A 127,152-nucleotide genomic window follows, 5' to 3' on the forward strand; every position below is an offset into this window, starting at 1 on the left:
TTCCTAGCTCATTAGCGCTGCTTGGGCCCAGGAGGAAATGGGCTGGTTAATCAGTTGGGCGTTTATTGCCATGCTCTCCATCAATCTCCGCCTGCCAGTCCCTGGCTGTACAGACCTTTGGCAAGGGGCAGCGCAGCCCCCCAGGCTGGAGTGCAGCTCGCTGCTGATGAACACACCACCGAGGGCATTTCGTCTTGGCAAGCCAGACTCCGACGCTTGTGTCACTCCTGCCCTTAACAGGCTGCAGGCAAATGGGGAAACTGCAGGCAAGGGGTGTCCAAGATCCTCCCTCCCCCAGCTCTGTCGGTGCCCCTCAATCCTGACCCGCAGCCCCCCTGCTAGCCGAGCCCTGGGCCGCCTGTGAGCAGATTGCCAATTGTGCAGTGATTTTATGGTGCACGTAAACAAGGTCTAGAAAGCCCACTCTTGCTTTTTTCTCCAGGCCGGGATTTGAACTCACACCATTGCTAGCAGCGTGTGAGCAGCCCTGGGAGCTGAACTCTCCCAGTCTAGATGCACCGTGCTGGGGAGGCTGGCCCGACTCGCTCCCAGGCACTAGCGTGCCCTGCAGCTGACAGGCCCTTTCCTTTCTCGGCACGTCCACTGCCTCGCTGGCCGTGCTCGGAGCCAGCGACGCGGGTGGAAGCCTGCCTTAACGCTTTGCAATCTAGTGGCGCTTCTTGATGGGTCGGCCTCTTACCTGGCTGGCTCAGGCAGGGCACGGGGGAAGGGCCTGGCTAGCCCACTGTTGGTGTCCACACGTTTTGTACAGAGTGTGGGGCCTGGAGGTGCACACGGAGCTAACGCAGGGCCTGGCCGGACTCTTCGCAACGCAAGCCCAGAGCTAAAAGGGGTCAGCGCAGCACAGACTCGATGGCTGCAAAGCACAGGGGAGGGTGCTGGGTGTAATGGTTAGAGAAGGGAATGGATCATCAGGACTCCTGGGTTCCAAATCCACGGCTGACTCTGGGGGGCCTTGGGTGTGCTGCTTCCCCTCCCTGTGCCTCGGTTTCACCAGCTGCAAAATGGGGCTAATGCTACGTCCCTACCATACCTGGGAGCGGGAGCTGGGGAGAGGGGCTGGGAGGGGGATTCACGCTGGCAACTTGCTCTGCAATTATATAAGAGCAAATTAATGACGCAGCACTGTGGTGATGCTGTCCCTTTCCTACAGCCTGGGTCATTACCCCAGGGGAAGTGCCTGAGATCCCAGCTGGAAACACAAAGTCTTTGCAAAACCAGCCTCCAGTTCTCCCCCCAGGCCCCGCACACTGCCCCTCCCCCATTCCCCATAGTCATTTCCCAGGGGCCTCTCTGTTCCATGCCTGTCGCAGAACCCCTGGGATCAGTCTCGGGCTGTTAGGATGGGCCCCATAATGAAACAAGCAGGCCCCACCTCTGTCCGGCCTGCTGCTGGGGATGGGCTGCTGCAGGGGTGGTCCAGCCAGGAGACAGTTACCATAGCAACAGGAAAGGCGATGCTTGAAGCTTCCAGGATGCAGGTAGCAGCATGCCCAGGGGCCCTCAGAGATCGTGGGGTCGAGGTGCGGGAATGTCACCCAACAATCCCCCAGCCCGTCCCCTCACAGCACTTCCAGGCTGGGCAGGACTTGTGCCTCCCACCATGGCACTAGGGATAGGCTGTGGGCAGGAGGCAGGCAGGGCAGAGGTTAGCATGTCCTACATCGGCCATGACCGCCCACTCCTAGGTCATGGTCTCTGGCGTTTCATAAGAACGGCCACACTGGGTCAGACCAAAGGTCCATCCAGCCCAGCGTCCTGTCTTCCAACAGTGGCCAGTACCAGGTGCCCCAGAGGGAATGAGCAGAACAGGGAATCATCAAGTGATCCATTCCCTGTCGCCCATTCCCAGCATCTGGCAAACACAGGCCAGGACTCCATTCCTGCCCATCCTGGCTAATAGCCATTGATGGACCTGTCCTCCATGAATGTATCTAGTTCTTTTTTGAACCCTGTTATAGTCTTGGCCTTCACAACATCCTCTGGCAAGGAGCTCCACAGGTTGGCTGTGCGTTGTGTGAAGAAATATTTCCTTTTGTTTGTTTTAAACCTGCCACCTATTAATTTGATTTGGTGGCCCCTGGTTCTTGTATTATGAGGAGTAAATAACACTTCCTTATTTACTTTCTCCACACCAGTCATGATTTTATAGACCTCTATCATATCCCCCCCCTTAGTTGTCTCTTTTCCAAGCTGAAAAATCCCAGTCTTATTAATCTCTCCTCATATGGCAGCCGTTCCAGACCCCTCATCATTTTTGTTGCTCTTTTCTGAACCTTTTCCAATTCCGATACATCTTTTCTGAGATGGCGTGACCACATCTGCACACAGTATTCAAGATGTGGGCGTACCATGGATTTATATCGAGGCAACATGAGATTTTCGGTCCTATTATCTGTCCCTTTCTTAATGATTCCCAGCTTTCTGTTCACTTTTTTGACTGCCGCTGCACATTGAGTGGATGTTTATTGACCCCCTCAAAGAATTCTAGTAGATTGGTGAGGCAGGATTTCCCTTTACAAAAACCATATTGACTCTTCCCCAACAGATTATGTTCATCTCTGTGTCTGACAATTTGGTTCTTGACGATAGTTTCAACCAGTTTGCCCGGTACTGAAGTCAGGCTTACTGGCCTGTAATTGCCGGGATCACTTCTGGAGCCCTTTTAAAATATTGGCATCACTTTAGCTCTCCTCCAGTCACTTGGTACAGAAGCTGATTTAAATGATCGGTTACAGACGACAGTTAGTAGTTCTGCAATTTCACATTTGAGTTCCTTCACAACTCTTTTCAGAGTAGCAGCCGTGTTAGTCTGTATTCGCAAAAAGAAAAGGAGGACTTGTGGCACCTTAGAGACTAACCAATTTATTTGAGCATAAGCTTTCGTGAGCTACAGCTCACTTCACAACTCTTGGGTGATACCATCTGCTCCTGGTGCCTTATTGCTGTTTCGTTTATCAATTTGTTCCAAAACCTCCTCTACTGACACCTCAATCTGGGACAGTTCCTCAGGTCTGTCACCTAGAAAGAATGCCTCAGGTTTGGGAATCTTCCTCATATCCTCAGCTGTGAAGACGGATGCAAAGAAATCATTTAGTTTCTCTGCTATGACCCCCTTATCATCCTTGAGTGCTCCTTTGGCATCTCGATCGTCCAGTGACCCCACTGGTTGTTTAGCCAGCCTCCTGCTTCAGATGTACTTAAAAATTCTTTTGCTATTACTTTTTGAGTCTTTAGCTAGCTGTTCTTCAAATTCTTTTTTGGCCTTCCTTATTATATTTTTACACTTCATTTGCCAGGGTTTATGCTCCTTTCTATTTTCCTCACTAGGATTTAACTTTCACTTTTTTTAAAGGATGCCTTTTTGACTCTCACTGCTTCTTTTACTTTGTTGTTTAGCCATGGTGGCTCTTTTTTTTTTGTTCTCTTACTATGGTTTTTAGTTTGGGATATACATTTAAATTGAGCCTTTGTTATGGTGTCTTTACAAAATTTCCATGCAGCTTGCAGGAATTTCACTTTTTGTGCCGTACCTTTTAATTTCTGTTTAACTAACTTCCTCATTTTTGTGTAGTCCCCCTTTCTGAAATTAAATGCTAGTGTTGGGCCACTGGGGTGTTTTCCCCACCGCAGGGGTGTTAAATTTAATTATATTCTGGTCACTATTACCAAGTGGTCCAGCTGTATTCACCTCTTGGACCAGATCCTGTGCTCCACTTAGGACTAAATCAAGAATTGCCTCTCCTCTGGTGGGTTCCAGGACTAGCTGCTCCAAGAAGCTGTCATTTAAGGTGTGAAGAAACTTTATCTCTGCATCCCACCCTGAGGTGACATGTACCCAGTCAATATGGGGATAGTTGAAATCCCCCATTATTAAAGAGTTTTCCTGTCCTGGGGCTCCCCTCTCCGTCCCCACAGCCCTGTGTGCTCCAGCCCCACAACACTGCCGCAGAGCCAGACGGGACAGCCCAGGGTGAGCCACCAGCGACTGCCATGTTCAGAAGGATGCCGAATGCAGAGGGGCTCTCAGCCCAGCTGAGCTCTGCTCAGCCCGGCCCTGCCCAGCCTGGCCAGGGGGAGGCGACTCCCATCTCAGATGGTTCCCAGAGACTCCCCGCTTGGCTCCTCTCCCCAGGCTTTTGCTGGTGTCCCTGGGGGCTACTGCTGAGGTCTCAGCTGGGGTAACCTGCTCGATGCACCCCCAGGGGCCCAGCCCCGTGGTGGGCACTTGGCTCATTAGACCCCATGGTTGGCAGCGATCCAGCCAGGCTGCGACCCCGCCCCACAAGCTGTTGTTTTCCAGGCAGGCTGTTAAATGAGCCGTTGGCAAATGCAGCCTGAGCCATTAACCTGCAAAGAGCAGGCGGGGAGCGCAGCGTCCCCCAGCATCTCCCTGCGCTCCCAGGCAATGCAGGAATCCCAGCATGGCCCTGTTTGCTCTTCAGGTGCGCACCCCCAGCCTCACTCGCTCAGCAGCAGATAGCATGTGTGCACGGGTGCTCATGCTGGCATACCGGCCATCTGGAAAGCCAAGGGTCAGCAAAGACCTCACAAGCCTTTTGTCCCCTATCTCTCTGGGCCTGCGTCCCCCTGAGGGGGCCGGGCTCTGAGCTCAGCAGGTCAGGTGAGGAGATATTTACACAAGCACCTCTCAGCTCAGCCATCAACCCCAATGGTCAATGCTGGGGGTGATGCCACAGGCCTAGAACATATTGCAGCCAGAGCTGGGGGGAGGGGGGGGTTATTGTTCACAGTGGTGGGTCCTGCCGGAAATCTAGGGCCAAGCCTCTTCTAGGAACCCAGAACCCACACGAGGGGAGTGTCCCATGCTAGCGGCTGGGCCATATAAGAGGATAAAATGTCTACTATAGCTGTCAGCTAGTGGAGCTACTCCTTGAGACCCTGCTGTCAGCTCATTTAGGGTTGGTATACACCCAGAGAGCAGGTACTGCCTAAGTGGCAGCAACGTAAGCTCCCTTCCCCCCATGCCTCCATCCCCTGCAAGGATGCTCTCCAAGGAAAGGGGAGTTCAGTTTCCCTGCCCCATCAGCTCCTCATCCCCAGGCTGCCAGCAAGGGGGCTGGTAATGCCGTGTGGGCACATGTCTGCTAGGAGCTGCTCTGGCCCCACCCAGCAGTTCAAAGGGGAATGGCTCTTTGCCAGGGAATGGCCCTGGCCAGGATTCGAACCTGCCGCCTACAGGGTCTATAAAGACTACAGCACAGTTCTGCTCTTCACAAAGAAGCAGAAGGAAGAAGCGAGGGCCAGCTGAGATCTCATGTCTCCCTTGAGGAACAGTCAGCATAGCTTTTGTACAGGGAAATCACGCCTCACCAGTCTATTAGAATTCTCTGAGGGTGTCAACAAGCATGTGGACAAGGGTGACCCAATGGATATAGTGTACTTGGACTTTCAGAAAGCCTTGTACAAGGTCTCACACTAAACGCTTTTAAGCAAAGTAAGCAGTCATGGGATAAGAGGGAAGGTCCTCTCCTGGATCAGTAACTGGTTAAAAGATGAGAAACAAAGGGTAGGAATAAAAGATCAGTTTTCGGAATGGAGAGAGGTAAATAGTGGAGTCCCCCAGGGGTCTGTACAGGGACCTGCGCTGTTCCACATATTCGTAAATGATTTGGAAAAGGGGATAAATAGTGAGGTGCCAAGGTTTGCAGATGATACAAAATTTCTCAGGCTCCTTAAGTCCAAAGCTGACTGTGAAGAGCTACAAAGCCCTGAGGTAAGTGGGGAAGTGGGATACCGGGAGGAAGCACGAGCAGGAGCGTGTGAGAGGCGAGGGCTCCTGCCTCATACTGAGAAAGAGGGGCAATCAGCGGGTTATCTCAAGTGCCTATACACAAATGCAAGAAGCCTGGGAAACAAGCAGGGAGAACTGGAAGTCCTGGCACAGTCAAGGAATTATGATGTGATTGGAATAACAGAGACTTGGTGGATAACTCACATGACTGGAGTACTGTCATGGACGGATATAAGCTGTTCAGGGGACAGGCAGGGCAGAAAAGGTGGGGGAGTTGCACTGTATGTAAGGGAGCAGTATGACTGCTCCGAGCTGCGGTATGAAACTGCAGAAAAACCTGAGAGTCTCTGGATTAAGATTAGAAGTGTGAGCACCAAGGGTGATGTCGTGGTGGGAGTCTGCTATAGACCACCGGACCAGGGGGATGAGGTAGACCAGGCTTTCTTCTGGCAACTCACAGAAGTTACTAGATCTCACGCCCTGGTTCTCATGGGAGACTTCAATCACCCTGATATCTGCTGGGAGAGGGATACAGCGGTGCACAGACAATCCAGGAAGTTTTTGGAAAATGTAGGGGACAATTTCCTGGTGCAAGTGCTGGAGGAACCAACTAGGGGCAGAGCTCTTCTTGACCTGCTGCTCACAAACCAGGAAGAATTAGTAGGGGAAGCAAAAGTGGATGGGAACCTGGGAGGCAGTGACCATGAGATGGTCGAGTTCAGGATCCTGACACAAGGAGTAAAGGAAAGCAGCAGAATACGGATCCTGGACTTCAGAAAAGCAGACTTTTCTGCTCAGACAAAAGTCCATGGGGCCAGATGCGTTGCATCCGAGAGTGCTAAAGGAGTTGGCGGATGTGATTGCGGAGCTATTGTCCATTATCTTTGAAAACTCATGGCGATCTGGGAAAGTCCCGGACAACTGGAAAAAGGCTAATGTAGTGCTCATCTTTAAAAAAGGGAAGAAGGAGGATCCTGGGAACTATAGACCAGTCAGCCTCACCTCAGTCCCCGGAAAAATCATGGAGCAGGTCCTCAAGGAATCAATTCTGAAGCACTTAGAGGAGAAGAAAGTGATCAGGAACAGTCAGCATGGATTCACCAAGGGCAAGTCATGCCTGACTAATCTAATTGCCTTCTATGATGAGATAACTGGTTCTGTGGATGAAGGGAAAGCAGTGGATGTGTTGTTCCTTGACTTTAGCAAAGCTTTTGACACTGTCTCTCACAGTATTCTTGTCAGCAAGTTAAAGAAGTATGGGCTGGATGAATGCACTATAAGGTGGGTAGAAAGCTGGCTAGGTTGTCGGGCTCAACGGGTAGTGATCAATGGCTCCATGTCTAGTTGGCAGCCAGTATCAAGCGGAGTGCCCCAAGGAGTTGGTTCTGGGACCGGTTTTGTTCAATATCTTCATAAATGATCTGGAGGATGGTGTGGATTGCACCCTCAGCAATTTTCCAGATGACACTAAACTGGGAGGAGAGGTAGATACGCTGGCGGGTAGGGATAGGATACAGAGGGACCTTGACAAATTGGAGGATTGGGCCAAAAGAAATCTGATGAGGTTCAACAAGGACAAGTGCAGAGCCCTGCACTTAGGATGGAAGAATCCCATGCACCGCTACAGACTAGGGACCGAATGGCTCGGCAGCAGTTCTGCAGAAAAGGACCTAGGAGTGACAGTGGACGAGAAGCTGGATATGAGTCAACAGTGTGCCCTTGTTGTCAAGAAGGCCAGTGGCATTTTGGGATGTATAAGTAGGGGCATTGCCAGCAGATCGAGGGACGTGATCATTCCCCTCTATTCAACATTGGTGAGGCCTCATCTGGAGTACTGTGTCCAGTTTTGGGCCCCCCACTACAAGGAGGATGTGGAAAAATTGGAGAGTCCAGCGGAGGGCAACAAAAATGATTAGGGGACTGGAACACGAGTTATGAGGAAAGGCTGAGGGAACTGGGATTGTTTAGTCTACAGAAGAGAAGAAAGAGGGGGGATTTGATAGCTGCTTTCAACTACCTGAAAGGTGGTTCCAAAGAGGATGGATCTAGACTATTCTCAGTGGTAGCGGATGACAGGACAAGGAGTAATGGTCTCAAGTTGCAGTGGGGGAGGTTTAGGTTGGATATTAGGAAAAACTTTTTCACTAGGAGGGTGGTGAAACACTGGAATGCGTTACCTAGGGAGGTGGTGGAATCTCCTTCCTTAGAAGTTTTTAAGGTCAGGCTTGACAAAGCCCTGGCTGGGATGATTTAATTGGGGATCGGTCCAGCTTTGAGCAGGGGGTTGGACTAGATGACCTCCTGAGGTCCCTTCCGACCTGATATTCTATGATTCTATGAAAGGGATCTCACAAACCTGGGTGACTGGGCAACAAAATGGCAGATGAAATTCAAAGTTGATAGGTGCAAAGTAATGAACATCGGAAAGCATAATCCCAGCTATACATACGAACGCACCGGGGATCTAAATTAGCTGTGACCACTCAAGAATGAGATCTTAGAGTCATTGTGGATAGTTCTTGGAAAACGTCCACTCAATGTGCAGCTGCAGTCAAAAAAGCGAACAGAACTTTGGGAACCATTAGGAAAGGGAGCCAGGGGGTCCCCGGTATACGTCTCTGGCATTTCGCATATCCGTCGTTCATCAACAGGGGAACATGTTCTGATTCACATCAGTCCTGATCCGCATATCTGTCACTTCACCTTTTGTGTGGCTTTTCTGTGGGTGCTTCCCCAGGCATTCAGGAGGCACTGGGAGGGAGGGGGAGCAGCGGGTGGAACTGGGTGGGAAGAGGCGGGGTGGAGGATCAATGGGGGAGCAGGAAGAGGCGGGCGGGGGGATCAATGGGGGGGCAGGAAGAGGCGGGGCCGGGGGGGCAACGGGGGAGCAGGAAGAGGCGGGTCGGCCATTATTTCTTATGGAGAAAAATTCCCTGGTATTCATTGTTTCTGTATCTGTCACCCTTTTCAGGCATGCACCCCTGACATATACTAGGGACCCCCTGTAGCTAATAAGACATAAAATATCACAGTGCCACTGTATAAATCCATGGGACACCCATACCTTGAATACTGCCTGCAGTTCTGGTCACCCCGTCTCTGAAAAGGTATATTAGAATAGAAAAAGTACAGAAAAGGGCAAGAAAAATGACTAGAGGGATGGAACAGCTTCCCTACGAGGAGAGATTAAACAGACTGAGACTCTTCCCCTTAGAAACTAGACAAGCAGGTATGCTAGAGCTAGAGGGGTATACCATCGTGCCTGGGGTGGAGACAGCGACCAGGGAAGTGTTATTTACCCCTTCACATAACACACAAACCAGGGGTCAGCCAATGACATTAATAGGCAGCAGGTTTTAAACAAACCAAAGGCAGTATTTCTTCACACAGTGCTCAGTCAGCCTGTGGAACTCGTTGCCAGGAGATGTTGTGAAGGCCAGAAGTATAACTGGGTTAAACACAAATTGGAGAAGTTCCTGGAGGACAGGTCTATCCGTGGCTATTAGCCAAGATGCTCTGAGACACAAGCCCGTGCTCTGGGTGTCCTAAAGCTCTGACTGCCAGATGCTGGGACCAGACGACAGGGGATGGCTCACTGGATAACTGCCCTGTTCTGTTCATTCCCTCTGGGGCACCTGGCTTTGGCCACTGTTGGAAGACAGGATACTGGGCTAAATGGACCTTTGGTCTGACCCAGTGTGGCCGTTCTGATGTCCCCCCCTCCAAACCAAGCAGTGAATTAACCCCACAGCTGGCACCCACTTTGGGAAGGGGGTTTCTCCCACAGTCCTGCTGAAGTGGGTGAAGATTTTCAGGAACCTGGAGGGAAGCAGGATGCTGTACCAGTGCTGGGGAGGGCTCCAGGGAGCGCTCTCCAGGCACGGTGACCCTCGGCAGCACACCGGAGCCTTTGCTCTGCATTAGCACCTCCAGCTTGTTGACTCAGGGTGCTTATCTCCAGTTGGAGTCCTCAGCTGGAGGGGCAGTTGCTGGAACGTGCTGTTGAGCACGACTGGGATGGTGATAGCCACGTGGCAAGCGAGAGCCCAGAGCTCACGTGACGTACCATGGTGCTGGGTGCAGGACAAAGCCTGGAATGTTAGACACAGCCTGGCCCTACCCAGGATCCCCATGTGGCCCTGCTCATGCTCTGGCCCCGGGGAGCCACAAATGGGCACTTTGCCATACCCCTGGGGACCCCGGCCCAGCCGGACTGCCAGACCCTGCTGCTCGGTCAGCCAGGCTGGACTCCAGTTTTGCTCAAGGCTGCAGCTGTAGCTCTGGCTTCCCCGCGCTGTCCCGGGCGAGCACAGCCGCAGCCTCTGGCTGGCACAGGTAGCGGTGGCAGCTGCCGGTCCTCCCAACACCTGCCCGGGCAGCACCTGGCCACATACCTGCTGAGCCCAGGTGGGCATGAGCTCTGGTGCCGAGGTGCCCTCTGGTGGACAGATGCGTGCGCTGCATTCCAATGTTCTGTAGGTCCAGTTCACGTTGGCTGATCTTGCTAGCCTGCTGCCCAGAACCAGGGCCTGGCTGTAGCAGATTTACTCCTGTGAGTAGGGCTGCCGGATCTGGCACGGCCTTTGGACTGATTACATCGCTGCATTTCCTCCCAGCTGCGCATCGCCAGACACCTCCTGCGCCGTTCCTGTTCAAAGCAAAACGACCCCCAGGAGACTACACCTGGGGCCTTCCGCTCGAACAGCAGGAGACTCGCACACCGGAGCCAGAGGAGTGACCCTGCTAGCTGGCAGCGGCTGTAGGCTCTTATCCCCCTAGGGGACCAGCCACTAGAGGAAGCTGTGACAGGCCCCAGGTTAGGAGCTCACAGTCCATCTTCCCACTGCAGCTTAGCAGGGTCCTCTTCCCGAGCCCCTAGTCAGACAGCCAGCTACTCAGGAACTATCTGGACTAGCAAAACATCTGGCAGCCCTGTATCTAAAGCCACCAAGGATGCCCAGGACTGACAGGCCTGGGGGGACAGAGCAGGGCTAACGGGGGAATTCACGCTGCCTTCTCTGCAATGGAGTGCTCAGAGGCAGCTGGGGGATCAGGGGCTATGGCATCCAGAGCAGAAAGATGAGGCCAGCTGCCCACTCCAGCTGCCAGGGTCCCCTCCATCTCCTGCCATGGGGTCACACTTTTCTATGCAGCCTTACCCCTGCTGTCCAGTGCTGAGGGCCTGCAGGGTTCCCTGTACATACAGACCCTTTGGCACATTGGAGGCCGGAAGCAGAGGGCCCCCCCTGACCTGCAGATGGTGCCGTAGGCTCCCTGTGCACCCCAAGATGAGCTTCCACCTGCCTGGCAGACCTTTGAGTGCAGCAGTGGCTCACGGGCTCCAGCGGGTCTCCTTGTTGAGGCTGGATGAAACACTGCTGTCTGGGACCGGGCGCTAGCCAGCATCCAGGGCCCTGCAGGCTCAGAGCAGGGATTGCATGTGCAGAACCCGGATTCCTTTCCACCTGGTCTAGATCACAAAGCTGCTGCAAGTGCCCTAAAGGTGTGACCGGAAACCGAGTTAGAGATGCCAGCGGCTGGGCCTGGGTGAGCAGGTATATTTCAGGGGGGCCGAGCCGACGAGCAACCTGTTTAAAGCAAACCGAAAGAAGCTGGTCGTGGCCCCAAAGCGAGAACAGCCAGCCAGGACTTTGCCCCCTTTCACTAGCCGGGCTCCAGATCCCAGCGTTGGCTCAACGGGTGCCGTGTGATTGTGTGGACGGGGCCTGGCTGCCGTGGGCTGAGTTACAGAATAGCCCTCGTGCCCGCGAGCGGCACCAGCCACACGCAGCAGAAAGCGGGTCAGGCCCCTCTGCCCTGGCCCAGGACTCCCACAATTGTCCCTGCATTTTACACCAAGGGGATCCCTGCTCCGGTGCAACTCAGCTGAGTCCAGGTGGATTTCCCAGGTGAGCCTGGGCCCCCAGCCCTTGTTGGGGAGCAGTTTCTGGAAAGCTCCAAGGCAGCGGAGTTAACTCACCGTCTGCCTAGGGAGTTCCTTACATCCGGGACCCCAAAGGGCGCCTCTCCCAGCATAACTGCAACAAGGACTCGCGCCTACAGCTTATCCCAGGGTGCTTGCCCCCTCCCTTGCACTGCACGCGCGGCTGGCTCTGGGGTGGAGCGCAGCACCCTTGGCAGCACCCAGTCACTTTGGAGAGGCCGGAGAAGAGTAGCAGAGCTGCAGGGTGACGTCCGGCCAGCGGGGGCAAGCACGGAGCCTGGCCGGAACGCGGGGGGTTCGTACGCCGCCGGCTCTTTAATGGCCGCGCAGGGTCAGGGACTCCTCCAAAAGTCCGAGCTGGGAGAAAGCGAGTGGTTGGCACTTGGGGTGGTGAAATCTGGGCAGGCCTAGCAGAGCCATTGTGCTTGCTCCGTGCAGAGGCCGGGAGGGGAGGGGGCCATGACGGGCTGGCCAAGGGCTCCATTGTCTTCTGTTACTGATCCGGAGAAACAACTGGCCGGTTGCCAGCGTGGGGAGGGACAGGAAGGGGGAGCAAGTGGGCAGCAGAGCCAGGCGTGAAGCGCACACCAGCCGGGCAGGGTTTTCACTTCACTTGGCAGCTGCACTGAAGCAGATGCCAGCTCTAATCCCATCAGCCCTGACAGCTACTCGATACATGGGAACGGGCTAATCTTCCCCACCGGCACCAGCCTGAACTGGCTGCTCATGAGCGATGAAGGTCACAGCAGCTGTTCGAGCAGTGCCCTGGGGGAGTGGGGTGCGTGTGTGTGAAGCATCGAAGCTGCTTTCTGGCCCCGGCCCCGGCCCCAGTGTAATGTGACTGCCAGCAAAGGCACATTCTGCTGATCTTGCTGGGCTGGGGGGGCAAAACAGGGGCCCCCTTGAGCCAGGAGGATAGGTGTCCTTGTGGATAAGGCACCGGGCTAGGCACCTGCTCTCTGCCATAGACTCCCCATGTGACCTTGGTCACATCACTGCATCGCCCCGGGCCTCAGTTCGCCATCTGTAAAATGGGCAGAATCGTTTTATTAAAAAACTAGAACGAGGGCACCTGTGAACTGGATTAACAGCCGGCAACCTGACAGGGCTCAGAATGTAACTGGGACCAGGGAATCACCATGGAGCGGGCATGGTTCTGGTGGGGTCCCGCAGGGACCGGTTCTTGGCTCTTCGCTACTTAACAGGTTTACCAATGACCCGGGAGAAAAGAGAAACTCATCACTGATGAAGTTTGCAGATGCCACAGAAATTGAGGGAGTGGAAAATAACAAAGAGGCCAGGTCACTGAAAGAGCGATCGGTATCTCTTGGTAACCTGGGGACAAGCAAACAATGGGTGTTTTAATAAGGAGAAATGTAACTGTACACATCTGGGAACAGAGAAGGCAGGCCATGCTGCCATGCTGGGGGGCTGTTTTGGAGAGCAGTGACTCTATAAAAGACTTTTTGGGGCAGTGGGATCAGTTGAACGTGAGCTCCCAGTGCAACGCAGGCCAAAAGTGTCGATGGGATTGTGGGATGCACAACGGGAATCTGGAGGAGGAGCAGAAAGGTTATGTCACTGCTGTTCCGGGCCCTGGTCTGACCGCTGCTGGGATCCTGTGTCCAGTTCTGGTGCCACGATTCAGGAGGGATGTGGATAAATCGGAGACGGGTCAGAGAAGAGCCACGAGAATGATCAAAGGGTTTGAAAACCTGCCTTCTCGTGACAGACCCGAGGAGATCAAGTCTATTTAGCTTAATAATGGGATGGTCCAGGGGGGACTGAATCCCAGTCTGGAGGTACCGACCTGGGGAACTTTGATAACTGGCTCTTCAGTCTAGCAGAGGAAGATCTCACCCCATCCAGCGGCTGGACGCTGAAGCTAGACACAGTCAGCCTGGGAATAAGGCAGACGTTTTTAATGATGAGAATAATTAACCACTGGAGCAATTTCCGCAAGGGGGCCCGGTCGATTCACCATCACGGGCAATTCTGCAATGAAGATGGGATGTGTTTCTCAAAGCTCTGCCCTAGGGATTGTTGTGGGGCAGGTCTGCAAGGGGTCAGACGAGATGATCACAACGGTCCCGTCTGGCCCCGGAATCGATGACTCTCTACCTCCCATCTTGGTTCAGGCTGAGAGCTCAGTTTGGGGGCAGTGTCTGGCACAACGGGGCCTCGGTCTCAGTTTGCTCCCGTAATACACATAACTAAGTAGGAACGGAAGGGGCCAGGTGGCCCCCAAGCCCCTCTCCCTGCTCAGCTCGCAGCCCCACCGGGTAAATTGGTATCTACTCGTTACCTGGCACTCACAGGGCACTCACTGCTCTGCAGGCAAGGTACGGCAAGAAGGGGCCTGCCCCATTGCCCCAGATGGCAGGGAGAGGGCTAAACGGTGGAGACCCAGGTGCCTGGCTGGCGGGTCTCCCAGGGCGCAGCAGAGGGGGACAGTTAGCCATGAGGGGTGGAGGGAGCGAAGGGGGCTGCGGGTGAGGTGGGAGCTGAGTGGTGTGGGTCTCCTGGGCACTGGAGTGGAGCTGGCCGTTGTCGGAGCTCTGTAGACATCTGATGAGCCGCAGCCAGACTGAGAGAAAGCTGGACTTTCAAATTAGCCACCAAAATGCCCCCCCCCGATGCCAGGGAGAAAGCAGTGCCATGACGGCTGCCGGCGCCAGCCCCGAGATGTGATCCATGTCCCAGCAGCCTGGACCGAGCGATGGACCCGCTGCGCTTTGCCAGCCGCTCCGGCAGGACACGCTCACAGGAACGGCAAAGCACCTTGTGCCAGCAGCTAGTGGCCCATCACCCGGACAGGCTGGCATCAGGCCGCCGTGGCATCCATCACACCCCTCTCCCAGGTGCGCAGTGAGGAGACCCGTCTGCACGTCCCGGGCCCTTTTCTACCCGGGCCTGGGAAGGCGAGTGCCGTGCGACACCAGCATGCTGGGCACAGTGCAAACATTCAGCCGCCATGGGGGGCCAATTCCTGACCCTGGTGTAACTCTGGAGCGACTCTGCTGACTCTGCTGGGGCCGATTCCTTCTGACCATGGTATAAATCAGGAGCAATGCTACTGAATCCAAGGGGGGCCAATTCCTCTGACACCAGTGTAACTCAGTAGTGAGGCTACTGACTCCAAGGGGGCTGAGTCCCCGTGACCCCGCTGTAAATCCGGAGCGACTCTGCAGACTCCGATGGGGCCGCTGCCCCGTGACCCTGGTGCAGACGGGCACTGGCCCCTCCAAGCCCGCGGGGCTGCCCAGGCAAGCCGTGCCCACGCCTGGCGAGCGCACAGAGCGGAATCAAGTGGGAACACGTGTGGGCATTTCGTGGCCCGCGCTCCTTCAGCACAGGCTGCCTGGCGCTGGCGGGGGGTGGGGTGCCCAGGGCGCCCCAGCCACCCCGGGGACAAGCTGCCAGCGGGCGGGCGCGCCACCGTGCTGAAAGGGACTCAATTCACCATCTGAAGCGGTTTCCTTGGTAACAGCTGTTGTCCGTTTCCACCAATCAATGGCGCGGGGCTGGGAGGGTCAGTGTCCTACATAAAGAGTCAGGGAGGCACATCACCCGCTCAGTGCAGGGCTGATTCCCTTTGCCGGGTGCTGGCAGAGCCATGGCTGGGCTGCTGGGGGCCAGGCCGGCCGTGCCCCGGCAAGGGGGCTGCAGCTGGGCCACCTTGCTGCTGCTCTTACTCCCCGTCCAAGCAGGTAAGGGAGGGCGCCAGGCCGCTGAGCAGTGGGGGCAGCGCCGGGGACTGATGGGGGGCGGGGGGCCGGGGTGGGGCAAAGCAGATCGCTCTGGGGAAGGGAAAGCGGCTGGGCTGGCAGCTCTGCACAGCCAAGCCTGCTCTGGGTCCACAGAGCAGCCGGAGCCTGGGGCATCCACCTTGACCTTGAAGTTGCAACTTGGGCCATTCAGCTCTCAGCCAAGACCCTGCCCTGATGGCGCCCTGGGGTGCTAGCACCCCAGCTAGGCCCATTGGCGCGGCGAATCCACCCCAGGACGGAGCGGCCTGGCCCCGAGCTGCGGTGGGACGGGAACAGCCTCTCACCCCCCCGGCCTGGCTTGCAAGCAAGTTGCTAATCCCCACCCTGTTGGGCTTAGTGGGGAGCTCGTCTGTGCGGGGAAGGGTAATCCGCAGGATAACCGCCCACCATGTGGATTTAAGAGCTATAATAGCGGGCCAAATTCACAGCGGGTGCAAGCGGCTCCGGCTCCAGAGAAATTGAGGCAATCGTGCCTGCCACATAGGCCAGTGCCACGGGGCTGGGTGCCAGGCAGAGGGAGCGAATCCAAAAGAAGTGACAGGCCCTGCTGTTGGTGCTCAGAGGCCATGCCCAAGTTGGGGGCATTTCCTGCTCTCCGGATAACAGCCACAAACCCAGTCGCCGCTGGCTTTTCGGGACGGATCCACAAACAGCGCAAGTTTGCCAGAAGTGGCAGCTCTGGGCGCTGTCCCTTGAAGAAGCGATTCCTCCCCCGGCCCAGCATTTCCCCCGTTCCTGGCTGGGCAGCAGGAGCAGGAAGCTGCTGGAAAGCAGTGAAGTGAAACTTGGCTCGGCAGCTGGGTTTAATTCATCCCCTTAGCGAAGTGGCAGCGTTTTCATTGAGTTAATGACAGGCTGCGAATCAGAGTCAGGGTGGCTGGGAGCCAGCTCCTTGGGCTTAGCAAATAGCCACTCTGGTAGCCAGGGCCTGGGGAACCTCCCCCATTAGCTGGGATCACCTCTAGGGGAGCAGGCTTCTGGGCTGCCCCGGCACCCTGGACAGCCGGCGCTGGGGGGCAGCCGAAGTGTGTGCCGTGCTCCCAGTCGCTCCACGGGGTGGGTGGCCAGTGAGCCAGTGGCCAAACGCAAGAGACTGGGGGCCTCTGGGAACAGGCCAGCTGCTTAAGCCGTTTCTTCTTTCAAGGGTGTTCCCAGCGGCTCAAGTGGGCCACCCAGGGGAAGGGCTCAGCTGTGGGGCAGGGAGCGGAACCGAAGCCCCTGAGTCGAGTAGCCTCTGGCTACCGGGCCTGGAATATCCCAGCCAGCTGCCAGCCCTGCGCTGGCCTGAGCTAGCTCCGCGTGGGTGGGGAGCAGCGTGTCCCTGGGCCAGGGCTCGGATCCTGCCCTCCTGCGCACACGTTACTCTGATCTTCTAGGCGCTGTTTTGGAGCCAGGGGCCCTTCAGCCCTCAGGGGGAGAATGAATCCGCAGCAAGATGATAACGTCCCAGGGCGGGTTTCTCCTCCCACTGCCCCATGAGAGACCCCTGATCAACACCCGCATCAGGGCCTGCGATCAGAGCCAGCTGGGACCCAGGCCAAGCTCAGGAATGGAATGGGTCATGATGGTGTCACGGAGTCCCTGGGTGATGCTCTGGAACTGCTCCCCATGAAGCCAGGCAGGACTCTGGGGAAGTCTCCTTTCTGTGAGCAGCCTGTCTGCAGGACACACAGCTCACACGGCTTCCATCTTCCTGGGTCTGACCTCGGAGCATTCAGCATCCTCTGCCCCTCCGTGCGCTTCCCACAGTGAGTCAGCCCAGGTGGGGTCGTGGGGAAGCCAGAGGGTCCTGCACCCCAACTTCGCAGTCAGACATGACTCTCAGCCAGCCAGTAACACAGAGGTTTCTTAGACGACAGGAACATGGTCTAACACAGAGCTTGTGGGTGCAGAGAACGGGACCCCTCAGCCAGGTCCATTTTGGGGGGCAGTGAGCCAGGCAACCCCGTCTGCACTTCATTCCATGTCCCCAGCCAGCCCCAAACTGAAACTCTCTCCAGCCCCTCCTCCTCTGGGCTTTGTCCCTTTCCCGAGCCAGGAGGTCACCTGATCCCTTTGTTCTCCAACCCTTTAGCTCTCACCTTGCAGGGGGGAAGGGCCAGGCCATCAGTTGCCAGGAAATAGGGTGTCGGCCATTCTCTGTGTCCAGACCCCTGCACACCCCTGCCCTCCAGGGCTCTGCAACGATCATACACCCTTACCCCACCCCCTAGATACTTAAGAACTGCATAGGGGAAACTGAGGCACCCCCACACTATTCAGAGGAAACATTAAGAACAGTCCCATTTCGTCACAGATGGCTCTTTGTCGTTCCTCTCAGGGCACCAGGGGGGTGCGGGCTGAGTCTTTCAGGGCTGGGGAATGGCTGGATGAACTCCCGGGTCTCTTCCGGGCCTGACTTGGGGGTGTTTGTGTCTCACCTGAGGGAGCCGCAGAGGGGCTGGGCCAGGGGGCCGTGAGCCCTTTGCGAGCTGTGCAGAGAGGCTGTGGGTTACAGCACTTTGTGTCGGGGGCCCGCAGCACCCCCATCACCTCCACTACTGTGCCCACAACCCCTCCTCATTCCCTGTGCCCGTCCTCCTCCCAGCCCCCTCTCCCCGCCCGTCCTCCCCCAGCCCCAGGTGCCGTTCCCAGCCCCCGCCAGCCATCGCCACAGGCTGGCCTGGCACGCGCTCTCCAAGAGCGCCCCGCGTGCCTGCCCCCTGCACAGCCCCTGGCCCCGCAGTTCAGCGGGTCTGTCCCCCCGCACAGCCCAGAAAGCGGATCTCAGCGGCGAGGCTGCCGGGGCCACCATGAACCACTCGCAGGCGCTGATCCACCGGCTGCGGGAGCTGCTGCAGAACGGCAACGCCAGCGACACCCTGCTGCGGGTGCGCACCCCCGGCTCCGACGAGGTCAGGGTCTTCCACGCCCACCAGCTGCTCCTGACCCTGCAGAGCGCAGCCTTCGAGCACCTCCTGCACAACCAGACCGCGGTGACGCTGTACGAGCCGGCCGACAGCGCCGCGCTCTTCGAGAAGTTCATCAGGTGTGTGTGTAGGGGGCTCTGATTGCCCTGGGCAGGTGCGGGAGGGGGGCACTGACACCCCTGGGCAGGTGGGGTGGGGGGAATCTCCTCCCCCAGCTGGGGAGAGGCTGGGCACAGGGAGAGCCGGACAAGCTCTATGCCAGCCACAAAATGAGCCAGGAATATACTGGCAGAGGGGCTGAGAGAAGAGAGAGGGAGGGAGGGCATCAGGGCTACAGGGCCCACGCTGCCAGGGAGCTGGGGTCAACCCCTCTCCGGGGAGCTGGGCAGAGATACCCCAGACCACACCAATAGTTTATTGAAAGATCAGAGATTATGCCAAAGAGACCTAAGGCTGGGATAGCAGGGGCTGTGGGTCGGGACTGAGGGGCACCGGCAGAGCTGGGGTGGGGGGACCCAGGGCTGGGATAGCAGGGGCTGTGGGTCGGGACTGAGGGGCACCGGCAGAGCTGGGGTGGGGGGAACCCAGGGTTGGGATAGCAGGGGCTGTGGGTCGGGACTGAGGGGCACTGGCAGAGCTGGGGTGGGGGGGACCCAGGGCTGGGATAGCAGGGGCTGTGGGTCAGGACTGAGGGGCACCGGCAGAGCTGGGGTGGGGGGGACCCAGGGCTGGGATAGCAGGGGCTGTGGGTCGGGACTGAGGGGCACCGGCAGAGCTGGGGTGGGGGGGACCCAGGGCTGGGATAGCAGGGGCTGTGGGTCGGGACTGAGGGGCACCGGCAGAGCTGGGGTGGGGGGGACCCAGGGCTGGGATAGCAGGGGCTGTGGGTCGGGACTGAGGGGCACCGGCAGAGCTGGGGTGTGGGGGACCCAGGGCTGGGACAGCAGGGGCTGTGGGTCGGGACTGAGGGGCACCGGCAGAGCTGCCCTTCCCAGTTAGGTGTGGGGAGAGCTAATGCTGGGGGTGTTGGGTCACTCTTTGCGCCCAGGTACCTGTACTGCGGGGAGATCTCCATCCTGTTGCACCAGGCCATCCCTCTGCACCGGCTCGCTAGCAAATATCGCGTCTCCACGCTCCAGCGCGGGGTGGCCGAGTACATGAAGAGCCACCTGGCCAGCGAGTCCAGCCAGGGCCACGTGGTCGGCTGGTATCACTACGCGGTGAAGATCGGGGATGTGGGCCTGCAGGAGAGCTGCCTGCAGTTCCTGGCCTGGAACCTCTCGGCCGTCATGGGCGGTGCCGAGTGGGCCACGGCGAGCGCAGAGCTGCTGGGGCTGCTGCTGAAGCGCTCCGACCTGGTGCTGCACAGCGAGCTGGAGCTGTACACCGCCGTCGAGGAGTGGGTGGGCCGCAAGCAGCCCGAAGCCCCCGTGACGGTGCAGCTGCTGCGCTCCATCCGCTACGCCATGATCCCCCCCGGCCACCTCTTCCACCTGCAGAAGCAGTCGGCGGTGATGGTGCGTCACTACGGCGCCATCCAGGACCTGCTCTTCCAGGCCTTCCAGTTCCACTCCGCCTCCCCCCTCCACTTCGCCAAGTACTTCGACGTCAACTGCAGCATGTTCCTGCCCCGCAACTACCTCTCCGGCTCCTGGGGCGCCCCGTGGGTCATCAGCAACCCGGCCCGCGATGACCGCAGCACCAGCTTCCAAACGCAGCTGGGCCCCAGCAACCACGACGCCAGCAAGCGGGTGACCTGGAATGTCCTCTTCTCCCCGCGCTGGCTGCCCGTCAGCCTGCGCCCCGTCTACGCGGACTCTGTCTCCGGAGCCATTCAGTCCATCCGGATCGAGGACGGGCGGCCCCGGCTGGTGATCACCCCGGCTATGACCAGCTCCGACTTCGCGGGCGTCAGCTTCCAGAAGACCGTCCTGGTGGGGGTGCGGCAGCAGGGGCGAATCTTCGTGAAACACGCCTACAGCTTCCACCAGAGCACGGACGAGCTGGCCGATTTCCTGGCACACGCCGACCTGCAGAAGCGCACCTCCGAGTACCTGATCGACAACTCCCTGCACCTGCACCTGATTGTCAAGCCCGTCTACCACTCGCTGATCAAGGTCAGGAAGTAGCCAGGTGGAAAGGTGCTGGGGACTGGCTGCTCAGGGTGACCCCCGTAGCCTGGCGCGCTGGGCCTGGACCATGGAGGGGGCGGCCTGTGCCCCGCCGCGCTGGGCCTGGACCCTGGAGGGGGCGGTCTGTGCCCCGCGCAGAGAACCGCTGAACTCACAAAGCTGGGGGTGGAGGGGTTCCTAGATAGAAGTGAATTAAAGCAGCGAGATTGTTTCCAGAGATGTTCCTGCAAGGGCAGCTCCACCCCTTCCGACTTCAGGGCCCCTCTGAGCTGGGCGGGGGACGACCATGATGCCACGTCTCCCCCAGGCCGGGCTCTCAGGGTGCTGCGAGGGTCAGAGCCTGCGGATACAGGCAAAGGAAGAGGTCCCGCCCCTTGGAGGACACTGAAAACCAAGCCCCTGAGTGTCTCCCTTCAAAATTCAATCTCCACCCCCCCTTTTAAAGCTAGTTCTGTTGTCCACTGTGTGCACCCGCCCCCCAGCTCCCAAGAGGGTCTGACGCACGCTGTCACTCCAGGCTTCGAGCAGAGAGGGCTTGTCTGCACTGGCAGGATCCGCCGTAGGAACCAGCCGGGTCCCCACCCGACACTCACACGTGCTCTCCCATCACTGGCTCTCTGGGTGTCCCTCCAGGCCAGTCATCCCGGCTCCCGGCCAAGGCAGGCGGCACGGTGGGAGTCCCAGCCTGGCAGTGCTAGGGCAGGGCACCCAGGTGGGGGTAAGTGAGCTGGTCGAGGGAATTCAGAGCGTTCCCCAGGAGGGATTCGCCCACTCGGCTCCCCCGGTTCTGCTGCACCTTCTGACCCAGCTGAGCCACTCAGAGACCCCCATGCTGCAGCACGGGACAGCCCGACACTGGGAATTCCCAGCATGCGTTGCATTCGCCTCTCCTCCTTCCAGGGACCTGACGGACAGACAGACACCAGCTGCTTCTCTTTGTCCAAGAGGCCCCAGGCATCGCCCGGGAGACAAATGCCACTTACACCAACTTCCAAATAAACAGCCGAAAAAGAGCCTCTGGGTGGTGCTGCTTTCAGGGGGGCTGTCTTGTAGCATCGCGGACGTTCCCTCTGTTGGGATGTCCCTGAAACACTGCTCACAACAGGTAGCAGGGTGACCTCCGGCCTTCTGCCCTGGGGGCTCACAGGCCCCAAAGCCAGAAGGGACCATTATGATCCAGTTGTCACGGAGTCCCTGGGCGATGCTCTGAAACTGCTCCCCATGAAGCCAGTCAGGACTCTGGAGCAGTCGCCTTCCTGTGAGCAGCCTGTCTTCAGGACACACAGCTCACACAGCTTCCACCTTCCTGGGTCTGACCTCGGAGCATTCAGCATCCTCTGCCCCTCCGTGCGCTTCCCCCAGCGAGTCCGCTCAGGCGGGGCTCCTGGGGAAGCCAGGGGGTCCTGCACCCCAACTTCGCAGTCAGACGTGACTCTCAGCCAGCCAGTAAAACAGAGGTTTATTAGACGACAGGAACATGGTCTAAAACAGAGCTTGTAGGTGCAGAGATCAGGACCCCACAGCTGGGTCCATTTTGGGGGCAGTGAGCCAGACAACCACGTCTGCACTTCACTCCATGTCCCAGCCAGCCCCAAACTGAAACTCCCTCCAGCCCCTCCTCCTCTGGGCTTTGTCCCTTTCCCGGGCCAGGAGGTCACCTGATTCCTTTGTTCTCCCACCCTTTAGCTCTCACCTTGCAGGGGGGAAGGACCCAGGCCATCAGTGGCCAGGAAACAGGGTGTTGGCCATTCTCTGTGTCCAGACCCCTGCACACACCTGCCCTCTAGGGCTCTGCAATGATCATACACCCTTACCCCACCACCTAGATACTTAAGAACTGCACAGGGGAAACTGAGGCACCCCCACACTATTCAGAGGAAACATTAAGAACAGTCCCACTTCGTCACACCAGTCTGACCTGCCTAGCCTGGGTCAGAGCCCCTCGCTCAGGGACTCCTGCCTGGAGACCGGCGCCTCTCTCTGGTTCTAACAGTTCCCACGATTGTGGGGGCTCTGAACAGCGGCAAGCTTCGCTGAGCCCAAATTGCTTCCAAAACACCCGGGTCAACGTGGCCCAGCTCATGCTCCAGTGAACATGGCAAACACTGGGCAGCGTCGCCTAGCACCGCACAGCTGGGAAGGGGGCCTGCCTGGAGAGAAGGCTCATTTACAGAGGGGTAATAAATGATGAACAGATGGTTTAGTTAGTGGTTAAATCAACTGTCAGGATCCAAGAGGCTGTTTATAACCATGTGTAACGCCTCCCATCGCCGGGCTTCCGGAGCCACATGCTAGCCATGGCTGCTAGTGTCTAACCGGGAGTACTAGTTATTAACCCTTTATACCCAGAACCTTGGTATCAAGCGCCCCGCCAGCAAACCCCGCCCCGAGACACAGGGAGAGGTGACCAGCCAAGACACAGCGGAATTAAATGACTTGCTCAAGTCACACAGTCAGTGGCAGAGGCTGGAGCCAAGCATAGGGCTCGCTGCCAGCCGGCTTGGCCCTCAGAGCGGGCCCGAGCTGGGTACTCGCGCCATCCTCCCCAAAGACAAGGAAAACAAGCAACCGAAGGCTGCAGAAGCACAACTGAACCGGGCCGTAGAATCTCAACAAATCACTTTTAATTTAGCCTTAACAAGAGGAATAAAAAACAACGTTGCCAGGTAAAAACCCCAGGTTCAGAGTCCCTGGACATACCCACAGAGACCAGGGCAGCCCCGCAGCCAATGGGTGAGACCCGGGCGCTGTGCAGGCACTGAGAGCCCCTGGATTGGGCCCAGCAGGGAGCCCCCCTGCCCCAAGCCCCTGTTGCTGCAGAGCTCCCAGGCCTGGCTGGAATCCTGGGCCATCCTAGCTGCAACACAAGGGCCTGATCCTGAGCACTGCAGGCCCCATTGGCCATGCTAGGTCAGGATTGGGCCCTGCCAGGTGCAGAGTTTGGCAACACGTTTTATTTACAGCGTAACTGAGCCAGCACCAGGGCTATTCTCTCCCTCCTCCTGCCTGCTGGCCACGCCAGGGAGATCCCCTCCCTGCCTCCACTCACCCCAGGAGCTGGGAGGGCAGGAGACCATTTTGGGGGCACCCCCTGCCCTCCCCACAAGACACTCGCAGACAATCCTCAGCCGCAGTTGGCCCCGGGGGAGCAGAGCCGGGAGGCCCTGAACTCCCTATTGATGGTGCACACGCACTGTGGGTTTAATGAGGGAGGGCCAGGGGTGCCCCCAGCCGGATTCATGGCCACCAGCTTTCCAGCCACACTCCCTTTACAGCAGACCAGTCCTGCTGTTACTCTGCCAGCAGGGGGTGCTGCTGAGCACTGCGAGACCCTCCAGGGACTGGGAGCTGCAGCTCCTGGGGAGCAAGGGAGTGATACGGGGGACTGGAAACCTGAGGTCGGAGGTGCAGACAGGGCACCAGTCCCCACGGCCTCAGAGAGCTGCAGCATCAACCTGCCGTGCAGGGCACCTGCGGGGGCAGAGCCCTGGGCACAGTGCAGCCGGCATGGTGGGGTAGCAGGCAGGTGTATATGGGTGGCAGCGGTCACAGGAAGCTCTGGGGTGCGTAGGGAGTGTGGCACCCTGAGCCCAGCCCATGCCCGGAGGCCAGTGGGAGGGGTGGGCGAGGCCAGCAGTCCGGAGGGAAGGCACCAGGGCAGCAAACCGCGGGGCTTGAGCTGCATGGGTGCTTGGCGTCCATCCACACGGGATCAGCGGGATGCCCGGCATGCCATTGCCCTCACCTGCCCCACGGCAGCTGGGGCGTGGAGCTGTGAACAGAATGACCAGCTGGGAACAGGCGGCTGGCCGCCAGCCAAGCGACTCTCCAGAGGGAGCTCCCTGTAACCCTCGGCAAGGGGGACGCGGCGGTCTAAGCGCTTCGGATGGAGGGGTAGAGGGAACGTGTCTGTAGGGCTGCGGAAGGGACAGGCCCCAGCAGCAGGGCTGCGGGGCAGCCAGGAGGAGGGAGAGAATCATCGTCCATGAGAACCACGTTGGTAAACCCCTTTCCTCCTGCAGGCCCCAGGCCCTGCGCCGGCTCCACCCAGAGGAGCCCCCATGCGCCCTGCTCTCCTGGCAGTCCCTGCAGCAGTCCCTGCAGCAGCTGGGCATGCCAGGCCGCCAGGACAGTCCTGCCAGGCTTCCCAAGCCCCTGCCCTCCCCGCCCCGAGGGCTGGGCCCTCCCAGTTCAGGGCTGTCTGCCCGCAGCCCGTCAATAGCGCCGGCTCCTGCCGTCCTTGGCGTAAGCGTTGGTGCCGTTCAGCGTGATGTAGCTCAGGCGGGGGTGCTGGCTGGGCTGGGGGCCTTTCTTCAAGTTGCTGGGAGGAGGGAGGGGGAGCGGGAGAGATGCCGGGTCCCCCAGACCTGGGGGAGAGGGAAACAAACAGAAGAGGTTTGCAAAGCGGAGTCTGGCCCCAATCTGGGTCCCACAGCAGCTCCCCACCCTGGGGAACCTGGCGCTTGGGTGCTGGCCCCAGGTCTGCTGTGCCAATGGTCCCTGGCTTTCGTCCTCTCCTTCCAGTGCCACAGGCTCGTTGCGGGAGGAGCAGAGAACGGGCCCCTGATGCAGCTCATCCTGGGGGAGGGGTTCGACAGGCTAGACTGGGGATTTCGCCGCCTGCCGGCCTGGGGGCACCAAGTCTGGGAGCGGCGTCAGGGGACGCCACGGGACCAGCAGAAGGAGCTGAAGGCTGCCCACCAAGGTGGGGTGGAGGGACGCTGGGAGGGCAGCGTGGGAGCGGCTGGCCCTGCTGTGGGCTGGGTAGTGCCCGGTGTGCCAGCAGAGAGAGGGCTCAGCCTGGGGCGCCCCCACTTCCGCCACAGTGGCTGACGGGGGGAGGGGCTGAGAGGGCCACTCGTGCCAGCCTGGGACGTCAGGCCCAGTTCCAGCAAGCCAGGGTCCTGTTCTGCGTGCAGTGGAGGCCAGGACACCGGGGAGGCAGGACCCCATGCCCACGTGCTGCCCAAGGGCTGGAGAACCCTGCCACTGGCACTGAGGGGGATGCCCTGGCAGGAGTTACTGCGATGGCCCAGGCACGCTCTGTCCGGCACAGAGCCAGCGTGGGTAGCCCTGGCCGGGTGCCATGGCCCCAGCCAGCCCGAGGCTCACCCACCTGCATGCTGGCTCTGTGGGAGCCTCCCTTTGGCTTTGCCAGGTGCCCGGGGGTGTGGCGCTGGCTGCCCCCCCGCTGGCATCCTGTGCTCGGAGTTGCTCTCGAGGGGGTGGCACCGGGTTACGTTGGTCTTCGGTCCTGAGAGCTGCGGGGGAGGGGAGGGGGAGAAACGGTCACAGCGGCTCGGGGGCAAAGCTCAGCCCAGGGGGCAGCTCGGTGACTTGACAGAGCCCTGGGCCCTGGATCCCAAACCCTGAACCTCAGATCCAGGGTTACAGCCGCCCCTGCGCCCCGCTCTGTGCCAAAGGGAGATGAGGGGGGAGACTATCCAGTCCAGCATGCAGTGCACTGGGGGTAAGCCGCCGGCTCATCCCTGCCTGCCTTGCGCCTGGCTCCTGCAGTGGGAGCCCCATCCCCAAATGCACTGCCCCAGCCCCTCCCTTGGGGAGTCCAGGGCTAGCGCAGGTGCTGGGGGGCTGGCCCCAAAGGGACTCTCCGGGAGCAGCTCCTAGGGGATCGGCTGGCGTGGGGATGGCACGTACCCCGTGGCCGGTGACCTCAAAGGACCTGGACCGTCGTTTCCGCCTTCTGCCGTCCAGCGACTCCTCCCTCTTCTCCAGCTTCTTGCCAGCCTCCTTGTGCCCCCGGAGCCAGGGCCCGGGGGAGTGGCTGGGGCAGGGGCCCTCGGCCCGCGAGGCCGTCTCCCCGGTGCTGCTGGACAGGTTGTCCTCGCTGGCGGCATGCTGCAGGCCGGGGCACGGCGGGCCCCGGGAGGCGGGGGTCTCTGGGGAGAGGGGGTCTTCGCTCTCGCTCAGGGAGTGCAGCGACAGGCTGCTCCGCTCCTTCATGGGCCCCAGCAGCTGCAGCCGGTCGGACTCCAGCACCCTGGAGCGGCGCCGGGCAGCCTTCACCGCGATGTTCTTGGTGCTGCTCAGGATCTCCCTGCGCTCTGCAAAGAGCGGGCACCGGCGTGAGAGAGCGAGAGGGGACCTGGCTGGGTAAGGGCGGGGGGCCGCACCAGTCGCATGGTCCAGATCTGGGGGGGTTGGGGCCCTCCCTGACACCCCCCAGCCTTTCCCCCATCTGGATCTGCAAACTGGAAGCATTGTGCCCTCAGCCTCATCTTCACTGCGCCCGAGGTGCCCCTAACACCCGGAGGGCAGACAGCCCACGTCAGGAAAGAGATCCGTCCCCCAGGGGCTCTGCTGCAGCATTTTGGAGGGCGAGCACTGGCTACCCTGTACCCTGCGGTGGCTCCGTGGCTGTGATCAGGCGGGCGGGGGTGGGAGGGGAGAGGAGATGGCCCATTGCTAAAGCCTGGGCCAGACACTGCAGCTGGCGTGCGTGGGCAGGCAACGCTACGCGTCGTAGTCCGTACCACGCTGGGGGCCTGAGCCTCCCTGCCCAGCCCCCTATCTCCCCACAGTCTGGGGGCCTTGGGGATGGGATGGCCCCAAACCGAACCTAAGAGCATCCCAGATGGGGGCAGCGTGCAGGACATGACCCCCCACCCCGTGTTACCCAGAAGCCCCTGACTCTTAGGGCTCGGGGGGGGGGGGGGGCTCTAAGAGGCCCCAGTGTGGCTGGCAGGAGCCGTTTGCTGCCTTCCTGGCACCGTCTGTGCCTTCCCTTCCCCAGAGGAGGAGGTGACGGCACAACCCGGCCCCACCCCGCGCCGAGAGCTCCTCACCTCTGCGCGTCAGAGCGACGTCCGAGCAGTTCTCGCTGCTGTCCGGGGAGGAGTTGGGGGGGCTCTCCAGGCTGGCCAGGCTCCCCCGGTGCAGGTACTGGGGGAGAGATGGGAGGTGAGTGCGTCTGGCCGCTGCCCGGCAGAAATACCTGCGTTGCTCTGCACTCGCTGCCTGCCCAGTCGGGCTGGGATAGGACCGGCCAGGGCAGGGCAGGGCAGGGCAGGGCAGAAAGGCGGTAAAAAGCCCAGAGCCCAGCCCTGCCCAGAGTAAACCCAGAGCAACCCCAGACCGACGCCAGGCAGCATGAGCGGAATCTGGCCCAGAGTTTCCACTGGATTTTTTGGTTATGAATCCCGCACACTCGGTAACCGCCATCGAGCCCAGAGCCACGGGGGGCCGGGTGCTGCACAGACAGTGAAGAACAGCTCCTGCCCTAAAGAGCTCCAGGGCTGAAGAGCCCAGGCTGACAAGGCAGAAACTGAGGCACAGTGACTTGCCCAAGGTCACCCAGCAGGCCAGTGGCGGAGCCAGGAGTAGCCCCAGGACTCCTGGCTCTGTGCAGCGCTCCAGCTACTAGTCAACGCTGCCTTTCACATAGGCGCGTCCGTGCCCTGGGCCCCTGGCACCTCCCACACCGGGGCCTTTCCCACGCTGCCCCACACACCTCTTGGGTCACCATGCCGTTCACGTGGATGGGGGGCGGGGTCAGCACAGCCGAACTCTTGATCTGCCGCACCCGAGGGCTGGTCCTGAACACCTGGGCCGGGTCGCTGCCGGAGAGGGACAGACGCCCGTCACACCCAGAGCAGAGACACGGCACAGAGCGAGGGAGAGCGCTGAGTTCACGCGCGCGGGATGTTGTGCTGAAAGCGGCCAATGGCTCCTGTTGGTGGAGTCTTGGATCCAAAGCCAAGCCCAGACCTCAGGAAAGCCAATGGCTCTGCCGGCTGCCCTACTGCAGGCTCAAGGAGGAGCAGTCGAGCCCGTCTCTCTAGGTGGGGCAGCAGGAAACTGGAGCTGGCAGGTCAGAGCCGAGACGCATGGCAGACATTTCCCTAGCTGCAAACGCGGGGACTAGGCCAGGGGCTGCAGCCCGGGCGTGGCAGCAGGAAGCCAGGACAAGCAGTGGCGTGACACGGATGGGAAGCGGAGACGGAGCTGCTTGGGCAGAGAGTGGCAGGAGGGGCGGCCGTGGGGGTTTCTGAGCTAGGAAGCTGCCAGCTGCTGTTCGTTTCTACTGCAGTCGGGGGAACAGGACTTTTGTAAATGAACAAAACCATTGCTGATATCGTGTCCATTTCTCCTCCCAGACCCACACATCAGGGAACGGCTGTGCCTGAGGGGGCAACAAGGAGGTTCCCTTTGCTCTGAATGCGCCCCCCCCCGCCAGCTCTTCCTCTTTGGGCCTGGCAGCCTCCTCTCTGCCCACCTGCTGCATCCAGCCTCTCGTCACTCACGCCTCCCCCAGGATCTGCGGGCAGCCAGAGCCCCAGGGCTGGGTCCTGAACACAGACACCCACGTGTGCGGGACACTCCTGCCCCCAGGCGGGGCCCTACCTCTCTGCATCCAGCACGAGGGGCGGCAGGGCCTGCCTGCGGGAGTCACGCCGCAGCAGTGGCTGGTGCTCTGAGCCCAGCGTCCTCACGCTCTCCTGGTCGGAGTCCAGGGCGCTCTCAGCAGCCGGGAGGTGGGGGATCTTGGGCAGAGACGTATCCTGCGGGGGAATCAGCTGCTGTTACGCCCAGCCCAGCTGCCCTGCGGTTTATGGGTCCCCTGGGGGTGCTGCAGGACACAGCCTGCCGCCTGCAGCTTCTCTGCCCTTCACTCACCGGTGGATTGGCCCTTTGGGGCTAGAGGAAACCCCTCCATACTGAGCCCCCAACTCCCTCCCCTGGAAAATTACCTTGCTCTCTGATTGCCCCCTCCCACCAACACTCAGGCCCTCCCAGCTCCCCACTGTGTGTGATGCTGACCCCCCGGTGACCACATCTGGGGGCTGGAAGCCGCACTCACTTTGCCTGGGTTGGAGCTGGTCACCCCCTCCTGTGCCAGGGTATATGAGGGCCCAGAGAGCACCCAGGGACCTGCTCTGTTTCCAAAGAGCTGAGTGATATCCTGACCCCATGGCGTGTGAGCTGAGAGGGAAGGACCAGCGCCCCCCACAGGTACCTTCAGAGCTTTGGCGGCCACGCGGTCCAGGCTGGCAACCCGGTCCAGGCTGCCCTCCTCCAGCTCCCGCAGGTAGATCTCATACAGCTCCTCCAGGTGGTGCGGGACTGAGAGGTGATATTCTGCCAGGGAGAGGAGTAGATGGAAGTGGGGGGTCACAGACTTAGGGGAGCACCCCCAGACCTACCCAGGGGCACCCAGCCCTGCATTAATCCTGACACACAGGTCCCTGGGCCAGAGGCGAGCCTGGGGCCGGGGGAAAGGGTTTGGGCCAGGTCAGGAGGAGATGGGGGAGCTTGAGTTGACATGATCACGCCGCGACGTGGCATCACCATGACATAGCCCCGCTGCATGGCAACCCAGCCTCGCCCCGTCACGACATCATCGCGCTGTCATGCAACCCCACGGCGCCGGCTGCAGCGGGGGCGCCTGGGCCCCGCAGAGCCCCCCCAGGATCCCCCAGCCCCGGGGGGGGGGGCACACTCCCGCACCGTGGATGATCTGCCTCTGCTGCTGGATGATGCGGCCACAGAGGCTGCGGTGCTGCTCGAAGCGCCGGAGCACGTAGTTCTTGTGGCGGATGACGCCGTCCTTCAGCAGGGCGCCGGACTGCATCTCCGTGTTCTCCAGCTCCAGCTCGTGCACCTTGCAGAGCAGGCTCAGCACCTCGCGCTGCTCCTCCGAGCTGATGCGCCGAGGCAGGACCTCCTCCAGCCGCCGCCCCCGCTGGCGGATCTCCTTGAACCGCTTCTCCAGCTCCGCCTGCGGGTGCAGAGCAGCCCAGGGCCCCGAGTCACGGGCCTGCCCACATGACCAGCCTGTCCCCAGGGGTCACTGTGGAATGGACTGGACCCCTGGCCAGATGGACCCCGGCTTTCCCAGCCCTGGGTGCCCCCCGTCGCGACAGCTCTGCTGGTGCCCCTCAGTCCCGACCCACAGCCCCGGCTATCCCAACCCTGGGCTCCTCCCCACAGCTCTGCGGTGCCCCTCCCGACCCACTGCCCCCTTGCTAGCCTAGCCCAGCCCTGGATGCCCCACATCCAGCTCTGCTGGTGCCCCTCAATCCTGACCCGCTGTAGCCCCCACAGCTCTCCCGGTGCCCCATAATTCCAACCCACTGCCCCTGCTACCCCAGCCCTGGGCTCCCCGCCCACCAGCTCTGCCAGTGTCCCTCAATCCCAACCCACTGCCCCTGCTACCCCAGCCCTGGGCACCCCACCCTCCAGTTCTGTCAGTGTCCCTCAATCCCAACCCACTGCCCCTGCTACCCCAGCCCTGGGCTCCCCGCCCACCAGCTCTGCCAGTGTCCCTCAATCCCAACCCACTGCCCCTGCTACCCCAGCCCTGGGCACCCCGCCCTCCAGCTCTGCCAGTGTCCCTCAATCCCAACCCACTGCCCCTGCTACCCCAGCCCTGGGCACCCCACCCTCCAGCTCTGCCAGTGTCCCTCAATCCCAACCCACTGCCCCTGCTACCCCAGCCCTGGGCACCCCGCCCACCAGCTCTGCCAGTGTCCCTCAATCCCAACCCACTGCCCCTGCCACCCCAGCCCTGGGCTCCCCGCCCACCAGCTCTGCCAGTGTCCCTCAATCCCAACCCACTGCCCCTGCTACCCCAGCCCTGGGCTCCCCGCCCACCAGCTCTGCCAGTGTCCCTCAATCCCAACCCACTGCCCCTGCTACCCCAGCCCTGGGCTCCCCGCCCACCAGCTCTGCCAGTGTCCCTCAATCCCAACCCACTGCCCCTGCTACCCCAGCCCTGGGCTCCCTGCCCTCCAGCTCTGCTGGTGCCCCTCAGTCTGAACCTGCAGCCCCCTGCTATCCCAGCCCGGACCAATTCTGACCAGAACCTGGCAGTCACAACAGCTGATGCCAATCCAGCGATGGGGCGGGGTGGGCTGTGTGTAGGGGCACCCAGCCTTGGGCTGAGACCCACCAAGCTAATTTCTCCCCATCAGGCCCCAAAGCCCAGTCCCACAGCACCTCCCCCCGAGCTCTCCCTCCCCCCCCCATCCCAGGAACCTTTTGCTTGCGCAGCTTCTTCTGCTCCCCCATGAGGGCGGCGATGTTCTCCCTGGCCGAGCTCACTTCCTGTGGCTCCGGCGCGTCCGGCTGCTCGTCCCCGGTGTCCGAATCCTTCTCGCTCTCTTCCTTCCTCAGCTCCTCCCTGCACTTCTGCGCCCGGTGCCTCTTCTCCTGGTCCCAGCTGGAGTCGCCAGGGGAGAGCGCGAGCGTCAGCCCCTGGCAGATTGCAACCTCCCGGGCCTTGGCTATGCCCAACTGCTGACATGTGGCGCTCCTCGCCCACTGACAGGGCAGTAAACCTGGCTGGGCATTACCTGGCTATACTGACCAGCCCCCGCCGGCTGCTGAGCCAGGGAGATCTCAAGACGCCCAGCCCGGCAGGCCAGTTATACAGGGAGGGAGGAGGTTTCCTGGAGCCCCAGTGACACCCCGGCTCTCTGTGGGGGCTGGGCAGGGCTGTGCTTACTCCGCAATGGTCAGCAGGTGCCGGGTGCTCTCGATCTGGATCTCCATGTAGCTGTTCTCCAGCTCCATCAGCTGGCGCCGCAGGTCCATCTGCTCCTGGAAGGCACCGATCAGCTGTTCCCGCAGCTGGTCCATCTCCTGCCGGTCGCAGAGGGAGCTGAGGAGCTGCACCTCGGCTGTAACACACGAGGGGTGGGTTTGGTCACTGCGGGGGCGCCTCCTGCCAGATAGGGCACGTACAGAGCAGCCGCCGTCCCCAGGGCATCGCACGCATGGGGGCATGCAGGGATCCCTCCTGGGTCATCAGAACCGCCCTCCAGTGGGGTGGGGGCACGGCCGCCCAGCTGCCCTCCACCGGGGTGGGGGCACGGCCGCCCGGGTGCCTTCTGCTGAGGAGAAGGCGCGGCCGGGAGCCCAGCACCTGGCTCCGGCGGGAGCAGGGAGCGGTGCCAGCTCGGTGTGGGGCAGTGTGATCGGGGCAGGCGCAGCCGTTGCCCCGTGAGCGGTGATGGGCCTGGCAGCGGGGAGGGCCGGCCCAGGCAGCGGGGAGGGCCGGCCCAGCCGGCGTTACCTTGGATGTGGCGGATGTCACCCCGCTCGCCCCGGGCCGGGCGCGGCCCCTGCGCGTCGATCTTGCACTTGAGGCGCTGGATCTCGCTGCGCAGGTCCGAGATGATGCTGGTGTACTGGGCAATGTGGTACGAGACATTGAGCAGGTTCCGCTTCACCTGCGGAGACGGGGCGAAGGGTCAGCGCGCTGGGGGGGGCGACTCCCGCCAGCACCGCACCCCGGCTGCTCCTGGGGAAGGGGGGCGGGTCTCTCCTAGAAGGCAGGAGGGCGGGGTGCTGGGTGCCCAGGCAAGGGGGAGGATCAGGATGCCAGGTGCCCCTGGTGGGGAAGGGAGGGCGGGGTGCCCGGTGAGAGGACAGAGGGTGGGGCGCCGGGTGGGGGAAGAGAGGGCGGGGTGCCCAGTGAGAGGACAGAGGGTGGGGCGCCGCGTGGGGGAAGGGAGGGTGGGGCGCCCGGTGAGAGGACAGAGGGTGGGGCGCCGGGTGGGGGAAGGGAGGGCGGGGTGCCCGGTGAGAGGACAGAGGGTGGGGCGCCGGGTGGGGGAAGGGAGGGCAGGGCGCTGGGTGCCCCAGGCCGGGTGCCAGCAGTACCGTGGTTTTGATGCTCTTGGCGCGGTCGGCGTAGGTGAGGGTGCTGCGGGACTCCTCGAAGGCGCTGCTGGCAGGGCTGATGTGGGCGATCATGACTGTGCGGCTGTTGCCCCCGAGGGAGTCCTGGCGACAGAGGATCGTGGGGCTGGGTGTCTGCCAGGGCCGGAGGCTGCAGCCCTATCCCCAGGCCTCTGCCCCAGGCACTGGAATCGGAACGAGCTGGGCCCAGGCCCGTCTGCCCACCCCCAGCCTGGCCCTAGGGGCCTGCGCTATTCTGGCCCCTTGGTCACGCCGCGGTGGTCCCGACCTCCTGGCACACACGGCACCCGGGCTGACACGGGCCAGACCGAGCTGTGCAGAGCTGGAGCCGTGTCACTCACGCTGGGGTGCTCCAGCCCTGGGTCCCCTCCCCGGGCCTGCACCCCAACTGCCCGCTGCAAGGTGCTGCTGATCTCCCCGCCCTGGCCCAGGGTCCGGCGGGCGCTCGTCCCGCTGTACCTTCAGGAGGCGGGTGAGCTTGCTGTCGCGGTAGTTGACGTACTTGGGGGCCCCCTTGTCGCTCAGGGCATTGATGCAGTTCCCCAGTGCCAGCAGCGAGCGGTTGATGTGGGCTCCCTCCTTCATCCTCTGCCCACGGTTCTGGGTCTGTGGGGGCAGGGCAAGGGTGTGAGGCAGAGATTCGGGGCCAGCCCTGGGGGAGGGGCACGCGGGGCTTTGTGCATGGCCACTGCCAAGCACACCCCCGGCTTGCAGGCGCCTAGCAGCACACGGAAGAGTCGGCTTGGACATGACAATGCCTGGCAGAGCGATGGGCTGCGCAGGCATCGGGGAAGGTGCGGGTTCGGTACCCACACAACAGCTCCCACTGGGGCCCTCGCCAGCACCCCCTGCAGGGCATGGCTCAGCATGGCGTGGCCAAGGGTCCCACTCCTCCACTGGCAAAGCGCTCGTGACTAGGGGTGTTTGGCTGCTTGGAAACATCCATCCCCCCCAACTTAAATGGTCTTTTTTCTTTTTAAAGGAGAGAAAATCAAAGGCAACAGCCCAGCTCTGAGCACCAACAAGCAAACAAGCAACCCTACAATAACAAACACACACGCAACCCTAGATAACAAATCAGTGTGCACAGCCCAGTGCCCACAATTGACCCGACAACAACAGCCTATACGCACGGGGACCTCCAGCAGACCCCAGTGCGCGGTGCGAGCCCACGGCTTGCGGGCAGCACTTCCGTGACATCTCCTATCCCAGCACTTGCACTTCCCCCGCAGGTGCCACCTTTCCACAAGCCGCAGGCGAAGCCACAGCATGAAGCAGCCAGGAGTCCAGGCTGGGAAAGGGAAAGCCGAGGTCATCTGACCTGCCCCCCTACTGGAAACTGCCAGAGCCTCCCCTGAAACACACGCCGTGCCCAGTAAATGGAGTGTGGAAACGGGGATTGGTCTAGAAGAGGGCCAACCCCAAGCCTGCGGCACTAGGGGGCGCTGTGGGCTTGACTAAACCGGAGCAGCACCAGCTGGTGAAGTCCATCGTTCTGCCTGGCACCAGGACTGCGTGGGCAGAGCGGATCCGGGAGCAAGGGCTCCAGTCCCCCACGCAGCCCCAGGGAGCACAGACTGCAGCCGAACCCAGCACACATCGTCGCGTGGGACCATGGCACATGAGGGACCTACCCTCAGGACTGATCCAGCCCCAAAGCTGGTGACTCCAGCCCTGGGCACCCCACGCACAGCTCTGCTGGTGCCCATCAAACGTACAGTCTGACCCACGGCCCCCTGGAAGCGCCAATCACCACGGTCTCTAGGGGCCGAAGGTATCCATTGCTGGCACACCGGGTGGGAGGCAGCGTGTGTGTTATCATGCCCGTCGGCCTGACCTACCCCTGGTCCATCACCCACCTGTGCTGGTGCCCCTCAGTTCCGACCCACTGCCCCCTGCTAGTCCAGCCCTGGCTCGCCCGTGTACCCGCAGCACAGCACACCACACAGGGGATGTCCGACCTAGACCAAGGTGGATGCATTTGGCCTGCCCAGCTTCCTGGGCACTGGGGTGGGTTCTTTGTCCTGCCTTTCGCAAGTTCCCTCTCTCTCCATTCAGGACATGGAGGGGCCAGCCCCACCCCACAGACTTGGGGGGCCCTGGCAATTTCGGGGGAGCCATCCCTTGAGTGGAGCCCCTGAACCCTGCCTTCAGCGACTGATCATGTCAGAGCCTGTCTCCTGGCCTCAGTGACCCCCTCGCTGGGATCTGCAAAGCCCCAGCTCCCAGAGCAGGGTCGTCGGCCCTGTCTCACAGTCGCAGCAAGGGAACGTGGCTCGACCGCGGCCCCACAGCCAGGCTGCAGTGGCGCTGGGGTTAGAACCGCACCGTCCTGGCTCCCAGCCCCATGCCCAGACCACGAGGCCACATCCCCTCAATGCATCATGCTACTGCCACGTCCCCAGGACAAAACCTGCTGCAGCACCCAGACTGATCCTCTCCACCCCACGCGAGAGCCTGCCCCCGGCATGTGCCCACATCGCTGCACATTCACCCTCTTGTTGCACCTCTACCCCACAGAGCGTGGAAGTGTTCTCCCCTGTGCACCAACCGGCTGCTGGCACCACTGGGCTGCCCCCCTGAAACCCCATCCCCGTACCTGAGATGCCCTCTCGGAGCCAGCCAGGTCGATCATGAAGAGCCGCCCCACCCGCACCTCCTGCATGATGTTCCTGATGCGGGGCTTCTGGCGGACGGTGACCTGCAGCACAGCGTGGGACCGCGACGACGTCTGGTTGGCGGCCGTGGGCTCCTGCATCCTCTGCTTGTTCCCCTTCAGCAGCAGCTGCATGACCTGCGGGGCGGCAAGGGGGCAAGAGGGCGATGGTGGGCGGGTTGAGAGGGGGGCAGAGTGGGACACAGCCAGTCGCTCTGCCACCCAGTCCCTCCAGCACCCCGCTGCACGTGGCAGCCTCGCATCTCCGCTGGGCACCCCTGCAGCACATACAGCCTGTGTCCCTGGATGTTCGTTCCCCTCCACCCCCCAGCCTGCCGCGCCGGGTCAGTGCGCACCCCACCAGTGCCCTAATAGTGTCCCTGGGTTTCGTGGCCCCCCTTCGCAGGATGTCACTTCAGCACCGTGCCAGGTGAGGGGACGGCTCTGGGGCCGCGCCGGGACAGCGCGCTGACAGGACTCGGAGGAGGGGACTGCCGGGCAGGGCACTCATGGCCAACAGCCTGACCACGGCTACTCCAGACCCAGCTCCGCTGGCCTGGCGCCCAGGCAGGGGGCGAGTCTCTAGGCTCCTACGCTCGAGGCCAGGAGAGGCTGTGTGTAGGGGGGGGGCTGGAGACAAGGGGAGCTGCAGGATTGAAAGTCGTGCCGGGGTCTGTGCCCCACGCTCACCTCCTTGGCGTTGATGGTGGAGACTTCCGTGATCCCCGCCACCTGGATCACTCCCTTGGCGTCCTCCCGCAGCTCCAGGAAGCCCAGCGACGGGTTGAGCAGGTCCCGGATCATCTCGTTGTAAATCTAGTCGCAGCGGGAGGGGGTTGGCACGGAGGAGGGAGAGCGGCAGCCAAAGAACCCCCTTCTATGTCTTTGGCCACGGCAGGGGTGAGCTGCAGGAGTCTGGCATGACATTTTGCCCCACCCCACCCATCTGGGCTGGCCACACCCTGCCCACACCAGAGAGCCCAATGCACCCTCCACAGTCAGCCTGGCTTCGCTCCCCATCAGCCCTGGGTGCTTGGCTCTTGGGATCAAGCCCTGCCATGCCAGTGCCCACAATGGGGGCCAGCGTGGAAAATGCCAAGGAGGGGCCTCACCTTCCCCCAAGCCAAGGGCACCCCCACCTTCGGGGGGCCAGGCAGAGTGCCAGGCGGCAGCAGGGAAATGCAGCCGATATTCAGGGAAGGGCCAATCCCCTCCGCTGGGCGTTGGCAGCTGTCGGGCTCCTGCCCTGACTCTGGGCAGAGTCTTGCCTGGGCCCTGACAGCGGCTGGCGAGTGCTGATGGTTTAGAGACCCCAGGGCCCCAGCCCTGGATCAGGCTCCCAGCCCCCCACACCACTGGGGCTGAACAGCTCAGAGAAGGAACATGAGGGTCCTTTGCTCCTTGGCACCTGTGAGCTCCCTCAGGCCCAGCATCTGCTCCCCACCCTGCCCCGTAGCGCTGCCCCTTAGCAGCCCTGCCATGAGGTTCCAGGAGCTGGCACGCTGCCCTCAGCCCTGACCCTCTGGACCAGGCCCGCGGCAGGATTGGGCTGGGTCCCAGCTGCACGAGGGAGCTGGGCGCGCCCCTGGTCCCTGCCCAGGCCCCACTCCCGGATATTTATCCTCTCGGCCGCCCCGGCCCCGTTGCCTGGCTCCCAGGGAGTCTTTGTGGGTGGTTCCTCCCGGGCAGCCTGGCTGCCTGTGTCAATGTTGTGGTAGCCCATGCAGGCAGCGAGCTGGCGGCGGAGTCCCCGTGCGTTACCACGGCGATTATCTGCCCGCGGGGCACAGAGCGGGTGCTCGCTGGACCACAAAGCCGGCGACTGAGACGGGCAGAGAAGGTGGAGCGACCCCGGGGGCTCCACGTGAGCTGGGGAAAGGGGAAGCCAAGTCCCCCCAGTCCCTGGCGCCTCCCAGACCGTACACACGAATGCACGTTACACACCCCACCTGCCTGTCTGTACACACGTGTGCACACACACACGATACAACACACACTGTATGAGCACTACACACACGCAACCCACCTGTCCACACACACACACACACTATACAACACACCCTGTATCAGCACCAGACACCGTACACACACAACCCACCTGTCCATACACACACACTATACAACACACCCTGTATCAGCACCAGACACCGTACACACACAACCCACCTATCCACACACACACACACACACTATACAACACACCCTGTATCAGCACCACAGACACCGTACACACACAACCCACCTGTCCACACACACACACTATACAACACACCCTGTATCAGCACCAGACACCGTACACACACAACCCACCTGTCCACACACACACACTATACAACACACCCTGTATCAGCACCAGACACCGTACACACACAACCCACCTATCCACACACACACACACACACTATACAACACACCCTGTATCAGCACCACAGACACCGTACACACACAACCCACCTGTCCACACACACACACTATACAACACACCCTGTATCAGCACCAGACACCGTACACACACAACCCACCTGTCCACACACACACACTATACAACACACCCTGTATCAGCACCAGACACCGTACACACACAACCCACCTGTCCACACACACACACTATACAACACACCCTGTATCAGCACCAGACACCGTACACACACAACCCACCTATCCACACACACACACACACACACACTATACAACACACCCTGTATCAGCACCACAGACACCGTACACACACAACCCACCTGTCCACACACACACTATACAACACACCCTGTATCAGCACCACAGACACCGTACACACACCACCCACCTGTCCACACACACACTATACAACACACCCTGTATCAGCACCACAGACACCGTACACACACAACCCACCTGTCCACACACACACTATACAACACACCCTGTATCAGCACCACAGACACCGTACACACACAACCCACCTGTCCATACACACACACTATACAACACACCCTGTATCAGCACCAGACACCGTACACACACAACCCACCTATCCACACACACACACACACACTATACAACACACCCTGTATCAGCACCACAGACACCGTACACACACAACCCACCTGTCCACACACACACTATACAACACACCCTGTATCAGCACCACAGACACCGTACACACACAACCCACCTGTCCACACACACACACTATACAACACACACTGTATGAGCACCACACACACACACAACCCACCTGTCCACACACACACACACAAACACACCCTGTATCAGCACCACAGACACCGTACACACACAACCCACCTGTCCACACACACACACTATACAACACACCCTGTATCAGCACCACAGACACCGTACACACACAACCCACCTGTCCACACACACACACTATACAACACACCCTGTATCAGCACCACAGACACCGTACACACACAACCCACCTGTCCACACACACACACTATACAACACACCCTGTATCAGCACCACAGACACCGTACACACACAACCCACCTGTCCACACACACACACACACGCTATACAACACACACTGTATGAGCACCACACACACAACCCACCTGTCCACACACACACACACACAAACACACCCTGTATCAGCACCACAGACACCGTACACACACAACCCACCTGTCCACACACACACACACTCTACAGATACACATTGTATGAGCACCACACACACCACACGCACACAACCTGCCTCTCCATACACACACACACATACCAGATACACCCAGTATGAGCACCACACACACACAGCCCGCCTATCCATACACACACACACACACTATACAACACACCCTGTATCAGCACCACAGACACCGTACACACACCACCCACCTGTCCATACACACACACACTATACAACACACCCTGTATCAGCACCACAGACACCGTACACACACAACCCACCTATCCACACACACACACTATACAACACACCCTGTATCAGCACCACACACACACACAACCCGCCTATCCATACACACACACACACACACTACACAGACACACCCTGCATGAGCACCAAACACAGAACCCGCCCGTCCACACACACACACTATACAGACACAACCTGTATGAGCGCCACACACACCATACACACACAACCCGCCTGTACACACACACACACCAGATACACCCTGTAGGAGCACCAAACACACAACCTGCCTGTCCTTACACACTTGGGCCTTACCTCGAGGTAGGACATCGACACCTCATACTCCATGTCATCGCTGGTCTCCTCAATGGCTCTGAAGAGGTCATGGAGGGTGCGTGCGTAGATGCCGGGCTCATGGTCTGTGCCCAGCATGGTGTACGTCTTCCCGCAGCCTGGGGGGCAGCAGGAAGGCAGTCAGGGCTCTCTGCCGGACAGGGGACCCCATGGGTCTGTGCTAGGCGGGGAGGGGACGGGGCATCCCCTGTGGGTCTGTGCTGGGCGGGGTGGGGATGGGGACCCGGCCACCAGTGGCTCGCAGGCACCCCCGTGGACATCTGCTTCATGCTGCACCCTCCCCTTTGTGGCTCTGAGCCGACTCCTTAGTGCCAGAGCTGGGGGCCCGCAGGCCCTGGGTGCCTCCCAGACCCTGCCCTCCCGCTACCCCCGTGGCGAGGCTGAAACGTTGCCTTCTTGGCCAGAGGCGCGGGTGGCTCCCTGCCCCGTGTGGCTCCCTGCCTTGGCCCCTGCGGGCAAGCGTTCCCAGCGTGGGGCGGCCCTTACCGGTGGGGCCGTAGGCAAAGACGGTTGCGTTGTACCCAGAGATGACACCTTCGATCAGGCCCTTGGTGGTGGCGCGATAGACCATCTCCTGCAGCCGGAGAGCACGGGAGGGTGACAGGCCTCGGTGGGGAGGCGGTGCAGACAGACATGTCAGGATTCTCCCCCCACCCCCGTGTCCTGTCATCTCCCCCCTCCACAACACCGAGGCAATTACCTTTGGACCAAACTCCCCTCAACTGAAAATGTGGGGTGCGCATGTACCATCCAGCTTCCCCCCGGGTCCCAGACCCCTCCGCAGCTGTCCAGCCACCGTTACGGGCCTTTCCTCTGCTCCACTCACCCACCTGCATGCAGCCACCACCCTAACCCTCCCGGCATGCCCCACGATGAGGCACACGCCCTGGTGTGCTGGGACAGACCTGTGCTCACCCAGCGCGCAGGGACAGAGCTCAGACCCTCCTGTGCTCCATGCCCTGGCTCCTGCCACCCAAGGTGCAGGAGAATCGCCACCAACAGGGAGCAGTATAGGGCTGCTGACACACAGCTGGGCAGCTCTGATTCCATTCACTAGATGAGTTCCAATTCCCTTCCCCGCCACCTGGGGCCAATGAGGGGCTCAGAAACCTGCTGAAGGGCAGGTCTCTGGGCACTGGAGGAGAGGGGATGCACAGTACCCCCCCACGCTCTCCCTGCCCCCGCTTGTCTTGGTTGTTACAAGGAAGTGGGGGGCATTTGATGGGGGCAGCCTCCCCAGTGTCAGCGTATTGTGGACATTAGCATGAAATGGAACTGCTGAAACCAGACCCAGGGCCCAGCTTGGCCCAGCCCCCGGCCTGGCCCAGCCCCGCTGCCCGGCCGCCATTGAGCACCTGCTGCCATAGCCACTGTGTCGCGCAGATGGGGAGGGGGCAGGGTGGGGGCTGAGGATGCTGGGATAGCAAGGTCCCCCGCCGAGGACCCCCCAATCCTCCAGGCTCAGGGCTGGGTGGCCCATATGAAGGGCTTCGAGCCCGGCAGGATTCCAGGGGCCCAGCTCCTCACCTGAGTTGCCGTGAAGTCAAAGGCCACGTCGAAGACATAGGATTTCTCGCGGGAGCGGTTGGCTCGCAGGATGTCCTCGGGGTCCTCCATGGGGTCCATGAGCACCACTACCTGCCGGGACACCGGGTGCCAGGAGTCAGCAGGGCATGGCCACGTGCCAGCCTCCTTTCCTGGGCAGCCCTAGGATCAGGCCCGCCTGCCCCACACGCTGCGACCCCCCACTCTCCTTGGGAAGCCGCGTGTCCCAGCGCAGCAATCGGGGGGGACGAGGGATGGCGTAGCGGGCACCTGGGCTGCGGCATGCGCTGGGCTGCCATACACCTTCTACAACAGGATGGCAGTGAAATGAACCTCCCTTGGGTCTCTGAGGACAGCCCCCCCCAGCCTGCCCCACTGACCAGGCTGGGTAGAGACCGGCCATCTCCCAGGGAGACCGGCTGGGGCAGGGGGCCATTCCGCTCTCTGCGGGGTAAGCAGCTCCCTGTGGCGCCGGGATTGCTCCTCCTGGAGAGTCCCTGGCTCAAGAGGCTCCCCAACAGGCTGAGGCACCCCGAGGCCGCACGCCGGGGGACGGAGCCAGGAGGGGCCAGCTGGGCAGCTCCAAAACCCAATCGAAGGGTGCTGAGGGTACAGACACTTGGTGCCGGCTGGCAGCTGTGTGGCCTGGGAAGTGGCACTGTCCCAATTTGGGGTCAGTCCGAACGGTTTGTTTCCATATTGGCCATGTTTTAATGTGAAATTCGGTTTCTATATAAAACACAGCCACTTTCTAACTGAAACGGCCTTTTGAAAACAAACCATGGAACCTCTGGTTCCAGCCCTGGCAAAGCAGGACGGGCCGCTTTGGTCACAGCTCCTCCCCACCATTTTCCAAAATGTATTTTTTGTCAAAACAGACACAAGTTTGCAAAAATAAATAAATAAATAAATAAAATTGGTTTTAGTCAAAAAGGTGTTTTCCGAGAGGGATCTGTTCTGCTGAACATTCCCCCACCAGCGTCACTGCTGACATCAGGGGAGCGCCACGTGACAGCCGGCTCCATCACGCCCTCTGCCCTGGCATGGCTCCATCACCCCGTGCCCTGGTTCAGCTCCCAGCTCTGCCATGCCCCCGCCCTGGCATGGCTCCATCATCCCCCCTCCCCCACACAGCCTCCCAGGCATGACTTCCAGCTCCATCGCACCCCCTCCTGCCCTGGCATGGTTCACTGCTCCATCACCCCCCCACCCCCAACCTAGCACAACTCCCAGCTCCATCGTGCCCCCCATGCTGGTACAGCTCCTGGCTCTATCTTGCCCCCGGCCCTGGCATGGCTCCTGCCCTTCCCTCTCTCAGTCTCCTTGTTTGCTGCTATCCTCCCCGGGGGCTCAGGGTTTGTAGCCTTTTAATAACTGACCTGATTCCGAGATGTGAGACAGGCTGGCCCCTGGGGGCTTGGCTGGCAATTAGACCATGCTAAACTGGAGCTCAGCTGCACTCCAGGGAGCAATGAGCAGCGAGATGGGGCAGGGAGATCTCTGCCGGCTTGTACGGGGCACAGATTGTCTAGCAGGGACCGACCTCTGCTTTGGCCTCTCCTCCGGGCAGAGACAAATGGAGAAGGTAGATCCAGAAGGAGACGGTCTCCGCATGCCCCAGGGAATGCTAGCCAGTGACCTCCCTGCTCCCGAATGGCCCTTTTGAAAGCTGGGGTCACTCGGGAACTGGGCCCACAGGCTAATGTCACAGCTGCTCTCTCAGGGGAGCTCAGGAGATTAGGTTTGCCAGAGTGACCATTATTTAAAGACTAGCTGGGTCTCAGGTGTCAGCTACAGCTGGATGGTGGAAACGAGTCAGGGCCCCGGAGCAGCAACTCCGCTTTCCAGATGGCAGCATGCAGAGAAGAACAAGGGTGGGGATTACGGGGGGCTGCGGGTCCCAAAACAGAGCTGGGACTGGAGGGTGCAAGGTCAGGACTGAGCGGCACCAGCAAGGTGTGTGAGCCAGAGGGGTGAGGGGGTGGGGGGTGAGAGCTGGGATCCCTGATCCAGCACGAGAATCCAGAGAGACCAGGGCAGCTGCTCCCTGAAGCAAGTGCCAGGGGCTGCAGGCTCTGTGCGTTACCCAGTGTTCTTCACCCACTGAGCCCCAGGCCCCTGCCAGGGAAACATTTATCTTCCTTTGTCCTCTGTGAGCACTGCTGGCCCCGGCTCCTGCTCCTGGGCGCGGCCCAGCGCTGCGGCGGAGAGGACAGGCCCATACTTGCTGCTGGGACATCCCTCCCCATTCACAAGGCACCTGGCTGTTTGTTGAGGCCCCACGGGACAAGATAAGCTGTTCTTCAGCCAGGCTGGGAAGGCAGAGGCTGACTCTGGAGGGGGTGGCCTCAGGGGCCCGGCTGTGCCTGGTCCATTGTGGGGAGCCCAGCGAGGCAGACCAGCCAGAGCACTGAAATAAGGAGGAAATGCAGGGGGATGGGGGGATCCAGGGATCCCTGGAGTAGGATGGCTCTAGGAATCCACACCATTTGCATGCACCACCACAGTGGCAGCTGGGAAATGCTGGAGGCCCAGGGCCAGGCAAGCCCTGCAAGCCCAGTGGCTATCACCCCAGGTCCAGCTCAGGGGACGGTTCCACTTAGGGTAACCAGACAGCATATGTGAAAAATTGGGACGGGGGTGGGGGGTAATAGGTGCCTATATAAGAAAAAGCCCTGAATATCAGGACTGTCCCTATAAAATCGGGACATCTGGTCACCCTAGTTCCACTGGAATTGCAGCTGCACCCCCCAGCGCTGCCGTGTTTGGCCCAAACAGCCCCCTGGCTCCGCATGCTGCTGCCTGGCATCAGGTTCCTCTTTGAACTGGTGGGAACAAGGCTCAGGTTGGGTTTCAGAGCAAGGAGAGAACAAAACCGTCCTCAGAGCCTCTTGGCCAGGGCTCAGTGTAATATGATCAGCAGCCACCAACCCGGCCAGGCGAGGCACCTGTGCACAGCAGGGAAGGGGCCTGGCCAATGGACCACCAGCCTGGCATCCCACCCCCTGGCCATCCCAGGCAGCGGGCAGATCTCCCCAGTGTTGGTGCAGGATATTTCAGAGGAAGCCCTAAGCCCCCAGGAAACACACCGAGCTCTGCAGTGCTGCACAGGGGACGGGGACAGCTCTGGAACCCCAGCAGCTGATCTGATGGTGCCCTCAAGCTGTCACTAGCATCCTCACCAGTGTCCTGGCATATGCCAGGGCTAGTCACAGAAAAGCACAACCCCTAGCTCTTCTCTGACGCTTGTCATCAGTTAATCTCAGGGCACCTTACAAAGGAGGCCGATATTTCAGGCCATTTTACAGATGGAATCTGGCGCACAAAGAGATGCAGTGACGTGCCCAGGTTACCCAGCGGGCAGGTGGTCAAAATGGGATTAGAACCCAGTTCAGTGCTCTAGCCACTAGGGCCTCCCTCAGCTTCCAGGATATCCTGCTGCAGCAAGGTCCAGAGGTTAACAACCCTAAAATAAACGCATACATACAGCTCGTTTGGGGAGTCCCAGGCACTAACGAGCCCCGGCTCATTCTTACAAAGGGCTTGCTGTATTCATGCTAAGACCATTGCCAAGGCAACCAAGAGATGGCAGCAGAAGATACAGGGGTCTTGCGAGTACGTTCCCCCTCAGATGTGGGGGATGGCCCATCAAGCTCACAAGCTGCGGGGAGATAGTACATGTGCTTGGGGCTGGGGGCGTGGGTGATCAGTACAACCCAGGATAAAACGCTTTGGGCCAGATTCCCAGCTGGGGTCTCCAGCAGGCCGCCGGAGCTGCCCCGGCTGACGCCCACGGACTGGCTCCTGTGGGGACAGCGGTGGGAAATGCAGGAGGCTGAGGGACAGGGCAGAGCATGCGGTGGACGGGCTGCCGTGAGGACGTTCACCCTGGGCTGGCTGCCAGGCCTGGGTGAGCCAGTACTGCCCAGGTGGCTTTGCAGGCCAGCCGAGGGACAGGGGCACAGGAGGGACGAGCTGCAGGGAGAGGCTGCTCTCCCGTTGTGCATTGTTCCCGGGGCCAGGGCCGGCCCTTAACGAGCGCTTTGTGCGCGGTGCCAAGAGAATCCAACTGTCCTCCCCAGTGCCGATCCGGGCCTTTGATCGCAGTCCTCTGTGGGCCAGCGACACACAAAAGCGGCTCTGTGCCACGCAGGCCGAGGGTGGGGCAGCTCCAGCAAGGTGCCCTCCACAGCGGGGACAAGCAGGGAGTGCTGTCCCACAGGGGCCAGCGGGGGCTCCCCACACTTTGGCAGCAACCAGCAGGGGGCACTCTCGCTGCCCCCACCAGGGAGTCAGGGTGGGGGGCTGTTCACCCTGGCTGGGGGTGCTCTCCCCGACTCTCCCCCTTGGCCATGGCACACTAGGGAGGGAAGGGCTGGATCCACCAGACCTCCTGGCCCATAGCTGCTCCCTCCCCACCGGTCCTCGGCCCTTCCATAGACACTTCTTCCAGCCCCTTCCCTGAGGATACGAAGGGGGGGACGGGACACAGCCAGCACAGCGCTGCCCCCCCCCCCACTGTCTTCTCCCTGTCTCCCATTTCAATGCAGATTTTGACCTTTCCCGAGTGCCGGGCTGGCAGGCTGGTGTCTGTGTGTAACCCTATCCTGGGGGGAGCGGGGTGGCGTCACTCCACCTCACCTGCCCTACTTCCATCCTTGCCAGCATCTCCTAGGTGAGAAACAGGGTGCCTCCCGCCCCGGGCTGCGGGCATCCCCTGTGCCAGAGCCACTTACTGGGTGCCAGGTCGCCAGACAGGGGATAACCCCCCCCCCCCCCAGCATTCCTTCTATTGCAAGTACTTCTAGGGCTCCCGTAGCGTCCTGCTCTACTTTGGTATTGTAGGGTCTCCCATAAAGGCAGGGCTACACGTGCTGGTTTGTTATTGTAGGGTCTCCCCTAAGGGAAGAGCTATGCACACTGGTTTGTTATGGAGCGGTCGCCATAAGGGCAGGGCTACACATGTTGGTTTGTTATTGTAGGGTCTCCCCTAAGGGAAGAGCTATGCACACTGGTTTGTTATCGTAGGGTCTCCCCTAAGGGCAGGGCTACACGTGCTGGTTTGTTATTGTAGGGTCTCCCCTAAGGGAAGAGCTATGCACACTGGTTTGTTACGGAAGGGTCACCATAAGGGCAGGGCTACACGTGCTGGTTTGTTTTTGTAGGGTCTCCCAGGGCGGCTGGCACTGGTTTTTGTTAGATAAAATCCATGTTTGCATCATAAATACGAAGATCAGAAAGAAGTCCTGCTACCCACCCCCTGCCCTCCAGCACAGGGCAGCGACAGGGCCCCGAACACTGGCTCCCCAACAGAATGGGCTCACGCAGGAACTAGCAAGGGCAGAGCTGGGCAGGAGAGATCCCTGACACCATGGGGACGGCGGGGGCAGGATCAGACAGGCTGCAAGGAAGCCCCCGTAGCCCCCGTGCTGGGATCAGGAGAGATCCTGTCCACACCCCCAGTCCCTGGCATCCCCGCCCCCCCCGCCCCCAGGCCCTGACGTGGCAGCTGGGTTTGTCTCCAGTTCTATTGCTTGGAGCCAGCGTTGACCCCCGCGCCCCCCCCCCCCCCCCGCCTGCGCACACTCGTTGCCACGGCGACTAGGTGCTCTGATAAACCATGCCAGTGCACGTCTGAGATAGCATTGTCCCCTGGCCGGAGCGGGGCCCATGCCGGCCCCTGTGCACCCGGGGGAGGGTGCACCTGCTATCCAAGGCAACCCAGAGAAGCGGCTTGCATCTGACCTCCCAGCCCCATACACACACACACAGGAGGGGCCAACACCCCCACCCTGATCCCCTGCATGGCGCGGGCAGAGCCACGGGCATAGGATGGCTGCTTCCCTCAGCCTGGACTTTGTTCTCGGTTTTACCAGGGGAAGAAAATCAGCCAAAGAGGCCCAGAAGGGGAGGCTGTGGATTTGGCGTCCCAGCGAAGCAAGGGGCGGGCACTCCTTGGAGGTCAGTGCGGGGCACTTTTTCCTCCTCGCTAGTGAACTCAGTTGTGCTGGCACCTTGATCCCAGACCCGCCGCAGCCCCTCCTATCCCAGGCCTGGGCTCCCCCAGCTTAGCTCTGCCAACACCCCGGGATGTGGGGCCCTAACGTGCCAGGTCACCTCTTTTTCTCACCTGCAACAGCCCCTGCTGTTCCAGCCCTGGACAACTCGCCACTCTTCCAGCTCTGGGGCTGTCTAGGACAGACCCCACCCCGTCCTGCCCGGTGCGCCGTGCATGTGTGAACAGACCGGACACTGTCCGGAGGATTCCATACGTGAGAGCTGGAGGGCTTGGGCAATAGGGAGTCATCCTGCCGTGCCCTGGGAGCTGGGGGAGGAGAAGCCTTGGGGGACATTCCTACTTCCCATTGCTGCAAAGAAGGGAACGAAGGAAGGGGAAAAGAAAGGCAGGAAGCCTAGAGGGGAAGATGGGCCTGGGGATGGCATGAGTGCGACAGGGAACACGCTCCTCCCAGCACAGCCCCAAGGCACCCGCCTTCCGCCCCATTCTCATCTGACACCCAGGGCCTGGGTAAGGCTGAGGGCGCCGGCTGCCAGATACAGCGGGACCACAGGAAGCGTTTTGCCCTGTGAAAACATGACCAGGGTGTAACGGACGCAGTGACGTCTGCGGGGAGCCTAAGGCAGTCGCTTAGAGTGGGGACAGCCCTTGCGTCTCAGTGGGGCATTACCTCCAAAACCTGCTCGTCTGGAGCCTGCCAACCTACCCTGCAAGCTGTGTAACCGCCCCTTCCCTGTCCCCACAGTCTGGGCATCAGCCAGGCCCTCACTCAGGCACTGGAAACACACCTAGACCACAGAGCTGGAGGGGAAATGCCAATGGAGCCATGTTCCATTGCGCTTGGGTCATCAGGTTGATTTTGCTGGAATTTCATTTTGCGTCAGATGGGAGGGTGGGTGGGTGGGGGGAAGTTTTGAAATGTCCCGTTGCAGCCTTTTTGGAACAAAGCATTTCACGCTGAAAAGACCTTTTCCTTCAGAAACGGATTGCAGAAGGGAATACAACGGTGCGCTTTTGAAGCGAAGCCAAAAGCCAAACAAACCGCTGCTATTTTGTCAAACCCAAACGTTTCAATTGCCCCCAAAGGAATTTCCCTTCACAGAGGCTCTGGGAATTTTCGGGGCTTTGCTCCAATACAAAGCGAAGGCAGATGTCGAAACCCCAAATCCTTTGTGAAACAGAACTTCCATTGTCCCCTCCTGGCTCTAACAGACAGCTCTCCCCCTCCCCTGCAATCCGGCTGCACCTCGAAGGGGGCCTGGTCTGCCCTGCTCCCCACCTGGTGACCCTGGGCCCAGCTGCCTAGAAGCAGCCCTGCTTCCAGCCCAGCCAGTTACCATCTGCCTGGAGAGACCCCTAATGCTGCGCTCAGCCCAGGTAAACACAGATGGCAGAGACAGCCCTGAGCTCACGGCCGCCTGCTCTTCCCGTAATTGCTCGAGGGGGGTAAAAATATCCTGCTAATAAACACAGCTGAATTTCCTCCTGACGTGAGGCCGCACTGGGGCTGGCGAGCGGTAACCCGGCCCCAGTGCTTAGCAGCTGTTAATAGAGCTGGATCGATAATGGAATGGGGCAAGGGGAAGCCAAAGGCAGCCAGGATCAGACAGCACCAGGGGACATGGGAAAGGTTGACAGGCCCAGACCCTCAGCCAAGGGCCAGACCCGTGGAGTTTGTTCCAAGAGTTTCTTACACTAAAGAGCTGCTTCAGTGCCATGAGCAACCCTCCATTAACAAACCAGCACGGGCAGGCCTGGGGCTCACATGCAACAAACCAGCAGGGGCAACCTGGTGTTTATGATGAACCCTACAACAACAAACCAGAGAAAACTTGGTCTCCTGAGAGCAATGGGTGGGCTACCCAGAGCTACCTCCTAAGGACGCGCAAGGCTTAAGAAGGGGGAAAGGATGATGCAGCTGTTAACCTTTTCTCAGCTGGCTCCCCGCCACCCCCATCACCCAGGGAAGGTAGGGATTGATTCTGGGGTTGGGTTTCGTTTTCCCTCCCTTTCAGTGTTTAGTTTTTGGCCCAGTAGCTTCTGGGGGCAGGAGGCTGATCTGAAGTGTGACTGATCCGGGTGAGTGATTGGCCACGTTTGAAAGAATCCTCACTGAACCTAGCACGGGACATTTTCTTTTATCTTTTGCATCCTGCATTCCCACACGGCGGGACCCCCGCAACCTGCGGTGCTGGGCGTGGCACGAACACAGTGAGAGACAGGCCAGGCCCTGAAGAGCTCACGCACTAACCAGACTATGGTGTGCCCAAGATAACGGCCCCACTTTCGCAGATTGGGAATTGGGGCCAGAGAGATGTAGTGAATCAGGCTCCCATCTCCAGAATCCCAGCCCAGTGCCTCATCCACGCGGCCGCCCTTCCACCCATGCTCCTGCTCAGCGAGCTGCGGAGAGCACAAGCGGGAATTGAGACAGGCTGAAACTGACAACCAGGAGCAGGAATTGTAGCGCTCCAAGGCCATTTGCCACGTCCAGGGGCAAGGGTCCCCAGTGTGCATTTAAAAACGCTTCTTCTTGGGCAGTCCCAAGGGAGGAGGTTTTACTGGCTGGTTTGGATTTAAAGGAAAGTCAGAATGACCCCTAATTAAGGCCAGTGGCCCCTTGGAGGGTGGGGGGCTGCTGGAGCGCTGGGCAGGCCAGCCGTATTCAGATATCCAGCAGGAGCGCTCTTTGTGGGCACATGGGCCCAGTAGGTACAATTCTACCTGCACTTCCCTAGCACCTTGGGAAGCAGGAGATTCAATGCAAAACTAGTAACAAAGGAAACCAAGCGTAACGGCATGAAAACACCTTGCTCTTTGCTTTTTAAAGGGCATCGAGTGAAAGAGCTCCTGGAAGATTTTGCTTGTTGCATTCCCGTCTCCCATCACAACCGTTAGCAAGAGGATTTCAAGAGAGACACTGCCAAGTATCTTCCAGTCACACCTAATGCGGGAAAGGGCAGCGTGAGCTTCCTCTGTATGCTGCTCTGCCAGTGCACCTCATTCTTAGCTTGCAGCCCCCCCTTGCTAGCCCAGCCCTGTGCTCTCCACACACAGCTCTGCCAATGCCCTTGAATCCTGACCCGCAGCCCCCCAGCCAGACTATCTTCTAGGTTCATTTCTCTTTAGACTGGACACCGAGGGCTTTGACAAAATGCACCAAAATCACAGCCACTTACTCAGACCTGAGGCAGGATTTGAACTTGGATCTGCCAGGGCAATGTCCCCGACACACGATGCCAGCAAGCCCCCCGCTCTCCCACCTGCCCGGAATGATCCTGCCATACCTGTTCATCCACTTTATGAGCTATGAGAGTAGCTCCTTCCTCCAGCTCCACCATGCTGATCGGCCGGATCCGAAGGGCCACCTGGAAGAGAGTGAAGAGAGGGTGAGAGACGTGTGCGGCGAACGGAGCCGGTGGAGGGAAGGCAGAAGAGACGGGGAATCGGCACCTGCACGTGAGCCATGGTGCCGGCCTGGCACAGAGCGTCTCCAAAAGTTCCTAGCACTTAGGAAGCCGGCTGAGTGCGAGCCGCCCACCTGGCACAGCGACTTTGCTGCCGATGTCCATTCCCCACCCCACGCCTCACCTGAGGCATCGCCTCTCTAGCGAGGCAGAGCAGAGGCCCTGGCGCGCCCTCCCCGATGGCCAGCACACAGCAATTACAGCTTTTTCCTGGAAGAAAGAAAACACCGCTGGGAGCAGATCGGTGACTCCGGCTGCTCACACCAGCCCTGTCGCCAAGTTTAAAGGGACAGCTTCAGTCAGTCTGTCCACAGAGGGACTTTTCCCTCCCTCTAACCCTGCGCTCTTCACTGCCTGGCCAGCCACTGGAAGGTCTGGGTTGCAAAAAGCTTATCAAATCCATCAATTAGCAAAGCTCTCCGCTAGCTGTTTGATCCATCAGCCCAAGGTGTGCTTGGGATTTGCAAAAAGGTTTGGTCTGTGAGAGCAAAGGTGCTGACGGTTAGTGATTCCTGGTGCAGCCATGTCCCGACCAGCTCCCCAGACACTGTGGCATCGATTCCCTCCTTCGCTTCATTTACCCCGTGTGCGTTTCACTGCTGAGCGGGTCCCCTGCCTGTCTGGGGGAGAGTCTCTATAATGGTCACATTCCCTACAAAGGGACCAGGAGCTTGGGAAGAGGCTGAGTCCCACCCAGAAAGTCCAAAGCCAAGTGGCATGAGACATAGGGCTCAGTTCCGGGCCCCCACTCATCACTGGTGCTAATGGGGGTGAGGCATGGGCACTGAGGAGAGGAGAAGCCCTATAGTTGGGAGGGGGTCAATTCAAGTAGTAGTGGGTATCTGAGCCCTGGAAATGCCCGCAATCTGCCAGGTGCTGTCTGTATGCCAGGACACCGTGCCAAGATCTTCATCACCCAGTGGCAACACACCCGGATTTGTAACCTTTTGTATCCTTCGTGTTGAAACGTTCCCAATTAATATTAAGTTGTTAAAGCTAAAGATGCAATAAAATCCAATTTAGCTTTCAAGTCTGAGCCTCTAGGGCTGTCGCAGAACATTTAGGTCGTAGAGAACCACCAGGAATGAGACAACCAAATTTATTTTAAAAAATGATCCACGAAGCAAACAGGCATGCGATTTCCATGTACATAATTCTACAGTTATACGTCCCCTCAGTGATGAAATAGTCCATCAATGGGGTCAGTCCACTGACAACAGCATGAAGTACAGTCTTATAATCCCAGAGCCTCAGCGGATCCTTTGGATGTTAATTGGCGCTCACTTGCAATTTAGCAAAACTGCTCCTTTTCTACTTCATGATATTACCAATTAATATGAACCTGTCCTTTACCCTCATTCTGCCTCAACCACTGCTGCATTGTCTCTTTCCACTTTATTTATGTGAACATCTGCACCAGCATCCTTCCCATACTGCCAGCACCGAAGCATTTCAATAAAACATTCATGATTCTCAACCACCCGCATTAGAAGCCCCGCCTGAACAACTCACAAACCAGGAACCCAACCCTGGGGCCCGGCCTTGCTAACTTGTACCTTCCCAGAGCGCTCTGCTTCCAACTTACCTTGAACTCTCTCGCATGAGCAACTACAGTTTCCCAGACTCCTCTGCAATTTGGCAGTCTCCAACCCCAACTTCTACTGATCTCTCATCCCAAACCACTCTATAGGGTCCCCACTGTAAAACTGGCAGAACCGAACCTGCAGTGGAAGCTTGAGTAGCTAGAGCCAAAAACCGAGGTCTTTGGACTCATTTGTGGCAAATACTGCAGACGTGAGTGTCACTCCCCACTCCAGGCCTGGCTTCCTAGCAAAGGCCAAGTTGAGTTGTGTACTTAAAAATTGTCTATTGTTAATGAAGCATCAGTGTGAGAGCACGATTGGTGGGCCACGTCGCAGACCAGAATCTCTTGCATGAACAGATCAAAAAATAGCATCTTTCCAGGCACTAACGCACATCGGCACACGTGGGAATTGTGTGGGGAGCGTCACCTGAGCCCTGCTATTGGGCAGCACCACAACCCCGCAGTGCAAATGGACCCGTGGGTTATTGACACTGACACGCTTACTCAGAGACACTCCAACTTAACCGTGCAACGGACGCTGCCTCTCCCCACAGAGGGGCTGGTGGCAACATATAAACCAAGACGGGGCTGGGGCTGGTCATAAGAGCACTGAGATAAAAGTCCAGCCATATCATTATGCACTATGGGAGTTTACACTCCAGGGCATGCATGCCTACACACTGCACACCCAGCATTTGCTGCTCACACACACACACACACACACGATACAGCATCCAATGCACACTTTACAATGTGCACTGCTTAGCCTCAGATCCCACAAGTCGCCCCCAAAGGAAGTTGAGAACACCCTGTATCATCTGGGACTGGGCTCTTATTGTTCCTCTTACATTCTTTGATCTGCAGTATCTTTCTCCTTCTGTTCTGAAAGTAAAACAGGAAATCTGGAGGGGCGCTGGGATTTTTTAGAAGACAGTTTTACCGCTCTCCAGTAAACAGTTCCTTTAAAAATATTGGCATCATCATTTGGTTTGTGTGTGTCTAATGCTGCTGCAATTCATGACAGCAAACTGTGGGAGGACAAAGGCTGCGAAATCCAGTCCCTAGTAGGCTGTAGCTAGTACTTTAATTCACTCACAAACTAATCTATATTAGTACAGTACACACACAAACTATATTAGCCACATACGCACATTATGTTGCATATACGTGCACAACACCACGCTGACACAGTGGAGGTCTGTAGCACCTCCTGAGCACACTGTGTGGCTTTATTCCAGGTGTGTAAGAGCTCCAGAGGGTGTCACACACACTCACACTCTTTCCCCAGCTCACACACAGGTAGTCACTGTGCACAACACCGGTAACGTTTCAATCAACAAAGGCACTATTACTACAGGGTCCCACAGAACCTGCCCAGCTAGGAACGAGCGCGGGGACAGAGGGCCGGCGGCAGCCCGGTCCTTACCTGTGAATGCAGCTCGAGACACCTACAGTGACTTGACCCAGTGGATCCGGGGCATTTCTGGACTGAGCAGGGGGCAAGGGAAGACAAGTGACTAGCGCCAGCCTCCCAGGCGCTGAGGCCAACATCCAAACTCCAGCTTTTGCTCCCGTTCTGACCAGCCACCCAGCCCTTTTCACCCTGCCAGACAGGACGCGAGCATCATTAACCAGCACGTACTAGCTAGCAGCACGAAGGGGAATTCCCCACTTTCCCTGGGCTCCCGATGTGTGCCCGCCGGGCAACACTGGGCACAGTTGGCAGCCAGTCCCCCCTCCCACACTGAGCACGAATCAAGTGACAGCAAAGAACAACTTACCGTGAGTTGCTGGTCTCTGGACTCCTTCACCTCCTTCATGATCCTGGCAGGTGCACAGGGGGTCTAGAGGGGAGGGCCAGCAGCAGCTGCCACAGGCATGGCTCTCAGGACCCTGCACCCGCCACTCCCCCCTCCACAGACCTGTCACTTGCATCCGCTGTTTCCTAAACAACCTGAGACTTAGGCTAATCCTCCCAGAGACAAAAGGGGGAGGCAGGCTGCAGGGACGACGCCAGCCCTGCCTGCTCCTTTCCCATCCACGGGCTCAGGGCCTTTTGTCCTCTCGGCCCCCCAGGAGGCTACAGAGCCACAAAGGGCTGGGGTGCAGCATTCCTGCTCCCTTCGGGGAGCTCTAGCCCCGGCTGCCTCTCACGCCGGCTGACCGGGCTGTGCTCAGGAGGGCCAGCCCAGCTCTGCCCAGCTGCTTTTGCTGCCTGCGGGATCTCGCCGGCTCCCCTGGAGATCTTTAAACTGTACACAACAACCGCAGCGCAGCAGGCTCCTGTTGACACAGTAGCACACAAGCAGCTGGGCTGGGCTCTGCTTCGCTCATTCGCCCTCTGGCGGCGGTATAGGGGTGCGTGTGCGTGTGTGCACGCGCGTGTGTGCCATGCAGCTCTGCCACAGGGGAGCTGGGCGTGTGAACTGCGTCTACCCAGCAAGCGTGGCTTTGCGGGGCACGAAGCGTGGCTTTGCGGGGCACGAAGCGTGGCTTTGCGGGAAGTGCCCGGGTGTGGTGTCTACACCCTCGCGGCAACCCAGGCCGCGTCTGCTGGTGACGGCGCGTAGGAGGCGTGCACAGCAGGCTGGGTCCACGCTGCGGTGGGGAGCAACTCCCCGCAGCGAAGGCTCCGGCTGCGGGGAGGCAGAGGGAGACTACACTGCTGAAACCAGCAGTGGCCATAGGGGAGGCACTGCTTGGTCGTGTAGGGGACACACGCACAGGGTTCAGGCGTGTCTTCACTCGCCTACGCCATGCCTCACCATCTGCACAGCTATTGATGTCCATGCTGGGAAGGTGCAGCGGGTGCATGCCACACGCCGCGGCAAGATTGGTGCAGTGTAGACGCACCTTTAAAGAGAGACACCTGTTGTTTGGCGTGCTTTGAACCTGTGCTTGCTCGCCCAGCTTAGGTCCGTCTCGGTTAAGACTGCTGGGGAAGGTTTATGTGGGGCCTGTCGGGGACGAACAGGGGGTTGGGCTAAAAAAATGTGTAAAAGTCACAAAGCAGCTTCCAGTGTAGACGCAATTTAGGGCTGAAAAAAGGAGTAAGAGTCTGGAGTAAGCTTACAGTGTAGACACATCTTGAGAGAGTGAGAGTAGGGGGACAGCATGTGTGGATAATGGGGACAGTGTGTGTCTGTCTCTCTCTCGGAGGACTCGCCTCTTAAGTTTCATTCCCAGTTCTCGGCCCAGCACCGTGACAGACTTTTACCGTGAGATGTAAACATGAGCGTTGTGCACGTCCCATTCACCACTTGACACCCTTTCTTTGAGCCCCACCAGCCAGCGTCCGTGCAACGTGGGGAAACAGAATGGAAAGATGCTATAAATCATCACCAGGATTTAATCAATAGATTGGAAGAACACAGCCCAGCTGGAATCCAGATGTACCAGGCAGCTTCAGAGGCAGAAAGAGGCAGCAGCTGTTCCTACACAGAGCCCCAGCCGGCCAAGACGGTAGGAGGCGCTGTAGGGATTTGAGTGGCACCAGAGTGTCCTGTGGTAGTGACCGAGGATTAATGTGCAGCTTTGTTAAAGGTGTCTATTTCAGCAGAAAACGGTGGCCATTTGCGAAGCTGGTGTCAGGCTCAGACGGATGCGGGCAGGGCTGCGGGGCTTAGATCACCCGTTTGTGGGACAGCAGGCGACCTGGCTTCTGGGCAGAGAGTTTTATTTCCTATAAAATCACTTGGTTGGTTTCCCAAGCAGCGTCTGGATTTGATGGAAAATTGAGGCCATGGCTCTTGAAGGAATCAAAGATCCCCGAGCACGTCTACCAAAAGGAGGGATCCTGTCCAAATCTCTCTCTGGACATTACATGCTACTAACCTAACTTCCCCGGCAACCTCCATCGGAAAAGGACTCTTCACTTCCTGCCCTCAGACTGTTGGGTTGAGTTGCTGTGCGCCTCGTTCCACCCCAGAGCTGGCTGCATCGCAGGGGTGTTCCATACACCCAGCAGCACACTCGCATGTCTGCTCAGTCGCCCCAAAGTGCCGTTGGGTTTCTAGGGTGCCTGGCATTGGAGCCGGAATTCGGCCTCACAACCTCAGCATCATCCCCCCTTTACAGAGCGAGAAAGTGAGGCACAAGGAGGGGAAATGACATGTCCGAGGCCAGAGAGTGAGAGGCATAGCTGGGTGTAGAACCCAGGAGTCCTGGCTGCCACCTACCCTGCACCGCACTTCCTATGACACTAGCTAAGGCCCAGGGGGCTGGGAGCTGGGAACTAGCATATTCCCTAGGGGCGCACAGCTTTGCTGGGGAGGGTTGAGGACCCTCCGCTCTCCTTTCCTATCCTTGTCTCCTTTCCCAGCTGTGGGGCCAGACCCTTCCCCTCAGGCTGGGGCAAGCCGGGGGAGCGGTTCATCGTGGGTCGGTGGGGGTTGGGAGAATCCGCACTGGGGAGATCGGGCTAATGGCTGAGAAACTGGTGGAGGGAGGGTCTCCATCTAGACCTTGCAGATTCTTTCTGCAGAGATACAGCTTTCCCTGTCCATCCGCGCACGCGAGCCCTCGCCAGCCTCACAACCTCTCAATCTCCACAGCCTCCTTTCCTCTGGCCTCGACAAGTGCCACCTCCCTGCTCGTCTCCCTTCACAAGGCTGCTGCAGCGATCCCGTCCCTGGCCTGGCGCTTGGACCAGGGAGCCCCTCCATCAGCTTGCCCTCCTCTAGCACAGCGGCTCTCAACCTTTCCAGACTCCCCCGTCCCCCTTTCAGGAGTCTGATTTGTCTAGCAGATGCCGAGTTTCACCTCACTTCAAAACTGCTTGCTTACTAAATCAGGCACAAAAATACGAAAGTGTCACCGCCGCGCTGTTACTCTCAAATCGCTGACTTTCTCCTTCCTACCAGAGAATGACAAAATAAATCCAGTGGAATACAAACACTGCCCTGGCATTTCAGTGTATAGTATATGGACCAGTATAAACAAGTCAGTGTCCGTATTAAATTTTAGTTTGTACTGTCTGCACTGGTGCCTTTTATGTAGCCTGTTGTCAAACTAGGCAACTATCTAGAGGAGTTGATGGACCCCCGGCTGACCTCTGCGCACGTCCAGGGTACGCGTATCCCTGGTTGGGAACCACTGCTCTAGCGCATCAAACAAACTACAGGTCTTCACTTTCAAGGCTCTTCCCAGCCCATTCCCACCGACCGAGCAGCTCTCATTCAGCATCGCAAGGTCGATCTCTATCTCTGATTGCCTCCTGAGGCTAGCCTCCGTTGCCACTTGATACGCTTTCAAACAAGCCCCTTTGTGCTTTCTCCTCTGCTGCCCTCGTGCTTGGGAGACGCTCCCTGCGAACACCTGCAAGACTGACCTCATTATCTGCCTTCAGCTCCCTCCTTAAAACTCTCCTTTGCCATGATGCCTAGAACGAACAGTGGGTGACAGCTGGGGAGCTGGTGTGTGGAGACCACAGCCTCTCATGCTGACCGACACTGTCTCACTGTTTCCTTGTGCTCCCCATCTGTCTTTCTCCATCGGGTGCCTCTCGTCTGCTCCTTGGGGCAGGGACTGACTTTGTTCTGTGTTTGTTCAGCGCCTAGTGCGCTGGGTCCTGCTCCACGACTGGGCTATCTGGGGGCTATGGTGACAGAGAGAACAAATACTGAAATAGCAAAAACGACACTCAGATGGGAACAGGCGTGGGGCAGGAGGTATTTCCCCTCTCAAGGGGGCAGGGCTACTGAGGGACAGAGCCTGCTCTACCGGATGCAGTCAGAACTCTTGGGTTCTATTCCTGGCTCTGGGTGAGTCACTCCCTCACCCAGTGCCTCAGTTTCCCCATCTGTACAAAGGGGATGACTACACTGACCTGCCTGAGAGGCCACATGGAGAAGGGGCTTTGTACAAACACGTGCAGTGCAGGCAGCGGAAAAGCCCCAGTAAGCTGAACAAGCCTCTCCTGCAGCTCCCAGGCTGGGTGAGTGGCTCGGAGAGCTGCTTTCACTTTCCCAGCTGCAAGATACTGGAAAGGCTGTTTCGCAGGACAATACCCGAGGGAGCTCTGCAGCTCTGAGCTCTCCCCACTGAGCAGCAGCTCCTGCCCGGATCAGACTGAAGTTACAGCCATGAATGTGCAGCAGTCTCCCCCGTCCCTGGCTGATGTTTCTAGCCATGTCTGCAAATTACAGAAGTAGTGCACAAGTATTTATACAAGGGGGCTTTGCTTCTGCCATGATCATCTTCCTGCTGCTGCTACACAGCCACTCAGTCCCTGCTTCTTCGGGCCAGGTGCATGCCTGCAGCCAAACACACACACACACACGGTGCATCCTCGTACCCCTCCCCAGGGAGTATTCCAGCGCCTGGCCCCTTTACTGTCAACAGGAGAGTCGCACGTGGGCCTGCAGCTTTGGAGCAGGCCTATCAGTTCCATGACCCAAGCAGACCGCGTGTGGATGAGTGCCACAGGGGAACCTCGACAGACGAGGCGGGTCGCCCCAGCTGGGATCGCGAGGCCAGATGAGTGGCGCAGTGGCTGCAGGGTGCATGGTGGGACAAGGAGAGGAGCCAAGTGTTTGCCCAGGACTGTTTGGCCTTTTGTCATGTCATAAAGAAGCTGCTGTCTCAGGGGAAGGGGAACGTCCCATGCTCCTGGGGGCAGCTGGGTGAAGGAGAGCAGGCGGAACAGAACACAGCACAGACCTCCAGCAGCTGCTGCTGCTCAGCCTGTGGGTCTGCGTAGGGGAGACAGCACGGTCTCTAAGCAGAGAGCAGCGCTCGGGAATGGCTGCCCGCCTCTTCCATCGATCCAGGATGCAAAGCGGATTGGTAACATACAGATCCCGCCACCCTGATATCTGTTGGATCCAACCAGACATGGCTTAAAAGTGCTGCTGTTTATTAATCCAGTCTATCTTGTAGAAAAGTTCAAAAGGGGAAACAACCTGCACTGGTACGAGAATAAATTAAGTGCAACTGTGATCCACACACCAGGCTCACTCCTCCTGTAGAGAGAGAAAAGGGGTTAGGCCAAGGAGGGTCTCCTGGGGCCCAGAGTCTCTTCCCATAGACAGCATCCCAATGCCCTGCCAGCCAGCGGAGGGGAGTCCAGATCTGTCACAGGTGCAGTGAGCTGCACTAGCTGGCCCTCCTGAACCTCGGCAGGCTCACAAGACAGTGGGGAAGAATCCACACTTCCTCTTTCTGGCTCCATCAGCTGTGCTGCGTGTCATCACACAGGATGCCTGGGTCCGAGCACTGCACGGGATGGAGGCTGACAGGAAGCCCCCTCCCCACGGCAGCTGACCAAAGGAATGGGATGGCTGCCTTAGAAGGGGCTGCCCAAGAAGGCTGGCTGCACGGAGAGGTAGGGTTAGCTGCTCACGTACAAGGGGAGAGGGAAAGTTCATAGGGAAAGAAGCAGCAGCTGAGAATAAAGGGTTAGGCGCAAGCTCCCAAGCCAAACCCGCCTGGTGTCCTTAGGAAGGGGACTGGCCCCACAGCATATCCTGACTGGGGCTGGTAGGAAGGAGGAAAGCTGGGCTCCTCCCCCTGAGGATACACGCCTTTCAAACTCCTTCTTTCGCAAAGACACCCAGAGCTCCATCTACACTCTGGGTGCTGCCACATGGGGGACCCAGTTACACGGTTCCCTCTTGCGGTGCAGGCGAGATGGCTGGGACACGGATGCCCCTAATTTTGGCTCCTGTGTGAATTTCACATGGGGATCGGTGTGTGACTGGCAAGCTGGGGTGCTCAGAGAAGGAGGGACATTGAAAAAAGCCACAGTGTGGGGGCTTTTGAGGAGTCTGGGGGGGTAGAAATGGGGGAATCAGTCTACAGCAGGGAAAGGGGGGTAGCCTGGAGTGTATCCTGACCTTGTAAGGGTCCTCGTCCTCGTTTTCATCTGTAACTTCCTTCTCCTGAAAGGAATAGGGAGATCGTTGTGTTCCAAGTCCCCAGGCATGGAAAACCTGCTCTTACGGACCCTCTTTCTCTCTGAAACAGCTCCCTGCCCAGCTCTGCTGCTTTGGCCTTTTATCAGTGAATACTTAGAACCTCTATAAAAATCAGCCCCCCGCTCTTGTGGAATCTGTGCCAGCCCGGCAGAGTTCCCTACAACAGGCAGCGCATTGGTAAACGGGACAAAAGTGCAGTCAGTCAGAAATCATCTTCTCCATAAGGGTGCAGTTTATACTGTCAAACAGACTGTACTTTCATGGGGGGAAGCTGGTACTGGAAGGTTAAGTGAATAACTGCAGAAGTTCAGTGACAATGGTGTGAACAACGCAGGGCCAGGTTCACATCCATCAAACCTACGGGGGACAGCCAAGTGATCGTCACAGGATCGGGGTCCCCTGCAATGAAATGAAAGCAAAGGCAAACAGACCATTAGCCTGAAACAGCAGTCTGTTCCTTCGGCTCTCCCTGCCCTGCTGGGTGAACGCCATGTTCTCAGACAGGAATCCTGCAGCTTGATGGCTGATATAAATGTCACAGGTCTAAGACATGTGGCAGGACATGTAGGTAGGGAAATCACCTCTGACTTTTAACTGAGTCCACCTGATTTGGAATCAGCAAGTCCCTCATCACAGGGCCCTTGCAGAGCAGAGCTGCACTTCCATTTGGTCTCCTCACAGCACGTGATGTGCCGCCCACCCCGAGCTCATCGACCTGCCTCCTAGATGCCAGTTCCAGGCTGCAGCACCATGGTCAGAGAGCCACCCCCCCATCCCTTTTGCAGACCTCGTCTCTGTGCTACCTGAGCTTTCAACAGCTTGGCTGCCCGCTCCTTCCTCTTGATCTCTGCTTCGATGACTTCGAAGAACTCCTGCTGGACTCTGGCCAGCAGCTCCTCAGGCTTCTCCTCCTCCGTCTCCACCTTCATGTCCTCCTCCTTGCCCTCAGCCTTGGTGCGCTCCTTCAGACGCATCTCCCGGTGCCGGGCCTCCAGGATCTTCTCTCGCTTTGCTTCTCGCTCAAACATCTGAGAGGCACAGGGGGCAGGAGAGGGCTAGGGCTCGGGGACCTGGGTCGCCAGCGAGAGGGCTGTGGGGAGGAATCCTGGCCCCTGAACTGAAGCAGAACCCCTAAGAACCCATGCCGTTAGCCCCTACAGCGCGCCAGGCTGCTCCCCTTCTGCCCCACAGCAGGTCCCGCTGCTCAGTGCACACATTAGCCATGCCCTCGGCATTCCTGCAATCCCCCTCCATCCAGAGATCAGCCACAGGTCTCCTTCACACAGCAGAGTCCCCACAAGTGGGGTCTCTGGCGCTTTGGCCCCTGCTGTGAAGCAGTTTCACAGGTCAAGTGCGTCAGGGTGCCTCAGGATGAGCTCCGGGGCTTAAAGCTAGGCACCTAACCCTACTCCATGGGCCGTGACGAGGAGCTGCCACACTGGCTGGGGTCCTCAGCACCCTGGAGAAATCAGGTCACTTACTTAGGAACCGAAGTGTTTCCCCTCGTGCCTGCCGCCAGGGGTGAAGGGGTGAGTCTTCACCTTAAAACTCCTCCACACACCAGGGAAATAGAGAGAGCCAGCCCCGCACAGCGCAGGGAGGAAGGCTGGAGAACACAGGGGTCCATGTCCCTGATGTTAGTGAGACCTGGAATGCCACCAGAATGCCCCCCTTTTTGCAGCATGGGCCCAGGATTGCCTACCTCTGAACCCCTCCTAACACTGCACCATCCTATTGCCAGAGAGACCCCGCGGAAAGCCTGGACTACACCCAACACTGCACTGGTTTAATGGCAGGTTTGATTTGAAACCCATTTTAGTTAAACTGGTGCAATGTTTTGTGTGGCCGCTCTAACCTAGGTTAGCTACGCCTGGGGGCAAAATGAAATCCACGGAACCAGACTTAAACAGATATAAGTACATCCACACAGGGCTTTGCAGTGGTTTAACTAAATCTGGTTTTAATCCAATTGAAGTTAAACAGGTGCAGCTTCTGTGTATAGACAACCTGGGTGCCCCAGAGCAACCCCCAACGTGGGTGCATGTACTCCCAGACCGTTAACGACAATCCATGCCAACCGCTTGCATCACGCAAGTTTCTACTGGTGAACGCTACGAGGGAGATTGGAAGCATCCAGGTTCAAAGCAGACCCTGAGCTCACCTGTGGCAGCTAGCACAGCCAGGCCCATGCGGCCACTTGCAGCACGAGACACTCACCGCCGTGGCCAGGTTCTTCTCGTTCCTCTGCAGGGTACAGAGCCCGGAAGAGACCTCCAGCAGGGTCACTGTGCCCAGCTTAGAGCCGCAGCCAATGAAACGCCCGTTGTCCTGCAGACGCAGGCTGAAGAGAGGCTCGTCACAGACCTGGGGAGGAAGAACCAGTTGGGGAGTTTACTGCTTCGGTGCTGCCCATCACCAGAGTGTCAGGGCGCCTGTCTCAGGGCAGGCTGGCCACACGGCTCAGCACGTCAGGACTGACTGACATGCGCGCCTCAGGCACTAGTCATTAATACTCGCTGAAACGGATTTTTAAAAGATGTTTTCACTTATGTGTGACATGGCCTAAACAGGGGAGGTGGGAGGCCTGGCTCCTGCTCCCAGCTACTACGAGGATGGGTACATTGGAAACATGGACACAGCAAAAACTTGGCAGGAACATCTCTTTCCTACAGGTTTGGGTTGCCCAAACAGTGAGACATTGGTGAGTGCCTATGTGTGCACCAGAGCTTAAGCTGGCCACTTGATTTCCTCCACGGCCGGGCTGGCCAGGATGCATTTGCTAGCTCACTCCTGCTGCAGAACTCAACACAGGCAACTCAAAGCATTGCCTGGGGAGCAGCCTTCCACTGGCCTTGGTCTGCGAAGCACCTGGCACATCCCTGCAATGGTTCAGATCCCTGCAACGGCTTGGTCTCCGCTCCCACCCAGTGGGCGAAGAGGAGACACGAAGGTAAAAGACGACATGTTTCTGACCCAACCTTCACGCTGAGGGAGGGGTTGTTCTGTTTGAAGAGGAAGTCCCAGATGTCAAGGGTCCCGTCCATTTTGCTTGTGAAGAAGACAGCTGGCCGGATGGTGCTCCAGCACCCATCTGTTAGGTAAGCCATGTGGTACCTGCCAAGAAATCCAGCAGCTCTTAGAACAACTCATTCACACCATTTGGTGCTGAAGAATCCACGTTAAAGAGCTATGCTACATTGGAGTAACTGCCGAATTCCCTGAGTGCGAAGCTTTAACATGCCATGCATTGCTGTGCTAGGCACGCTAGGCAGCTGCCTCACACGTATACTGGGGCTGGGCCATGCAACCGGACCAAGAGTGAATCCAGGTCCCTTCACTCCTGTTCCGCTTCTGTCTTCACAAAGGCTCGAGCTCCGTGGCTCTGCAAGGGGAATTCTAAAGAAACCTAATTGTGGGGGGAGGAACAATTTCCTGCCACCACCACTCGCTGGGGCCGCAGGTGGGATTTCCAAAGCCCAGTGATTCAGGCACTGAAGTGCCATTAAAATAGACAGAGACTTGTGCTCCTCCATCACTGAGATGCTTCTGAAACCCCATCCTGTGCTTATAAATCAGGGAGAAAAACAGTACGTGCAAAACAAAACCAATTGCCTACTTTGTCCACATGATGGATGATTCCTTGCAGTCCTCAGACCAGATTCGAGCAGTCCAGTCCCCGACTGTCAGGAAGTTCTTGGGGAAGAAAGGGTTCCTTGCCAGGGCGTAGATGGGGCCATGGTGCCCACTGTACGTGCCAACTATCTTTTCAGCAGGTGTCTTGGCTTTGCGGTTACAGGTGATCACCATGCCTTGTTCCGTCCCCACCATGAACTTGGTCGGCTGTGGTCGGAAACACAGTTGAACGCAACTATCACTGGGTATGGGGATGCTCTTCCAGTGGGAGAGGATCTCCCACATGAAGGGCGGGTCCCAGAAAGGGGGTTTGTTCTCCTCCAGATGAGTGGAAGGCGAGGGTGTAGCTGGATCCAAGTAATGCCTGTAGGAGTTATGCAGGCAAACTTTCTTCCAACGTGCATCAAGAGGAGAACTGAACCCAGCATTGAAAACTGGCAGGTGTACTATTAACTAGAGCGCTGTTGGTGAGATCCACCATTCTAGGAACAAGCCCAACTCCAGCTTCCCGAAGCTGGTGAAAGTAGTGTGGAATCCACTGAAGATCAAGTGACTGCCTAGAATTCTGACCTTTCCCTGGACATGCACTAGTTGCTTTTGCCTAAGCTTCATGTCCTGTGTATATAAACTGAGGTTACATTTCTTGATGACTTGCTGGAGAGATGGAGTCTCATCCAACAGGCCTTCCCCATCCCCACACTGTCATATACAGCTCGGTTCCTTTGTCTTCAGGGCTACACTTAAACCAAAGGCACTTCCATGCAGTTGAGGTTTGCTCTGCAGAGCCAGTGTCAAAGCAGCCCCCCAGCTCTCATTCACTGTTGGCCTCATTGCTCTGTAAACATCCCAATTTCTGCGCACACAGAGCAGGATACTTATCAACTGCAGCCCCCACTGGCTCTATGCAACCCTCCATTCTCAGTGATTACAGCACTGCTCGGCTGTGCAACGCAGAGATGAAGATGCTTATCACGGCTCGGCCCCTGCCGGCTCTGGAGATTAGAGATCCCTTAGAGTCTAGATCTGATTTTTCCTGTCTCGGCAGCAACCAACTGCAGGGGTAGTGGGGAAAGGGAAGCCAAAACACAACACTGGATAATTTACACTTACTAATGTAGAACCCAGAAGGCTGCCCAAGGAAGAGCCCTGTGTATGCTGCAAATAGCAACAAACAACAATCTCACGCCATTATCACCCCAGTCTTCTAACAGAGACCTTTAGTTGTATGCCAAGATCAGGAGAAAATAAATAAATTCCGGGCTTGTTAAGTGCTGGTTCCATGAAGGAAATCCATGCTGTGCGCAGAGATTACCACCTGCAGCATTCAAGATGCTTTATGGCACTGGCCAGCCTCTCTCTGAAATTCAAGCAGATTTGTACACAACACATATGGGCCCACATCCTGCTCTCAGCATTGCTGATGTAAATCCAGAGTAACCCCATGGAAGTCAGTGGAGTTACTCTGAATGCAGACAGATGTGGTGCATGGTAATGAAGCATGTGAATGGTGTGGAAGCTCAGGAAATCAACATGTTTGAGAGATATAAACCAGTGTGTAGAGAACCTGGTTTGCCTGCTGAACCCTACACAACGCCAGGACCGTATGAGATGTCATACTAACTGGGCCTACAAATGTACCCTGTGAGACGCTGGCAGGCCAGGTGCGAGCTCATGCCAAGGTCCCCATGTCTCAGTTGAACACTGACAAATACTTAGCAGGCATCTGTCTGGCTCAATGGGGTTAATATTGTTAAAATAGGCATGAGAGTTTTACAAATGTGTTTAGTGTTTAGACTTTATTGAATGCTTGTGACTTGCAGCCAGCATTAATCTCACTTATAGCAGCCGCATCCCATACTGTAAAGTAATATTTGAGCAATTGTATTGTGAACCTCTGTGACTGTGTAAATCACCAGACAGGAGAGAGACATTAATTAGTGTGACGGGTTGATCTTCAACAGAAGGTGTTACGCCCTTCCAAAAAGGAAAAGTCCATCAATACCAGACAGACTGTTGTGGGATGCTGCAGCTGGAATTTCCCTGCATACTGTCAGGAAGAGGACAAACGACTTTGCTGTTATTCTGCCTCCTCCTCATGAAGATGAGCCAGGCCTCGGACTCCATCCATCAGCTGAGCTTTGCAACCAAAAGAGTGAGAAGAGAATAAACCCCCTAACGAAGAGGAACTGATTATCCCTGTGCTGCTTGGACTCTGGGGAGGCAAGTTTTTCTAGGCATAAGCAAGAGATCCCCAGCTGTGTAGACTGAGTTAGCCCTAAACAACACATAGAGCTTGCTCATTAGAGAAGCTTCTATTATCTTTTGAAATGTAAGACTGTAATTCATTTGTGTTTCTATGTTTACCTACTTTCACCTTGTAAATAACTCTCTGGTTTCCTTTTCTGATTTAATAAATCTTTAGATAGTGTATTATAGGATTGGCTACAAGCGTTGTCTTTGGTGTGAGATCTAAGGTGCAACTGACCTGGGGTAAATAACTGGTCCTTTCGGGTTGGAAGTAGCCTGAATATTGCTGTGATTCTTGGTGTAAGGGACCATCTATCCCAACGGCAGGCTGACTTGGGTGGTGAGACAGATCGTGTACCCCAGGGGACTGTCTGTGACTCCATGTTACGGCTGTTATACTGCCTGAGGGGTTTGCACTTGGTGATTGTTGGTGAACAATAAGTGTAGAACTCACAGCCAATTTGGGGTTTGTGCCCTGGTTCCTAAGAGTTTGCCCTGAAATTGTTACTCGTGCTCTTCAGCCCCTGCAGAGAGGTTATACCCTAGCTGTGAGCTCAGCTGTTGGAAGTGTGAGCAAGTTTGTAAGATGTCCCAATAACCTGTAATAACAAGTGTTGATGGGGAAGGTGCAGAGGCAGGCAGACTGAATTAGTCCAAACACAAAGGCCTCCTGATATAGCTCAGGGACTGTGTTAAGATCATGCTGGGTAAACAAGAAAAGCGTGGAACCAGAAATCAGTGCACCACAGCGGGTGCATCGGAAACGAGGCCTAATTGGGAGCCGAAATAAACGAGAGGATGGGCTATTCTGCCCATCACAGCCTTTTGGGGTCCTTGAAGAAAGACTTTGGGAGAAAGACTGTCTGATGGAGTGAGCTTCACCAACATGGCTACCATCCCCACTGCCTCTTGGGACCCTGGACCATCCTAATCCTGAGAAATGTCCTTGCCAGAGCGGGGCAAAGAGAGGGACCCAGCTGATGCCACCACCTCCCCTGGCTGAATCCCAAACATCATCCGGGATGTGCGTGTCTCTCTCTCCCCGCACCTCCATGTGTCCTTTTCCTTCCCTGCCTAATTTCTTCCCTTTCCTCTCTCTCTCCTCCTTCCTTCTGTGTAACAAGAATCTGGCGTAGCCAGCCCAAGACTGTACATTTTACAACACTGCTGACAGACAGCCTGTGACCAAAAAGGCAGCTAAACAAAATGCCCTAAACAGCCCCATGTTCGTAAAAGTTTGCCATAACTTGGAGTGGCTGATAAGACCACGTTCTGTGCGAGACTGCAAGTGGGAGTCAACATCAGAGACAGAAGCTGCATTTTCTATCTCTGCTGTTCTTTACTCACGCTCTTTTCTGGATGTCTATCATGTTTTGCCTTTTAAAGAAAATGGGACTGAACTTTAACAACAATAGCAACAATGCCAGCTCCAGCCCAGCTCAACTCACTTATTCTCTTTCCCCCCACAAGGACAGTTATTACCACCTTTAATACAATCTAAGAGCCTGTCAAACAAGGGGTTTTCCCTTTAAAGACTCTCTCCAGCTAAGGGAAAGGGAACAAGGGCTGTTTTAAAATGAAAGCCTCACTTAACACTTTACATTTCAAAGGCTTTCACTGTTTGCCCTTCTTTTCTGTATCTTTAATAAAAGGTTAAAAGGATTCCTAACTGTGTGTTTACCAGGGTACTAAGCAAGTGAATGCCTCTGTATACCAAACCCCGGACCTCATTTAACAATGGTTAATGTCAGACAGTAACTTTGGCCCATTTATTTAATCTAAATTAATACAACAGACATGTACATTCCCTCCTCCCCACCCCCTTGACCGTAACCCAAGCCTGTGCCTAAGGATTCTACCACTGGGAACTGCTTCTCTGAAGTGTTGCATCCTGGCCACCATGCTTCTGGCTTAGGAGCTCTGCACAAGCCTGCCAAGCCTCGCTCAGCACCCCCAGTCTGAGCAGAAAGTAACCTGGGACACCCAGGGTCTTTGGAACAATGGCTACCACAGGACAAAGCCTCCCACGTGAGCTCATGGCACTCACCATGGTTGGTTCAAACTCCAGCGCGATGGCTCCTAAAGCATTCTCCAAGACTCCTTTCCTGCTGATGTCCATCACCAGTGTCTCAGTGGGCTCGGTCAGCTTTCGGATATCCCACCACAGGACCTGGCAGAGGGGATGGGAGACATCAGAGTGGCTCGCTCTCATAATCCCCAGAGTTTCTTTCTCGTATAGAGATGCTACCCAGCATCAGGTAGCTGTTGAATCAAACACAATAATGACTGGACGTGCAATGGCAGACACACGTACATGCATGCTTCCTCTCTGTGGGTGGGGGGCAGTGGAGTGTCCCAGGGCAAACTAACTCTCCTCTGAGCAGAGACTGTCAGTGATACCAAGCCAGGTGCTGGCCGTGAGGAGATCACAGACCGCCTTTTCTCTTGGCCTTTACCTGCCCATCGGTAGAAGCGGAGAAACAGTCTGTGCCAGTTTTGGATTGAAGCCAGATCGTTCCATACACGGGGTCCCTGTGGCTGAATTCTACAGTGGAAAGCTCCACTGGCTGTCCTCCTTTCCTGGTGTCCCAGTAAGCTGTGAAGGGGGAGGAGACCGTCAGCAGTGTCATATCCCCTGCCCCGCTCTTTGGTTGCAGCTCTCAAAGAGGACCTGGTGAATAACCATTCCCCGCCCCAGTGTTTTGGCTCTGCTCCATCTGGCTCCCATGGGTTGTTTCCCCTCTCGGTGCTTTCTAACTGGATGAAGTGAACGTGGAGTTTGTCTTCCTTTGGCTATCACTTCAGCAGCACCCCAGTGATGCCAGGAATAAGGAGCAGGGTTTGCGACTACCTGGCACTTATGTTGTGCATTTCATCGCAAAAGAGCCGTCAAACCATCCACTGATTTGGGCCTCGCCTACACTGGGGTTTTTAGCTGCCAATATAGTAACACTGACCTAGCAAAACTGTTGCAACCCCTAGTGTAGATGGGCTGAACAAAGGCTAAACTGTGGGTTCCCCAGGGCAGCCTGAAGCTGGCTTAAGCAAGTCACTGATGCAGCTACACCAGCAGCCAAAAACTCCAGTATAGGAAAGTCCAAGTGTCCCAACTGCCCTCGGAGAGGCAAGGGATGACCACTATCCCTAGCAGAGATGTATGCAGTGGTGCTGAGCAATATCCCAGTTCCCATCTACTCCAGCTGGTGGTCTGGGTGCTTGGCGCTTCTGAAATCCAGGCCCCAAGGTTGTATAGCAGGCTGGCGTCAAACCACTCCACAGCCTGTAACTCATGCACCCTCTAACTGCTCCACAGGAGCACAAATCAGTGGAGGTCCTACAAAAACAGCGGGTATTATATATGCATATCTCTGCATCAGACAGGCACAGATGCTGCTGAGGAGAATCCCTAGCACAGCATAAAGGTAACTCTCATTTTGGGTGTAAATGACTTGCCCGGCTCTACTTTTGCCAGGGTTAGGCATCTGGGTTGATTCTCTGCAGACGTGGCAGAGCGGCACTTGCTTGCTCTTGCTCGGTTATAATTAAACAATTGAATGTGACAGTCCTGTGCTCTGCTGGGCCATCAGCTGCACGCCTGGGGAGCCCTGTGAAGGATGAGGTGAAATCGACTCTCTCTTCCATCACCTAAGGAGCGCATGATAATGTCCTTCTAATGTATGCCCTGCCAGATCAGATTGCTGCTGCAAAGGGCAGCGAAAACATAAAAATGAGCATAATTAAATTGAAAGGCTTGCGTGGCTGAATAAATAATAGAATCTTACATGGATCTGGCAAAGACGGGGGCCTCTTTTAATGTTTAAAACAAGGGAACAAAAATTATTCTACAAATGAAATGAAGGCAATTATTCCGAGCTTTTCTAATGCCACTGCTCACTTCCCGAGGCACATTAGTGGGGAAGCGAGCAATAGCAGGTAACACTATCACCAGCAGCTACCCGCTACACAGTGTTCTGTGCAGCGCGCGGGGTCTATACAGCAGCCTCCTGTCCTCAGCCCTAGCCTGCTTGGTGACATGGTGCATCTACAGCCATGCCACAGGAAGGACGCCCTGGTGAGCAAGGACATTCCCAGGGCATCTCCAGAGAGAACATTTGTGTTGGCGATGGCAGCTAGCTGAGCACAGCAGATCCCCCAGGGCAGGGGGAAGCTCCCCCCGTTAGGTGAATGGGCCGTATCTAGGCTACTGTTGACAATAAATAAAATGGTGATGGATGTTGGGACTCAGTCCTGCTTCTAATGTCCACATCTCTCCCCCCGCAGTCTCCGCTGCATTGATTCCCGCAGGTGAGAGGCAGGAAGGGACAAGCGCACATGGGCAGACTGGGTGGACACAGAGACCCACCTGACCGTTCTACAGAACAGAGCTGAGTCTCACTGGTGCCAGGCAGTGCGTGTAGAGGGCACAGGAAGCTCTTACCGCCACTGTTTGGGCTGTACCTGTTTTATGGATAAGCACGAGCCTCCGGTCTCCAGAGACTGCTGATTTCACTAGCACTCAAGTTACTCAGTAATTCAAAGCATTCCACCAGCTACATCCGTGTCTGTTTCCCATCTGGAAAGGGCCTGACATGTTTTGAGGGCTAAACAAATGAAATGACCACCTTTCTTCTAGGAAATAACACAGCCTCTTTGTCCAGGATGACCCACCTCCGCCACTGACAGAATGGGCTTCCCCCGGAACACTATCACGTCACAGTGAATTATCTAGCCACATAGCCTACACGGCCACCACCTGCTGCCTAATCAGGTGAGCGTGTGTTATCTCATCAGTCATGGCAGCCCCAAGGCTCCGATTCCAATTCGGTATTCCAGGCCTTGGAGCTAATGACACGAAAGAGTCTTTGTGCAGATTTCAGAGTGGTAGCCGTGTTAGTCTGTATCCTCCCTTGGTATCCTGCTGTTAATTGATTTATCTCGTTAGACTGACCTCACAGTTGGTAAGGCAACCCCCATCCCGTCATGTATTTATACTGCTCCTGTATTTTCACTCCATGCATCTGATGAAGTGGGTTCTAACCCACGAAAGCTTATGCCCAAATAAATGTGTTAGTCTCTAAGGTGCCACAAGGATTCCTCATTATTTGTGCAGATGAGCACTGGAGCAAGGCTAGTGCAGAATTAAAATTAAGCAGTTCCCCTGGTAGCGTTGCTTTACATACAATCCATGTCCCTTACCGATCTGTCCATTATAGCATCCTCCAACCAGGATGTGAGAGTCCTTGGGGTTGTATTCCAGACTCACGAGCGGGGATGATGGCCTGAGAACCAGTTCTGGTTTGTTGGGATTTTCTACCAGGAAGGGACAAAACAAACAAGTAAAGTTTGAGTGAAGCCCAAAAGGAAAACAACATTTCCAACTAATTCAGCTCAGGACGGCTGGACACTAAGCAGTGACCTCCAGAACCGATGTCTTTCCAGCATCTAGCCCAACGGTCTGTTTTTGACAGATGCTGGGATGAAGACACATCCCAGCATCAATGCTGGATTAGGAACTCAGTGCTAGCGAGAGGCAGGGTAGAAACCGTTACTACAATGTACTATTCCAGAGTAATCTCTAGCACCAATGTCGCACTCTTCACCCAAAATCACTTTACAAGTATTCTCTCCATTTTACAGGTGGAGGTGGAGAGAGGAAATGACTTGCCCAGGGTATCACAACAGCCAGGAAGAGAACCCAGGAATCCTGACTTCCAGTTCTGTGCCTGAAATAGCCCAGCAACTCTTCTCCCTGCCTCCGATAAAAATGCACCTCGTCGTCTCCCTTCAAACAGAATATGAGCCATGCCATGGCTTGGGACAGAAAGACAAGGCATGTTGCACTGGGTGCGCGCTTTCTGCCTCCATTCTGCATGACTCTTTTCCCATTTAGCACCTTGATTCTAAAGGGGGGAAAGCAGATGGGACCATTACTGAGCGGCTCCAAGCTGCTGGGAATGAAAGTCACTAGACAGACAGCTGGGAGAAGAAGGAATGTCTCCAGATCCCGCATCTTTCCGACTGTGGTTGCAGCCCCCTGTGGCTGTGAAAGGTCTGTTCACTTTGGGAGGGCATGTGAAATGACGGGGGGAGGAAGAGGTGTCCACTCCTCACACTCCACAGTCCCTTTTGCTTGTCATCCTTTTGTTTTTCAATGGTGGACTCAGTCCTGCTTCTAATGTCCACATCTCTCTCACACACCGCATTGAAGTTCTATACACCTGGGAAGTTCCTCAGCAAGATGATTTTCCCAGCCCAGGGCGTGTTGCTTCTTGCTTTTTAACAGAATGGGCAATTAAGCTACTTCAACAATCCAATCTGTCTGGAAAATGTAACTGAGCTCGCTGGAAAAAGCTAGAAGGGCTCTATCTTGGGAAGCCAGAGAGTCAGGGCCGGATTTCCAATTAGGCGCAGTAGGCCCGTGCCTGGGGCGCCTAAAAGTTAAAAGTGGGTTAAAAGTTAACACATACAGCTTCCCTGAGGGGAGCCGGGCTCCTGGCATGGGTTGGTGGCCGCCCAGCATGTGGGGCTGGAGCAGGGTAAGCGTCCAAGTCAGCCCGCCTTGGTGGCTGCTGAGGGTGCTGACTGGGAGCATCCCAGCCCCTTCCCAATCTCGGCCACCCTGCTGCCTCCGCCCCATGCCGGTGAGGGAGAGGGAGGGGCATGGCCAATGCCCTATTTATTTACACAGGCAGAGCCAGAGTGCAGCTGCCACGCCAGGCTGTGGGAGGGACAGAAGATACCCGGGGACTGCTCACTGTGGGGAGAGGTACAGTCCCCTCCCTTTGCGCCTCGCCTGGGGCAGGTGGTCTGTGCCCCAGCTCAGGCTGGGATCACCATGCATGGTGGAGGGTCTCATGCCTTCCCAAGGAGGCTGTGTTTATATTTCTTTTCATTTCAATTTTTTACGAAAAACACAAAGGTCAGCTGTAGGCAGTGGGGGCGCTGAAGATGCTGTGCCTAGTGACACATGAGGTGTAAATCTGGCCCTGCAGAGAGAGAGAGTCTTTACAGGTGGTTTTCCATATTTTGGTCAGGTTTCAGATACCTTAAACCCCTATTCTCATTCCCCCATGTGTAAAACGGGAGTCTACCTCCTCTTTCTACTCTCCCGGGGGGTATTGTGAGGATTAGTTAGTTAATACCTTCAGAGCACTTACTAGACATTAAGGACCGTGTTAGTTAAGGACCAAGCATTATTGACTCTAGCATTTTTCCTTCTTACCAAGATCCCATATGTATGACTCATAGCTCATATCTTTAGAACTTCGCTGGAACTCCAAGCTGGAATAAGCTACTGCCAGCTTCTTGCTTCCATCTGGGTGCCAGGAGAGATGCGTGGCTGTCCTTTTGATTAAATTTGGATCCCTTTTTGATAATAAAACAATGGCATTAACTTACTAACAATTTTGTCATGCTCCAGGCTATGCAATAGTCTCTCAAGGGAAGTGGCGGGAATCTCAATTAGAAAGTTTAAAACCCTTGAGTATTGATTACAGGAAACAATCCTGCATTGGGTTGTGAAAGGAAGACCTAGATAAGCTAATAAACCTTTCCCGTTAGAAATTTATAGAAATTCAATTACATTCCAGGATCTAACTTTTAAAAGTTACTACACAGGCCCCTACACTGAAAAAAATCTTTGAGAAACCAAAGAAGGAAGATTCCTTTGACACTGTGTGGTACAAAAGATATTAAAACCTGGGGTACTCACTGAAGTGCACTAACTAAAAAGAGCCCCATAATACCCCAAGTCCATTAGATTCTCCCCATATGAACATTATTTGACTGTTTTTTCAAGGACATGTTAATTACTGCTCAAAACACAGTGAAGGAAAAACAGTCTGCTTTCAGAGATCGGAACAAATAATCAGTGAGGTGGGGGAATAAGCTCTCCCAGAAGAATTATTTGGAAATACCTAAAGGAGCATCTATATTTATATATTACTCTCGAAAGCTTATGCTCAAATAAATTTGTTAGTCTCTAAGATGCCACAAGCACTCCTTTTCTTTGTGCGGATACAGACTAACTTGGCTGCTACTCTGAAACAACTCTTTCTGAGCCAAGGTTGAAATTGACAGGGTTGGTCGGAGTGCAGAGAGAGACTGTCTCTACCAGAGGAAAGGCTATAGCTCCAGCCTTCCATTCATATAGCTGGGATGTCCTGCAGTTAATTCTGGTTGAGATGGACTGCTGCTAGGATCTGCTGTGATGGCTGCTTCAGTAATGCCTGCTCCTGTCAGCAGATGCAGCTTAGCAGAGCAGGCTTAACTGAAGTAGCCGTCTCAGCTGGCCCAATGGACAGTATGGACTGGAACAGAACAGTGAATGCTTAGAACACAGCGCAGCACCTCCTAGCTGCCAATACCTGAAGACACTGATAGTTTTTGCAGACGGAGGCTCATCTGCTACGTCTGCTGTCTCCTCATCTTCAAAGTACTCCTCGTAGATATTAATCGCATTGTTCTGTTTGATGCAATGTTCCATCAGCTGTGAAACAAGTCATGCAAATAAGCCGTGATGTTACATTTGGGGAACCTACTGGCTTGGGAGGGCAGGCAGCAAGCAGAGCATGATGGGAAAGGGAACTGTAACACACGCAGACAGGCAGAGGGGCAGTAAAGGAGAGGGGAGTGTAAAGGGATGGGATAGTGGCCTTACACTGCCGAGCTGTATGATGGTATACACATAGTTCTCATCTTTCTCCACTTTCTTCCGGAACCGAATGGTCTGCTCCATCTCCAGGGGGTTGACGTCTTTTGGCCACCCTCCTTCCAAGTGGTTAACCCCCTGATTTTCCATCTCAAATCTCTCCGTGTTGACCTGAAGTGTTACACAAAGCAAAAGGGAAGCAAGATACAAAGCTGATGGGCTTGGTTTTTAAAGCTGCTCCATGAGCTGACTTTGTGGGGTCTAGCATTTACTCCCTCACTGATTCCAGATCTGGAACTGATTCCAGTGCTCAGACTACCAATTTCCCTGGCTTTGTCAGTGCTGCAAACTCCACCTGGGTTTTCAAAACTCCTCTCTCTGGCTCCTATGCCACCACCAAGACTAAACAGCCAGCAGCCAGAATAGAACAGGCTGTTCAGTTGCTGATGCACAAGGCAGATTAGAACCCTGCACACTCCTCTCTGGCTGCACTGCTCCTGCGGGGCAAAGGGGAGTAGACACTATTTTCGTCAGTGCCATCAGCAGATCTGACCTGAACACACACTCACACAGATGGTGAGAAGCTGCCAGCATCACAGTCACTTTTCTGGCCATAACCAAGTGTTGAGCTCGTAGTCCCCTCTGTAGCTAACAATGGAATTATGGACAATCACTTCACCAAATGTCCGTAGCACCCCACTCAACTTCCATCTACTGGAGTGCAGTGGGATCATGTAGCATTACACCTCATAACTGAGGAATCCCTTATTGTTTATACTGGGCAAATTACAAGGAAGGCAGAAAGCTCATCTGGGAATGTTAACAAATTGGACTAACAAAGTTGTTACTTTTATTACTCCCCACACTGGAAAAAAGGGGTTTCCAACAATGTGATTGCAAACAGGGGCCAGCACTGGAATGAAGAATTATTGGCTACTTCTCCACAGTTCAAACCCAAAGTAGCTTCTCATCTCTCACCCAAGCGGAGCAGATTGGCTTTGCAAAGGATCAGTCCGGCTCTGGGAGCTCTTAGGAAATCATTCATGAATTTTTTTATTAACCATCACTGACTGCAGAGAAGTGAGAACCCTCCAACCACCACCCTTTTCTCATGGCATTCCAGGTTTGCAACATACGAATCTCTTTCCTGCTATGGTGGAGGTTCTCCTCAGAGGATCTCAAGCCACGCTACAAACATCCATGGAGCCTCACAACTTGTTTCCTGTGAGGTAGCTAAGATCAAATCCACTTTAGGTCTTAACATCTTAGAGCTGCCAAGGCCATACAGTGAATCAGAACCAACAGAACCCTGTCTCCTGCTTTAACCACGAGACAAACTCAGAGCTCTTAACTGTCCTGCAGGAGACAGCAATGAAAATATTGGCTCCATCTTGTGAATTTTAGGATGGGTGAGAACCCTGAGATAACATCATTGCAAACTTCTCTGAATACCGCCCAATTATTACACCAGAAGCATCACTAAATTTCTTCCAGAGGAGATCTTGATACCTATATCCTCCTCCTACAAATGGGGTCCCAGAAGATCTCCAGTTTATCACTGACTAAGGCTACCTTGCATTGTTGAGCATACCCAACTCTGCAACCCCATTAAGTGACACATCCCTCTTATCCTGTCAGAGGAAGCCTTGCAAGCAAGTATTCATTAAAAGAGAGCTCTGTTTGCTCCCACTCTACCTCATGCTCTGACATATCACTGGCACACTGTATTGCAGCATCAATGGGGTCCCGCTCTATGAAGTTTGAAGCTTGGCTCGGGTCTGGCTGGATGTCCACGTTGGTCTCGCCCAGCCGGTCAGAGAAGTTGCATTGTCGGCCAAACTCGCTGCGCTTCTTCACATACACGTAGACGATCTCCATGGTGCCTGCTGAGGTGAGGGAGAAGGAAACATTGCACCTTTGCACTGCTTCAAACTTACGGTTTCACTGCTGTGTTGCACAGCAGATGCTTCCTGGGGGACACAGAAAGATGTAGTCCCTACCCCAAGGGATTATACTCTGTGTTTAGAAATGAGAGTTTAAATTAGGGAACAATTCTGGACTGGATGATCCAGTGGGCCTTTCCTCTCTGATTTCTATCGCTCTGTTTTGTAAGTGTATCCCTAATTTCTTAAATGGATCTAGCATGCAACAGGCTTTCCTACCATTTCCTTTGACCTATGATTGCACATTCAGGAGATGGGGACCTTGGCCTTTAAAGAGCAACCCCTGGTCTACACAGTTTTTGTACCCGTTTAATTATTTCAGTTGGGAGTGAGTGGTTTTTTTTTATTGAAATAGTTAAAATCATTCACCCCTAGCATGGATGCAGTTATAGGAGTATAAATGTGCCTTATACTGGTACAGCTTATTCCTCTAATTATTATTACAGGAGTGTTTAAAGGAATAAACTGAGGCAAGTACCTTTACACTGTGTCCATGCTAGAGGGTCAGACCTCCTTAACGATACAATTTCAAACCAATACAGTTAAAGCAGTACGAACCTCTGCACCCTCAGCCCCACACACGGCTCCTAGCAGAGCGAACCCAGGAGTCCTGGCTGCCAGGGCCCGCTCTGCGCCCTCGGCCACAAGCACGGCTCAGAGCGAACCCAGGAGTCCTGGCTACTGGCCCTGCTCTGTGCCCTCAGCCCCACACACGGCTCCCAGCAGAGCGAACCCAGGAGTCCTGGCCGCCAGCCCTGCGCCCTGGGCCACACACACCTCTCCTAGCAGAGCGAACCCAGGAGTCCTGACTACTGGCCCCGCTCTGCGTCCTGGGCCCCACACATGGCTCCTAGCAGAGAGAACCCAGGAGCCCTGGTTGCTGGCCCCACACATGGCTCCTAGCAGAGCGAACCCAGGAGTCCTGGCTGCTGGCCCCACTCTGCACCCTGGCCCCACACATGGCTCCTAGCAGAGAGAACCCAGGAGTCCTGGCTGCTGGCCCCGCTCTGCGCCCTGGGCCCCACACATTGCTCCTAGCAGAGAGAACCCAGGAGTCCTGGCTGCTGGCCCCACACATGGCTCCTAGCAGAGGGAACCCAGGAGTCCTGGCTGCTGGCCCCACACATGGCTCCTAGCAGAGCGAACCCAGGAGTCCTGGCTGCTGGCCCCACACATGGCTCCTAGCAGAGCGAACCCAGGAGTCCTGGCTGCTGGCCCCACACATGGCTCCTAGCAGAGCGAACCCAGGAGTCCTGGCTGCGGCCCCGCGCACGGCTCAGAGCGAACCCAGGAGTCCTGGCTGCGGCCCCGCTCTGCGCCCTGGGCCCCACACGCTGCCCCGCGGAGCCCTAGTGCCTGCGGGTGCCGGCGGTGCCAGGCGCTGCACGAGGGGCGGCCCGAGGCAGGGGGGGCCGGGCTGCCAAGGTACCGCCTGGGGGCAGACCGGGGGGAGAGAGACAGGGGCCGAGCCGCATCCCCCCCCCCGCCCTTACCCGGCCGGGCGGGGGGGGCAGATCCGCTCCGGGCCCGGCTCCCTGCAGCCGCAGGCGGCGTGTCCCCGTTGCCCAGCAACGCCCGCGGGGCCCGGAAGCGGAGCAGTCACGTGACGGGCCGGGGGCCGCCACCGCCCTGTTGGGGGCGGGGCTGTTCCGTGAGGGAGCGGGGCGTGTGGCCAGCGGGGGCGGGGCCTGCCCCCCCCCCCCCCGCAGTGCACCCCCCCCCCGTCTGTCCTCGCCCCCTGGGGACACGCGGCCCTGGCCCGGCTCCCGGCCCAGCCGCTGCCTGGGCGGGCCGGAAAGCGGGGCCTGGGGGCTAGAAGCGGACGGGGCCGGTGCAGCTTTGGACCGAGCGAAAGCCTGGGGCCCTGAGAGAGCCCGGGGATAGCCGAGGGGGAAGATGATGGGGGACGCTGAACTCTACCGCGACCCTTCCTACGAGCGGACAGTCAAGGCGCCTGACACCAGGGCTGGGGCTGAAATAGCTTTTCGCAGCTAAAGGAGCAAGGGGCCTTGCCCCCAAGAATTCAGACAAAACATCTTCCCCCTACTTCCACACTGGGCCATGCCCCCCTTTTTTTGGGGTGCAGGGGAAAGAGCAGAAATTCCTCCAGCCCTGAATATTCAGTGTCAAAGTTTTTTAATCCTGTTTTTCAAAATTGTGGGGTATTGGGGGATATAGAACCTTCCCCCAGGTGACCACCTGTACAGAGCTGGCCCCGGTTAACATCGGAGGGCCAAGCTGCCCCTCATGCAGAAAGGAAATAAATAATCCAAAGTTAGACTGTGGAACACCCTGACACAGGGCATGGAAGCCAACAATTTAGCAACATTCATGGAGGAACTGGACATTTATATCAATAACACATATCCAGAGTTCCAATACTAAAAAGTTTTCAAAGGAATAAGAATTTTTTTTGCTTCCGAACTTAGGCCAATCTTGGTAAGATGTGAGGAGGAGACCTCCTTAACAAGAAGATTATCTCAACTGCATCTTATGGGGTTTCTTGCACCTTCCTCTAAAGGATCTGGTGCTGGCCATTGTCAGAGAAGATAATGAGGCCCATTGACTATGAGTTAGATGCTGTAGGGGAATTCCTATGAAAGGCACGGCCCTGGTAACCTCTGTTTAGAGCTGCCCATTTAACATTACCTCACAAAACCAGCCATTGTGATAGCCAGGCCTGCTGGTGTGTCCAGCAGATAGGTCAAGAACAAAATGGGCCAGAGCGACTGAGCTGTCTTCAGACACCTAGGTCACAGTCGAGGCACCACACTTACCTGTGCTGTAAACTGCTCCCTGGACCCCACATTCTGGAGCTTTTACTGCCATCCTTGTTAGCAGCAATAAAACCAAAATTTGATATCCTAGCCATAAAAACCAGCATTGGTAATAATCGTGACACACGCGGTGCCATTTCAGTCTTAAAAACCTAGATTAATATCCTCAGATGCTGGCATTTGTCTAATACAATTTAAAAACTAAACATCTGCAATGCTCAAGTGGGTTCTGAATGAGTTAGAGGACACTAACTGCACTTGAGATGTTGGAGTGTGACCCGGGTGTTTTTAATTTAATGCAAATTAAATACGTTGTGCGGTATCCATCTACAGAAGAACCTCAGAGTTACGAACACCAGTGTTACGAACTGACCAATCACCCACACACCTCATTGGGAACCAGAAGTACACAATCAGGTAGCAGCAGAGAGGGAAAAAAATAAAATAAAATACAGTACAGTACTGTGTTAAACGTAAACTATTAAAAAATAAAGGGAAAGCAGCATTTTTCTTCTGCATAGTAAAGTTTCAAAGCTGTATTAAGTCAACGTTCATTTGTAAACTTTTGCAAGAACTCTAACTTTTTGTTCAGTTACGAACGTTTCAGAGTTACGAGCAATCTCCATTCCCGAGGTGTTTGTAACTCTGGTGTTCTATTGAATTGCACAAACAAGTTATACCATAAGGTGGCACTGCTCTCTATGTCAAATAGCTGGGCCCTAGCATCCTTGTATCTGGAAGAACTTTCTCATGCTCTGAAATTAAACAATTAAAGCTAGGCAAGTACTGGGGGGGGGAAAAACACCCACATTCCAGAGACTTTTTAAACAACTTTTGTTTAACTGCATTTATGCTCCTTGTAAACATTCTAGCAAATCCGTTTGCTGTCGTGAATATCTGCAGCAAAGGCAAACTATGAAGTGAATATTGTAGTCTATTGGCAGAATGCCAAGTTCAAATCCACAGATCTATGTAGGTTTGACTAGCACTGTAGGACTAGGGCACCTCAACATTTAAATAAATAAATAATCCATTTAAATAATCCACACATAATTGTGAGCATTTGCAGCAGAAACCTGATTATAAATTACACTCATTCCGTCAGGGAATGGAAGCGATATCACGTGACCTGTGCCCAATCAAAAGACTTCTTGGACTGCGGAGATAAAATACTCAATTCAGCATTTGCAGCAAACTGTTCCTGCAGTTCACTGTTGGCTGCAAAGAGTGTACCCAGCTCTGGAGACCAGGCTGGAATGGACTGAAGCCTCATCTATGTAAGCCAACAAAGACACTGGCAGATTACTATCTTGTCCTCATAAGGATCAAAAGGAGATGAATGTTTAGTCCAACTTTTTATTGTCTCCTTCCTGGAGGGTACATACAAATCAAGCAGGACTCCGAGTTCCTCCAAGGAGCCCAGAAAGAGGTTAATTCACATGCGTTTAAAAACAGCTCTTCTACCAGTACTGTTACACTGAAACATTAAAAGCAAAAATGAAGATTTTCAACCATACCCTAGCGCTAGTCACGTGTAACATGGACGTACAAACAATGTTATGGTGTGTGATATGTACAGTTATATTTAAAAGACACAGGCAATACAACCTCCACGAGGTGTCTGCATGCCTGGGAGGGCCGCTCCGCACAGTTGAGAAGGAGAAGGAGGAGCCTGTTCAGTTTTAGCATCGCAACCACAGCGTTAGGCTAAGAAGAGCAAAAAATGGGTGTGGAAGGATAGTTCAGCGTCAGCAGGGCAGGCTGGGCCAATGCCATCCAACCAACCCGGCATGATCCAGGGTTGAGTTTCTCTGGTTTTTTTGTGCTTGGGGAGAACAAACCCTGGACCAATTGCTCTGTTCTGAGGTGATGGCTGCAGGCTGGCTTTTCTCCCTGTTTGAGAGCGTAGTCTTGTAAGGGGTGCAGCTCCACAATTTAGGAGGAACCATGGTTCAAATTCAGTTCTGGTGCAAGCAGATGCAACCTCATTGATTTCAAATGGAGCTAAAATGCTTATGCTAGAGCTGTATTTAACCATGGTAAGAGCATGGACCCAGAAGGATCAAGTGGGTAGAAAATCTCTCTCTTTCTATCTGGGTCTTTTAATCCTCTGAATCCAGAAATCAGTTCTCACCCACCACTGCTGACTAGGTATTCTCTCCTGTCCCAAAGGAGACGGGAGGAGGATGGCAAAGGGTGAACCTGTACTTTCTTTGATTATGGAAGGGAGAGGAGGTAACTGAGGTCCTGTCTACAGTATGAGAGAAAATAGTGTTCGCAACAGCTGTGTTAGAAGACTATTGTAGCTAACAGGGTTTCCTGATCAGTGTGAACAGGGGAGTTTCCTTGAGAACCCTCTGTTGGGTTTAGTCTATAGCACTATGTAGCTCAGCAACGTCCACACTGCTCAGAATTAAAAGAAGTGCCACCTACCACTTGCTGCTAACACCATTTCAATGGCTGTGGGGACAGAATCGCAGAGCTGCCACTTCCCACCACACGATGGGACAAAAGTGGCTGCCATCCTCCACGCTGAGTGGCAGGAGAAAAGGAGATGCAGCCTCACACACGAGTCTTAAAATTATCTCGGGTTTGGATTAAAATATTTTCTAAAAAATAATTTTTTCTTAGCCAGCCCCTAGGAACAAAAATCAGTGCCAAAAAAAGTTACAAGACCTGCAAAAGATTTTTATATAAAAACCATGCAAAACCAAAAAACCCTTCTAAAAAAGGCAAAAAGTGTGCTGTGTATGTCTGTTCTTTGGATAGTCGATAAAACCACTGGTGGAAAGAAGATACCAGCAAAAAATTATACAAGGACAAATTATTCTACTTATTGTGAACTCTCTAATACCTGAGACCATCCTGGCTTATTCCAGTAGCAAAGGGACTGCAAGACAGGTGAGGGGAAGTATGTGTTCGTCTGGTACCGTACATACCAAACAGGTGCTACAGACAGTGTGGGGAGGACGCTGTCACAGGGCGCCAGGGTGAAAAGCCCACCTGCGGGGACCCTCAAAAGCAAGCTGGAATCACTAGTGGTTGGTATTGCATTGCTGTAGGAGTGAGGAGCATCTCCCCACTTTGCAAGGTGGTTGTGCGCGATACTGAACAGTGGATGTGCCTGTGTTCTGTGTATTTGGACAGTGTACTGGTCTTGTTATTCACACCTCACTAGTTATAAAAGGAAGCCCTCCAAAGGCCCTCCAATGACTTAAAATAACCCCAAGTTGGTGCAAATAGGAAGCAAAGAGGAACCCACCCCTATGCACAAAGCTGCTTCCATCTTCAAATTGGCACCAGGCGGGGGAGGCAGAGAGGTGGCAGCACCTAGCCTGTTGTATCACAAGCCAGCTGGAATCCCTGCTCCACGCTGGGGATGGATGGATGGAGAGAGGGAAACCATGTTTCAAGCAAAGGGCATGAGGGAAGTTAGTTTGGAGAATAGAGGCTGTGGGCACCGTCTCACGTGCACTTCAGAGAGGAAGACTAAATGTGAGCAAAAGCTGCCAGATGATACAGGAGGGATCTGCAGAGCACATGGAACATGTTCTGGGCTTCCAGCAACCATCAGCTTTTGATCTGCAATTTGTCCTTCAGCCAGAACCAGCTCCAGATCTCTCCTGTTGGCTCCTGTCCCTTCTCTTCTCCAGCAAGAGGCCTTTTAGTTTCATGCGCTTTCCAGTTGCCTTTGGTTTCCGTTGCAGAAACGCTGTTCATGTTTTCATCTCTTGTAAGTTGCTCAGGGAGAGCACGCATTAGGCTGGAAATTCGTTGCCGTAAGGTCTTATATGCTCATCGTTGACAGAAAGATACGTGGCTCGCATGCTGGGAGAGTACTGTGGAGGAGAAGAGGGAAACTAAGCAATATGTTCTGCCTACAATCCGTAATCAGGTGAGCCGCTCGGCAGTAGAAGCTGTGCTGCTGAACTTGGAAAGGTCTGTTTAAGACCCCAAGTCAGTAAAAGAGTAGGTTTCAGTTGCAAACCTATCTATCTGAGGGTTTTATTCTGCCACCCATCACCATAATATCTGGGCAACTTCCACATAAAATCAATAGCAACAGTGAAGTCGCAAGTGGATTTGGGGGAGTCTGTATGTTTTAATTTTTGAGTTAGTCCTTTATTTATCGGTCAAGTTCCTGTGATTAAGAGGAATTTGATCCTATTTATGGGCAAGTGTCCTCCCCTGGATGAAGTGAAATCTAAAGTGTTATCTGTAAAACGAGATTTTATTTAGGTCTTAAATATCTGATTTTACACCAATTCTAGCATTTCTTTTTCACTCTGCTGGGACAGCGAAATGAGATTAGTCACATTTGTTTTCTGATTTTCAGGCCCTAGCTCAGAAACTGAACTGTAAATATAGCAGGGGAAATTCTAAACCCTAATTAAAAATTCCAACACTTTCCCTTCAGTTCTTTAAGCCATAAGAAACCCTAAGAGACCCAACAGCCGCTGGGTGTGGAGGTCTAAGCCACCCAGCAGTCCCTTAGTAATCAATGGGTCTATTCCCCTGCATCATTTGGTATTTCGACCGCCTAGGAGAGACAAGGAGAAGCTGATTTAGGTGGCTCACAGATCATGGTAAATGGAGGAGGAATTGATTTTAAAGTATTTTGTTCTACTGTTATTTTATTATGGTACCAAGCAGCCCCAGTGTATCCAAACGTTCCTTTTAGATTCACATACTAACTGTGCTGAGGTGATGGGATTTTAATGAGGACTACAAAAGCCTTTGTGATTGAAAAATTGAGGAACCGTCACTCATTACAGTAATTTTGCCCTGACTATGGCAACACGTATCAGTGCTTGGTTTCCATGTCTACCAAATACGATTTGGACAGTGGCAAGCTGGAGGACAAAGGTGTACAGCAGCTGGGATGACTCCTCCTTGCAAAGAACGTCGCCCTGCCGGGCTGCCCCCCAGAGCAGAACACACTGCACGTGCAGTTGGACAGTATGCCCACCCAAGAGGGAAAAGGCACAAATGCGACGCACAGAGGTGCCCAGCGGCACAGAGTGTGCGCACCGTGGGAGAGGATGGAGGAAGAGGACTGCACAGAGAGACACACCCGAGACGTGTGCGGGTGCCACACCTCACAGGACTCCCTCTATAGGGCACAAGTTTGCCGGCTGACCTTCTGTGGAATTATTACTACATGGAGATTAACGGTCCCAATTCTAGTTCCCACAGGATGAGACAGGCAGTGGGAAAAGGTAACAGAAAGCTGCATCAGCACTAGCCTGCGTCACACTCACCACCAGGCTAGCACCGACAGCTCCATCAGTGGGAGCACTGGACAGCTAACCCTGCTCTGAATAATCCTAGACATAGCCTAGGTCTGTCTTCACTGCAGAATTAACAGGCTCTTACTCAGGTGTTGCCCCTCTCCCATCCACACACAAAATTCACTGACCCCAAGTTCAGTGGGGCTTCCAACCCAGGCTAGCTGGCTCGTCTGGGGCTACAAACTAAAATCTGTACTGGTCACCTGTCCACTTTGCAGTATGGACACAGGCCAAGTCATTCAAGTGCTTACAGTCCTCCAGTGCCTTCCCACAATTCCCCCCATTTGCCCAGGACAGACAAGTTCTCCCACAATTCACTGTGAATGAATCAGAACGTCTTAGCTCTGCAGCACAAAGAACCGTGCGATAGCCCAGAGGTCCTAAAGACACACATGGTAACTCGGGCAGGGCTTCGCCGTGTGGCTGCTCACACCCAGGCTAGGCCAACCTGGGTGTCGCTCGCCCGAGCTAACTCTGCAATGGGACATGAGCAGTGCTCACAGAACCAGGGGGACTGGAGCTGGCTGCTCTGGGGCAGGTGGGAGATTTGAAGGGAGAGGCTAGAGCAGACAGAGCCTCAAGAAATTCCCATCCCAAAAACAATGCAAAAGGAAATTCTCTCTAGCCATTTAGTTTGAAAGGGGGGGAGGGGAGGGAAAAAAGTCCCCACCAAGCCAAGGCATTAGGGAAGATTATTCAGAGTTTGTTATTTTGGAACTCAAAAGCCCTTCCTTAGAGATTTTAATTAGACTGTTCGGTGCGAGGATGGCAAAGAGCCGGGAGAGGCATGAGCTGGCCACAACGGCCTAGTGCCTAGCCATGGGCTACTAGATAACCCGCCCGGGGGCATTACAGCCAGAGATGGAGGTGTCTAATGGGATTTCATGGACAATGCCCATCATCTTCAAAGGGGGGCGGGGAGGGGGAGAAAGCAACCAATGCACAGAAGAGTTAATGATGATGCTATCGAGGCTGGAGCTTAATGATTTCTAGCAACCACTGAAAGGCACACGCGCTCTGGAGGTCTGGCTGGGACCTCTTTGGGCAGAGTTGAATGACAGGCCTGCATTTCAGCCATTAACAGGTAGCCCTTACACCTAACTGACACTGCTTAGTACGAAGTGCTCTCGCAGGCTAATCGCAAGCCGCCCTGGGCAGGCGCCAGATCTCCCTAGTCATCTAGGGCACTAGGTAAATAGCAACCATGTCTGAGCTGTTCCAACGATGGAGGCTGTAGCTCACTCCAAGGGGCATCACCCTGGCATAGCAGTTCACTCCCAGAAGAAGCTGGTGGGGAGCAGGTCTGAGGAATATTGGTTGGGCAAAGAGGATCAGATACTTGGTTATTTTCTAAAAATAGAAATTCCTACTACTGCCATTACTACCACCTCTTCCAGCTAGATTTCCTCCAGCTGGGGTCAACGCTCATCCTGGCTTCTGGTCGTATTTCATTCAGACCGGGAATAGAGTAGACTATTAAGGCAGAGAGGTGGAAGTAGCAGAAGGGGGAAAAAGCATCCCACTTCTTTGTGGAAAGGGCATTTTGATGGAAATTTTCCAAACAGCCCCCTGATCTGTTTCAGTCTCTGGCTCTAGTTAGTTTCCCTCCCTGACCTAGGAGCACAAGGAGGGTGTATTGAAGAACTCCAGTGGGTTGAGAGAATCTGGGAGCCCTCCACACAATCCAGGCGGATTCAGGCTTTGGACTAGAGTTGAGATACACAGAACCCCTGGGTCTGGCTCCAGAGCACCTACTGTCAATGGTTTCCCATTTCTGTTCCAATGAAAGCAAAACACATACAAAGAAAATATGTATACAAAATGGAAGACAGGACAGCTAAAATGATGGACGTTATGAGGGGAACAAAATGACCATCTCAAAACAGAAAAGAAAAAAACCCCAAAAACTTACTCTTGATGGGCAACATAGCTCCAAAATAGTTGATGCAAAAACAAAGCAAACATTAGCAGGCAAGATGTTTTTAAAGAACATTAAGCCAAACACTCCAGGGAAATGCAGACAGGTTTTGGTTACAGTGAATACATTTTAAAAACGTCTTGGGAGAAACCAACAAAAAAATAAATAAAAAGATCAGAACCAAAGCAAATGAAGCAAAACTTTAGTTTGTCTTCTGAGATGTATAGAATGCATGACTCTTTTCCCACAGCGCAGATGAGAGAAGAAATCTGTTAACAAGTTAGATATGGATGCATTTGTTTTTAAATATGGCACCACGCACAAAGTCATGACAAGATACAATAAAATGAAGCCATATGACATATCGGTGATGTAGCTGGAGTGCTGTGGGTAATGAGTCATCTGCTTTTTCATGAGCCATTTTCTCCCTCTTGCTCAAGTGGCGTATCAAAAAGTTCCGCCTCAGAATCTAAAAGGTGAGACTTCCTGTCACAGCCTTACATTTCCGACAGTGCTGATTCCTGGCTTGGGATCATCATTGCCAGAGGTGCCGTGTTCAAAGGACAGGGTATGTCCATTAACGCCCAAGAGCAAGAGGGGTTGGAAGAGGAAGCGTTCACGAGCCATTGTCACTAGCTCAGCAAACGAACCTCTTTGGTTTCGGAAGAAGTGGAAGGATTCCCCGTCACTTAGCAACATGATTAAAATAATAAAAACTGAGAAAGCCAAGAGGCCCTATTATAAAAATGACTTGGCTTCAGATGCCCATCGTACCGTAGGGGGAGGAGAGCCTCTTCCAATCAACGGGACATTTTCATAGCGTGGGTTTCCACCAAAGAGTGCAGCTTGGTTCCTGTGGGGAGATGGAGTAAAAGCCCTTCAGCGATGGAGACCACAAGTTGACCGAGCACCACCCCAGAAGGACAAGTCCACTGAATGGACCAGATCTCCCAGGACTCTCGTCATGAGCAGCACCAGGGGGAGGAAGTGCCGATTCCCCCTCAGGTGGGTCAGAGGTCAGTCATGGAGTAGGATACCACACCTCCATGCAAAGGGGATCTGGGACACTCCAGAGCCCTCTACAAACACTGGACTGGCCCAGAGGTTCTGGGACTCGTTGGAGGAGGGAGGCAGGGGGCTGTAAATCAGACAAACAGTGGGGTCGAGAACACCTTCAGCACTCATGGATGGTTGTGGGGAGTATTAATAGCTTGCGGTTTTCTAGCACTGTGCACCCCATGGTCAGAGAACACTTTACACACTGACACCCCACCTCCTATCAGTCCTATCTCTCTTCTACTGAGGGGACAACTGGGCCAACAAGGAAAAGTGACTTTCCCGAGGATGGGGACTCAAGAGCCAAGTGGGGCACAGAACCCACCCCTCCCAAGCAGCAGTTCCCTGCCCCAGGACAACCCCCCAAGCGCTGAGCCTTCCCCCAGGGAGAAGTAAGCAATGAAGCAAGACGCAGTGAAGGAGGGGCGGAGAGGCAAGGGGGCTACACCAAACTTTCCCATAAGCCTTCTGCCTCTTCACACCAGATCCGAGCACAAGGCTCTCACCCTTCTGAGCTGGAAAGCTGTATATTCCCCGCCCCGGGGGAAGGGGTGCTTCTGTCTGTTGATGCCTTAAGGATCTGCTCTAAGCCTCCCCATAGCCCCTGAAGCCCCTCCAAGCAGCAGCCCCAGTGCAGCTAGCTGTCCTGCCGGGGGAAGGACTGGAGACCCTGAGTGTGCTGTCTCCACGCCCAGTTCCCATTGCTCAGGGAGCTGCAGGCCAGTCCATGAGCACGAAGCCCGCAATGGCACGAGCCGCCCCAGCACCCTGGAGGGGTTCCCAGCCCCGGGGTTCCCCATTGGGCGAGATGGGGATGGGGTGTTGAGGACGGAGCAGCCTTACATGTACTCAGACACTGGGGCATTGGAGATGGTCTGTGCCGGTGGGTGCAGGCTGGTCTGGCTGCCCAGACTGCTGCTGTAACTGCAGAAGCTGCGGAGCTGTGCGCGGGGGGGGTTGTGGGTGGCGATGCGACGGGCCTGCGGGTTGAAGGGATCTTCCTCGTCAATGTCGTCGTAATCCCGATCCCTGGAAGGAAGGAGGGGCAGAGCGGCCCTTTAGTCACCCTCTGACAACGCCGGGACCAGGGCCCAGCCCAGAGGGGCAGCCCCCGGGACGGGAAAGGGGCCTCTCTCTGGGCAGTCTCAGCACAGGTGCCGTGACGAGAGCACAGCCGTGGAGTCTGAACCCAGGGCGAGTTCGCCCAGCCTTGTGCCCGATCTGTGGAGAACAGGACCCTCAAATCCGCCCTCCTCCCGCCAGCCCCACACTTCACCGGGGGAAGGCAGGGCCCCAGGGCTGGGAGAGCTGGCACAGGGCAAACCCACAGCAACTGGACGCCATCACTTGGAAGGAAGGAACAAGCCAGGAGACATGAGCCGGTACTGCCGCTGCCTGAAGCGTTCAGGACCCAGGCCCTGGGCATGGCAGCGACGCTCCCCGGGATTCATGAGGGGCCAGAGGCAGCCAGTGTGCCAGGGAAGGGCGGCTCAGAGAGCCAGCTCCTAGGGCAAGGAGGCAGGTGGCCATCCATGGCACTGAGCCAGATCACCCACCCTCTGTGGGTTACATACTCCTGGGTGGTGCCCGGCCAGCCGCATGCAGCATTACAGCCCGGCTCCCCAGACTGGTGGGGAGCTCAACGACTCCCACCGTCCGCCTTGAGCGAGCACCAGCGGCGCGATCCCAGGATTGGACTCACCTGTCGGCGAAGTGCTTCCAGGCCCGCGGCATGGCACAGATGAGCGTGGAGAAGGACGTGGCGGCCAGCAGGGAGAACAACGCCAGATAGAGCAAGCCCTCCACCCCATCGTAGCAGATGCCCATCAGCCCATCCAGGTAATCCTGCAGCGGGGACAGACCACGCAGTCTTGCTCCTTCCCCCCGTGCTCCCGCTGGGCTGGCAGGCAGTACAGTGCCAGCCCCAGGGTGAGCCACGTCACGGGAGGGAAAGCACCCCCTCCCCTGATGCCCTGGCAGAGATGCCCCACCCACCTTGTGCAGGCCCCGGCAGTCCAGCATGGCCGTCAGCTGGTGCAGGCTGGTCTCGGAGGAGTTCAGCAGCTGCTGGATTCCGAGCAGGTCTTTCTGCGGCCGAGAGAGGAGGGGCAAGGCAGAGGCACTGAGGCCAGCTGGGCAGCTGGAGGAGCTGGCAGCACAGGTTGGGGGGCGTGGTGGGTGGCGGGGGAGGCAGGGGCAGGTGCACGCCGCACCTCGGCCCGGGGGAGCCCTGCGTCTCCCCTAAACGTGGCGGCTGGGGACGTGGTCTGTATGGAGCTTTGGGAGATAACCACCCTGCCCCAGCCACAGCTGAACTTTCACCCCCAACGTCTTGTGTGTTCCAGACACCTCTGAATTGTTCTGGCCTGGGCTGCAGGATTTCGGGTGGGGCTAGAACACCTCCCTCGTCCGTCTGTCCTTCCCCCCTCCCCCCGAGCTCTCAGCCCAGGAGGAGCCGTGCCCGTCCTGCAGAGCGGCTGGGGAGAGGGCAGCCAGGCACGCTGCGGGCTCAACACTGGGCACAGAAGGCGGGTGGCATGGCATGGGTTTCAGTTCCAGGTATGAGAAAGCAGGAGCAGCCTCTCCTCCCCAGTGAGGCACTACTGCCCCGGATCTGAGTGCCCAGCGCTGGCCCCGCCTTACCTCGGCCGTGGGGAAGAGGGGTACCGCAAACTGCAGCAGGCCCTGGATCTGAATCTGCATGGTGGTGAGCGAGCGCTGGTAGATGGTCAGGGCCTGCATGGCAGAAAACAAGACCTAGCTTAGGGAGTTGTCCATGCCACCCGCAGGAGGGCAGGAAGAGGAACGCCCCCACCCCAGCCTTGTCAAGACCCAAAGTGCAAGCTGGGCATTGTAACCCTGGGGAGTCAAATCCAGCTAGTGCCAGCTACACCTGTAATGCAGATCCCAGGCCCAGCACAAGCCCGGGAAGAGAGCTTGATGCCTTGATTTTTCCACCCCAAGGTGCCTACGTGGACGTGTCTTGTGGCTGTGGTTGGTGCTGGCAATGCATGGAGCACTGGGATACAGGGTATCGGGAGCCGCATTCCTGCCCCAACACCCAAAGGAGACACTGTGCTCCGCACCAACCCCTTCTCCACTCTTGTCCCCCATCGTAGGCAGAGTCAGCCCCTCTCCTCCCACCCCCCCGCAAGCACTGCAAGGGGGAACACCCAGGCATGGGCTTTCCAGCGCTGGCCTCTGGTGAGAAGGCACTAGGCCGCGCTGCAGGAGGGGACAGGGGTCTCCGTACCTGCTGGAAGGGGTTGCTCAGGTTCTGGCTGCAGTACAGGTAATAGTGAACCACTTCTGCAACGCAAGCACAAGGGGAGATGTCGGAAACCAGGGTGACATGCAGCTTGCCCCTTGTGGGTGCCTCTCACCCAAGCCAGAGAGATCCCTCCAGCCCTCCCAGACACAACAACCCTCCCCAGCACCAACAGGGTCCCAGGCCCCGCGGCCCCGGAACAGGGAAAGCAGCGTCTCTGCACAGGAGCCTTTGCCAAGAGAACCAGTCGCCTTTCCTGAGCGGCCTGGACGAGACGGGGACGGGCTGCTCTGCTGGTGGCTGTCTGCCATGGACGGCACTGGGCCAGGTCATGCTGCAATGTGCCCGTGGGTTTCAGTTCCACTCCAGGTGGGGGCGTGCCTGGACAGAGCTGCCTCTGCTTGCATCAGGGCTGAGGCGAGCCCTGCAAGTTACACGGCCCCGCCTCTTACCCCACTCGTCCACCCACTGGCGTCCCCGCAGGCACCAAAGCCACACCACGCCAGGCACACTGGGCCCGTGCCGAAGCGCTACGCACAAGAAAGGCAATTCCGTCACCTGCACGGAGATCGCCCCGAGTTAGGTTCATGATGAACTTGTCCGGGGCGACGCAGAAGTCACTGGTGCCCTGCAAGAAGCAGAGAACACACATTGACAGCACGGCCCGGTCTCTCGGAAAGAACCCAGGCCAGGGGGCAAAACAACAGCTGGGGGGGGGGGGGGGAGGGGAGGAGCACGTAGCTAGGAGCTGCCCGCGCCCCATCAGCTCCACCACACACAAAACTGGGCCCATTTTAATAGGTGGTGGAGGACCCATTTTACTGCTTCTGTCCCTAAGCAGGGCTCCCCATGCCCCGCACAGCAGACACCAGCCCATTCCTAAGGCCTCTCTGAACCACTTTGCACACGTGCTCCGGCACCGCCTTGGGCGGCCCCTCCCGCACGGTGCAGCCAGCTTGTGCACACAGGGCCCCGTGCCCTGCGTGAGGGGGGGAGTGCCCCTTTCTGCCACGACCACCCTCGGGATCTTGCATTTAGTCCCAAACACTGCAGGATGAGACCCCCTGGCCCCGAGCAGGGGGCAGGTTCCCGGGGGGGTGGGCGGGGGGGGGAGAGAAACCAAGGCAACAGACGCCACATCCCTGCGCCTCCTTGCCGCACCTGCTTGAAGCACAGGAGAGAGACGGGGATTTGACGGCTGCATGCCTGTCAGCGCCTGGCGCACAGGGCCCAGCTATTAGCAGGAGCTGCTCGCCTCCCCTGGGAGCGGGCTACAAGCACCGAGCAGCTGCTTGGTGTCCTAATGGGATCCAGGCCTTGAACTACTCCTGCTCACACCCACTTTGCAGCACACTCTGTGTGGACAGACAGACAGCCGGACTTCAGCAGCCAGCCAGCCCGCCGCTCTGTTCCTTCTCACTCACCACAGCCGCAGAGGTGTCCACAGCCAGGGAGGCCCAGCTGAGGATGAGCGTCACCAGCCCGCAGCACAACATCCTACATGAGAAAGGGAGACAAGTAAGTTACGGGGACCCGAGATCTCCCACTGCCCAGGCCAGGGGACCCTGCGAGGGCAGGGGCTGTGGTGTCGACTGGATAGAACATGGTCTGGGACTCTGCCACTGACTCACCAATGACCTTGGGAGATTCCCCACTGCACCAAGCCGCACAGGAGCCTTGCATGCTTACGTGAGCAACTAAGGAGCGGTGGCGGGGGAGGGGAGGGGGAAGGGAGCGCTGACCCTTGGGCAGAGTGGGGCTCTCGGTGCTGCAGCACCGTCCATCCCGCAGGTGCGTCAGGGCCCCTGGGCCAACCCAAGGGAGGCAGGTGCAGGGCCAGTTCCAGGCCTGGGGAAGGGAAGGTCCCCCTCTCCCCTCCCAAAGATAGCAGCAACCTCGGTGCAGCGCAGGAGAGTAGGGCTGCACGGGCAGTGCCCACCCCCCGCCAGACAGTGGGGCAGAGGTGGGTACTCACATGGTGAGGAGGCACCTGGAACGCTTGGCCAGCCCCAAGCAGGCGATGAGGCAGATGATCAAGTCCAGGATGAAGAGCAGGAGGTAGGAGAACCACCTGGGCCCAGGGGAGGAAGGGGAAAGGCTGTCAGAGTCCTGCAGCCAGCCACGCCCCTGGAGGGCCGTCTACCCCAGAGCCAGCCGCACTCCCCTGGAGAGGCCGACACACGAGCTGCAGCATCGCATCTCCGCAGGGAAGCCAGGAGATGGGGTGAGATGGACCCTGGCCTGACCCAGTCTGGCCGTTCATACGCTCAGGTTGGGGATGGCGGGAGCCCCGTGGTCTCTGGCTGCCCAGCTGGATCTCAGCCTCTCCCCTCGATGGCAGCAGACGTGCACCCGCGGCCCTGACCCGGCCGCTCTTCTGTTGTGCCTGTCGCACCCTTCACGCCTCTGCCATCGTGGCTGGTTTCCGAGCGAGGGCTTCCCCAGGGCCCTCCAATGCACAACGCCCGCCCTGCGCAGAGGCGGATGGGACGGCGCTGGCTCGGGCAGCACGGGTGTACGGGCTGCCCACGTGGGTGGGGACAGAGGCGCATTTGGTCCCATCAAGTCCAGCACCCCAGAAGCAGGCCAGGTCAGCCCTACGTTCGACCCCCAGGGGATGGGGTTTCCTCTGCTCTCCCTTGCGGGGGGCAGACTAGCTCAGAGCGGAGGCACCTCCCCCTCGAGGTTCAGCCTAAACTCTCTGTTCCCTGGGTCAGACGCTACATCGCTGAATACGACCCAAGTGCACTGGGCAGGGACGGGGCTGAGCTCCATGGGGCGTGGTGCACACACGCCAATTACAGCCCCTGGGCGTAGCCAGTTCCCGACACAAGGCAACGCCTCCTCTGAGCCCCCCCAAAGTGGGGCTGGCAGATACGGTTGCAGCAGCCCTCGTGGGGCAGACGCGGCGCTGCAGGCTGGGTCTGTGGGGAGTTAGCGGGAGCGCTGGCGTGTGGGGAGCACGCTGTGTGTCTGGCTCGCTCTCCCCCGAGGTGCCGGAGCCCAGCGGGAGCTCTGGTTTCATTCTGGCTCGTTAACCCTGCAGGGGAGGGAAAAATCAGCTCGTTTCCGCTCGTTAGAATCACTGCCACAGCCAAAGGAGCCAATTAAATTCCTCGACTCCAGCGCCGCGGGGCGCACGCTGCAGAGAGCTGCGCTCACGGCTCTGGGATCTGCTCCATTTCACAGCTGGGATGGCTCGGGAGCTCCTGCCCCATCTCCCCCAATACTCCCCCCCCCAGTCTCCTTCCCCAGTGTGTTCGCAACAGGACGGTGAAATCCAGTCGGCAGAGCCCCCAGTTCAGCAGCGTCATCACTGCAGCAACCAGCCAGGGCATTGGACAGGAATTTACCCTGGCACGACCCTGGGCTCCTCTCCTACCCAGCCCCACAGTGCCTGGCCTGGCCCAGGCAGTGCAGGGCAGACCCCGATCCCCCCCCGCTCACCTGTAATACTCCACGTAGCCCACCTGGCCGGCCACAGCAGTCAGGTCAACTCTCACGTCCTGCCAGACCGGAAGCCCTGAGAGCTGCCGGACGATGTTGCCAGCCATTTGCTGCAGGAACTTCAGGGTCTGCACGTAGTCGCCCCGCATGGCAAAGATCTCGTTCAGCCGAGCCAGGTGCTGCTCCAGCCCCACCTTCATCTGCACCGTGGTGCCCGAGACCTGCCCCAGGGAGAGGAGCAGGAACAGTGAGCCTGCCACGGAAACAGCCCGTATGCTGCCCCATCCCATCCAGCGCTGGCCCAAGGTAACCCCTGCAAGACAGACCCCGCGGGTGCAGTGCCCACCTCGGCGGGCTGTGCGCAGACAGCTCTGCAGCGATGGAGAATCAACAGGGAGCTGAGGAGCAACCAGAGCAGAGCTCTTCCCAATGGGGCAGGCTCTCCCTGATCTCCGGAGCGGGTCACAGAGCCCCAGGGACCCGCCCGGCGAGTCCTTGGGAACGGGCTCCCGGCATGACTCCGTGCTCGTGCCAGAGCATCTGCTTCTCTGCCTCCCCAGCCCCGGCGCCCAGCCCGCCCTGCACACGACCAGGCCGCCCCGCCTGCCCTGGCCAGGCCAGCGCCGCAGCCAGCAAACTGCAGCTCCTCATGGAGGCAGCTCCCGCCCCGGCGTAGAGTAATCCGGCAGGAACGGGGAGAGCGCTGCGCAGGGAGTGGGGGCAGAGCTGCCAACAGCACCAGCCTGGCAGCACTAGGGGCTGCCCCATGCTAGCGAGCGACTCAGCCAGGTCTCTATAAAGGGCAGGGGGACCCTTGTTTCCAGCCAATGCCACTTCAGGGGCCCCTGCTGGGGCTATTTGTAGGGCCCCCTTCACCCCCCAAAGCGGGGGCATTTGCAGGTTTAAATCCAGCCCCTGCACTAGCTCTGTAAAGGCCTCCCCAAGCAGCAGCCGATGGATCAGTGCAGCCCGGGGGCGGGGGGGGCCAGCAGGGCTGGAGCTCTGCGCTCCCCAGTGCTAGGTGAGTGCTCGTGCAGCTCCGTGCACCCTGGGAACAAAGGGGCTCCTCATACAAACATTTCCCCCACGCTGACCAATCCAACCCAGGGCAGGTCGAGTCGCCCCAGTGGCAAAACTGCCGTGCCCAGGTCACCATGACGGAGGGAGATTTTACAGACAGCTTGGCGTGGGCAGGAGAAGAAAGGCCTGGCTGGTCGCGTCATGGGGCTCCCCCAAGCCAGGGCAGATGCCACACCAGCTCCTGGGGGCGGAGCAGCTGTGCCTTGGGGGATTCACCCTGTAGGGAGCAGCCCCCTCTGCAGGGAAACCTCCCAGCTGGAGATCTAGTGACATGGTGCCACGGTGGAGCGGTTCTGCAGCTGGGGCCTGACCTAGCTACGTCACTCAGCTGACTGCACCGCTGCTTCCGGCTCTGAAAGAAGCAGGCTGCCCCAGCGGGGCTGGCTCCCATCTCCATGAGGCCTGCACAAAGGCGCCGTTCTGTGCTCCCCGGACGCCAGGCCCAGCACAAGGAGGCAGGACCAAAGGCTGTGACACTTTGCAGCTGTGCCAGGCGCTCCGGGACCTGGTGCTCCCCCAAACAGAGGGAGACAAGACGGGATGGCATCACTGCCCAGGGCACTGCCGAGTGCTTGTGTTCATGCACCCATGGCATCTCCAGGGCTGTTGTGCCCAGTTAACAGAAGCAGCCCCTGATTTTGGGTGCCTCTGCCTAACCTGCAATGCCCTGGGCCTGGTTTCCAGAGCTCCTGCTGATTCCAGCCCTGGCTCCCCGAGTTGGACCCTCGGCAAACCCAACCCGCTCAGGAGCTGAGAACACTTGGGAGCTTTGGCTTAGGCCACTCGTGCAGGTCACATGGTGTGTCGGGGAAGATGCGAGGCACAGAACCCAGGAGTCCTGCATCCCTGTCTCGGCTCACCCCACAAAGGAGAGACAGACACCAGAGGGGGCACTAATGCCCGGTTATTTCTTGCTTTATCTGGCTGGTGCCCTGCAATCAGCCCCGTGCTGCCGTTGCCCAAGGCAGTCCAGGTGCCCCAGCTAAGGGGGCCCAGGCCTGCTAAGCACAGAAACAGCAGCCACCACCTCGGGCACCGAGCTCGGCCCTCCTGGGCCCAAGGCCAGTCCCGACAGCATGCAGGGAAGGTAAGTACCATACTGCTCTGCAGCAGCCGGGGCAGGGCATGCCACCTGGCAGGCAGGCTGCCCTCCCCTCTCCCAGTTCCATGGCCAATGGTCCAGAGCCTGCCAACAAGAATCTCCACAGGTGCAATCCAACAGGGGCTGGCACAGAGGGGCACTGTGCCCTTTGCCCCACTGCTGGGGATAAGGATGGCAGAATATGCACGGGGGGAGGCAGGCACAAGAGACCCTAGGGGATTCCCAGCCATGTTCCCGAGAGCCCCGTGGCCCCCAGGTACATTACCGTGGGAACGAGATTGTGCCAACACGCTGACTTGGCCGTCAGCGGCGCTGCAGCTGAGCCAAACTGTTTGGCCAACGCCTCGCAGCCCTAGCCAGCAGCTCCTGTTACTCCAGTCCTGGCCCTGCTCCTTCACCCTGCCTCCTGCTGGTCTCTCCTGTCTTCTTCACCCCCCAGCTCTACTGACGCCCCACGATCCCCACTGCCGTGCTCCTCATGAGTGGTGACTCTGCCGGGCAGATGTGCAGACCCTTCCCGGCCTCTCTGGGCATCAGGACAGACTATTACAGATACGGCCGTCGCGCCAGGAGCTGCACAAACAGATCCCAAGAGACGGAGCGAAAGCTGTCTGGGGCGGGGACTGAGTACGAGACAAGAGACAACAGGTGGATCCAGACACATCAGCGGGGAGCACAGGGAGCCAGTGCTGGCCGGCGTGATGCACAGTGCGCCCAGCTCTCCAGCTGTGGATCCATTGCCCAGTTTTCCCGCTGGCCTCAGAGTGGGGGGGCCTTCCGAGGGGGGCGGGGAAGGAGGATGAAGAGGGAGCTTTGTGGATGGTCCCAGGGAGCTCCTCCGAAGCACCAGGGGCCGTGTGGGAGAAAGCACAAGGGGCACTGGAGGTTGGGCTCAGGGGCCGATAGTGACTGAGAGGGAGGGCGGAGATAGGCAGGGAAGGGCTTTGAACGTGGAGACAAGTAGTTCCGTGTGATGTGCTGGAGAAGAGGAGGCCGGCGGAGGGATGCACAGAGAGGGGTGCCCTGAACCAAGCGCCAGGCTAGGAAAAGGATCATGGCAGCAGCATTCGGAACTGAGCCGAGACACCATTTGCCAAGGGCAGAGAGGACGGTGCAGTGATCGAGATGCAAGCTGGCGAGCACCCGAGTGAGAGGTTTTGCTGTGTGGATGGACAGGAAAGGCAAGGCCGCAGCTCAGGGACATCAGGCAGGGAGAACTGGCGAGATTTAGACACAGGCTGGATGGGAGCCGCCGGCGAGGGATCTAAGGTGAAGAGGACACCCAGGTGCGGGCCTGAGTGACAGGCAGGATCAATCGACACAGGAGGTAGTGGGGAGAAGATGATGAAGAGCCATGCTGAGCTCGAGTGGGTGGCCAAACATCCCTGGGGAGCGGTCAGAGAGACAGGGCTAGATCTTCGTTTGGCCAGGAGACAGGCTGGAGCAGAGGCAGATCCGTGCGTCATAGCACAGAGATGGCAGCTGAACCGGGGTTTGCAGATGAGATCACCCAGGTGCAGAGGAAGGAGAGACGGGGATGCAAGACAGGCCCCAATGAACCCCCCAGGGCGCCGGACAGGGGATGACGAGGATTCTCTGAGTTACCCACTCTGCCACGCCTGGCGCTAGTGGCTCTCCAGAAGGCAGCACCGAGGCTGGACATGTCCAACGCCGGGCAGCGCAGCCTTGGCTAGTCCGTCTTGCTGGGATAAACCCCTGGTTTTTCAGAGGTTTAATTCCCAGCCAGCTTAGCAGATGCAGGAGGGAGCTGCCAGCGCAGCCCCCGCAGCGGAGATGCCAGCTGATCTCCGTAATCTCTGGAGGAACACAGCTGTCTCTTTAAGATAAGGCCCGTCCAAGAGACCCACTGGTTATATCACCCGAGCAGCTTACAAGAGGAGTGAGGATGGAAAAACAGCCCTTTCCCAGGAAGGCCAACAGCTTCTGGCCCCATTTCCTTGGCCTATTGTATCCCGGGAGGCCAGCACTCCAGCAGGCAAGGTGAATGCAGCAAGGCCAGGCCAAGCACAGGCGGGAGAAAGCCAGCGCGTCAGCTTGTAAAGTAATGCAGTGGCGAGAACAAGGAGCGGGCACAGTTCACTAGTTTGAGTTGGAGGGAAGGGGGAGCTGGAAGCCAGGACTCCTGGGTTCTGTTTTTGGCTCAGTTGCATGGCCCAGCTCAAATCACTTTCCTGCTCTGTGCCTTGGTTAAGGATACCCACCAGCTCTGTGACAGACCGAGGGCCGGGGACCGAGAGCCGGCGATGGTTTCTTCTACATTAGAGACTCATGCCTGGCGTCCTGCCAAAGCTCCACGTATCTGCCACCCACCCTCCCAGAACTCGGAAGAAGCATCTCGCCCCACAAGGGGCAGTCCTGGGCTCTCCCGAGGCCACAACGACTCACCCACCAGCTCCAGCGCTTGCCAGGGAGAACAGCCAATGGCAGATGCTTCGGATGCGGGCGGAATACCCCACAATGCACCTGTGCAGCTGACCCCCAGCAGGCCCTTACCAGTGTGTCAATCCCGGAGAGGGTGTGGTTGGCGTTGTCGATGGCATAGATCAGCTGGTACACCCCATCGTTGGTCTCGCTGTTCCCATAGAAGCCGATGCCGACTGCAGCACTACGGAGGAGAGAAAACACAGATTAGAGGAGGGGGAAACGGCACAGCTGGCTCCAGGTGCCAGGGGCACATTACCCACTGCTGGCCTGGCACTGCTGTAGCCCCGGGCCACTGGCTCTGGCCAGACGAAGGCAAATGAAAGGCAGCCCTCTGAGCACTGAGTTTAGTGCGTGCACGAGATGTGACTCACCCCAGCTGGACAGGCCTCCTGGGGGGAGCAGCCAGTCCTGGGCCTCCGACACGGGCAGCTAATGCCAGCTGTGACAGCAACACCAGCCCCCTAGGAACTGGAACAAAGCTCCCGAACTCCTCTCACCCCAGGGCCTTGCACAGTCCTGGACATGGTAATCCCCCAACCGCTCGCCAGGGCAGTGGTGTCTCTGAGGGTGCCATGGGGCTGTATCCGGCCAACGCCCTCCTCCAGTACAGGGAGTCACCAGGAGGAAGGTAGCTCAGGGCTCGTTAAGGGGACGGGGCGAGGCTAGGTACAGGGATGCTCCTCCCAAGCAGCTCTACCATCACTTCTCCCTGCCCACCCATGGCAGCGCGGCGGGGGGATGGTGGTTCAGAGGCATCAGGACTGAATCGCCCTCGGCCCTAGAAGCTGCTGAGATGGGGGAGGGAAGGTTCGCCCTGTCTCTGCTCAGGCCATACCTGCTCTGCAAAGGGAGGGTGCTGCCCGTACACGCTGCTGGAGCACCCCCCACTGCAGACCTGGGCAGGCCCTGGCTGAGATCCCCTCCCCCCCCGAGCTCCCCTTTGCCCCACAGCTGGGACTCCGGGGGGGGTGTGTGTGTGTGTCATTTACAAGAATGGAAAAGTGAGGGAGAGCTGGAGGGGGTCCAGGCTTGAAACAAACTCAATCCTCGATACAAAGCCATCAATAGCTTTTAGTGCAGCCTGGAGCTGCCTGGCACCTGCAGCCCAGCCAGGGATCTCGTCCCCTTCCCCTGCCTCTCTCACGCCCTTCCACAGCCACCAGGACATCTCTTGCTCAGCTGTACAAAGTGAGAGGGCCCCATTCAGGCCCCAGGCCGGGCAGAAGCAGGGTATGAGACACCGGGCACCTGCAGAACTGCCAGCACGGCCCTGCACACCCCGGCCCAGTAGTTCGGGCACTAGCCTAGAACCTGGGAGACCTGGGTTCAATTCCCTGCTGTGTGACTTTGGGTGACTCACTCGGTCTCCGTGCCTCAGTTTCCTGTTTGTACCAGCCCAGCCCCGCTGCACTGGGGTGTTGTGAGGATAAATTCATTGGAGGTGCTCAGACACTGCAGTGACAGCAGCCACAGAAATACCCAAGACCGGGCTCAGCACGAGCATCCAGGTGCTTAAAGGCAGAAGCGCCAACAGCCCCGATTTGGGTCCCAGGGAAGGCAGAGGTGCCCCGCTGGGGCACGAGGCTGGCTGTGGGGAGAGGAGATTCTCTGCTCATGCTGGGGCTTAGCGAAGCTCACAGCCAGACACACAGGCTGGATCTGAAGCCAGCCCCAGCGAATGCCGCGAGATTTAGGCCGCAAAGCCTGGCAAAGCAGATTAAGAGAATCTGTCAGAAAAGAAACACTGCCTCCGATTAAACCTGCTCCTTGGTTAGTCCCCAGGAGGGAACAAGGAGTGAAAGCTGGGTCTCCTGCTCGCCCCTCCTTGGCCCTGCGAGCCAGCTGGCCTCAGGGACCCAGTGCAGAGCCCAGGAGCCATGCCACAGGCCCTAGCTCGTCAGCGCTGCTGCATGCCCCACAGGTACCCCCAGCAGCGTCCCCTCCACATCCAGCCAGGTCCCTGCTTCCTGACGGAGAGCAGGGGCATTTGGTGTTTGCTCCAGCTGGGATATCTGGGGGGCTAAGTGTCAACTGCTGAGCCAAGCCGGGATGACAAAGGGTTCTACGGGCTTTTCTTGTGCCCCAGGTGCTCAACTGGATCATTGGCACACTTCTCCCTGCCCCTAAAAGATCCATCGTGCCTCCCCCAGGGTCCTGCGAGGGCAGGCAGGGATGTCTCATAGCACCGGGCAGCCAGAGAGCTGGGTTCTAGCCCCAGGTCCGCCGCCTTGCCCACCCCAGAGAGGTAAAGGGAGTTTCTGCTGGGACGTTGCAGGGTTCTGAGGGCCTCCCAGAGGGAGTGCAGGGCGGTATTGTGGCATACGGACCTGTCTTGCAGGGGCACGGCCTGCCACATGGGGTGAACCCCGCAGCCAGGTGAAGTCCTGATGCAGCTCCCAGCCGGGGAGCACGCGCACCAAGGACGGGGCCCCCGATAACACCACGCCTGGCAGCTCCTGCGCCCTCTGTGCGTAGGGTTGGCTCCAGCTCGGCTGCTGGGACCGAGAGCCCGGGGGTCCCTGGAAGGGAGGAGCAGCGCATGCTTGGCATGGCTCCCGAAGAGCAGGCGTTCGCTGCTCCCCCACTTCCGGGTGCAGCAGTCAACGAACATGATGGACAGCAGCCAGCTCTCCCCATTAGCCTGTTAATGGCTGCACTCTGCTCCAAAGAGGTTCCACTTAGACATCGATGTGGGTTTGGGCGCCTCTGACGGGCTATAAAGCCCCAGCTCGGTCTCCTCCCCAAGCCACAGCACTTCACGGGACCCCCCAGCCCACAGCAGCGCCAGCCGCCCCGGCACTTCTAACGCACAAGGAGGGAGCAGCTCACAACCGCCACCTACGAGACTCTCCGGGCACCGCAGGGTGCCAGGCACCCTAGCAAAGGGAGTGCTCCGACAGCACCACCCTTCTCCCCGTGTTCCCAGCCTTTCGTTCCCCCGGGGCGACAGAGGGTTAACGCGCCCCTGGGAGCTGGGTTCAAATCCTGCCTTCGCTCACTAGTGAAATGAGTCCGAGTCCTGCCCTTGTCCTTAGCGGGCACCTGGCATCGCGGCTTTGGCGCAGCTGGTATTCTGTGCTCGGCAGAGGCCCAGCGCTGCCATGGTAGGGGGCTGGGGCCCAGTGGCACAGCTGCGGGGGAGCCCGACAGCAGAACGGCAGGGGACTGGGCACGCGGGCTCAGCAGCTGTGGAGGAGCCAAACTGCAACGCCAGAGCCCAGACGCGCGCTCCTGTCCCGTGCACAGCTGCTATGCGAGGCACTTGCGAGCCTCTTGGAAAGCCCCAGGGGAGCGAGGCCGTTGGGCAGCATTTGCTTGTCACGGGAGAAGAGGAAACACGGATTCCTCTCCAAGCAGCTGGCGATCAGAGCCCCGTCCCTGGAAGTCACATGGAGCGGTGGTGGAATGGGCCCGGGGAGTGGGGGGAGCCGGCAGTCACGGGAAGGGCACGCTGAACTAATCAGCGGCATTTGCTTCCTCTTTAGAGCGTGTCTATTGCCACACACTGAAACCTCTGTCTGGTCTAAAGCGAGGGAAGAACAATCTCTTTATTCCTTTCCCTTGGGGAGCGGATCACGCCGAAGCAATCAAGAGCCCCCACCGCCTGGGGCAGGAGCCCTGCCTGGATGGGCTGAGAAGGGGATTCCTGGCAATGCAAAGTAGAGAACAACAGAGCAGCCCATAACCCCAGGACACAACCTGCGTGGCAGGGCGAGGACGGGCCGATGAACGGTCAGGATTTTGTATCGGACAGTCTGGGCTGCTGGCAAATTTTGTTAAATGCTTCTGAAACCGGGAGAGAGCTTAAAAACGCCTCTGATGAGGACATGCAACTACCAGGCAGCAGGAGACGGACATCAGCTGCCCGCCCACCGCAACGGGGCCAAGCACCAGATTCAAGCAGAAGTGCCCGGCAGGCTTATCACTGCAGACCTGAGCCTGCGCCACACAGGCCAGGCAGTGGCTGGGGGAGCTCCTGGGCCTCACCCTGCCCCAGAGAGGTTTAGACACAGACATGGGACCCAGAACCAGATGAGCCACTAACTCCCTTAGAGTCCCCCAGTCACCCACTGCTGCCCTGGCCTCAGAGTACGGTTTCCATTAGTCAGGCCACTCCTGGCCCCTCAGGCCTGCAGCGCCAAGGAGAGGCTGAGAGCGCCAGGCCATGCCAGTCAGAGGGATGCTCTCTGCCAGCATCCCAGAGTGGCACTGCCCCCAGCAGGACAGCAGAGCCTCTCCAAGCCACCTGGGACCCTTCCGGGGCCCACTCCCTGCCCCCACCCCCCGCCAATTGACCCAGCCTCCATCTGTAATTAACCGTGAGCCTCATGTGACCAAAGGCTGCCAGCTGTGTCCGGCTGCAGGCTGCCATCTGCTCCAGGACTAGGATTAGTGACCCCAACTCCCCACTACCCCCACTGCTACCCCTCCCCTCTCCCGGGATTAGCCGGCACTTCCAGGAGGCCAAATGCACATGGGGCCCAGAGCCACCAGTTACAGCAGGGAGGGGAGAGGCTGCCAGGGCAAAGATGCAGCCTCGGGCTCCAGCCCCGGGCAGAGGAGCCTATGCCCAGAGAGGAGCAATCAGTATTTAAGCCTCTGAGAGCTGGATCTAATCAAAGTGATTCACGTGCACAGCTGGCCCACAAATCCAGCGACTGGCGCGAGATGAAACCTGGGTCAGGAGGCAGCTCAGCGGGGAGAAGAGGAGGATCCTGAGCACGCAACAGGGACAACAGGGAAACAAAAGCCGCCTGCCTCTTCCTCCACCCGCAGCGACTCAGGCTTGGGACTAGCGGCCCTGAGAACCTCTCTGAAGGCAGCTGGGCTGGGGAGATGGAAGCAGAGCCCCCGCCCCTGGCTCTCACAGGCATGCTCCTTCCCCTCTCTGGGCAGTCGTCTCCCCAGCTGCAAGACCGCCCGTGTTCCATCCGTCACCCTGGCATCCGGGCACGCAGGGGGTTGCGAATATCAACTGCTCGCAAAGCACTCAGGGACGAGCGTCTTTTTCACCAGGTGACCCACAGGAAGCTCCTTCCCACCAAGTGATTCTCAGAATGGCCAGGAACCTCTGCCCGGCAGCTGTCCGCTTCGTCTGGTCCCCTGCCCTTCAGCCGTAATCCCCCGGGAAGTGGTGTTTGCCTCCACTCAACAGATGGGGACCCAGAAATGGGGGACTACCCAAGGGCACACAGCAAGTCAGGAGCAGAGTCCGGAACAGAACCCAGGAGCTCTAGCCTGACCACTGGGCCATGCTTCCTGTGGCCAGCGGCTGCGAGGTCTCCCCCAGCCCTGCCAGCTGGGCTGCGAAGGCAGCAGCAACATGGGCCCTCGGTCCACCCTGCGGGACACTCACCAGCAGACGAGGCCAGCCACGACAGCCGTCCAGGTGACGCAGCAGGAGTTGGGCCGCTTGGTCTCCGACTCCTCGCCTCGTTTGCAGCCGCACAGGCAGATCAGGTAGATGGTGAGGAAGAGCAGGTTGAGGCCGAGGCAGACGGCAGCCACCAGGCCCAGGAACAGCAGGGACTAGGCAAGGGAGAGACACCAGAGTCAGTGCATGCTCCATGAAGGCTGCACAGCACCATGGCTCGGGGCGCGAGGGCAAAGCTAAGGCGCCCAAGGCCCTTGGTTTGCAGGCTCCCTAGAAAGGGCCGATGTGGCAGGGGGCTGCTCACCACCATCCGCTGGGCTCCAGCGCTGACCAGCTCAAATGCAGCACTGGGGAAATCCGCAGCCCCTCCCACTGCTGCAAAAAGCAGCATTTGATGAAACATGTCCCTGGCCCCACAGCTCCAAAGCACAAAGCATCTCCCAGCCCACAGCGAGCCACTTCTGGTCCAGGCGTGCCCAGCCCGGAGAAGGTGCCTGTTCACACACAGCCCAGACAAGCGCCCCGTCAGATCCTAACACGGCAGCAAGGCGGTCGGAGCAGGGACGTCTCTGGCCAGAGCTGCCCCAGCCTAAGAGGCTGTAGAGAAGGTGCTGTAGAAAGGTGCTCTTGATCCAGCCCCTTTAGTGAGACCTCCCCCAGCCGGTGGGCATCTCTAGACTGCGCGATCCTGGCTGATGAGGGGAGCTTGCCCTCCCCAAGGGGGTACTCCGGCTGAGAGACGGGAGCAGGTGTGTGCGTGATGCAAGTGCTGGAGACCAAAGCCCTCTCCATCCATGGAGCAAGGCCAGCCCAGGCGGCCACCATGCAAGCTGCCGGCAGACCATTCACCCTGCTAGCGCGCCTCGCCCTGCCCGGGAGGAACAGCCTCGGGTCCAGGGAGTGACATCAGGTTCAATCCATGGCCCATCAGAGCCGATGTGACAGGGAACCCGCGAGGGGAGCTGCGCTGAGCACGGCAGACAGATGGGAGCAGCTCTCAGTCCCTGCCAACTGGGCCAGACCCAGCCAAGTAGCCTAGACGTGAAAGGCCTCTAATCCCACTGCACTGAGCCAGCCAGGGCCTCCGCCTCAGCTGTATTTAAAGCATTTGCTACCGGTCAGCAAATATGCCTGTCCCTTAGCTGGTGCTGGATGGGGTGTGCTGGGCGTCGGGCTGTTTGCCTCGGGGAATTCACTTGGTGCACAGTTCACAAGCATCCTGCTGCTGCCCTCTCACCCCAACCAGGGTTACAGCTGTGGATCCTCAGGGAGATTTCTGTGGGTGCACTCCTCCCCGAGACACCAACACGCAGACACCTGTCTCACACAGCCCTGCCGACTGGCACCCATCACCCCCTCCACCCCGCTCTTCACATTTACCCTCCACCAGCATTCAAATGGTAACAGCATCATAGGACTGGAAGGGACCTCGAGAGGTCATCTCGTCCAGTCCCCTGCACTCATGGCAGCACTAAGGATTATCTAGACCATCCCTGACAGGTGTTTGTCCAACCTGCTCCAAAAAATCACCAATGATGGAGATTCCACAACCTCCCTATGCAATTTATTCCAGTGCTTAATCACCCCGACAGTCAGGAAGTTTGTCCTAATGTCCAATCTAAACCTCCCTTGCTGCAATTTAAGCCCATTGCTTCTTGTCCTATCCTCAGAGGTTAAGAAGAACAATTCTTCTCCCTCCTCCTTGTAACCACCTTTTATGTACTTGAGAACTGTTATGTCCCTCCCAGTCTTCTCTTTGCCAGGCTAAGCAAACCCATTTTTTTCAATCTTTCCTCACAGCTCATGTTTTCTAGACCTTTCATCATTTTTGTTGCTCTTCTCTGGACCTTCTCCAATTTGTCCACAACCTTCCTGAAATGTGGAACCCAGAACAGGACCCAACACTCCCGTTGAGGCCTAATCAGCGCAGAGTAGAATGGAAAAATAACTTCTCGGTCTTACAACATTCCTGCTACTACAGCCCGGAATGATGTTCGCTTTTTTTGCAACAGTGTTACACTGTTGACTCTCATTTAGCTTGTGGTCCACTCTGATCCCCAGATCCCTTTCCACAGTACTCCTTCCCAGGCAGTCATTTCCCAGTTTGTATGTGTGCAACTGATTGTTCCTTCCTAAGTGGAGCGCTTTTTGTCCTAATTGAATTTCATCCTATTTACTTCAGACCATTTCTCCAGTTTGTCCAGATCATTTTGAATTTTAATCCTCTCCTCCAGAGCACTTGCAACCCCTCCCAGCTTGGTATCATCCGCAAACTTTATAAGTGTACTCTCTATGCCATTATCTAAATCACTGATGAAGATATTGAACAGAACCAGACCCAGAACTGATCCCTGCGGGATCCCACTCATTATGCCCTTCAGCCTGACTGTGAACCACTGATGATTACTCTCAGGGAACAGTTTTCCAACCAGTTATGCACCCACCTTACAGTAGCTCCATCTAAGCTGTATTTCTCTAGTTTATGAGAAGATCATGCAAGCCAGTATCCAAAGCCGTACTAAAGTCAAGATATACCACCTCTACGCTACCCCCCCATTCACAAAGCTTGTTCCTCTGTCAAAGAAAGCCATCAGGTTGATTTGACATGGATTTGTTCTTGATAAATCCATGCTGTTACTTATCACCTTATTATCTTCTCAGTGTTTGTAAACTGATTGCTTGATTATTTACTCCATTATCTTTCCAGGTACTGAAGTTAAGATGACCTGTCTAATTTCCCGGGTTTTCTTTATTCCCCTTCTTACAGATTAGCACTATTTGTCTTCTTCCAGTCCTCTGGAATCTCTCCCGTCTTCCATGAGTTTGAGAAGATAATCGCTAATGGCTCAGATATCTCTTCAGTCAGCTCCTTAAGTATTCTAGGATGGATTTCATCAGGCCTTGCCGACTTGAAGACCTCTAACTTGTCTAAGTAATTTTTAGCTTGTCCTTTCCCATCCGCTTCTCCTGGTCTCCTCTCACAGCGTAGGGGTACAGTTACACTGCATATTCCTGAGGGCATTCTGTGCCAAAAAATTAAAAATTCTGCACACAATATTTTAAAATTCTGCACACCTTATTTGTCAAATAAATGTGGAGGCTCCAGCATGGCATTGGGGAGCACAGGCCACTGGCTGTGCAAAAGTGGAAGATCACTGTGCAGCTCCCCCATCCCCCTCCCAGGACACGGACTCTGTGGTGAGACTGCACCCAACCTTGGCACAGCATAAGGACCAGGTCTGCCCCAGAAACACCCCAGGGCCTTGCCCCTCCGTGCCAAGTGCACCAGATGTGGGCAGGCAGGCTCAGCCCAGCAGCATCTAAGTGTGGGGGAATCCAGGTTTGGGTTGAGAGGGTTCTGTGTGGGACAATCTGTGTGTGGGTGGCTCAGTGCGGGAGGATCTGGATGCACAGGGGCCTGTTGGGGGGTTCTGGGTGCAACGGTAATGGGGCTCTGAAGGGGTTCCAGGTGAAGGTAGCTGGGGCTCAGCGGATGGGTCTGGGTGTGGGAGGATAGAGCTCGACGGTGGGTCTGGGTGTGGGGGGGCTCAGTGGGGGGTCTAGATGCTGGGGATCCAGGTGCAGGTGGCTCGTCAGGGTGGTGCAGGGGGAGTGGGACTCATTGCGGGGGGGTAAGGCTCGGTGGGAGGGACTGGGTATCAGGATCTGGATGCACGGGGGTTGGGTGGATGGGGGAACAACTCCCCGTACAGGGATCCCTCCCCCTGCAGCTGAGGAGCGATGGGAGCAGGAAGCAAGGTGGGGAGAAATCTTGGGGTGGGTCTGATCCGGCCCCGGATGCTGTGCAGGGGAAGAGGAAGTCCAGTCCTCCTCAGCCTAGCCAGGACTAGCAGCTGAGCCGAGCACAGGGTAGGAGCCACCAGCCAGGTTTTCTCCAGTCTCACTCCCTGCCCCACAGTGATCATAGAATCTCAGCGTTGGAAGGGACCTCAGGAGGTCATCTAATCCAACCCCCTGCTCAAAGCAGGACCGATCCCCAACTAAATCATCCCAGCCAGGGCTTTGTCAAGCCTGACCTTAAAAATATCTAAGGAAGGAGATTCCATCACCTCCCTAGGTAACGCATTCCAGTATTTCACCACCCTCCTAGTGAAAAAGTTTTTCCTACTATCCAACCTAAACCTCCCCCACTGCAACTTGAGACCATTACTCCTTGTTCTGTCCTCTTCCACCACTGAGAACAGTTTAGAGCCATCCTCTTTGGAACCCCCTTTCAGACAGTTGAAAGCAGCTATCAAATCCCCCCTCATTCTTCTCTTCCGCAGACTAAACAATCCCAGTTCCCTCAGCCTCTCCTCATAAGTCTTGTGTTCCAGTCCCCTAATCATTTTTGCTGCCCTCCGCTGGACTCTTTCCAATTTTTCCACATTTACCTCTCTGCTGACTGCCCTGGGCACCTGAAACATAGCGCTGGGGAGGGTCGCATCACTGCTCCTGGGGCTTCCCTTTGCTTCCACGTCAGAAAGTCATTTTTCTGCAGGGAAGCAAAGAAATCTGTGGGGGACATAAATTCTGCGCATGTGCAGCGGTGCAGAATTCCCCCAGGAGTAACTGTGAAAAAAGGTGTGCTCTTGACTCAAGTTAGCGGCTCGAGTTCAAACCTGTAAGGCAGCCGGAGGTGGAGCCTTTGTGGTGTCTTCGCTGCTGTTTGAACCCAAGTTCAGAACCCCCCCGTCTGCAGCACAGACATACCCTAAACGGCTACGCCTTGCGCTGAAGCTCCAGGCTACGCAAGCGCTGGCTGTCACCGGGCAGTGCCACCCCCACAATGAAGCTGTCTGGTTGTCCATGAAGCAGCTCTTTCCCTTGCTCAGTGGACGTGCCGAAGTCTTGCTCCCCGTGGCCCAGCTGAGCACTGCAGCCGAACTGCCTTCCCGGCAGGAATAGTTACCAGCCGTCCCGAGCACGGCACGCAAACAGCCGCCTTTCCCTCCAGTCCCCTGCTCTGCTTCCAGGTGCTCCCCATGGAGTCAAGAATAACGGCTCCCAAGCCGGGCCGGGGAGCTGGAAAGGTTCAGCCAGAGGCAGACACTGACGAGCCCAGGCACAAAGCCAGGAATGCGCCCCAACGTGCATACCCACACCTGGTGGTCAATTCACCCGTCCCCCCCGTTACGTGGGGGCACCGCAGCCAGCATTAGATGCAGCAGAGAAGATGGGGAAGGGCCCTCCCCACATGCATCTCCGCCTGAGAGCGAGGAAGACTGTACCGAGCACGGCACCGTATCTCACCTCTCCTACCCCCGCTGAGTAGGAACGAGCCCCCCCTGCAGCCAGAGCCCCCGCTCCCTACACACGCCCTGCAGCCCGGGCTGCTGCGACGGGCTCGGCGCATCGCTCCATCTTCAGCCAGCACAGGATGTGCCTGGCAAGGCGCGTCCGTTTCGCACATGGAGCCTCTGGCTCCCCTGCTTTGCGACCGGTCAGTTCAGGGTGCCTGGTTCTGATCTAAGGCCTGCCACGTTGAAGGCACGAGCGCCCCAGACCAGTCTCTACCCTCATCTCTCTCCATTAGGTATTGAGTGAGACGCACGAGCCGATGACCCCACCAGTCGACACTGGGGAAGGCAGCGCCAGATGCATGAGGTCTCCCCGATCCCAGAGCAATGCCACCTGCATCTCCCGTCCCACGCTCTCCGGCTCCGCTGTTCCTGTTGCTTGTTCCTCGCCCCTCCCCCCTGGCCTCTCCCTGCTCCATCCCCATTAGCGGGTGCATTAATACCACAAGCAACAGCAGGGAATGAGTGAATCCGATGAGAGCCGGAGTTCCCGCAAGTGAAAGCTGAGACGTGACCAGACAATACCATGAGCATAACTGCTCCCAGCCAGGGCATCCGCTGGCTTCCCGTCAAGCCGTGTCCATTTACCAAATCCTGAGGGCAGGTCACCATCACGGGACCTAACCAAGACCTATCCTGCTGACCACATGATCTACATGGAGGCCAGCAGGACACGTTACTGGACCACCCGGCAGGAGGTGTCCTTGCTGGGTCACAGCCCCATCCAGATTTGCACGTACGGCAGAACTCCAATTTTACAACCTAATGGGGGATTGAGAAGTTCATAAAAATCGACTGAGTCAGAAAACGGAATATCCCCGAGCTCCAGCCGGCGCACTGCGTCGCTGCCCTCCGACCACGGCCAGCGCACGGACCGCGAAGGGACGACGCCCTGTTCTCCATCAACGTCACGGTTACGTGATTTCCCACCCTGGTCCCCGTCAGGAAAAACGATTGGGAGAGACAGGCACCTGTAAGAGTGGGGCTCACAAAATTGAGGTTCTGCTCTCAGATGGTTGGGGCTGGTTCTATAGCAACATTTGCCAGGGCAGGTGGGTTTGTTGTGGGGGAGGGCACCAGCCTGTATGGGACAGACCAGACAGCAGGGAAAACCAGTCACTGGGAGGCAACAGGACATCCACTGGCTCCCGCTCCCCCACCTTCCCGCCACACCCCACTCCCCCAGCGTGACCCAAGGCAGGACCGTTCCCACCGTTCTCCAAAACGGCAAGCATGTATTAAGCGCCTCCAGCACGCTAATCACCTTGCAAGACAGTGGCACAGTCCCTGCAATCCGCAAGCTAGAGTGCTCCAAGAATGGGGCGCCAGATTTCCCGAGGGACGCCTATCTGTTTGAATTGCCTCTCGTTTGTGCTACAAGTCAGTTATAGCGTGGGGCTGCTTCCTGGCTGTCATTAAAGAGATTGATTGACATCTTAATGGCCTGCATATTCCCCCGAAGCGCAGTGGCCTGCCGTGACCTTTTCAGTATTCCACATTTTGATTAAGTGGCATCTCAGGCCCCTCTATGCAGGTTGCTGAGGCCATAAAGCAGGGAGCAGGCACCAAATTTGAAGAAGGGCAAAGCGGTCCCATAATTCAGGGAGCACATGACATGTTAACAATAGAGGCCTCATTCATTACAGGGCCGGACAGGGCAAGAATGGAAGGAACGTCGTGAAAGGAACATAGACCCACGCATCCATCTTTCCCCTTGAGAGAGAGAAACACACACGCTGTGTGTGTGTGTGAGATCCACAGAACAATCTTTACACTAATGATTGTTCACATTTGCAATTGTTCCAGTGTAAATGGCTGTTCACACAGTGAACCCCATCCTGGATCGAGGGGAAGGGGGAGACAGCCTCAGACCCAACAGCGATGCTGTGCAGCTCTGCCTCAGTTTCCCCACCGATGAAGCAGGGACAGTCCATTCCCCGCCCTGCAGGGGGTGCGTTGGGTTGGTGAAGCAGGGCTGCAAAAGCGAGGCGGATGTGACTCTTGCTGTCCCTTTCTACCAGGGACTTCCCACCCCAGATTTTAGGTGCCAAGCCAGCTTCCTAATTGGGTCCTGTGGCGCTCACCCCGCCCACCCAGCATGGGGCCGGGCAGGAAGGAGATACGGAGCCAGAGCACTGTTAGCTCATCGCTCGTATTCCACCGCTGTGTTTCCCAGGACCTGAACACGGCGCCAGTTCCAGGGGGCTCTGGCTTCGCAGCCACAGAGCCTTTCATCAAACAGTCGTTATGTGGCTGAAAAAGGGCCCCAAAACATCATCCAGTGCGGTGTGCAGCCTTGGGGCAGTCTTGTGGGTCCCAGGATATCAGAGATGTTACCACAGCTGCCTCATCTCTCTTTAAACCATCAGCTAACTGAAAAGCATTCGAAGGGGAGAATCGTGGACTGAGCTTCTAAGCCCAGATGGGCCGGGGTTCCACAGAGCTGAACCTCGCGGAGTCAGCCGCACGGACACCCCCTCCCTGCGGTTCTCTGGGAACTAAACACACACGCTAACAAGTTGCAGACCCTGCTACTGCACCCCCTCCGCCTTCCCAGCCATTTCCCAGCACCGAGGGCTCCAGGGTCGTTAGCGGCCCCGCTCGCCTGCCAAGCCCGATCGAATCTAAGAGCCTGGCTTCGATTACTCCCGCTAATGCAGGCCAGAGCGCGGGAGGCGGCTGCTGGGGAAAGCCACGCTGCAGGGCTCTTTGTTAAGGAGTTCTCCGCCTGAGGGGCATGGGGGAATGCACCAGCAGGAATCATTTCTCTCCGTAACGGGCAATTACTCCTGCAGTCCTAACGAACAATGCCAGCGCCTCCCCGCCCAGGGCTCTCCATTTCCAGAGCTGTAATTCCCCTATAGATGGGCTGGCCCACGACAGCCATCACAGACACTCCAGCTCACGTGAGGGCCTCAACATGGTGATTCAAGCACAGCCCCGATTGATCAGGGCCATCTTTACCAGCTGTGGGTCACAGAGAGACGACAGGTCCCAGCATGCAACGCTCCAGCTTGAGCGGAGCAGCGGATTGAGGGTTGCATGCTATGTCTGCCAGGGCCATACCTCCATGTTCCAGATGTGGGCAGCTGCGATTCACTCCCATGCAGGGCCAATCGGGCCAGGCCCCGGGCTCCTGGCATGTTACCAACACAGGCTCCCCGCCCTCCACCAGGCAAGGACTTGGCATTGCCCAGTGACAAGAACCTACTGAAGAAAAGGGAGAGGAGCGCCAGGCATACAATCCACTCCGTGGAATGTACTACTTCACACAACACTCAGTCAACCTGCGGAACTCATTGCCAGGGCATGCCGCGAAGGCCAAAGGTATAACTGGGTTCAACAAAGAATTAGATCCGTTCCTGGAGGATAGGTCCATCAATGGCTATTAGCCAAGAGCGTCAGGGACACCAGGCCATGCTCAGGGTGTCCGGAAGCCTCTGACTGACAGAAGCTGGGGCTGGATGATGAGGGATGGATCGCTCGATAATTGCCCTGTTCTGTTCGTTCCCTCTGAAGGACCTGGCACCAGCTACTGTCAGAAGACAGGACACTGGGCTAGGTGGGCCATTCTTGTGACACACAGCGGGCATCCCTGGAAGTCTCGTGTCCTCAGCCGGGACTGGACAAGGCTTTCCTCAGCAGCAGTGCATGGCCCCTGCCACAGAGGCAGACAGCAATCACCCTGGAGGGCATGACCCTCTCCCAGGGATGCGCTGATGGGAGCACCAGCCAAGGAGCTCATCGCAGGATGGTCCCATGGCTACGGCACTGGACGGGGACTCAGGAACCCTGGGTTCTACCCCTGGCTTGGCATGACCATGGGCAACTCACTGCCCTGCTCTGTCGGGTCTGCAAGCTCACTGGGGCAGGGACTCTCACCACGCACACAGCGGGCCCCCGATCTCAGCCGGCCCCTCTAAGGCATTACACTGGTGCAACACAAATCCTGACACACAACAGCTCAGGCAGACGTCACCTTCCTTTAGCTTCCAGTTCCCTTATATTTAACGGCTCCCTTCCTGGATCGGGAAACCTCAGAGCATGACTGGCTTACGACAGTGACTCAGACGAACTCCTCAGGCTGACCCCCTCCTGCAGGGAACTTCTCCCATTCCCTTCCTCAGCCAGATGCAGGCCCATGCCCTGCTTGACCTGCCTTTTTTTTTTTTTTGGTGTACTCATCACTGCATATTTTAATTCCAATCTTTGTCAGCCATTCACCCGCTCCTAGGGGCAGAGAGCAGCAGCGAGGGCCGCCACAGCTCTGCAATGCTCCAGGGGCAACTAGAGAAGAACAGAGTAATCCCAGAGACAAAGAGAAGGGGAAAGCAGCTCTGATCACCTGGCTCACACACAGCGATAGCAAGTTGGACACCGAACATGCAGCTTCCATCACCCCAAATTTCCGTTCTTCCATCTCGCTTCCCGATAGCAGCTCTCTGAAGGGGAGATGCCCCCATCCCCGGTTTCAATAAACCCCCATTTGTTCTGTCGGCTTTCATGCACCATTCTCCCCACCTGCTATTGCACTGCTGATTTGCATGAGCGGAGGAGCTGTTACTAGCCCAGAAATGGCAAGGACCTGGGGCTCTCAGCTCATCGAAAGCCCCATAATACGGACCCAGCTCCCAAGCCCCAGAATGCTCAGCACGCAGGCCAGGACCCCAGACTGGCCGAGGGAGCATGTCATTTTGGACTTGCTTTGTGGGTGGCTGGTGAGAGGCTCTGTGCAGCCGGAGACAGAGGGGCACTTGGTGAGAGTGGGTTAGATCAGCGCCGGCCCTGGGCTGGGTGGAGCCGGTGCCGCGGCAGGAGGTGCATTAGAGGTGGGGGAACAGCGATGCCACTGCTGGTTAGGACCAACGCAACCCTACAAAGTGTGAAAGCAAAGGTGCGCCATGCATCGCACAGCGGGCCAGAAAGCCGACAAAGTCACAGGTGGGAAAGGAGCTTGGAGCAGCCCAAGCCACTGACTGGAAGGGGCCGGATCCCAGCGGGAAGAGACGCAGGAGGGGCGTGAAAGGGTGTCACTTGGAGGCAAGAACAATGATTAACCCAAGGTGACAGAGCAGAGGGACCCGGCTTGTTCTGGGGGCGTCCATGGTCAGTTCTTTACAGGGGGAATCTAAGCCCCCCCGGGCTAGCACCCAGGCTGGAACCCAGGCAACACAGTCACTGACCAGCGGGAGAATGAGGCGTTAGGTCCGTCCCTCCGTTCAAACAGAGCTTTCAGCGAGCACCAGGGCAGAGTCCAGAGGCTGGCGCTGGGATCTCTCTGCGAGGCTACACCCTTGAACTGTGCTGAAATCCTATTAGAGAAGACAAAGCAAGGGCCCTGCCTTACACCCACTGCCTTCGCCTCTGGAGACCTCAATCAGGAAAAACAGAGCCCAGGGCTGGAAGAACAGGGGGTTGGAGATCAGGATTTGAAGGACATCCGCAGAGCTGCGGGGGCAGCCTGGGGCTGGAAAAGCCGGTGTGTGGGGGCCACATTCCAATCAATCCACTGCAGCCCTGGGATTGTGTGTTGGGCAAAAACTTTTTCTGCAAGGACTTGGCTCAAGAGAGCCACTCTGAACAGAGCAGTGATTGGTACAATCACCTGAGCCACTGACCTCGCTGTCCTGGTCTCCGCAGGGCCCCCCCAGACTAAGCCAGTGCCCCGCCCACCCAGGGGAAGAGTTTTCAAACACTTTCCCTGCAGCTCCAAGGGAGTGTGGACCGAGTGGCCTGGTTTGCACAGGAAGTGACAAGCAGCAGTGGACATCCCGGGGGGCAGCCGTGGGAGCGCTTGCCGGGAGACTGGCCTCCACAGATCCCCGCCCTCGTGGTGCAAGGGGCAGCCAGGGCTCACTGGGCCTGGTCCCAGCTGTGAGCTCAGAGCAGAGCTGCGGGACGCCGGGGTTGCACAAGAAAACTCTTCCGGCCACGTCTTCTCCCTCCCGCTTCACCCACTCCTCTGGGGGGAGGTAGGGCGGATAAACAGGGCAGCGGGGTCACCCTGCAAAGATGCTGTGGTTCTGCCATAGAGCAGAGACTGGTCATTCTTCTCTGGAGCCCTGGATTTTCCACACGTGCTCCGTACAGACTGCGCCCCCCATGACACACAACCCCCGAAGGGAGGGAGACAGAAACCTGGCACATCAGGGGCCAGGGCCTAGACCCTCCAGCTACGATCGTGGGTTAAATCACGCCTGTCCCCATGGGATGGGCGCGCCTGTCAGACCACACAGCGCTGCGTCGGCACCGAAGCTTGGCACAGGCCCGGGCCAATCCTCACCCCCCCAGGAGAAAGACAAGTCTCGCTGTGCAGCGGGGAACTTGGCAGAGCTTTCAGTGCCCCAGCGCTGGGTTTAGGAGACAGGAGCCCGGCCTGACACTTCCCCTTCCAGTGCACATTCTCCCAGGCCACGCTGCCAAGCCTGGGCACCACAGGACCGGTCTTCCCCCGGCCCCTGTACACATCTCCCAGTTTCCGTGGACCGGCTGCCAGAGAGCTGGGTGCACAGATATGCCCTGGGTGCTTTCTGGTCCCCGCAGGACGCCCGGCAGGGTCTCTGCCATCTTACACTCCCACTTCTCACTCTACGGCAACCCGAGGCCACCCCGCCCCCTCGGAGGGGACGAAGGGGGAGCTAGCGCTGGGTTTGTGGGGGCACGCTGGCCATGGGGGGCTGCCCAGGAACACGGCAGCGAAGCAGTACGGCGTGGGCGGAAAGGTGCTGGCCGTGCAGGACAGGAGGGCTCTCAGGCAGTGCCCTGCCTACCTCCTGCCACAGGCATTGCCCCTGGGTACTGCCACGTCTCTGCCCCGGAGCCAGGTCTCCATTCAGGGCAGTTACTTTCCTGACAGTCTGCATGGCTCAGGCTCGGCTCCCAGAGAGCCAGGCTCAGACCCGAGCTGGCTCAGAGACGGCAAACTCCCATCTTTATGCCTGTGTTCGAACAGGTTGTGTAGAAGAGAAACCAGACCCTCAGGGCGTCTGAGAAAGCCCCGCCCGAGAGCGCAGGCGTCGTGTCCCCCCAGCAGCTTCTGCCTGATGTGAGTGGACAGCGCCGGCAGCGTAGTCAGCCTGAGACAAGTGGATGGCTTTCCAGTCCCGCTGCCCCAGAGGTGGCCGCATTTCCACACACTGCCTGGAAGCTATGGGACCGGAGGTACTATGAAAATGTCAGCCATGACCTACATCCCCAGCACCCGAGTGTCAATCCCCATCCCAAAGCAAGCAGCACCGTGCACCCACTCAGCAGCAGCCGCTGGGCTCCGAGCCGCAGAAAACCCGCCCGACACCTTTGCATGGAAGGTAATCGGGCTGCGAAGGGCTTCCTGTGCTAGGCTGTATTGTTTGAAGGTTTCCTTCCTGCCCAGCCTGGTTTGGCACAGCTGTGCTCATTAGTGAGCAGATACGATCTTATCGAGGCAGCAGGAATCGAGCGTACCTCTGGCTCCCGATGGCATGAGACCAAGCAGAACCGTCCCCCCCCCCAATTATCGATGGCAGATAACGGGCAGCGTCCACAGCGCTCCCTGGAGAGAGCCACACAGGATTGAGAGCTAAGTAAGGGCTGAGGCGCTTTGCAGTTCTGATCACGTTGCAGCCAACTCAACCCCACTGAGCAGCCCCTCCGAAAAGGCTCTGGAGTGCCAAATGGAGCCATGAGGGGCATGTCTGCTGGTGAAGAGGAGCGCTTCTCCTGGGGAGCTGTGGGTTCATGGTGGGGAGGATTAAACAGGAAAAATAATAGCCGTACATGTCTATAGGGTGTCTTTCAGCCATGAGTGCTTTGCAGACTATATACAGGCAGTGCCAGGGAAGTGCAGCTGCCCCTGGGGAGGAGCGCACCGAACAGGGGTGTGAGTGGGGTGTTTTCAGCAGAGGACAGCGGGACAGGCCCCTAACTCATGGGGACTGGCCTCCACAGGCAGTAGACAGGCGCTGGGAGGGGGGGCGGGGGCAGAGCTCCATTTTGGTGGTGCTACAATTACTCCTGAGTGGACCAGGCCCTGCTTTAAGCTCTGCCAAAGGCCGGAGTGGGAGCAGGCGGGGCCCTTCAGACAGGAACTAAGCTGCAGGGAGGGGGCTGGCGCACAGCGTGAGGGGGAGAACAGCACGGCTGCTCCGGCAGAGGAGCTGGTAATGCTGAGGCTGGCTCTACCCAGCTTGGTGGACCGGGCTCTCCTGAGCTTACCTCGGCTTCCTTGAGGTGTGCCCTGCGCACAGTGCTGCATTCAGCGTCCGCAGACCCTGTAACACTCTCCTAAGGGCAGCCCTGGGCTCCCAACGGCTCTCAGAGCCCCTGTGCTCTGACCATCCAGATCTGCAGAGCCAGGTCCCGAAGCCACCTGCCAAGTCCCGTGTCCAGGTGGCACATCCTGAGCAGGCCTGCATCCCAGGAAGGAGAACCGGGGCCCACACGACGGAGACCCGGCTGACACGCCGCGTGCAGGGACGGAGCCCCACGCACCGGGACGGGGAGCTAGCCATCGCCCGGGTCCACAGTCCAGCTGACCAGCACCTCATCCCAATCAGTCACCTTCTGGTGATAGCTCTGCAAGCCTAGCACCGCCAGGACCTCCCTCCATCGGCAGCACCCCACACCCAGCCCCCCGGGGCCTGTCCAGCACCCATCAGAGCAAGTGATTCCAGTCACAGGCACCCCCCCGCCCACCGTGCTGCCAGCGACCTCTCGCCGCTTACAAGCCCCCGTTAGCTTCCGCACGCCGCGCTGCTTTTCCCTGGTGGAGACGCTCCTGGGAGGCAGGACCGCCACCCCAATGCACCAGTCAGGCTCCAAAGTACCATGTACCTTTTGTTAAACAGGCCCTCAGAGCCACAAACCAAGCCAGGGTGGGCACGAGGAGAGCATGGGGAACTTCCCAGCACCAACAGCCAGGCGTTTGCCCTCCAAACACCCCAACGGTGCTTAAAGGGGCATGTCAGGTGACTCAGGTTGCTCAAAAAGAGCCACCTTTGCAGGCGATTGTGAGCAAGCCAGCAGACGAATTCAACAAAGGAGGGGGGAAGAACTCCAAGTGGCTTTTCCTCGCAGAGGGATTTGCTCTCTGCAGTTTGCCCAGCCTGGCTGGTGGAGTGGACTGCTCACATCCTGGTTCTCGTGCTCTGACTCACCCATTCTGACATACTGACCCCCCTGACTTTCCCCTACTGCCGAACGGACAGAGGGGTCCCAGCGAGAGAGTCACTGCTTGAGCTCAAAGCGGAGATACTTGGGTTGCAGGGGAAGTTTCAGGCACAAATTAAAAAACAATGTTCTCAATTAGTTCCTCCATCCCCTCCCCGCACCAGCCATGCCACTCAAGAGCTAGGCCAGTAGTTCTCAAACTTTTGTCCTGGTGACCCCTTTCACACAGGAAGCCTCTGAGTGTGACACCCCCCCATCCCCTTATAAATTAAAAACACTTTTTTTTGCAACCCAAAGTACTTTGGGAATTATACCGAGGCAGCACCCCTGAAATGCAGCCACCTCTGGGGTGGAGGGTGGCAGTCACTCAGCAAAGAGTACAACAGCGTCACAGGAGGGGGGATAATGACAATGCAGTAACTTTTAACGTCTCATCCAAGGGCCAACCCTCCAATAAACAGCCTGGCACTGTCTGAAGGCCTGGGGAGAACTGGAGTCAGCTCCGCTGGGTTTCAACCTGGGGTTTTCTACTGGTGGTGACTGAGCTGTCCCCTGCCAACAAACCACAAAACCCAAGACTCTCTCTGTAGCAGACCCACAAGGCCAGGGCTGTAACGCTGCTCGGCCGCGCAGGGCCCAGGAGGGCTACCGATGCAGAGAGGAGGGACAGGTAGGATTGGCAGTGGGAGGACGTGAAGGGGTCAGAGTCGGAGGGGCAGAGTTAGCAGCAGGACAGATGGCTGGAAGAAGAAGTGTGTCATTGCCCACATCCCCCGCTTTCCAGTATCCCTCTGTCACCAGCTGCATCCTCTGCTTTGCTTTGACAGGAAAGAAGCCCCGCTCCACGCATCTTGCCGCACTGGAAGAGTGGTGGTGGGGGGGGAGTGGGTGTACAGCACAGTACCTGCCCTGAGAGCTGCGTGAAGGGGGCTCCAGAAGATGACGAACTCAAGTACCCCTCGTACAGCACATCTCATAACCCTGGCTAGGAGCACGGCCGGAGGGCGGATGGCGTGTAAACGGCTACTCCACCCGATCACTCCTTGCACCTACAAACGGTCTGAAAACACCAAAGGGCAGGAGAACACCTGGCCAGCTTCCCACTGGCCACAACACTTGTTCCAGGCAAAACCTAACATTACAAAGACTGGCCACTTCCCTATTGTGGGCTGTGTTCAGAGGAGTGCGACAAAAGCCCGGCTAGCACAAGAGCGCGCTAGTTTCTGGGTGGCACGAATGGAATCCAACGCTTTAGAGGCCCAAGGAGAGCAGAAGAGAAGCAGTGATTTAATGCCCCTTTGTTTGCTTCCCCCCCTTCGTTCACGGAAGAGAGACTGACTAGAGAGTTGCCATTTCTGCTTTTCCTCCCAGACTGGTGCAAGGCTTGGGTTGCAAACCCTGCAAGGGGATGTTTCACTGGAAAGAGAAGAACTTGGCATTTTAAGAAACAGTTTGCAGATTTTCTTCTCTCAATAACTAAGTTCGGCCAAACCTTTAATGCGCACACAACCCCTAAAATGCCGGCCCCAGCGAGCAACTCCCTGCAGCCGGCCACGCTCAGACACCCAGCAAAAACAAACACAACGGGTACCAACTTCAACACCACTGAGTCAATCTCCGATACTTGCACACAAGCAAGTGTGGTTAGGAGGAAAGAGCCGTTACCTTTGTAAATACCATTTCAGGCTACAGCGTAATCTGCAGGACTCGGGGAATGGGATGGGGGGGACACACAGAGTGCCATGCCATCAGTGGCCTAGAAATAAGTATTCTCTGCCTACCCTACAGGTTCCCCTCGAGAAGGACCCCCCAGAGATAAATATCGGCTCCAACCTCTCGCTCTTTTTTTTTTTTTAAGAGCAAACAAAAGATCCACATGCAGCAGGAGCGTGAAGGGAAAAGCTACATGGGAATTGGAAACTGTCCCATGGGAAGCAGGGGTGGGTCCCACCTCCCATAACCAGAGCTCCCTCTGATTCTCAGCAAATCCATTTTGCAACCAGACTGAAACTTTTCAAAGGCGATTCCCCATCCCCCCCCTCCACACAGCCCCACAGGCAAAGCCCAGCTGGGTTGGGAAGGGTTCAGAGCCAGGGCCAGGCTGGGTGCAGAGGACAGATTTGGGGGAAGGCCTGGGATGCATTCATTCTATTCAGGGTCTTATGGGTGGTACCGAGGCTTCCCAGTTTTTCATACTTGCTGTCCGGTCACCTGAGGAGCTGGCGAGCTCGCGGGGATGCTGGCAAGGCGGAGACTAGGGCGCACGCAGAATGCCCGGGGCACGGGGTTAGCGCGCCAGAGGGGGCGGGGGGGGGCTGCCCCAGGGAAGTTGGCAGCACACAAGGGTGACCCCGGAGCTGCCCCCCAGGTTTGCAGTGTGCAGAGAGTTGCACTGTGGCTGGGGGGGGTTACACAGGAAGAATGGTCCTGAGATGGCAGGTGGGACTTGACTGCACTGGGGCTTGCAATGCACAGGGTGGGGAGGGGTGTCCGGGGGAGGCGCTAAGGGTGGGAAGATTGACGGGGTGCAGTGGGACAAGGGCTGAGGGGGGTGGTGAACGGAGCTGGGGCTCACGTGCCTGGGGGATGCCCCAAGCCAGAGCGTTGTTAGGGAGGAGGGGAGCTGGGTGCACCGGGGATGCCAGGCGGGGAGGGGACGGGTTGACGGAGGGAGACCCGGTGTACAGGGGCTGCCAGCAGGGAGGAGGGGGACTGGGTGCACTGGGGTTGTCGGGAGGAGAGGGGGGGAAGAGGGAGGAGAGTCTGGGGGGACGGGTGCACAGAGAGAGGACAGGAGGAGGGTCCGGGGGCAGCGGGGGGGACGGGGACGGGAGGAGGGTCCGGGGGCAGCGGGGGGGACGGGGACGGGAGGCGGAGGGGAGGGTCCGGGGGCACCGGGGGGGGCGCGGAGAGAGGACGGGGGGAGGGGCGGGGGCACCGGGGGGGGGGGGCTGGGGGCACGGAGGGAGGAGGGGTCCGGGGGCACCGGGGTCCGGGGGCACCGGGGGGGAGGAGGGTCCGGGGGCACGGAGGGGAGGAGGGTCCGGGGGCACGGAGGGAGGAGGGGGCTGGGGGCACGGAGGGAGGAGGGTCCGGGGGGCACCGGGGGGAGGGGCACGGAAAGAGGACGGGAGGGGGGTCCGGGGGCACCGGGGGGAGGGGCACGGAGAGAGGACGGGAGGGGGGTCCGGGGGCACCGGGGGAGGGGCACGGAGAGAGGACGGGAGGGGGGGTCCGGGGGCACCGGGGGGAGGGGCACGGAGAGAGGACGGGAGGGGAGGGTCCGGGGGCAGCGGGGGAGGGGACGGGGGGCACGGAGAGAGGATGGGAGGGGGGGTCCGGGGGCACTAGGGGGAGGGGCACGGAGAGAGGACGGGAGGGGGGTCCGGGGGCACCGGGGGAGGGGCACAGAGGGAGGCGGAGGGGAGGGTCCGGGGGCACCGGGGGAGGGGACGGGGGGCACGGAGAGAGGACGGGAGGGGGGTCCGGGGGCACCGGGGGAGGGGACGGGGGGCACGGAGAGAGGACGGGAGGGGGGTCCGGGGGCACCGGGGGAGGGGACGGGGGGCACGGAGAGAGGACGGGAGGGGGGTCCGGGGGCACCGGGGGAGGGGCACAGAGGGAGGCGGAGGGGAGGGTCCGGGGGCAGCGGGGGAGGGGACGGGGGGCACGGAGAGAGGACGGGAGGGGGGTCCGGGGGCACCGGGGGAGGGGACGGGGGGCACGGAGAGAGGACGGGAGGGGGGTCCGGGGGCACCGGGGGAGGGGCACGGAGAGAGGACGGGAGGGGGGTCCGGGGGCACCGGAGGAGGGGGCGGGGGGCACGGAGGGAGGACGGGGGGAGGGTCCGGGGGCACCGGGGGAGGGGCACGGAGGGAGGCGGGGGAGGGGGGTCCGGGGGCACCGGGGGAGGGGGGCTGGGGGCACGGAGGGAGGCGGGGAGGGGAAGGGGGTCCGGGGGCACCGGGGGAGGGGCCACGGAGGGAGGCGGGGAGGGGGGTCCGGGGGGCACGGAGGGAGGCGGGGAGGGGGGGGGCCGGGGGGGCACGGAGGGAGGCGGGGAGGGGGGGCCGGGGGGCACGGAGGGAGGCGGGGAGGGGAGGGGGGCCGGGGGGCACGGAGGGAGGCGGGGAGGGGGGGTCCGGGGGCACCGGGGGGAGGGGCCTGGGGGCACAGAGGGAGGCGGAGGGGAGGGTCCGGGGCACCGGGGGAGGGGGCTGGGGGCACGGAGGGAGGCGGAGAGGGGAGGGGGGGTCCGGGGGCACCGGGGGAGGGGCACGGAGGGAGGCGGGGCGGGGAGGGGAGGGGAGGGGGGTCCGGGGGGCACGGGGCCGGGGGCCGGGGCCGGACCCACCTGCTGGTAGTCGGGCTGCTGCGGGCGGAAGGCGCTGGGCACGGGCTGCAGCCGCAGGCTCACGTGCGGGAAGCGGTGCAGCCAGGCGGCCCCACCAGGGCGCCAGGTAGTCGGCGCGCGCGGCCGGCAGGGCCATGGCTCCGGGACCGGCTCCTGCGCCCGCCGCGCTCGGCTCCAGCGCCCGGCCCCGCCCCCCCGCCAAGCCCCGCCCCCAGCGCCAGGCCCCGCCCCAAGCCCCGCCCCGCGCCCCCCGCAGCCAGGTCCCCTGCCCCTCCCGCACCGGCCGCAGCGGCTGGGACCCCCCCGCCCAGAACCCCAAGGGGACTGAACTCCTGTTTTCCTGGTGCTGGCTGCTTCCAAATGGTTTCTGAAGCAAGAAAACGGAGCTCAGAGCCTGCCCCTTCTCCCTCTAAGATCCCCTTTGTGACGCTCTGTACCTGGGGGGAGCACCCTGCACCCCCACGTTCATCGTTATAAAATGATCGTGTGGCAGCCAGCGCGGAGTTTGCCCGTGGGTGGGTGTCTGCGGAAGGCTCAGGATGCACTGGGCATGGCCCGGTCTAGTGCTGTTCTAGCGAGGTTACAGGTTAAAATGTCCTGTGTATAGTTACGAGGCTGAAAACCTATCCTCATGGCTTAAAGCAAGCCCCCGCAAAAAAGGCTCCAGGAACAGAGGGGCAGTTCACACCTCGTCGGGGCATGGAGGGGGACAAACCCAGCCCAGCCTCACAGGAACAACGGACACGGGCTTAGGCAGCAACAAAAGAATCTGTTAGACCCTGGAGGGAGTCACTCCCTTCCTTTGGGCAGTCTGGGAGTGCGATGAGGTAATGCTCACTTGGCCCTGAAGGTGCGGGGGGGGGGGGGGGGGGGGGGGGGGGGGCAAAGCCAGGTGGAAGGAAAGGACATGATAAAAGGGAGAGACATGTTGCCCTGCTCGCTCTCTTCTGCCTACATCTACAGACATCACCACCGACAAGCGACTGAAACACTGATCAAAGGGGAGAGCCTGCCTGAAAAGTAACCAGCCACCCTGTGGTGAGAAGCATCTAAGTTTTTAAAGACACTGAAAGCAGGGGACTGGACTAGATGACCTCCTGAGGTCTCCTCCAACCCTAATCTTCTCTGATTCTATGGAAGTGTTAAGATCAGCTCAGAATGCGTTTTGCTTTTATTTAATCTTGTCTTGTTATGCTTTGACTTATAATCACTTAAAATCTATCTTTATAGTTAATACATCTGTTTGTTTATTCTACCTGAAGCAGAGCGTTTGGTTTGAAGCGTGTCAGAGGCTCCCCTTGGGAGAACAAGCCTGGTACATATCAATTTCTTTGTTAAATTGATGAACTCCTATAAGCTTGCAGCGTCCAGCAGGCATAACTGGACGCTGCAAGACGGAGATTCCCAGGGTTGTGTCTGGGACCGGAGATATTGGCTAGTGTCATTCGGTTGCAAGTAGCTGGGAGCAGCTGACATGCCAGAGGCTGTGCGTGAACAGCCCAGGAGTGGGGGCTCTCACAGCAGAGCAGGGTAAGGCTGGCTCCCAGAGTCAAGGATTGGAGCGGCCTAGCAGAATCACTGGTCCAGACACCACCAGAGGGGGAACGTCACACCCTTCCTAGCCCTCTGCTCCCCATCTGCAGTGCACAGCACTTGGCTCTTGCTTCTACCAGCAGGAGCAGTGTTTTCAAGGAGCACACATTTAATTTTTTCTTGTCCTTTCTCTGGCTTTTCTTCCCTCTTTCTCATTCGGAATATCAACCCCTGTGCATGGGCAGCAAGTGAACCCCGTAGGGGAGGCTAGCCCCCTGGCCCTGCCCCTTTCTGCCCAAGGCCCCGCCCCCATGGCTGGAGTGCCCCCCCCCAAAGTTGTGGAGGCCTGAGCCCCACACACCCCCTGTGGCTAGAGGAGCCCCCTGCCCCAAGCCACCAGCCAGCCCTCCCCAACTGCCCCAAGCCGAACTCCAGCCGGCTTTAGGGGAGAGGGGGAGCAAGGGCAGATCCTTGGGGCGGAGTATGGGCAGGACCACGGCCTGGGTTGGGGAGGTTTAGCCTCCCTGGCCTACGATACCCACCACCCTTGCCCTTGTGCGACAACAAGGTGGGAGTAGCTAAGGTAATTGCACCTGAAATGGTCTCAGTGCTGTTGCTGATGTTTGTATTTGATGCAGTGCTGAGCGGTATGCTGGAAATTAACCAATAGCAATTAATTATCTGGCATCAGATTGCCCAGAGATACCAGCAGAAGGGGCTCAGCTAGAAGTTCATGGGCTTGATACAGGAACCATTGGGTGACATTCTCTGGCCTGTGGACAGAGATCAGACTAGAGATCATAATGGGCTCTTCAAGCCTTAAATCTAGGAAGGCCAAGCGGAGTAAGGGGTAGGAGCCGTGTTGTTTTTCAACAGGAAGCGTTCAGCTCTAAAGGTGCAGCTCCAATTAAGCGCCGACTGACTCCACCGGAGAGCTCCCTGCTGTGATACACAAACGCGGCAGCAGAGAACGGAATGGGTGTCTCTTTCTTCTGGCTAATAGAGTCATTGAACGACTTATTTTTTAAACAAAGCGGCCTGGGCCCCTCTTCCAAAGGGAACGACCCCAGGAGATGAGAGACTAGCAAGGAAGGAGAGGTGCTAAGGGGCCATGGGCAAAGAAATCCTGGGTAGGGAGGCAGCAGGGGGACTAAGCCAAGAGCCTATTTTTGCAGGAAAGGGAGGTGCGACGAGGTGTTTCCCCAAAGAGCTCAGACTCTCGCTGAGCGTTTGTTCACTTCCGGGGGCAGTGAAGTAGGGTGACCAGGCAGCAAAGGGTGAAAAATTGGGATTGGGGGGTAAGGGTAATAGGTTGCCTATAGCAGACCCCACAGTGAAGTCTACAGAATGAGGCCCTGGCGTTAGCATCTTGTGAAGGTGAGCGGGATGGAAGATTGCAAAAGGCACCTTTGCAGTGGCTAGGGCTGACAGAAGCCTGTTAACGGCGTAGCCGGGCCTGCCGGGATACTGGGGACACCTCCAAAAGGAGAGAGTGAGAAACTGCATTTAAAAAAACCAAAAAACCAAAAGGGAAAAGTGTTTAGATTCTGCAGGAAACAAAGGGCAGGAAGGGCACGCAAGGAACACGGAGTAGGCTCAGGCTAGAGTTTGCTTCTTTCTAATGGACAAAGGAGGCTTGGAAGGTTTTATCTAAATAAATAATCTTTTGTTCTTTCCCTTGAAACTCAGGCTGTGGCTGGGATGGAAGAGTCCAGAGCCAGTGGAAACTTGGGAGGAAGGATGGTCCAGTGGACATGAGACACTGCTCTGCTATAGGCTCCTTGTGTGAGCCGTTTAGCCACTCTGTGCCTCGGTTTCCCCATCTGTGAAAGTGATAATAGCCCTGCAACTCGGGGGGGTTGGAAAGATAAAAACAGTAAAGGTTGTGAGATTTTCATCTATTATGGTAATGGGGGGGGGGGAAACTCATCTGGCCTGCCTCAGATAGAGATCTAGTCATGTCCA

General features: G+C 57.5%; 4 protein-coding genes across 4 annotated transcripts; 1 reads left to right on the plus strand and 3 right to left on the minus strand.

Moving 5' to 3' along the window:
• Positions 1–15,336: 15,336 nt before the first annotated feature.
• On the plus strand, positions 15,337–20,528 carry BTBD17 (BTB domain containing 17). Its single transcript, XM_077833864.1, has 3 exons — positions 15,337–15,430; positions 18,242–18,518; positions 19,448–20,528. Exons 1-3 carry the CDS (start codon positions 15,337–15,339, stop codon positions 20,526–20,528), a joined length of 1,452 nt encoding a protein of 483 aa, XP_077689990.1.
• Positions 20,529–24,746: 4,218 nt separating this feature from the next.
• Positions 24,747–54,526, minus strand: KIF19 (kinesin family member 19). Its single transcript, XM_077833902.1, has 20 exons — positions 54,488–54,526; positions 50,942–51,022; positions 41,618–41,728; positions 40,577–40,664; positions 40,052–40,188; positions 36,544–36,669; positions 35,797–35,991; positions 33,657–33,803; positions 33,159–33,281; positions 32,569–32,725; positions 31,999–32,173; positions 31,530–31,713; positions 30,000–30,270; positions 29,509–29,630; positions 28,896–29,053; positions 28,003–28,108; positions 27,338–27,434; positions 26,190–26,596; positions 25,648–25,792; positions 24,747–24,898 (listed from the first exon to the last, which is right to left on the minus strand). The coding sequence occupies exons 1-20, from the start codon at positions 54,524–54,526 to the stop codon at positions 24,747–24,749; spliced, it is 3,021 nt and encodes a 1,006-aa protein (XP_077690028.1).
• Positions 54,527–59,659: 5,133 nt separating this feature from the next.
• DNAI2 (dynein axonemal intermediate chain 2) lies at positions 59,660–77,030 on the minus strand. The gene is made up of 13 exons (XM_077833997.1): positions 76,848–77,030; positions 75,162–75,323; positions 74,869–74,990; positions 73,725–73,867; positions 71,699–71,812; positions 68,959–69,098; positions 68,550–68,672; positions 64,239–64,462; positions 63,601–63,736; positions 62,840–62,986; positions 61,426–61,650; positions 60,542–60,586; positions 59,660–59,668 (listed from the first exon to the last, which is right to left on the minus strand). The coding sequence occupies exons 1-13, from the start codon at positions 77,028–77,030 to the stop codon at positions 59,660–59,662; spliced, it is 1,773 nt and encodes a 590-aa protein (XP_077690123.1).
• A 4,184-nt stretch (positions 77,031–81,214) lies between these two features.
• TTYH2 (tweety family member 2) lies at positions 81,215–99,655 on the minus strand. The gene is made up of 12 exons (XM_077833882.1): positions 99,549–99,655; positions 94,853–95,073; positions 93,381–93,476; positions 92,830–92,902; positions 91,964–92,033; positions 91,391–91,446; positions 90,781–90,873; positions 90,133–90,225; positions 89,840–89,982; positions 88,981–89,166; positions 87,856–87,934; positions 81,215–83,711 (listed from the first exon to the last, which is right to left on the minus strand). Exons 2-12 carry the CDS (start codon positions 95,050–95,052, stop codon positions 83,631–83,633), a joined length of 1,170 nt encoding a protein of 389 aa, XP_077690008.1. The 5' UTR covers positions 95,053–95,073; positions 99,549–99,655; the 3' UTR covers positions 81,215–83,630.
• Positions 99,656–127,152: the final 27,497 nt, after the last annotated feature.

This window comes from Eretmochelys imbricata, chromosome 14, assembly GCF_965152235.1.
Source record: "Eretmochelys imbricata isolate rEreImb1 chromosome 14, rEreImb1.hap1, whole genome shotgun sequence".
In the NCBI taxonomy this organism is placed as follows: Eukaryota; Metazoa; Chordata; order Testudines; family Cheloniidae; genus Eretmochelys; species Eretmochelys imbricata.

Excerpts from the sequence above, each read along its gene's own strand:
- KIF19 (XM_077833902.1), bottom strand. The coding sequence starts at position 54,526 with ATGAAGGAGGTGAAGGAGTCCAGAGACCAGCAACTCACG. Across the intron at positions 40,665-41,617 it reads TTGACTTCACGGCAACTCAG|GAGATGGTCTATCGCGCCAC; the intron begins GTGAGGAGCTGG and ends CTCCGGCTGCAG. Across the intron at positions 31,714-31,998 it reads CACCTGCTGACCATTGCGGA|CTGGGACCAGGAGAAGAGGC; the intron begins GTAAGCACAGCC and ends TGGCGACTCCAG.
- TTYH2 (XM_077833882.1), bottom strand. The coding sequence starts at position 95,052 with ATGAAGGTGGGGCTGGAGCAGCACCTGGCTCGGCTGAACGAGATCTTT. Across the intron at positions 92,034-92,829 it reads TGGACACCTCTGCGGCTGTG|GGCACCAGTGACTTCTGCGT; the intron begins GTGAGTGAGAAG and ends TGCTTCTTGCAG. Across the intron at positions 89,167-89,839 it reads TGGAAGCACTTCGCCGACAG|GGATCGGGATTACGACGACA; the intron begins GTGAGTCCAATC and ends CCTTCCTTCCAG.
- BTBD17 (XM_077833864.1), top strand. The coding sequence starts at position 15,337 with ATGGCTGGGCTGCTGGGGGCCAGGCCGGCCGTGCCCCGGCAAGGGGGC. Across the intron at positions 15,431-18,241 it reads CTTACTCCCCGTCCAAGCAG|CCCAGAAAGCGGATCTCAGC; the intron begins GTAAGGGAGGGC and ends CCCCCCGCACAG. Across the intron at positions 18,519-19,447 it reads CTCTTCGAGAAGTTCATCAG|GTACCTGTACTGCGGGGAGA; the intron begins GTGTGTGTGTAG and ends CTTTGCGCCCAG.
- DNAI2 (XM_077833997.1), bottom strand. The coding sequence starts at position 77,030 with ATGGAGATCGTCTACGTGTATGTGAAGAAGCGCAGCGAGTTTGGCCGA. Across the intron at positions 68,673-68,958 it reads CCGCTTCTACCGATGGGCAG|GTCCTGTGGTGGGATATCCG; the intron begins GTAAAGGCCAAG and ends CCCCTCTGCCAG. Across the intron at positions 64,463-68,549 it reads TGGAGTTTGAACCAACCATG|CCGACCAAGTTCATGGTGGG; the intron begins GTGAGTGCCATG and ends TTCCGACCACAG.